A 144,179-nucleotide genomic window follows, 5' to 3' on the forward strand; every position below is an offset into this window, starting at 1 on the left:
GAAAATCATGATTAAAATTTTTTAAATGTTTTACGGGATATATCCAAGAATAAAAATACTACTGTAGAAAAAATGTTGCTCTTTATACTGGTGGTAGTGAAGAAAATACAAATTGTTATTAAATTGGAATTTTGCAATTAAATTTGCTCTTTCTGATGAAAATAAAAGGAAGAGAATTGGGGCTGATAAATTTGATACAGCAGTTCAAATTTGAGAAAAACTTTGCATAAAAATATTTGATGGAATGTTTGAGTAGTGTATCTTTCCAACAACTCAAGATGCCTTCTAAGTTGTAAGATCCAATTTTATCATATAACTGTTCAGCTGTTTACGAAAGGGCTGCTTCTAAACTTGCTGTTTAGAAACCTGAATGTGAACTTAAAAGTTGACCATAAATTCAATATGTAAAATTAAACTTATTGTTATAAGCAAACTAGAAAAGCCAGGCTGTTTAAATTTTTTTCCAGTTAGTAGAGGGCTGAAAGTTGTACAGGAGTATGAACTTTTAGAATTACATTTTTTCCCATTCAGGGCCAATTTAAATTGTTAAAAAATCAAAACAAATAACTTTAAAAATGTTTTGTTTAAAAGCACTTTACCTAAGAATGAAGAAATGATTATGTATGACATTAAACATACACTTTCACGTTCTGACATATACTTTCAAGCATACACTTTCAATTTTTTTTATATAACTGTTATAAAAATTATATATAATATAATCAGGAGTCACAGCACTGACTTCCCACCAAGTAAAAAAGTCACTGACTGACTATATATGCAGGAATCAGAGTTGCCGATTTTCGGGGATTGATTTATTTGCCCAAACACCTGAAATAATTCCAAATATCTTGTTCCTAAGAAAATTGTTTCCTTAGATAATGTGTGTAAAATTTCAAGCTTTTCTATAAAGCAGTTGCCAAAGTATAAGCAATTAAAAAGTGCAAAAATTGCCAAAAAAGCTGTATTTTCTCCTCCTCCTCCTCCTCCAGCATTGCAGATGCTCATAGAGAAAAAACCATTTGGTCTAGAAAGTAAAATTTTAAACTTAAGCCTCTCTCATTATCAGTGAGGTGATTGCAAAACTTCCAGGTCTATAGGTAAAAGTTCATGGCAGTTTCCCCATAGAGCTAATTTAATTTTATAGCTTAATTTTATGCTTATAAGGATAAAATTTCATGGAAACATAGGAATTTTATTTAAAATGTTACTCAGAATTGTGAAAGCTAAAATTTATGCAAATTAAAACTTTTTATGGCGATTTTTCTAAATAGAGTATCAAAAGTGTCAGTCAACGCTGATCGAAATGAATATTGATGTGTTCGGTTGGCAGCGCATTTAGTCGACAACATGTTCAGTCAGCAGTCACTAACTAATCTTATGTCTTGACATAATAATACACAAACAAAAAGATCTGAGATTTAAAAAAAATTATGCCTAATAAAAACTTTTCTTAGCAGTTTTTCTTTTGGTAATAAGCTTGGTGCTTAAAGGCAAAATGTAAAGTAATTACAGGTAAAAATCTTGTGGGTACCACTTCCAAGTGCCAAGCTTATCTTTACCAAAGAAAAACTACTAAGGAAAATTTTGACTGTCTAAATTGTCATAAATTTTTACTTGGTGTAAGTTTTTTTTATATCTCAGATGATTTTGTTTGGATATATAGACTACTATAATAATATGCTGGAATCCTAAAAATCTTCAACAAAATTGCTTGTGTCCCAGTCACTGAAACTGGTACCTTTCCACTAGGGTTTCTCATTTCCCAGTCTTGCTTGTCTCAGGATTCCAGGATAAAAGTGAACTGTTTCTCTGGATCCCAAGATAGAATTAATTACTTTTAAGATATATCATTTGATTTCAAGCAATATCTACACATAATTAACGTGTTTGTGATATATTTTGCTAAGGAAGAAATTATAATATATATATATAAATTATGTAATAATTTGATTTTATAATTGTCAATAATAAAGCAAGAAAAACAGTATCCTTATATAAGATTTTCAAATTAATTAAGAAAGGTACATATTTTCTGTTATTGACTTTATCTAATTATGGTTAATCTAATGATAATAGACTATAACTTTTATAAAACTAAATATCTTTATTTAATAATAGAAACAGATGAATTAAATTACATAATTATAAATGACAGTTTGATAATTTAATTTTATCAAATCTTGAAATCCTAAATATGTGTTTGTGTTTTAATTATGAATAACAAAAGTTAATAATAATGTAAAATGGCAATCAAGATAGCAGATTTTGCACTAGTCATCATGTGTTAGACAATGGCCATGTGAGTTAAACTCTGATATTAATCAAATTGAATGATTTTATAATCGGACTTATGTTTAAATACAGAAAACAAAAATAATGAAAACTTATATCTTAGTTTTATCTGTTATAACACTGGAATGATTCTATGGTCTATAAAAATTATTGTTAATATGAATGATATTAACTTTATCTTCTACTTATAGCCTATTAACAGGAAATACAGTATGTACCTGTCTTATATACTTTATGTATATAATACTTATAAAATTATCTTATTCAACTAGATGAAAATATTTGTCTGTAATCCTCACTGAATAAGCTCTCCAAAGAAATGAATAGTTCTGCCTGTTACTGGTGAGGGTGCTATGGACACTTTTTAAGAGTCAGCTATCTGGTCCATAATCTGTGTTTCTTACTAGCTCAACAGATAGCAGTACGAGTAGTTAGTGGACACTGCTCAACATAGGACATGCTGAAAGAAATTGATGTCGAGCACTGCTGGATGTTGGACTGGAAATGGCATTTTATATTGCAGTCCTATGACAAGCACTGTTTGACAAAGGGTTAAGATCTTTGCTTCAGACCTAGAGACTTATGGAACACCCATTACTTATATCTGACAATGTCTAATTAAAGTAAGTCATTTCCATTGTCAAATGGACTGGTGGTCCTCACCTAATATGGTTTATACAGTTTTACTATAAACATCTATTTAATAACTTAAGTTTAGATAGATCTTACAAACATCAGACCTTTCATTTAAAAATGTCAAATGAGAGAAAAATTATCATCACAAGTTTAAGAATTTGTAAATTAACTTTCTTAGTACTTGTGTCAAAGAACTCATAGAAAGATGTTCATCAAGCTTATCATTTTGTGCAACTAAATACAGTCAACTCCCGGATAACTCGACACTCGTCGGTTACGTAGTCAGTTTTCTGTGGTCCGGGCCGACTTACATAGGCATTAACGTTATTAACCTTAAAAAACTCTGTTTACTCGACATCGTTTAACTCATCACCACTGGATAAATCAACATACTTTTTCTGTTTCACACTTTTTAGACGTCTGATAAGTCGATTCCCCTCCTGAAAAATGAGTTCACACCGTACAATAAGCTGTGTGGTGTGAACTCATTTTTCAGGAGGGGAGTCAACTTATCAGACGTCTAAAAAGTGTGAAACAGAAATAGTATGTTGATTTATCCAGTGGTGATGAGTTAAAAAACTCTGTTTACTCGACATCGTTTAAGGTTAATAACATTATTGCCTATGTAAGTTGGCCCGGACCATAGAAAACTGACTATGTAACCGACGCGTGTTGAGTTATCTGGGTGTCGACTGTATATGTAATATGAGAACATTTTGTTCTCTTATTACATATACATACACATGGATGCAACTTTAACTGAAAACAAAATTAGATTTAAAACATTTTGTACTTTATTTTGAAATGAAACATAATTGTATGCATGAAAAATTAATTAATTGTGACCATTTTTTATTATACACACATGCAATTTTACAGAATGTATTATATTTAAAATTATATATCGTCATCACTGCTTAGTCCTTCAATCTCTTCGTCGTCCTTCCCAAAAGCTTTCCAAAATGCTATTGCTACCTATATTTTTAATTGATAAAAGCATATTTGCCTATTAATAATCAAATAAATCATAAAGTCGTTAACATTGCAATTGTACACTTACCTTTTCAGCATATCTTTTCCTCTCATCTCCAGTCAAACTAGATGCTTTTTCTATTAAGAATATATTAAATCATCAAAAAAGTTAAATTAAAATTTAAACAAAAAAATTATTAATGCAACTTTTAAACATGTAATGTATTGTTAAGAAACAGATGATTTTATTTGTTGTTTAAGAATATGGATACTAAATATAAAATTGTTAATATTCAGATTTTTCAGTATTTACTTTAAATGTTATACATTTTTATATAAAAGGGAACTATTCTAAAATATTCTTAATTGATATGTTTATTTGGTTACAGCAGCATGACACAGCACCTCCCAGGAAAACTTTCTATAGGAAATTAGCTCCTATTTAGGTGTTAAAAACATAACAATGAACTGGCCATGGAGTTTTCTTTAAGCATAAACCCATAACCAACTACTAGCATTCAGTGGTTTTATCTGCTTGGCCACTAGTGGTGGTCCTTTTCACTTAATCACTTTTGACATATGATTTTTATTATTTTAGATTAACACTGCAAGAAATTTACAACAATTAATTACCAAACAAAAGTCATTTAAAAAAGAACCTTCTATTAAAGTACCAAACCAAAGTGCAAATGTAATATAATGGTGATGCAAAAAATGTTGAAAGTCACCTTATGACATTAACAACTTACCATATGTACACATAGTGATTCAAATTCAAACATGTATAATAGGTATTTTAAAAAATAATTAAGATTAGCCCCCCCCACAATTTTATGCCAATTTCAGCAGTGAACAGATGGTGGCACCAAATTGATGTTATGTGATGTGCAGGAATGGCACCAGGGTACTTTACACCCAAGGCAAGGTTTACAAGTGCATCCCTTATTTCACAAGTTAATATGTATATTTAAAATTTCATTTTAAAAAACATCTGTATATTACTTTGTATAATATATGAAAATCAAATTTTAATTTTTCTTGCCTTCAATTTTGCAAATTTTTCTACCAGTTCCCTTAAATCTAGTGTAGAGCTAGCTCGTGTTTGATTGATATTGTTGCCAAATCAGTTACTTGTGCTCAATGATGTCCCAAAACAGGTTATGTTTTAACTTTGATAAACTATGTTCTCCACTTGTTACTGAAACTGGAAGTGTCAGGAGAATTCTTAGTGCAACAAAAACATTGGATATGCAGTTGACAAGCATTTGCTGTACTATAAAGAACAGTACTTCTTGTGGTGGCATGGATTTTGGAGGTCTTTGAGCTATTGCTTGAAGTTCATTGCGGCGATCCTCGGCATCAATATCTTTATTAGCATTATGATTCAAAACATTTTCAAGATTTTTGGAATTGTTTTAGTACATCAGTAGTAGTTTTTTCAGTTATGTTCTATTTGAATTTCTTTATGATATATATAACATTATGCTGCTGTAGTTTTTCAAACCTCTCTTCAATTGACTGTATAGCCATATCCAAGTCACAACAGAAAAAATTCTACTTTGAATTTCTGCTGAGGATTTTGCAAAGCCTCATCTTGACATTTATATTTGTACTGTTGACTTTGTTTTCTCTTTCTTTGTATTTCAAAATTTGGTTGAATCACCAGTTCTTCTGCAATTTCAACAGCATCCATCAAAATTCCCTTAGTCAAAACCCTTATCAGTTCTACATTCTAGAAGGTATTCTTTGGTTACTTGTAGTTTCATAACTGAATTTAAATCATCCTCTTTTCTCTATTATTTTACTTGAATGTTATTATGTTGTTGTTCCAGGTGCCTATTAACCTAACTTTGAGCTGGCCGTGTTGCCATATGTCAGATGACTCCCCTCTTTTTTCCCACATTGTTTGGAAAATGCCCACTAAATTCCCACATAAACTGAAATGGTTCTAATTGACATTATATAGCAGTAAGTTCAAATCATTTAACCCGCCAAGTGGATAAAACCACCGAACACTGGTAGTTGGTTGTGGGTTCGCACCTTGCCAATGAACTGGTCACATGGGGTTTTTTCGCATTTGTAACACCTAAATATGGACCAATTTCCATTAGAAAGTCCTCCTGGAAGGCATCGCCCACATATTGCATAGCCTTAATGAAACAAAAAAGAACCAAAAGTTAAAATAGTAAAATATTGTGAGGGATAAGGAAAAAAAATCAATTCTTAAATCATATATCACAATTTTGTTATGCTTTATTCATACTTTACGAAAATATCTTGGATTTTTGCACCCCTTCATTACTTGCCTAGTTCACCTATATGGTAGTGATGGCCCTGATGATATATACACACTACACTGATAAAGGATGTTTACATCTACATTTTAAATGTGCAAGATTCAATGTGTTCAGGTACAAGAAAAAAAATTATGTATATAGTCTGATAAGAAATAAGGAAATTTTGAACCTATAATGTTTAAATAAAATACAAAAGTAAATTTGATAAAATATTAAATATTTTATTCTAAATGTGGCACCCTAGAGTTGATTTTTGGCCTTTGGTGCAATTGAGAAACATTGGCCTAGAGACCCTAGATTAAAATTAATTCCATTAAGGTTGGTCATACATATCACATTCTGTACCTCACATCACTTTCCCACTCCTTTCCTTCTGCATCCCCTCCATTAAAAGTCAATCACACATCTATATGCTTATTTTAAAAGCTTGTAGCTTTTACATTGGTAATGATTATACAATGATGTACACTCCTTAAAAATGAAATTGCAACCACATGCACATTTCAAGACCAATAGAAGTGACAGAGATATGAAAATGATTAAAAGAACAAACAATGAAATGCAACAGATACCTGTTAATTCAGTAATGAATATGACCTCCGTGGGCAGTTACAGAAAGTCATACTATCAATGAGGAGATTAATGGTTGTTGAGGCAACCCTTGTCAAACTGCATCCATTGTGATGCACAAGTCGTCTGTGGTATGTGGTGGTGGTCCCTGTACACCTTGTGTTGGATGAGGTCTGTGTCTCAGGTGTTCGATGGGATGTGAATTCCATTCAGATTAGTGAGTGTGCCATGCAACATGTGATTAGGCATTGTCTTGATGGAACACTGTGTTAGGTGTCAGATGTGGCCTGCACCAGTGGCCAAATCACAGATCCCCACAATTCCGTGTGATGTACTGGTCCTCTGACAGAGTACTGAATATGTGCACCAGGCTGTCTGCTAATCAAACATGCTCTGTCCCCAAACCATGATGCCTGGAGTGAAGCTGGTGTGACAGCAAAAATAGCTGGCACATAGTTTTCCTTGGGATACCACCACACCTGTCTACAGACAGAAGTGGAAAAAAAATTGTCTGTAAACAATACCCAATGCCATTCAGTGGTCCAGTTATGATGATGACACCATGCCAAGTGTGGCATTAACTGCAACCTGCAACAAGCAATGGGGGTACCAGTTAATGGCACCTCTGTTGCTGGTTACAGTGCATGCAGCCTGACTTCATGCAACCTGTTGCAAATGGTTTGGGTGGACATAGATGCAACAGGTGGCTTTGGATGTCATGAGCCAAGGCAAATGGGTCCCAACAGGCCATTCGGTGAATCTACCAGTCTGTGTGCTCTGTCACATGCTGGAATGATCCACTCTCTCTTTAGTGCGTTCACAGATGTTCCTGTATCCATCATGTCACACATCCTGGATGGTACTCACATTGTGCCCAATAAGTGTGACAACTGTATGCATCGACAAACTGAGGATGTGCAGCTCCAGGATACCGTCTCATTCCCAGCCATTAACTGGTGGTATTCAGCTCGCTTTTCTCTCCGGGGCATTTTCTATGCTTCTTCAAAAGTTCGGCTGCCACAAACCTTTGCTGATAGCATTTACAGCCCAAGTCAGCTGCAGGTCTTTGTAGCCCAAAACTGTGTACCACATGACCCGATGTGTATGCAAACTTAATCATTTGCATACCTCTATCACCTCTACCTGTCCTGAAATTTGCACATGGCTATGTGCATTCCTTCATGATGTTATGATTCATTTTAAACCTAAGCTCCAGAAAATTGCTTTTTTTTTTACAGGATCAATCATCAGTGACAAAATAGTATGGTGCATTGTTTTTTATCTGCGGTTTAATCTCACAGTAAAATTTATTTCAGTAAAATAGAGTAATTCATTGGATGCTGACTTCTCAATTAAGATGTTCTGTGTAGAGCTGGAGAAACATTTTGAATGAGCCACAGGTTAACCATGGAGTTTATATAATGTAGGAATTGATAAATGTATTTAAATGTGTTTGTGTGTAATATTTGGTTGTAAGGAACTGAGTCCGAGCGTTATTTTTATTTTATTATTATTTTTCTGTTTTATTATATTTTGTTTGGGGCTTATGTTTATTTAGGATGAAGGTTCCCCACCACTCTCTTGTTAGTAACAGAAAAAAGAAGATAAAACAACTCACGGAGAAATAAGCGCCGTAGGAAAAATCTTGCGCACTTGCGCTGCCCAGCAGAAGTAAACGGTCCGCAGAAAAAAAAATGGAGGGGGGGTCCCCACACTCACTAGTAAAGAAATACTTGATAAACCGTCTTAACATCCCAGAAAATTATGATAAATATTTTGTAAACGGTTTATAAGCTTTGTTGGAAACTTAAAGCTGCCAGAAAAGAAAATTAATGTTAGCAACTAAGTATGTAAATAAGGGGAGTAACTCAGCTGAAGTGTGACGTCACCTCACAGTATAAAACCCGTACGTTAACCGAAGAAGAGGGAGGTGATTTCCAGAGCGAGATGAATTCGAAAGCGAAGTATTTTCTGATAGAAGTCCAGATTGGTAATTGGACGATCCAAGGTGTTAAAGAGGAATTTGATTGACGATATCGAAAGGATTAAGGAAATAGGTTCTTCGTATAGTGAGGTGATGGATAGACGTTTTATTAGTAAGAGATTTTGTTCATAGTTTCTAAGTATTTGATTTGTCGAATTTTCAAAGGGAAATTACTATTAAGTTAAGCTAAGTAGCTGAGTTTATTGTCGGGTTGACTTGTTGATTTTCGTTAATAAATTTTGTTTGGATTATTGACATTTGTACGTAGTACATTCTAGTTACTAATTAAATATATTTGAACTTTTTGATTTGACTTGATATTTATCGTTATTATTACTAATTTTTCGGTGCACGCTTAAAAGCCCAGGCCTGGCAAACTAATCTCGAATCTGTGTAAAGTACCCGTTAGGTTAACGGAAGTTTTACCGACCGCAGTTAGTGTCGGTTTCCTAAGATACTAAAAATAGTACTTTACATGGTGATGATAAATGAATAGCTTTTTAGCCATCCATTTATCATCATCATCAAATATTATAGTAGAGTTTTCTCTCTAAATAAATGAAAAAAAGATATTTTTTTCAATGACAACTGTATTAAGAAATTAAATGGAAAAGAATTTCTGGCATTTATCATTTCTAGCTTAGATTTCCATTCAATAATACAGTAGAGAGTCGTTAATCGGAATCAATTGGGGACTGGGGTTGTTCAGATTAGTGATTTGTTCGGATTACCGATTATGTACGAAAAAATATATTAACCTGTCCGATGTTCAAATTTTTCTCCGTTGCGTGTTGCTTCATGTTGAATTTTCATCGATTTTAAGCCTAACGAAAATTTTTATAATAATAATCGAGGCTGTCGTATCGTTAAAAATTATTTATTTATTTTGTTTGTACAAAATGAAGATATCAAAGAATATAAAAACATGAAAATTATACTTTAGAAGTAAATCTAGTATCAAAAACATTCGATTCAGCACGACACGATTTTCGTCTGACTGAAAATCGTTCCGATTACCGAGGTTCAGATTAACGATCTCTACTGTAATACAATAAAGCATTAACTATATATTGTAGCCATATAGGCTACAATAAATGCTGATTTTGTTTTAACTTATCCTCTTCCTTTATTTCAGCTAAATTAAAGGCAGGAAAAATTTGATATTTATTTAAGCTCTTATTTGCTACTTTGAAAGAAGTTTTCAAATATAAAGAATAAATTAGTGAAGTTTGTGGACGAAATATTTACCATGTATTGTATTTTATATATAACTTAATAGAAAATAAAAGATGGTGAAATATTTGCTAAAGAGAGAATTGTAATTATCTTTATCATTTCATTTATTCTCAAATTTTGTTGTGACCATTTTAAAACATAATGATGCACTTTTATAAGTTTAATAAGATTAGTTCACAATAAATTCATTTAAAACATTTACATTTGAAATTTTAACATCAGAGTATGAACATCATGGTAAATCCAAAATCAAGGCCAGAAAATTCCTACAGTTGCATTCTGATCTTTTGATATTGAACTATGCAATTTTGTTTTTATCTATATATATATAATCGAGACGAGTTGATAATGATGATAATAATAATAATAATCAGCGCACAGTCCAAACGGTCAGGGGTTGAAAGTTGAAATTTGGTACACAGTTAGGGTACGTCACGAGAACGCACACTGAGAAGAGATTTTTTGAAATTCCTCCCCACAGGGGAGAGGGACAGGATTAAGTCTTAACACTTGTGTCAACAATGGAAGTGTTACGTAACAATGGAGAACAAGAGAAAGCGACGGGCAAGATTTACCGGCGCTGGAGAAAAAAAAAAGAAAAAGAGTAATATGTTAGAACATATTCAATTTTCAAATTTAAACACATTAGTTTGGTTTTTCTCAGCCTTTCTTTAGAACATTCGATGAAAATTGAACAATATAATCAGAACACGTCGTGAAAATCGAACAATATTAGAACATTCGATTTTCAAATTCGACCTTTCTTTAGAAATACTTAGTTTGTTGATGAAATTATTACTTTATAGTCACAAAAGAAAAAGAGTAATCTTAATTATCGCTATCGTTACTTTTGCCCGAGCAACACCGGGCCTACCTGCTAGTAGAGAAATAGAATGACAAAGACAATGAGAAAACATATAGATGCTCACTGGCTATTGTTGGATACTCAAGCAAAAAATTCCAGATGACACACACAGAAGTGAGAGTATATGAACTTTTGCAACAAAGCAGCAGTGACAATTTCAATTTAAGACATTAACATATTGTGCTGATATTCTTTTGTTTTTTTCACAGTGACATTTACTGATTTAATTTAATATATGAATAAATATTATAATAAACTATAATTTGTTTTAATTTCCAGACAATTCACTATATTAAAAATGATACATTTTCAGGTTTGGATTCAAGAGTACTAATACAGATTGTACCACCACTCCCAAGGGGGAGGTAGTGCCCATTTTGGGAATCACTGTGTTAGACCATCAAAAAATATTATAATAATAATTTTTTTTAAATTTTACATAATAAAAATGGCATTACATATTTTAGACAATAGAAAGATTCTTGTTCTGAATTACACTTTAGATTTTAAATTGGACAACAATTAAATCTCCTACCTTTCATTTCATTGAACTTTTGGAAGAGACTTTCAAACGACGAAGGATCTTCATTAGAAAGTGACTCCAGAAAGGATTCGTCGTCCTTCATTAATGTATCTATTGAATATATTACCATTAGAAGAGCAATCATTCACAATCTTTTGATAATCATAATAGTTAAATAAGAAATTTTTGCTAGGATATTAGTGAAATTAAAATTTAAAGCAACTGTAAACAAAATTGAAAACTTTAAATTCTAATTAGTGTAATTTATAATTAATATATTTTGCCAATCTAAAATTTGTTTACAATTTTATTCAATTATTTATGTTTATAAATCTAAACATATTCTGACTTAATTTTGATTTGATATTTCTATTTAAATAATCATCATCCTTGGAAAATAAAGATGTTTAAAATTCACAATGAAAACAAACCAAATAGAAAAATTTATAAAAATATTTTACTGTTTACTAATTTTCTACAGAGAAATATTAATTCTTTTCAAACGCTTAAAGTTTTAATTTCATTATTTAAATGCATAGATTGATGCCGAATGTTTGAATTATTAATGGAACAATTTGTGATGAACAGAAACGTATTAATACATATAAATTTCTAAAATATTCTGTAATGATGCAATTTTGTAAACATGTTGATTGGCAGATGGCAAGAATAAAATTGCTAATTTCTATTCATTCCAGCAGCAACTCGTGGCAAGCACTGCAGAATTGCAGTGCCTCCATAGGAAAATTATATAAATTTATAGATTATTTTCTGATTTTATTACTATGTAATAAAACTCGTTACACATGATCAATTTTTTTTATCAAAACCAACACAAAATAAAAACAATTTTATATTAGGTTAGTTGCTTGACACATGCATTCCTATAACAGCACTGTTAAACAGTGCAGTGCCATATCCCAAGGCCATCATCCCCACTAAGAACAGTTCTACTTATTTGGCTGCTGTATTTCATATGACGAAATACTTCTGAACAGTGCATGGCAGGAATTAGTTACTAGGTCAGAGTACTACATGGCCTGTAAATGTCAATATGAAAGAAATTTTGAATCTTGAATTAATTTAAAATAATATAAAAACTATCCTCACCCTTAAAATTAAGCTTTTTTACTATTTTAAAATATTAAAAGTTTTTAATATTTTTAATTAAAATATCATTACAGATGGTGCCAAACGTGCAGTTTTAAATGTTGCTGGGAAAGTTAAGCAACTTGTTACTGGATTTTTTCAGTTGTTTTAGACAAATTGCTTCATGTACATGCTTAACATTTTATGGTGAATAAACATGTTAGTTAAATGTTTGGTTTTTCAGGAATAAATTCGTAATGAACAATCCCCTTTGTGTCAAAAAAATGTCACCAACAATAGTGGATATTTTAGTCTGACATTTTTTTTTTAACTAGATTCATTTCTATCTAATCAATCAATTTTGTCTTTTGATTTTACACTATCAAAGCTGTACACCAAAGTTTCATCACCAGTAATGACATTCTTAATCACATGGCAATAAAATATTTTCAACATGCTCTACATATTTTTACTGGTCTGAGAGAAAAGAAGAACAAGCTCTGCACATAAATGTAGGAACATAGTGTGATGCCATGCCATCTCCAGCTGTTATATCTCTTGAACAGTTAATCTTCCATCTATATTAATGAGTGAATGTTTTCATTGTTTCTTGCAGTATGAGATTGTCTCCACACTGATCACTGATTATAGTGATTCATCCAGTTTTGAACTGCTTACGCTAGTTGTTTCCCAAAAGTTATCATAATTTTTATACATTTTCCATTAGATTTTCCTTCAATTTAATACATATTCTCTGTTTCTCTAAACATTCCATGACAAAATTTGAAAAAGTTGTTACTTTTATAAAAAAAAAATTTTTGCAATTACTATATATGCACTCATGTAAGAGTTCTATAATTGCTATCACATGAATGCATGAAACTGATCATGTGTTTTACATGTCCACTTATGGAACTTTTTGAACATATCTTGTATACTTGTAAATTTCTTTCATACAATTAGAATTGTCACTAGCAGAATCTTAGAATCTTATTGACAAATAATAACTAATTTCTTATTTAATAAACTTTAATATTAAAGATCAGTTAATTAGAAACATAATTTCTTTTTATTTAGAAAATAATAGAAAGCTAGCAAGGGGTCTTGCACAAATTTCTCGGCACTCAAACAGCAGGTTAAGGGACCAGGGAGGATGTATGTTAATTTAAATTTTGTATCATAATATAAGCTTAAAGGAGTAATTTTGTTTAATTTTGAAAAATAGAGAAATTTAAGTTTAAAAAATTATGTTGCATCAATTCAAAATTATTTTAATAAAATCTCATAATGTCAGTTATTATAAAAAGGCAAAAATCCTTATTTTTTGGGTAGTGGTGAGTTTTTAAGTCTGACTCTTCTCAAGATATGATACATTCCCTTTTATATCTCCCATCCCTTGCTACTAAATTTTCATGTTTAAAGGTCATCAATATCCCATATATAAAAATAACCCTGCAAGTTTCAAAATTTTTGGTTCATCCAGTTGCAAGATATAATGCAAAATAGATGCTGCACCCCACAATTTTGTAAATGGTTTTTTACATTTTTGAATATATGGAGTATCAAAAAATGCAAAAAAAACTGGGAAGGGATCAAAATTTGACTGATTACCATACTTTTCCTGTTATATTCTGTAACATCCAGGAAAATAAAACAACCCATTAGATGTAATTAATAAAAATATCAAAGTAAATGATTATTTACAGTATACATAAAATTATTTGTGGCTTTGTTAACAAATATTATACTATTATGTCATATACTAATTGTATGATAGTTAATTACAATTAATTATATTATTTAATGGCCAAAATATACCAATGAACAAAATTTTATTACAATAGTTTGTTTCTGCCAAAGTAATTTAATTTCTGTTTACACAATGCCTGTTTTAGTTCACAATTATTAAATTGTTGATAAATATTCTCTGGTAAATAGTGTCTAAGAGCTATGCTTGTGAATGTAAACTATACATCAAAGATTTGTGTTAATTTCAATAATAATTACAGTAGCCTTAATTATATTATGCCATGTTATATTTCTCATTTGGATACAATATGCTTGTTTTTATTCTTCCAAATATAAAAGTTAATAATTCTTAAAAAATCTTGCTGTTGAATTTCTACCATCATCCAATCATTGACCCCGAAACTACCATTGTGTGAAATGGTAGATTCAAAGTTACAAAAAAGCAATTTGGGTAGATAAATACATCAATTATATCACACCATCTGATATATCATTCATTTAATTAGTCTCCTATAATGAGGAAAATTTCCAAATATGGTTTAGGGGATATAATATCAAAATAACCCATATAATCACTCACAAAACTGATATATTATTATATAAACAATATTTCCATATTACTGTATATGCAATGCATTTAATTATTATTAAAAACGTTTAGACTGGAGAAGTTCTACTGTACTTAACTAACTGGGGCCTAAACCTGTTTGCATTAATTAGTGTTTCAGATTACCTGATATTTTTTCTCCCCAATATATTTTTTAACTTAATGTGTTGTTCTTCAAATATACTGTACTTGGATGAGCACTTTGTATTAATTACATCAGGATGAATGACACTAGTCACTGTTTTGAGAAGTGGCAAACTTGGCTTAAATACATGGTCGAGTTTTCAGCCTCTTTCCTTGAGTAAAGGTATGACCCATATACAGAGGAGACAGAATACTAGCCTTTGTTTTCTATCGATAACAAACTTTTAATTTATTTTGAGGGTTTGTACACACTGTATTCTGGGTATATAAGGTAAGTGCAACAGCCATGTAGTTTGTTCAGAGAGAGAAATCCAAATTTTCTTAGGGGGGTTCAAATTAGTGAGGTCCTACTATATTTCTAATCAATTTTAAAATATTGAAATCATCATTATGCTAAATATCAAATTCACCTTAACTATCAAACTAGAAAAAATATTACCAAAGTACTCAATGCTTGTTAATTTCTTATCATTCTTGTTATGCGAAGAAAATCTTTCGTTGCTTTCTTCTAAAAAAAATTCAATGAATAAATTTCAATGAACATTTTTAGACAAATAATAATTATATTAAATGTTTTAGACAAATAATTACACAGTATATTAAATGTTAATTTATAATAATTTTATGGTTTATTTTCTTGTTTTGTATGCATTGAATTAATAATAAGAAAATAATTAAGAATTTCACAATATGTTTTGGCTGGTGCAGTGTTCAATTCACAGCAAGCTCTCCAAGCTGCAGAGATGGCATACATGAGCTGTAACTTCAGAATAAGAGAAGAGAAGCACAATCACAAATGAGGCATATTCTCTACATAGTGTTAAACACAGCAAAAATATCTCCCTTGTGATTGTGTTTTTCTCTTCCCAATGTTAGGGTTCCTGTGTACATCCTTTCTATAACTTGAAAAGCTTGCTATGAGTTGAACACTAATCAGGAAGACATCTTTTAAATTAAGAATTTAAAAAAAAATTTGTTTTTTTTAAATTATACTCTCTCAAATCATATTAGATTTCTGTTATAAATCACATTTTTAAAGGTTATATGTACTCAAATATTTTAATTCTTGACGATAAATAATTTAGATCGAGGGTTGGCTGGCAACCTTTCAGTGTTGTTGTGTAGAACCTAAGTTATAGTGTTATTCCTGGTGCAGACATGATTTTACCAATTTTGTTATATATAATCAAAATTTGTCCGGTTAAAAGATGTATAATTTTAAAGTCAAGTTGTTAATTGAATTATGTTCTTACATGTGAGGCACAACATGTAGATGACAACATGGAGCTTAAATGCATGCACTGTAACATAAATATACAAGCAAGGGATTGGTTTTTAATGTACCAGTACTGTGGCCTACACTGAACTATGGTTTCCATTGTGTAATTAATAATTACAATATAATTTTTACTACATTTCTATTCAATTAGTGTCAATGAAAATCATCTCACGTGCCATAGGTTGCCAACCCCCAATTTAGATGATTAAAAGCAAAGATTAAAACTTGTAAAAATTTTTTATACACCATATTTGTTGGCTTATAAGACACTCTTTTTCCTTATAAATACTCTAAAATATGAATTTCAGAAGCCAAAAGTTGCAATGCAACAAGTGATATAACCTCCTTGCTCCACTATCTATATTTTATTATTAGATTTAAACTAATAATACAATATACCAATATGCAGAGTAACATAATAAAATTTCAGACCATTCTACTGAAATGGTGACTTGTCAATGGAGAAAACAAGTTTCATACAAGCTGATAAAACAAAGCACAACCTTTGTAAAAACCCAAATGGCCAAATTAGAGTGCATCTTCCATGCCGCAGCATCCTATAAACCATCAAATACAGTATATTTTTGGTTTAATTTTCTTCGTATTGTCAAATGTGTATAATTTGTATGAATTAGTATATATATAATATAATTTTAAAATTTGAAGAAATGTATTTTTAAAAAATGTTAATTGATATAGATAATGATGTGAAAGTATATTGAAATATCATACAGTAAAATATTGTTTTTTAAACAGAATTTTTGTTTAATAATTGTTAAGATATTTTAAGGTGGCTTTTCTCTTTCAAATTTAAAAACTGCAATTTTAATTGAGCAGCTAGCCATTTTATGAATACATACAGTAAACAAAAGATACTAAAGTACAAAGCATAAGTAGCGTGATCACAATTTATCCTCCAAGTCTCATTCCTAAATCGCACATAAAAGATTAAGATTAATCAGCCATAGAATATAAAATTCCAGATGATACGATTCTGTGAATTTATAATTAATTATCAACATAATAATTTATTTGAAATTGGAACTGATTAACTATAATTTAAATAAAGATAGTTCTTTATTTAAATTATAGTAATCATGGATATAATATATGCAAAACATAATTTTTTTTTCACATAAGTTAATATTAGTAGTAGTTATTAATTTCAGCTCATCTTATGTTAACTAAAAAATAAGTTACTGAAAGTTATCTGTAACAAATCGAATTGCAGTTTTTTTTACTGCATCTGTGTAAGTAATAAATCTAAAGAATGTCCATAAGTTAGTCAATAGTTAAGTCTGAATGTTCACTGTGTGAACATATTTTAATTTTTATGAATAAAATAATGATTCAATCTTTAAAATGCAAATCATGATGATAGATAAATTTTACAATAAATGAGAAAGATCATTGGCTTTAAATACGATTATACTATAATTTATAAGTAAAAAAAATTATTATTTTAATGCAACCAAAGTTGTAATCATGAACTTGTTAGCCATATCCAAATTCTGAACGTCAATCTCCTTAAACAGAAAGTCCTATTACTTTTATATTTGTTTTTGCATATAACCATTTAAGGAAAGGAAGTGTTGAGTCAGCAACTAACATAATCTGAATGGAACAAATTATTATTATGGCTTCCAGAGAAATATTCACCTACGATTTTTTTTGATCTAATGATGATCCTGTGTACCCAGACCACCAAGTGACGAAAATAACACAAATTTGAACGAAAACTTCTTATAAAAATAAAACGCAATGATTAAAGCAATTTATAGATTCTATACAAATTATTTATTATTATTTTAAAAATGAGAAGAAATGCAAAATAAATGAGATCTTAATGTAAAAATGTTTATCATTATCGTTTCAAAATTGCAAAAGAAAATTGCTAATTACAAGGGATTTTAAGATTGCATTTAAACAGAATATGATTGTCATTTCTAAGTAAATGATAAACAAAGATAGTACTAAAATGCAACATACCACTGAGATATAGAGCATTCCAGCAGCATATCATTATTTTAATAAAATACATAATCTAGAATTATATATTTGTTGGCTGCACTTCCAGCTGCCTTAGAAGTACAACAAAAGAGCGTAACTCAAGAAAGGATATTCTATTGCTCTCTCACATTCTGTGCGCAATGGAAAACAATTTTTTATGACAGAACTACAATTATTAAATCTGTCAGTGATCCTAGCATAATGAACTATACTGAGATTTAATTTTATACCATATTTATAGATTTCATTGAGCTGCCTCAATCAAGGCACAGACATTATGCAATGCTTGGAAATAATTACATAAATAGTTCACAATATTCTTAAACAATAGAACAGCAAAATGAAAATTACAGTACTCATCTGCAGACTGGTTTTGATTACATCTTTCGTAATCAAAATACAAATATGATACAACGTGATGAATACAAATATTTAAGGTAAAACATTTTTAATCATCATTATATACATTTTTATATTTTAGTAATAATTCTTTCTGTTAGTTGTATTATTATTCAGTTTAAATTATGTGCACAAATGTAGCTGGATCAGTCAAGTATTTGCCAAACATCCCAAAATGTGACTGTTCAATTCTATAAATCTTAAGACAAAAACTTAATGACAGCTAACCAAAAGTAAAAATAATGTTAGTTTATTATCCAGCAGTAAAAATTACATCAAAGTTATTTGCATTCTAGTCTAGCCATTTCTACATTATCCATTTAGTTCTACAAGAAAATTCATAAATATTTTTATATGAAGAAATGTTAGCTAGACAAAGATTATTTATAACATCGTCTCATTACATATTTACGTTAATAATATATTTTTTAATTTTTGACATCATGGTCTTATTTGTAATTATTTAAAGGTTATTTATGATTAAATGTATGTTGTTTTTAAACATGGCAACAAGCTGCCAGAGAGTGGCCTACCCAAATAAAAATGAAAAACAACAAAAATAAAATAATTTAAAATTTTTTATCTGAATTTTTTATCTATAAAATAAATATATATATTTAGTGTTAAATGATAGTTAAAAAGTAGTGTGTAATATATATATATATATATATATATATACTATTTTTTATTTTTTAACTATCATGAGTTATGGAATATATTTAGTTTCCCATGTATGCACTATTGACTAAGATAATTCTTGCTTTATCAATTGACAAAAATATAATGAAGCATTTTAAAGATTATGTTAACCAGAATATTATAAATGAACAAAATAATGTGAATCAAGACTTCATTCGGAATTTGCCAATAAACTGAACACATTAAAATTAACATTAATTCACAAATTAAATTTCATTTTGTGTTTAATGAAAATTTTATAAAGAAATGACAATGTTTATGTGGCTTATATTGATTGGGAAAAAATCTCAATTTCAAATTCATTCAGACACATTTATTAAGTACAATATACATAAATTAGATTTAAAACAAATTTTGAGACATCAATGATTAAACACCGAATTATTCAAAATGGAAACTAATATCACAATATTGGTCAGTCTGAAGAATTCATATAAGAATCTCAAAATCGTCTTTCTTGGTGTCAAATTCTAAAATATCAAAAAATAAAATTGCAGATATAAAATCCATGAATGATCAATAATATATTACTTTATGTACTCACAAATAATTAATAGTTTACATAAAATAATAATAAAGTATAAAATACATAACATGTACAATGAAATAAAATATATATTCCAAAGTACATTGAATCTTTACTTCTCATATAGATTAATTTTTCCCTTTTATGATGCTCTTCTTTACTGAAAGTTATAATTTATTCTAATTTCTAAATTAATTTCTTGCAACTTAATGTACTAATTTGAAAATCAACGTCTTAGTTTATGTTTTACTGTTTTGTGTATCTAATAACAATAAAAAAGGCCTACAAGAATGAACAAGTCAACAAGAAAAAAGCCACATGGTATAAAAAACTGTATGGACAATACATCAGAAAAATTGAAGGAAAGGTGGATAACACTAGGACTTGGCAGTAGCTAAGAAAGTACAAGGGACAATAATGATAACACAAGAATAGGCAGTCCATACAGGTGTAGTGAAAGTAAAAACCAATGAAACATTCAAAAATAGAAAATGCCAATTATGCCAAGAATTGTGAGATAACAGACCATGTAATCAGCAGCTGCAATAGCATAGGACAGACCAACTACAAACAGAGAAATAACAAAATCACAGCAATGATTCATTGGAATACAGCAAAAAATACAAACTACCTTCACCAAAAACTAGTGGGACCATAATGATGACAACATTGTTGAAAATGAATATGTCATGATTTTATAGGATTTTGGAATGCATAAGGAGAGATTGTTAAAATATAACATACCAGATGTACTATGGTTGAAGTAAAGCAGGTTTGGCTGATTGATCTGTTCTAGCAAAAGCAGAATTTTAAAAAAAGCATGAAAACACCTTAAGATAAAAGGATTTGAAACATAACTGAACAATACTGATAAAACTATCAGCATTCAATCCTATAGTAGCTTGCTACAAGGAAGACTGCTGATGCTTTTGGAACAATACAGGACTCTGTATTGTTCCAAAAGACTTAAACAATCATCTGAATATCTTGGACTAAATTACCGTCTATCAACTACTGGGCACTGCACATATCTTATAAAAATACCTTTGAATATCTCAGATTCAAGAAATGAAAGCAAATGGATTGATTTAATGTTCTTCAAATATTATCTGGTGGACAATGAAAACCTACTATATTATTATTTCAAAAATGTGATTTTGAATTATTTTTTTTAACTAAAATATACATTCAATTTTAATATATATTTTCTCAATTTTTCTATAAAAAAACTTTTACATTAAAATATTTACCTTTCATTTCTAAATTTGGCCACACATGGGCTTGAAGAGCTTCTAATATTCTTCTGTATCCGGTTTTGTTTAAAAATTCATCTGTATCTGTAACAAAAATGATTTAAATTAATAAAAGATTTTTTTTTTAAATTGATATTTCTTTTTTACGTACAATTTTTCTTTGGAAAAAAATGTTTAGCCATTATATATAATCAACAAAATAAACTACCAACCTCTCTTACATTTATAGTTTAATTGTTTGTCAATTTTTACAATGTTGTTAGAGCTGATTATGTAAAATTAAAATAATTGATCACAAAATATTTAGATTTTTTTAATGCCACTCTAACTTTTTGGTTTTAATACTGTTAAAATGTTTTTACTTATTTATTACAAAAATTTAAAAACGGCATTGCCCATTAGCATCCCTATAAACAATAGAATTAGCCCAAAACAAAACAACAAGAATAAAATTTTGAATACTGAAACATTATTAATGAAAAGGTAAACATTTTAAATATATAGCAAATTTTTTGCATAAATTTTGAAATTAAAAAACAAATACTTCTATCAGAAATATTAAATAATTTTTAATAAAAACACACATTAGTAAACGTTTATTTTTAAGATGACTTTGAATGAATGCACCCACTTTTATAAAAATTTAATGTATGATTAATTTAAAACAAATTCTCACAATTCTAGAAAATAAGGGTAAAGATTATGTTAAGTTATTAAAGGACGAGGACCATATAGAATACTAAATTTTTATCCTTTACAATTTGCTGTATTGTTGATAAATACCCATGCCAATACTTAAATCTAAAATAAGTGTTGCAAACTTAATTAATTTAATTTATTTATATAACAAGATTATCATACATTTAATTATCTGAAAATATTCGAGAATTTATTTTTATTAGTGCAAAAATTTCAAAGCACTTCATTACAAAAATTCTTACCGTCGTCGTCGTGTTTTTCCGGATGTAATTCAACCAATTCGAATTTATTCTTCACGCACCACGGTATATATTTATTATACAATTTATCTGCATATTAAAATTAATACATAATTATATGGTAAAACAAGATATATTTTAATGAAGACGATAAAAAAAATTAATATTTAAAATTTACCATAATTACACGAATCGCAAACTAATATCTGTACATCTGCTTCAAAATTTTCTACTATCGGAAACCATGATAACACATCGTCGAAACTAGATTCCTAAATTAAAATAAAGTTTTATTTCTTATTATTTAGTATTTATCTGAAGTATTTTATTTTTTATTTATTAATATTATAGTATTTGGTACCTGTGATGTATCAAAATGAATAATAACGGCTTCTACCGAATCGGAAAAATCTGGAGAAATATCTTTTGAAGATGCGGCAAAACAAAATAAATCTGTTTTGTAATACTTTGTTTCTAGATGCCAAGGATATGATTTAATGTGTTGAAAATGAGATTCTGGTTCGGGCAAATTCTTTGTCTCCAATAAATCTGGAAAAAAGTGTGTATGTATTTAATACACTGTTAAAAATTAATAATGAACATTTGACATTTCTCTGAAACTTCTGAATTGTGTTAATTCATGTGTAAAATCATCATCAAATAAATGTCGAAATAAGCCGAATAATGTAGGAAATAACCTAAAATCATTAAATATCTCTATTTTAAAATGTTGAACAATAAATGTATGGAAAACTCAAAATCATTAATGCCAAATGATTGCTGGATTATATCAGATTATATTAATGCTACTATTAATAATAATAATAATAATTAAATGTTAAGTAATTTGGCTTAGAGGTAGGCATTAGGTACCATCTCTTGTTAAATTTAATAATTAATTTAGAAGGTTCTGGAAGAAAAGAATCAGCCCAAAGCAGGACTCGAACCTGTAACTCCCACTTGCTGCTTAGACACATTGCCAGTTACACTACCCGGACCTCCATCCAATCTTCATTTCCAGAACTATTAATTTAGATTTAATCATACTGGTTACTCACAGCACCAACTGGGGAATGCCTTCAGTGCCCACGGCCTTAAATATTAACTTAATTATTAAATTTATCAAGAGATTGCACCTAACTCCTAACCCAACGGTTCCCAACCTTTTTTTGACCAGGGCCCACTTTGATTTCATTGTTGTTAGCAGGGACCACAAGGTTTAAGAAAAATAAACTGTGTCAATCTAAAAATAAACTTTAATCAAAACTTTTAACATAAGTAATCGTTAAATTCAAGAGTAACATGCTTTAACAGTATTATTATAATAGAAAACAATATTTTTAGTAAAAATTAAATTCAGTTTGTATCAATGTGGGAATAATAATTTAAAATGAATAAAAGTTTTAAATCTTTCGTGGACCATATTTTAGCTCTTGCAGACCACTGGTTGGGAACCGCTGTCCTAATCTCTAAGCCAAATTATTTAACATTTAATTATTAATAGTAGCATTATTATAGTGTGACATAATCTGGCAATCCTTTGGCACTAATCTTAAAGATCAGGTTAATCAATGTTCATTGATAATCATTTTACACATGAATTAACACCTGTAACTGTGAATCATGTTGACTAATATCAATTGCTTCTACTAAAAAATGAGATCTGCTACATTACATTTTATTCTACAATGTTTGAAAATGTGTACACTTAAATCTTAAAATGTAAATTACCTGCAGTTTTTTTTTAAATTAAAGATTAAAGCAAAACAAACATAACTTAATAAATAAATTTTAAATAAGTCTGATATTAAATAAACAAACATGTCCAAAATGTAAATACCATTGTACAAAACATATATGTCCATCCAAATAAGCAAATCTGTATCTAGTTAAATAAAATGTATTCAATTATCAGGGCATAATAAATTCAGAACCCAATTATTAATTGACATTCAACATACCGCTTAATAAAAAATCAATCAATTAGAACATTACAAAAATTTGAACCAAAAAAAAAAACGTTAAAAATAGTTTATTCAAGAAATTTAATTACTCATCATTTTTAAAAAGATGAGTATTTTCAATACTCTATTAATAGTTTTCTCATGAATTAAATCATGAGAAAACTATTAAGGAATAGTAATAAATAATAAAGTATTATTTAATTATTCTTGGTACTAAAATATAGGTCAACCTAATGTCCTTTTAACTATATGCATTTTTCAACAAAGTTTTTGCAATAAAAATTTTGGAGAAACTATAAAAAGATTACAATTGTAATAAAAATGTACAGTTGTACATTTTTGTGAAGTATCCACAAAAATGTAGACTGATGATTAAAGACTGCATTTAGATTCAAAACTAAGAAAATGAATACAAAATGTGCTAATTTTTCTTTGTATTTGACTGCAATTTGTGTATTAACATATAAATTTTTGTCTTACTGCTCAATTTAATTTTATTGAATAAAATTATTACGGAAATTGATGACGATAAACAGACTTCACCTTGCAAGATTTTCTAATTTAGGAAACAATACTACTACTAATTAAACTAAATTTCACTTAACACTAATATACTTTAGACAAAGTGATTTTCTTAACAATTTTTTAATCATAAAAATGTTTAAAAGAAAAAAAGTTGTAGAGAATTTCATTTATCTAAAATATTTTAATGTTCTTTAAAGATTACTTTATTTTCAGTATATCAATATGAACCAAAGAAGAATTAAAGGAGTAAGTAAACTTTAAATACTTACAGAATTAACATTAAAAATTTTAAATATTTGATTCGTGTATCACAGGTAAGAAACCAAATTATTATTTTAGTTAATAGTCAATGATGTATCCAAGAAGAGGGAATGAAAAATTGTGTATCTAAGAGGAGTCAAAAAACACTGTTTTTAAAAATATTTACGATGGCAAATATGATTTAGTGGACATCTTCAAAACAATTGGCATGAACGTGTTAATAAAAGATACTGTACTTATTATTTAAATATTCTTAAGGTTAATGTTACCTATAGTTCCAAGATGGCGGCTTGTCTGATTCCAGCAAGGAAACAGTGGGGACGCACATTCTAACCTAGCCTAACCTATTCTAATAATTTTGTTGGTAATAATTACGGTAATTTATTAGAATAGGTTAGCTTAGGTTAGAACGTTCATCCCCACTGTTTCCCTTCTATTTGCTGGAATCAGAGACAAGCCGCCATCTTGGAACCATAGGTACCATTAACCATTTTTAAATTTTGAGTTAACCCCCTTTGAGTACTTCTAGATCCACTACTGTTAAGACTAGATTAATTAAACCAAATATGGTAATAGCTAAATTCTTGTCTTTTATTACCATCAATAAAGTATATGGAAACTAATTGACCACACAATGTGTTACAACAAGTCAATTACTAAAGCAGACATGCCATACTCAAAGTTCTGTAAAAGAACTAGAAATTTGAACAGACATTGAAAATGTTTCAAAGACTAAATAAATCTTCCTTTAATATAATACTTTTCAAAAACAATTATTTGGATTACCCATATGACATGACAATTATATGATGGAAGATGAGAATGACAAGAAGGATTATCTAATTGTTCTTGGATACTTACAAATACATAGAAAACTTTGTCTTTTATCCAAAGATCCAACTATTTTCTTAGTAGTTATAACTTGGTAAAAATATATAAAACTTGACAATTTTAAAAATGAAAAAAATCTGCTATATAATTCATTGAAAAAGATTATAAACAAAATAAACCTATTTAATATAAGAGAATGATTAGATCATTAAACAAATTGCTTAAATTAAGACGACGACTGAAAAAACTTAACATTTAACACGAAAGACCGTATTTAGATTAGATTATAAATTTTATTATAATGCTTGATTAAATCATAAAATAATCTCATTTGTTTTTAATGCTTATAATGCTAACACACACACACACAAAAAAAAAACAAGATAGTTTCCAAATTGGTCACTGTAAATTTGTTCTCGTCGGTGGAAATTTCATACAGCAAAAAATAGCTTTGAAGTTACAACTCAAATTACATAGAAGATCAGAAATGTTAGGAGCAAGTTTAAAAAAATGAGGAGGATCTGGAGCACTTTATGCATGTTTTTTTACCTTTTCTCATTGGTTATTTGATACAGAAAACTGTCATTTAAAAAATTCAAACGGCAATTCACTCTATTACTTCCATTTATACGTTGTAAACTTCCTTCGGAATCGCCTATTGATCTTTTAATTAAAAAATATTTTCAAAATTCCAAAAATGGCATAACCACTTGCTACGAAATCAACTCGAAAACTTTGGTTTTACTACATCTTTTCTCTTTTAAATTAAATCATATTTAATTAATGTTGCCTGAAAACTTAATATTTTGGTAATTGATTTATACTTACTTTTAATAATTTCTTCGGGTTGAGTGGAAGAACAACTCACAACAAGCACGCCCGAAGCCATGACAATTTAAATGTATCGTCAGCAAAAACTTTATAATTGTCAACACTTACGTATAGATCGTTTCGGTAAAGTTTAGAACATTGTTTTGCCGATAAAATAAATTTTAAGGTCGTTCCCTTTACTCAGAATTTCATTCCTTTAATAAAACTAACCTATTACCTACTCCCGCAATCGACTAATGTTTTCGCCAACATAACCAGACTCCCTCTAGCGGACAAAATATTTTCAGATTATTTTTCGTTTAAGATTTGTAAGAAATGTATTCCTCCTTATTTCAATTATTATTACTCAAAATAATAATAAAACGTTTTATCTCGAACAAACATTTTCGTATTGCCGAAATTCATAATTCACGAACAAAAATTGATTATTGACCAATTAGCGTTTACTTTTAAGTACGAGAACTTTTATTGGTTAACTTCTGCCTCCATTCTTGATCCTGGATTGTAAATTTGGTCATTAAACGGTTTAGAAAAGCAGAAAATACTGGATAAAATTTTGCTTGAAATTTATTATTGAAATCGTCGAGAAATAAATCAAAGATCTAATCGTCGTCTTCGACACACAAATAATAAATATACTTTTATTAAATTCCAAAACATTCATTCCATTTTTCAATATTTTGGTTTACAATTTTTTTCTTTATCTTCGCCTTGTCCCATGTTTATATGGGGTCGGCGTTTCCTTCTCTAATATGTTTCTTCCATTTCTTCTTAACAAGGGCGTCTTCTCTCTTAAGTCCCCTCTGATTCAAGTCTTCCTCCACCTTATCTTTCCAATGCAGACTTGGTCTTCTCTCTTCCTCCTTCCTTCACTACCAGTTTTCCGACCCACTTTCCAACATAATCTTCACTACTTCACTCTACGTGACCAAACCACCTCAACCTGCATTCTTGCATCTTCCTGCTCAAAGGGACCCACCTTTAACAGAACTTCTAATAAAGTCGTTTCTTATTCAATCCTTCCTTGACACTCCATACATCCATCTCAACATTCTCATCTCTGCCACCTCCATCCATCTTTCTTGGGTTCTTGTGATTGCCCACATCTCAGCCAATGTTCCCTCTAAGCTGCGCGGCCGCGCACTGCTCAAATTGTTGCCGCGCATGAGAATTTATGCACTGCGCAGGCAAGCATGCACACTGATTTGAATTGTTGTTTACTTATTTCTCTCTGTCTGCAACATGATTATTGCTATGTATATTTCGATTAAATACATTAAATCATTGACAAAAGATAATATTTTGTACAGAAATATGTTGTAAAATGAATTTTAATCTCTACTTTATAATTAATTATTTTAATTTTTATAGGAAAAAATAAGATTTTGTATATATATGCTCAGCAAAAATTTTTTTTGCTCAGAGAAGTACATGTTCCAATCATCTACAAAAAAAATTAGAGGGAACATTGGTCTCAGCCCCATAAAACATTGCAGGTCTAACAACCAATTTGTACAATTTACCTTTCAGTTTGCAGCTAACTTTCTTGTCGTATAACACACCGCTCAACTTCCTCCAGTTCAACCATCCATATTGAATTCAATGTTGCACCAGAGTTCAATACTATCTCCATCTTGACAAAGGCCCCTAGATACTTAAAACTCGGAACCACGGGAAGCGGCACATTTTGGATTTTAATATTGCACTCATCCCTGCCATTCAGAGTCATATAAGCTGTTTTAGTTCTGCTAATCCTCATGCCCCTTTCTTCCAAAACTTTCCTCTACTCTTCCAATTTCTTCTCAACTATGGTTTGGGAAAGTTCGCACAGCACAATATCATCCGCAAACAGCATACTCCACAGCACAAACCAACGTGTCCATTATCGGGTCAAACAGATAAGGGCTAAGGGCCAATCCCTGATGTAAACCAACATTAACAGAGAACCCTTCTGTAGTGCCCACGCTACTCTTAACTTAGTCTCCGTTCCCTCGTAATTTCCTTGACAAGCCTAACGGATTTTTCTGGAACATTCTTATCCCTCAAACATCTCTATATCTCTTGCCTTGGTATCCTATCGTATGCCTTTTCCAAATCTACGAACACCATGTGCAAATCTTGCATTTCCCTGTGCCTTTCCATCAGTTGCCTCAAAGCAAAGATAGCATCAGTCCCTTCCCGGCATAAAGCCAAACTGTTCCTCACCAATCTCAGATTCCTGTCTAATCCTTCTTTCGACAATTTTCTCTCAAATTTTCATAGTATGGGACAATAACTTTATACCTCTGTAGTTTCCACAATCCTGTACATCCACTTCATCTTTAAAGACCAGCATAAGAATACTCTTCCTCCATTCATCTGGGATCTTCTCCTGCTGCCAGGTTTCTTCATAAGGTCCCAGAGGATATCAATCCCCTCCAAGCCTCAACCGGAATCCGATCAGTGCCTACTGATTTCCCCATCTACATTTCCCTAAGCATCTTTTCCACTTCTCTGCTAATATCTTGCACCCCTCCTTCATTTGCCTCTCCATCCTTGTATAAAGTTTTGGAGTTTTCCTCATTCAATAAATTCCTAAAATATACTTTCCATCTTTCCTTGATCATCTTTAATCAGGTAAAATCTTTTGATGCCTTATCTCTTGCTTTGGCAATTCTCATCAACTGCAATTTTTCTTTTTTATTTTGATAATTCTTAAAGAAAAATATACAACCAAATCCTAGAAAGTTGGTATTAATTACACACATTCATAAAAAAAATATATGCTTTGCTTTTATGTAAAAAACATTTCATTTCTTTATGTCCTATAATAATTAACAATAATTTGAAGTTAAAAATAATTTGTGAATTTTTTTTATTTTCTTATGCAGAAATAAAATTACAATATTTGCATTATTGAATGCATTAAAAAGGCATTAATTTAAAAAACAAACAAACTTTCAACCATGTTTCCTTTTGATATATTTATATATAAATATACAAACAATATTATCTGTTCAGGTAATTTTTATACATTCCGGCTAGAGATCTGGCGGCTAAGAGAAGCATCTCTCGTCTCGATATTCCGACCAGTCTCTGGTGCCATTCCGTATGGGACACTCCCAGAACCATGCTCGTCACCTGTCCTATTGTTACGGCCAGTCCCGACCATCTCAGAGGATAATCCGGAGGAGTCTGGTCTTGAGCTTGCAAAATGTATTCGCTGGGGATGGGGGTTGCTTGAGTGTAAGTATGAAGTGTTATGTTAGCTCTTGGATCGTGTAAAACTAGACACCCTATATCGTACCATCTGAAAATAATAATATATATCTGTAAGTTAATAATAATTTGTAAAAAAAGATTAATAATAATAATAATTAAACAATTAAACAGTCGTAATTTAAAAAATGTGCTTATTCATTCTATTAGTTTTACTTTCCTGGCTGTTATATATACTGCACAGGAAAGTAAAGATGAAAAAGAACTTACACAAGGATATATAACTTGTAAATTGATAGATGAATATGAAAGGCATTTACAAAGTAAACAAAGTTCATCAGGACAAGCCTTAGCATTTAAAAGCAAAAATGCACAAAAGTGGAACAACAAAGAGAAGAAATTTTCACTTACTGCCACAAAGTAATCATTATAAAAATGAATGTTGGCATTTAAACAACAAAAATAAGGCAAGTGAAGATGCTTTTAAGAGACAAAGAACAAATAAGAATGTTCACAAGAATTATGATAAGCAACACAAGTCCACCATTTGTGTAGAAAAGGATAAACAAGTTGAAAGAAAAGTACTAAAGGTACAATCATATGAAACAAACTATGTTGACAATGATTGGGTCATTGATTCAGGTGCAACATGTCATATGACAGGAAACTTAAAATGTTTCCAATTTGACAATTTTACAGTTTTATATTTTTGTTGAATAACTCAACAAAAATATAAAACTGTAAAATTGTCATAGGTGTCATATGATATGCAAATTTGCATTATATTATGTAAAGGATGAATGAGTATCAACAGAGGTAATGATTTTACAAAACTAATTTATGGGTGATATACAAGATGGAAAATATGGTTAATTAAGTAATGTCTTTAACAATAGTTGTGCCCCAGGTCATGGAGGTGAATAGTATTTCACATTGGACATTGTTGGGTATGCTTAATTCAGTCAATTCATTGTTCGGTCGTAGTGCATTTATGTTGTCTCTGATGTATAAAGTCATGGAGTTGTATTGAAGAAACTTGAGAGGATTGTAATGTTGTTTATGATGTAACTTTAATTTGTAAAACTTGTGTATGTATAGATATGTGTTAAATCAAAATATTTCTTATATAAATTTTAAAAAATTATGTACTTTTTGTGTGTGTTGTATACTCCTTTAATATTTTAATTGGCTGAAGAGGGGCTTGGAAGCCCGAAACGTGTATAATTTCACACGTATCAACTGAATAAAAGATGAGAAAACTGCCAAGTGTCTTAATTTATAGCACTTTATTGTGTTCAAAGCAACAATAATGAAAGGTTTCAATTTCATCCCATTTCCTTTTGCTGCTAAAGCAACAGTAAAATGATCTTTCCCATGACCTGTTCTCTTGACAGGAACACACTTGCTACCAGTTGCTGTGATCATGGTGCTTCCATGCATATCAACACACACCAATGTTTCATCCATAGCTATAATTTCTGAGTACTTTTACTACATCAGTAACTATAAGCACTGGTGATCTCTTCTTCTCACACCTTAGAAATGATCATTATATGTGTCACTAAGGTATTGAGTACACCCAAGGATCTTTTTTTCACAAGCAATGTCTTATCTTATGGACAAGTGGTTGTTTCCTGAATTTTTCTAGCCACCTTCTGCTAGCTGTGAACACTGCATTTTGCTTTCATCTAACTGAAGATTTCTCTTCCCTTGTCCATCGCCATCCATCTGGAGACAACTGTTATTTTTCTCTTGTTGCTCACAGATCCACTGCAGAATCTTTTCTTATAATCCTTCACTGATATTCTTCACCCTTCTTCCAGCCTCTTTACTTCACTCTTATTCTTGATAGCATTAAGAGCATCATGTTTGCTCCTCCACTTACAAATTCACTTTGGATTTACTTTGGATTTCTGTGCTGCTACTGCTTCTCTGGAGTGTTCTTTTGCATATGCAACTGCATTCAGTTTAAAGGCAATGCTGTAAAACCACTTGGGTATCATTCTGAATGATGTCTAGTTCAGTGAACTGCATAAAATGTAGAGTTTGAAACAGAAAATATAGGAAGATGCACCTACTCGCTTATTATATAAGTATATCTCAGTTGTGCCTCTATGACATGGGAAAAACATTTTTCAAGGATTCCCATGGGAAAATTATCATGATACATACAGGACACTCTTAAGCTTCACGAGCTGCATGCAGGAATTTAACGACAATACCAGACATCTATTTAGCAGTTTAAATTAAATAGCCAGTGTTTATGGGAGACCTGGCATCTATTGGAGGATTTACAGTATGTAATTAAATCATAAATATTTATCATAACGAGCTTGCTATGTTTGAGAAATGCATTTTTCTTCTTTAAAATTAATGCAGCATCCATGTTGGTCAGTTTTAACAATCTTGAGGGCTTCCAATTCTCTTAGCTGTTCAGTATGGAAGCACCTTTTTCATATAGGCCTGCTCTAATTTTGCTGTAACATCGTTGTCTGATTTATATATGGATAAGGCTATGGATCTATTCTTAAAAACTATATATAGTCAAGTCTGCATAAGTCATCATAGGTAAAACTAAACACCATTGGTTAAGCAGTCAGTTTTCTGTGGTCCCAGCCAACTTACATAGGCATTAATGTTAAAAAATTGGTTTACTAGACACTGTTTAACTCATCACCACTGGATAAATTGACAGACCTTTTCCTTCCCACACTCATTTAGATGTCTGATAAGTCAACTCCCTGCCTGAAAAAAATGAATTCATACCATACAGCTTAACATCACAGCAGAATCCGATTTTGCATTTTCTCACCTTTCATTCATGCATTATTTGCAGCGTTTCACATTTCTGTTAGAAATGAGTATCCGAAACTTAACAATGCTTACACTGGAGGAAAAATACAAACTTGTATCTGAATTCAAATGTAATAAAACTTTGCAAGCCAAATTTGCAAAACAAGAAAACCTTCCAAGAACAACATTGGTGGGAATTCTGAAGAGAAAAAGAGGAAATTAAGAAAATTTTTCTTGGGTCTTCGTCAAGGCTGTCTCAAATGACAGAGAAAGTCGCCGTACAAAGATGTCAAAGATGCTCTGGTACATTGGCTAAAGCAAATTCGTTCATCAAATCTTCCTGTTTCAGGGCCGATACTGAATCAAAAAGCGATGGAAATCGCTGAGGTACTTGGAGCAGAAATCAACTTTAGTGCCAGTGATGGATGGTCAGAGAGATACATTGCATGTACTGTATAAAGCACAACTGTATTTTTTAATTGCAGTTTTGTGGTTTTTTTCAACTTTGTTTTAGTCATCATATTGGATAACTTGACACATTTCCACTTCCCCTCGGGGTGTCAACTTATGAGGACTCGACTGTAATATCTATTTTCTGTCACATAGGACCATTTCATAGACCCTATATAAACTGGGTCTGTCTGGAACCTTTCATCATGTAATGGGACTATATATATACCAGGCACCCTCTTGATGTTCATTGGGTCAGTCCCATTACACTTTATAAATACTTTAATTGAATCTGTATTTCACATGTATGCCCTTAAATCTTGCTATTTCCTTATATACAATATGCATATCATGCTCAAAATTAATTATTGCACAGGTGAAATTAAAATTGGTCCTGTTCCTATCATCATTGATGTTCCCCTCAAAGTCATTTGATTGAACCCAATAGTATCAAATTAACCTATAAATTAATTTTTTAGAAAAACCATATTTGTATGTTATCCTAACAATGTGCTCCAGTTCTATTCTTATATCTGCCATGTTAATAATGAGCATAAGCTCTACTGGTTAGTGCTCTGAACACAGTAATTTTATGACTGTACAATCATTGAAGCATGCAAATATATATAAGGGGTAGAAATCAAGTTTATAAAATACTAATTTTAATGTAGCTGCTAGCAAATCATATGTTTAAATCCATAAAGTGAGCCTCTGAATCACTCACATCTTGCAGTTCAAGCTTTAGGCCATAGATGTTATCATTCGTGCATAACAAAACTTCATCTATATCAGGTTTAACTTCAAAAGTACACAGATGTCATCAATATTTCTTTAGCCTCCAGAAGGTATACAACTAATTCACATCAGTCCCCAGATAGTGCTTCCCATTTTTGTAAGTAGATGATGATGTCAAACTGAAAGCAAGATGAGTAACACATTAAGTGTGTTCTAAAATTTGTCAGTGGAGTGTCAGATTTGTGAAATTCAAAAGTAACAATTGTGGTGGGGTATTTATCTCCTCATCCAGTTTTGAGGCAATTGTTTATAAATTCATTCAGCAAAATGTCTTTTCTAGCTACCTAGCAATGATCTTAGAATTGGCACCCTTGCTATTGGCTCATAAAATAACCCACTAATGTCTGTATTCACAACAAGACTAGGGATTGCAATCCAGCAGTGTTTTGAATCCAGCTGGATTTTTGCTGGATTGAAATCATTCCAGCTGGATCCAGCGCGGATCCAGCGTGGATGTATTTTTGGTGCAATGAAGTGTTATCTATCTATCTATCCTGCAATTTATGGTTTTTTTTAAAGAAATAAAACATTTTTTAAAAATACTTAAGAAACTTTATTATTTAGACTGGTCACTATAAATCAGTAAAACTTCTTACACATTTAGGTAGTAAAATTAACTTTGGTTCGGTTTAACATTTGAGATAGAGATAATTAACTTTAAATGTTTAGTTAGATTATAATTATAATGTAATCTTTAAGTTAAATAATAGCAAAGGTAATTCTACTGATTAATTTATATTAATATATTATAATAATGTAAGGACGGATAATCAGTGGCTAAGTGGCTATCAGTCTTACCAGTTTTCATATATATAGGCTCTACATATTAGTCTGTAGTTATTTATAGGTATGTAAAACTATGTACTGGAAGTAGAATAAGTTAAATAAACTACACCTTTATCAATCCAGCAAAATTTAATAAAATAATAACGTTTTCAATCGTTTTTAACGATCTTCCTCGGTTACAAAAAAATAGAACATTAAATATAGAACATAAAATGTGTTCGGAATAAATATGAAAATTAACGGAAAACGCCCAAACGGACAAAATATAGATAAATAAACAAAATAAATAGCGGAAAAAATATATACAGTGTGTTTTTTTTTTTAACTGACGGTACTCAGAAACATCTGTAGAGCAATCTAGCAGCCGGACTGTCGCCAAATTTGGGAGAGTGACTAAGGACGACATGGAAAAGAGATTCCGCGAAGATAAAAGTAGTACCTAAATTCGCCGGTAGAGGAGGATTTGGCGCTGTTGTAGCGAAAAAGCTACCAGCACTTCACTGAAGAAAGGGTCATCAGTCGCTTTTTTCCACTTGCATGGCCGCCTCGCTCCCGGATCTAACCCCATGTTACTTTTTCCTGTGGGGTTACTTAAAGTCCAAGGTCTATCTTGGTAGTGTCCCAAACTTGATGACTTTGAAGGACAACATTTCTCGAACTGTGATGAACATTCCTGCGGAGCCATGTTACGTTCGGCCATAGAGAACACGGTGTTCAGGATGCAATGAGTTGTCCAGCAGGACGGTGATCACATTGAAGAAGGGAGAAGGTTATTTGCTGATTAATTAAACTTTCGTTATTACACTGAAACCTCTGTCTGATTATTCATTCGTGTGTTTGTTAATTGCAGCTGGATTTTATGCAGATTCTTAGCTGTTTTGCTACAACAGCGCCAAATCCACCCCTACCGGAAAATTTGGGTACTACTTTTTTCTTCGCGGAATCTCTTTCCCATGTCGTCCTTAGTCACTCTCCCAAATTTGGCGACAGTTCGGCTGTTAGATTGCTCTACAGATGTCTCTGAGTACCGTCAGTTTAAAAAAAAAACACCTTGTATATAAGATCCAATGAAACCAGCATTGTCCGTTAATAACATTAATTAATGTAAAAGGATCTCCACATGGTAGACAATGAGTCTGCATCTCTATGGTTTATACAACCAGTTGTCATGTGCGCCTTGCAGATTTCCAATCTCTCAAGATGTTTGACCGTTTGCCTATTTGTCGTCGTTTTTATAATTGCCGCTTGATCCCATTGGACGTTACCATCCTTCTGTCTTGCGTATGATGCCAGCGCAGTGTTGTCAAGATTCTTACTGATTGTATATTTGTGCTCTTGAGCCTTTGTTTTAAACTGCGCATCGTTGCACCCACATAAACAAGCTTGGAATTGAAACGTTGGTTGTGTAAAGGCACCGAATATATACCCGTTGTTGAATTCTGATCCTCTTTCTTTTTATCGTTTCTTAAAAGTTTGAAAACAGTGGGATTACGTCGGTATACAATACGAAAATTATTAGACCTGGCAGTACATCTATGTATCTTGTTTAAAAATGGGATGTAATTAAGCACTATTCTTTTTATATTTATTCCAAACACATTTTATGTTCTATAGTTAAAGTTGTATTTTTTGTAACTGAGGAAGATCGTTAAAAGCGATTGAATACGTTATTATTTTATTAAATTTTGCTGGATTGATTAAGGTATAGTTTATTTATGAGTAATTTAATTATTAGTGTTAGTAAAGTAGTGAGTAAGTAATTAGTAGCAGTCTAGTAGTTAGCAAAGCGGCAACGCGACGACGTAGACTTTTTCGCAATTATTTAGAAAGTTAATTGAGTATTTGCAGATCCGCAGCGCTGGATCCAGCACCAAGTGCTGGATCCAGCAGGCCGAAGAATGCGCTGGATCCAGCTGGATTGCTGGATGAGGGATCCAGCAATTTCAATCCCTAAACAAGACCTTTTTTGTGAATATAGACATTAGTGGGTTACAGTTAAAGTTAACCAATAAGCATTCACATACTAAAAGTAAAGTGAATGGTAATTGGTTAATTTAATTCTGACTCTTGATCCTTGTTTTTGAATACAACCATTTACACTGCTTTATAGCTATTAGCGTGCTATTAATTGATGCAAGATGAACTACTACCTGTTTTTGTTTTGATACAATTTACAAAATTTTACAATATTTACACTTTGTGACTGCTCCTGAAGTAAACCAAAGCAGTAAGTGTAAAGGTCAAAAAACATAACTCAGAGAACCAAAATATGCAAAAAAATCACCATAGATTTCATTTGACCTGACAGTTTGGTTATACTCTTGTCATAAACAAATGGTGTTCATCAAAAAGTTTAAAAAAAGTGAAAAAGTCAACAAAAGATATATACATGTAAGTTATCTTACAACAAAAGATATCAATTCAGAATAATTTCAAAATCACAAGCAGTTAGCAGAGAACAGAACATGTTTTATTATATTTATATGATAGATAAAATATAAAACTGATTTTTCTGGTAAACATTTATATCAATATCTTAAGAAAAGACAAGAAAGAGCATACACGCACACAACAATAAAAGTTTTCAAAATTGAGAACTTTTTAAAGCTGCCTAAAATTCTTGTTAATCTAATTTTAAAAAATGTTTAATAGGTTTTTAAAAACAGTACTTTTTATCTATCTAAATTTTTAAATTTCAAAATTAAAAAAATGTGACAATCTTTGAGTTTACTTCTGACGTTTTCTCATAAAGGCATCAACATATACAGTAGGTGATTGGTTAACGAACATAATCCGTTCTGAGACTTTGTTTGCTATCCGAATTGTTCGTTAACCAATTACCAATTTACCATAGGTTTGTATGGGAATTTGATTAATTCGTTCTGGAGACCCGCAAAAACACAAAATATATACTTTCTTACTACATTTATTTATATGTAATAATAAAAATACATATATACACAGTCTTGCATTTTTATTATTTATGTTTTTTTGTTTGTGGGGTTAAAGAATCTGTCTAACGTTCATTGCTTTTCTCTCTTCTTCAGGATTTTCAGAAATAATTAATAGCATTGTGATTGTAGAGATCCCCAAGCCTATTAACCTCAACCTGGTTTGTATGCCATTCTAACACCGTTGATCTGACATCCCCCACTTCTTCAAAAGATCTTTAATTAATAGCAGAAATCGGCATTAATCCTCTTTTTTCATAATAAAACATATCTTGCCGAGTTTCTTGGTGTTCTTCATTCAAGAGTTCTTGGCATTCTTCTGTCATCATATCAGTTTCAGGTTTCATTATGAACTCTTCAATGTTCTTTATTTCTCAGATGTGAATTTTGTTACTCCTTTAGCTACTTGAGTCTTCTTGATTATACTGTATCTTTCTTAGATAAGATTGAACTGTGCCCTACTGTAGATTTGTTTAAGCGACACTACCCAGCAATATCAGACATCTTTTGCCCACTCTCTACCTTTACTATTATACTCTCACCTTTTGAAAATAAAAACCAATGCAAAACTTAACGAGTGCCCGCCTGACAGTCTCGTGAATACTATAAAAGAATTGTTTCTGTCAGAAAAATAAAAGGCTAGAATTACAATGGAGTATTTCAAAGTTCGAGGAATACTATCTGATCAGTATATATCGGGTTGAGCGTCGATGTTGACATCTCCTGCACTCCTAAAAGTTTTGAATTGTTACCTGAAGACAAGGGAAAATCAATAGGTATTTGCTATTTCTGTTGCTTCTTTTTATGTTTGTTCAGTGAAGTGTTCATTATCCTAACATGTGTTTGTTGTCCGATCATAAAAATCTTTTGCGAAAGTGTTTGTTATCCAATTTGTTCATAACCGATCACCCACTGTATATTAATTAAAAATTAACATTATTTCTTTTTAACATTTAAATGACATTCTCCTTGTTTATCTGTTTATATTCTATTCAACTATGGATTTTTTAAAATAAAAACATCCAATTACCTATCTGGAGTTAATTCAGCCAAAAAATTTTCTATAGCTACTGCTGGCTGATGTTCATGTATGGATCCTTGTTGTCTGAGAGTAGAAATTCTTTCTTCAGCAGCTTTCAATGCAACTGCAAATCCTACAGGTTGAGCAGCAATATTATAAGATTGAGCTGCTATTCCTTCAACAGTGGCTCGCCCAAAAACATGTTGAAAAGCTTCTCTAATTGGAGATACTTTAACTTCTTTATCAGAAGCAACAACAATACTGATGTCTCCACCTGAATCTACAAGTTTTCAAGAAAACAAACTACAAGTTAAATTTTTGTCAATATATTTTAAATTGATAATATCAAGTATAAATTTTATTCCAAAATTTTTTTATTATATACAGTAGAAGTTCATTAATATTGCATCTAAGGGACCAGAATGGCACCGAATTATCAAAAATGCCAGAGTATTGAACATTTTTGTATTTTTGCAAAATTTGTTAAGTTATATATAATACTGAATATTGCAGATATTGCTGTACATTCTGTATCTGTACCAGTGTATGCTGTTAAAAAATGTACAGCAATGCCTGACCTGATAAAATACAAGATGCTGTAACCAGTGGTGATATTCAAAATAGTTAACAAAGGGTTTGCTAGCAGAAAATTTTTCCCTGACAATCACCGACAAACGAAATAAAAGTTTTGGCTAGAAATAAATACAATACCTTTTCTTGCAATATATCTAATAATCAGTGGCGTATTTGGAACATAACGAGCCCTGGGCGAAGACCAGGTAACAATAGTATATTAGTGCTGTCAACCTTTCTTTTTATTTTTTAGGCAGAGGAATTTTTCACCTCGAATGGCACTCCTGATAATAGACTGATGTCATCATCTCTCGAAATACAATATCCTTTTTATTTCGAGGTCCATAGCCCGACACGTGTTCCACAGCCATCTTGTATTATCTTGCGCGAGTGAGATTGTGGGATCTCTCTTATGACTGGATCTAGTTTCAAGAACTCTCTTGAATTGATCGCGATTAAACCTCGTTTCAGTTGAGATTGAAACGGTCGAGAGAGATTGCACCAAGACATAGTCCCCGACCTTGCTCACAATCTAGATTGAAATGGTCGATGCAAACGGGGTATAAGGCTCTAGTTTAGTAGTATTACAGAGTATAATACGTATATTTTAATATATTTATAAAAAAAAAAACAAAACCACTGAGAAATGTTCCGTGTGTTTAACAAGGTTCGGAAAACTGAAAATTTTAACAACGGGTTCGGCAAACCTGTGCGAACCCGCTGAATATCACCACTGGCTGTAACAAAAGTGAGTCATTTTTCTCAACAAGTCACTCTTGATCCTAAGGCTGACCTCCCGACATGATAGAAATGTACACTCCCAAACCCTCACCTTCAACTCAATTCTGTTTTGAATCTCTAGAACACATAGTCCAAAAAAATTTCCAATTTACAGAATACTAGCAAGCCAGATTATCATCAAACAGTTCCAGATTATCGAGTGCCTGATTAACAAACTTCTACTGTATTTAAATTTCCTTACATATAATTTCTTTCATTCCAGGATCTAGTGTTGTTATCATTGTATCAACAGAATTCTGCAAAAAAAAAAAATCAGTTTAACAAAATAATGTAATTTATTATTTTTGCTTATATCATTACAATTCTTTAGAATTCCCTGTGTCAGAATGACCATGTTTTAAATTACTTTACATTGTATTCTTTTAGTAGTAATTAAATTGTTTTAGTTATTGCTAATTCTTAAATATCTTAGCATTCTAAATTATTATTAATTGTACTATTTTGAATTGTATTTTGAGTAGTATATAAACAAATGATACCACCAAATTTCAATCAGGCAACAATATGGCTAATTAACTAGGACATCACATGACTTTGTTGTATCGAGATAGAATTGAAGTGGAACTGGAAAGAAAGAAGAGATCCCTGCACCTGTTAGACATAGAAGAAATGATTTTTATACCTGAGGGACATGGACAGGTGAACTATGAACTTGCTTCCACAAAAAAGACTATCCTTATAACTGCTGGCTATAGGAGACATGATCTATGCACCAGCCAGGTACAAAGATGATCCTTGCATTTGCTGACAAGATGTGATCCAAGAACAAAGCAATTACCATCAATTGCTTTTTTCATTATTTGGCTCGGTCACATCAGAGAGCAAGGACATCATCACTTTAATACCTCTGTATATTGAAAACAAAGTCACAGACTCCTATTTTTAAATTTAAATGGGCCCTCATTACATTTTTAAATTCCTCATTGCAATTAATGAAAACTGGCAAAATTTTATAAGCCTATAGAAGTCATGCTAGTGACCATAAAACATCACACAACAAAGTCGCATGATTGGTGTGATATTGCTTTGATGCGTGCGCTCATGCTACGACCTTATATCTTGAAAACAGTCATGGGCCTCCATTTTTTATTACATTTTTGAATTCCTCATTGTAATTAATGGAAAATGGAAAAGTTTAAACAAAATTGATCAAATAGATTTCGAGAACAAACACAATTCTGTAAGCCAGTTAGAAGAGATTTCACTAACACTCTGCCTCAATTATAAAGATACTATGTAATTTAGACAAATGATAGATAGTTAAGCTCCTACCTTGTATTAAATTTAATAATTAAGTAAATTAGGAATTAAATAATCAAAAATAAATAAATTTATTTTTAATTTATTTAATTATTAAATTTAATGCAAGATGAGAGCTTAACTACCTATCTTTTGTCCAAATTACATAGTACCTTTATAACTGTAGGACTTTGCCCCTTGTTCAAAAATTTTGTGACAGTTTGATTCCATGCCACAATATTTTTTTGATAAAAAAACACTTGTGATGATTTTAAAGCTAAGTATTTTATATATATTAAATAGATTAGCCATATTAAAGCTCAATTAAAATTTGGCAATATCATTTGTTTATTACTATATATCATACTAAGTTTAATGTGCAATTAACAGTATAAGTGCAAATATAAATATATAAAATAAATTACTTTTAGGGAGATTTTGTTAATATTTTATTATTATTCAATAATATATTAGATCAGTCCAATCTATTGTTTATTACTGACAGAATAGTTATCTGAATATTGTTTTATGTTAAGTAAATTCTTTAAGTCATTAGTCTATAAAATTTCTAAAATTTCAATATTTTATGTTTGTGCTTTTTGAAAGAATGCAATTGCTACAATATTAAAAATCTTCTCTTAAACTTAATTTTATATCATTTTAAAATACAACTATAAGTTCATATTTTATGTAAATATTTTGATGTTATAAATACATTTATATAGAATATTTCATAGAAATTATAAGTATAATTATTATGATAATTATACTCATAATTTCTGTGTGTTAAAAGTTAGAGAAATTTATTAATACACAAATTAATATTTCATTGTATTTCAAAGTATTAATTAAAATTTTAAATGTAGTCTCGATGTTAAAATTTCTTACTTGAAAGTTTCTTCTAATCAAATTTTATTTTCTGCATTTCAAAAAATTTTAAAGTCATTTGTTTAGGTTATAAACATTAAAATATTTCATGTGCTACTTAAACTGAACTTTTACCTCAATAAAAAAATGTTTCTGATATATCTTCATATAGTACATTAACTAATGACAAAACAGCTGTGAAAGATAAAAATGTGACAAAACTGTTAATGATGTTATATTGACAACTGAATTTTAATGAATATAGATCCTAATATATTTTTGCTGCTTTATCCAATTATCACAAAAATTAGTGACTCTTGGCATTATAAAAGTTCCAGAATCTCTCTATTTTAAGTTTGAAAACTTAGATTCATATTTTTCTTACTAGTGAAAAATATTGAAGTATTTAGAAAGTGTTAAAATAATAATTTCTTTAATCATTCAAACTATTTCATACTAAAATTAGAATAGAATTATGTCAAATTATGTAAGGAAAAAATGTTTAATTCATATTTAAAAAGAAAATATGTTAAATTATAATCTTCATGTACATAGTTTAAATAACTTTTAAAATTGAGCACTGAACACAAGACTGTGTTATTTATCAAACACCTGGCTTTTTCCACCTTTATTGCCAGGTGTTTAATAAATAACACGGTCTTGTGTTCAGTGCTCAATATACAGTAAAAACATGGTTTCAAGAACATTTAAACTATAACTTTTAAAATATTAAAATTTGTCTAAAAAAGCAAAAGTAATTCATTTCAAACTAAAAACACATCCAAAAATGTTTCTAAATGAAAATTTTTTAAGTTCTTGAATTAAAATAAATAATAAAATAATAATTAATGAAAAACATTAATTTGTTATTTTATTAAATTATATAAAAATAACTCATAATTTGAAAAAATACTTTGTAGTAAAGTGCTACATAAAATTGTAGTTTAATTATTATATATTAAAAACTATGTATGAATTTTATTTTTAATATTTGTATTGTTTCAAATATTAATTAATGATAATTACTTGACATAAAATCAATACTTTTTACCTTTGCTTTCTCTGCCACTTTATTAAGCAAATCACTGCTCTTGAGCCATCCCCACATTCCATTTCCCTCTTGTGATGACAATTTTGTGGCTGGATATTCATCAATTGGTAGATCAACAGTTGCAGTTGGTATAGAAATGGCACTAACAGGTTGAGTGACTGTAGTAACAGCAGGATTAAGAATTGGAGAGCTAAACAAACATTCATTATTAAAACTTTAAATCAATTTCTTATTTATAGTTTTATCTATTAAATATATATAAGCAACCTAGATGTAGTTGAATACACAGATTCTGGCAAGACAGATGGAATAGGCCTGGAAGGAATATACAATGATGATGTAATAGTATTTTCAATTCCTTGAGGAACAGTTGGAAAAAATGGAGTTGGCTGTGGTGGAGGTAAATTACCAAGTGCAGTTACAAATGTGGCTTTAGTTTCTTCTCTATTTAAATCAATATTTGATGAGAGAGTTAGTTGCTCCAATGTAGGAATAGGAGAGCTTTCTGAAGGACCTATGGACACAAATCTTTTCTTTATAAAAATTTTCATTTAAAGTATATTATTTTATAGTTTAATAAATTTTAATCATTTTTAAGTATTACAAATAAAATGAGACGTGTTTTAAAAATTACAAAATTGCATCTGATCATCATCTTAGCTATTAATATTTATAATCACTTCTTATAATTTAAAAGCAGATGTCAGTAGCAATTAACATAAAAATCAGATTAAAAAATCAATTTTATTAGTCATAAAAATAATTTTAATTATCTCACACATTTCACTGAAGCAAAATCAATTTTAATTAAAAATTTAAATTGTTGAACAAACAAGATCTTAAATTTAAGCAATTAATGTTTACATTATTAAAAGAAATTATATTTCTTTTAATAATGTAATTTGTGTCGATTTGTAGAAATTTCAAAATCTGTAAAATTCTTTTAAACAAAGATTTATGATGATAATTTTGACAATTTTTTCTTAATACAAAGCATTCTATGAATATTTTAATGAAAAACTTCAAAATTCATGTAAGAGTATATTTTTTTGATGTTTTAAATTACTTCTTAATTATAAAAAAGTGTAACAGATTAAGAAAACATTTATAATATTTTAAAAAGTATTTTATTTTTCATAAATATTTTAAAAGCCAATTCATTCTCACACAATATTTGGGGATAAACTGAATTTATATATATATATAAAATTTATGAAGAATTAAACAACACTTCTTAAATAGTATAAAAATTGTAAAAATATAAAACCATAGAAAACAAAGAGCCATAGTATGTCAATTAGTGCAGTTAAATTGAGAAGAAAATTCAGCTTTTCTTCAATCATTAATTTCTCTCTCCACTGATGTTATAACAATCCATTAGAAATCAATAAAGTTTCCAAAATTAGTAATTGCTATGACAAGAAAAGAGTAAAAAGATTATTAATTTCTTCAAAAACTCATAACTTTTCAATCATTGTAAAGACATAGGTAAATACTGATTTTTCAATAAATGAATGATTGGTTGATTTTATCAAAATTTTTGTTTCTATTTTTATTAAAACCTTTCATGTTTATTATTAATTTTGACTTTAATTAAAATAATATTATATTGTCATCCTGTATTAGGATTGATGATCAAAATTAATTTTGAATTTGATCAAATAATTTTAAAAATTTGGAAGGTCAATCTGGAACAGGACTAAATCCAGAACTTCCATTAAGAAGGAAATGTTATTCTATCCAGACCACTGTTCAATCTTCACTTTTAGAAATACATTAATGAGAATTATGTAACCATAACAGTTCCATAATTTAATTGATTAAAAATAAATAAAAGTAATGAAAACATTCATTTATCAATCATAAATACAACACAATGTAATATATATAGTATGTATGTAGACATAACTTTTATATATATGTTGCAGGGATATGATAAAAGTGGAGATTTGGTCAAATCCCTAAGGGAGATGATCAATTTACTGAAGATGTTAAAATGACAATTCTACAGAGTCATTTCCCTAAAAAAATAAGTGATTTGATCAAATACCTGTACTATTTTAGTGAAAAGATAAAATAAACATGCAATATGTAGAAATAGCATAAAAGAAGAAGGATATGGATCAAAAATTTTATGCTACTTATGCCAAAAAGAAAAGAAAATTATAGATCAAAGGGAACATGCCACAAAATACCTAAAAATATCAGCTGAAAAAGTGAATTCCACAGTTTTGATTGATGTAGCTAAGGTTGATAGAGGTCCATTAGATGGAAATAATATTACAGGAATAATATTAGATTAAAAAAAAATGGTTTATACCAAATTGGTACTTCAGCTGGCATTATAAAAGATTGGCTTCCTAGAAATGCTCCTCAAATAGCTACAACCACATTTACTGAAACCATCCCACCAATAAAGCTAAGTTTGTGAGAAATTGCTGGAAAATTATCTTTATTCAGAGGTCAAGGGTTTAAGAAATGTTCCTGTGAAAAATCCAAGGTACAATGCAAAACAAATAGATGTGCCTTTAAAAAAAATAACGTCCTCTGTAACTCCAGGTGCCACAAATCTACAACGTGTTTCAATAAAAATAAATTTGGCATTATCTCTATCTTTTCATATAAGTACACTTCTTACTTTGTTGATTCATTTTTTGTCATTTCATGAAACCAGTTTAGGGATTTGATCAAATCACTTCATTTAATTAGGAAAATGTCAATATTGAACCTTTATTTTAACATCTTCAGTAAATTGATCATCTCCCTTAGGGATTTGACCAAATCTCCACTTTTATCATATCCCTGCAACATATATAAATGTAGTCCATAATTTTGCAGTTTACAATTTTGATGTAATTATGTCTCTACTGTAAAATATATTATAACAATAACAACAAATGTTTTTGAAAAAATAAAAACTTTGTAATTTATGGCTGATTTTGAATATTATCCAGATTAAAATGAAATCAAGTGCAAATTTGTAACTATACTTAACTTGCAAGTTTGAAAATGGAATACGAATTTAAAGTAGATGTAATGAAACAAAGTAATCTAATTCAAGCTATATACTTAATATAGATTACATAGCAAAATATCTAAGATAGAAATAAATTGTCGACAGATTCAAACAGCTGAACTTGATCTGATGCTTTGCCAGCTCCAAATTCTTTACAACTTTTGGATCAGAATTAAGTCAACAAACAATATCAGGTCAGTTTCCAATAATTAGTATTTTGAATCCATCAGACAACAATTGCCTTTTCCATTTTTGACAAATTACATAACACAATTTATTTTAAGTTAATAGTTTTTCCTTTGTTAGGAATATACAAATTAAATGATATTGGGAAAATTTATTAAAAATACTAATTTTGAATGTTTCTTGTTAATATAATCTTTTTCTTAATAAAGATTTTAAGAATTATAATTTCAACGTTTTGAATAAATTTAACTCAGATTGCAATAATATAAAATATCAATTACCTGAATAAAGTAAATTTTCATCAGTTTTATCACCAACAAATTCAAACGTAGATTCCCCGTTAGTATCATCACCAACTTCCTCCATCATAATAGATAATTAATTTTTCTAAAAATTAATCATTTAAAATATATTAACAACAAAGGATAAAAAAAAATCATTAAATTATTTCTATATATACAATTATCTTAATTACATTACTGAAAATTAAATTATAATGTGAAAAACTAATCAAAATAACATTTTATTTAGATTAGTTTTGACTAGCTTAGAGTGGGATTTGGATTCGAAACTTCTGCACTGCGCGGTAAGTGGAGGTTACCGCACAGAACGAGTTCAAGTCCCACTCCAGGCTAGTTCTTTTCTTCCAGACAATTCTAAATTATATAATAAATTATTAATTCAAATAAGAGATGGCACCTAACATCTACCTCTAATACCAAATTACTTAATATCTATCATTAATAATAGCATATTTACAGCCTGATTAATTACAGCAATTGTTTGATTATTTTATTTTTCTTTAATTCTTCTATATTTGCTTTTTGTGTTATATTTACATTTAAAATCTAATGTCATTATTTGATTAATAATACCAAAATAAAAATATTAAACATTTTAATAATTAACATAGAATATATTTTTATTAAATAAATACTAGGCTAATGTTACCTTAGGTAGCCAAGATGGCAGCTCGTCTCTGATTTCAGCAAGGAAACAGTGGGACACACGTTCTAACCTAACCTAACCTATTCTAATAAATTACCATAAGTATTAGCAACCAAATTATTAGAATAGGTTAGGTTAGGTTAGAACGTGCGTCCCACTGTTTCCTTGCTGAAATCAGAGACAAGCTGCCATCTTGGCTACCTAAGGTAACATTAACCCATTTGTACTATTTCAATTTATATATACTGTAATATAAAAAATTAACTATGACTTAGGAGAGTACTAATATTATTGTTTTGTTGTTGATAGATTGTATCCTACTTGCTTATACAAGCATCTAATGGTATACCAGACTAAAGTCAAGCATGGCCATAAGATGTGTTTGGCAGCCTTCTATAGTGTAATGTATGTGAAGCCCTAATGTTTCTAAAATTTTGTCTAAGAAAGGAGCATAGGTGCAATAAATAACCTATTCATTTTCCACGGGTATTTTATTTCATACACAAATTCTGAGTATTTCTAATTCTTTCAGTTTATGTATTTTGTATGTTGTGGGTGTTTTATACAGTCATTTCTATGATGCATGTAATTTTCTTGTTTGTTAATGATTGTTTTGTCTGTAATTATGGTACAGTCATAGTATATTTTGTGTATGCTGAAACAATATAGAAATTAACTGCTTTAAATGTGTGTTTTGCATTCAACTGGTTTTTGTTAGTATGGAGTTTAATCAGCTATTGAATTCTTTTGAATGTCTTTGTTTGATTTGTGCATTTCTGTAAATTGGCCTGCTGGAACCCTAAATATTTGTAGATTCTATCCTTACCCATGAATGTAATGATGTCTCCATTTTTGAGTGTAAAATTTTCCTTCATCAGAATTTATTTTTCAATGTGAAGTGTTTTCCATTTCTGTGACTATGTGACTCTGATAAACTTCAAAAAATAATAATAATAATAAAGAGTAAAATTATATTCAGGGTACGTTCAACAAATCAAGTACATATATAATACAGGGTGTTTCAAAAAGAATCATCTGATTTAAAAAAATCATAACTATTCAGTTTTAATCCATTTTTGATCGAACAATGTACTGTTAGAAGAAATTCTCAACTTTTACATGGTTGCAGATGGGCAGCAAGCGCTTCACCTGTCACTTCTGTATTTTCAAGATGGCGACTGGACAACAGAAAACTGGCTTTTCCCACAGTTAAAGACCGATTCGGATGACTTCATTTCAGCAGAACAGGGCACCAACACAGTGAAGCCTGGACGTTCGAGAATTTTTGAATATACAGAATCCCCAACAATAGATTGGCCATATGGGACCTAATGATTCAACTTTACATAACTGGCCTCCTAGGTCACTGGACCTCACTGTTTGCAATTTTTTCTTGTGGAGGTTTATAAAAAACTCCGTTTATGTGTATCCTCTTCCAGCTACAGTAATTGAACTGCGAAACTGCATAAAAGTAGTGGTGGCAGCAGTGGATCTAGACACGCTCACAAACATTTGGGACAAATTTCACTACCATTTGGACATATGCCATGCATCCAAAGGGGGGCATACTGAGCACCTATGATTTAGTAAGTAAATACACTTGAAGAATAGCCCTGTAATATAATATTAATCTCAAGTGTGTATCTTTATTACTTTTCATAATATAATCATTTTAAATCAGATGATTCTTTTTGAAACACCCTGTCTATTACATGTACTGTATACATAACATTTTACGAAGAATTTCAAGGGTTTAAATGGACATTTCATTGGTACTTTTAAGTTTGATAAACTAAGCTAAAATATTTCTCCCTTATTTTAGTTAAATAAATAATTTAATCATTATTATTATTTTGAAACTTATAAATTTAAATTTTCTTATTTAATTTAGATTCACATATAAAAAAAGGAGGGTTTAGATGGTTTAAATAAAACTATTTATATTGCATTGCTAAACAGTATGTGTTGAAATATTTATTATAATTAGTGTTGAATGTTAAGTATCTGTTTTTGTATTGGGTTACCTGAGCATGCATATGCAGTTATTACCTGAATAATCGATTACACACGTACAAATGATTTTAACAAATGATTAACTTATAGAAAATGTGCGCTAATGTATTTAGCTGTTTTTCATTGTTATTTCTAATGAATTATCATTTTCAATTTTTAAAAGATCAATTTTGCAAACTAAAGCTTTTAATTAGTTAAAATTATTAATTAGAAAAAAATTCTTTTTAGAATACCTGAATTATTAAGATTTAAAATAAGACATTTTATTATATGTAAAAATCATTTATCCAGATATTAACCCACAACCTTAAAACAATATGATTTTGAAAAAGAGAAAAAGCAGTTTTTTAATTTTTTATTTATAGATACATAGCCAAATGATCACCTTAAATACTCATGCTATAAATCTGCTAATTTTAATAATTAATACTAAGTAATTTGCTACTGGAGGTAGACGTTAGGCACCATCTCTTATCTAAATTAACTTTTTAGTTACCATAACCAAAATGATGATCATCATCATCATCAAAATGAAAATTGATAACGATAACATTTAAATAGCATATATTTCTTTGCATTTTATTTTCATTTTCACACTAGTTCATAAAAATCCTGCCCTCAAATTGATGATGTAGAGCATAATTGTGAGGGGTTTTAAAAAAGTTAAAAAAAAATTTTTATTGATATTAGATTATTAAAATTATTATAGATTGTTCTCCCAAATTCATAATTTTGCCTAACATTAAATTGCAAAATGTATTAAAATTTAAACTTGCCAATATTAAAGATTCAGCATGATCCCTAGGAAGCTTAAACCCTTACATTTGGCAATGCTTTCCCTCCATGTTAATTTTATACTTCTTCATATAAACAATTAATATTAATTTCAAAGTTTTACTTAAAATTTTTTGAAATAAAAATGTAAAAGTTAGCATGTAATTTTAAGTTTAAAAATGATCTGTAACTGTCAGTAAAAATTTCATTTCAGCATTCAAATAATTTGTGTAGAAGTCATGATTTATCCTGTCTGCTGTAAGTAATTTTATAATAATATGATCTTATAATGTAAAAAAAATCAAGAAACAAGTTGTATAACTTTCCTGGCTAAAACATTTAAAATTGTGCAGTGTGTAAAACATCTGTTATATTTCATGAAAAACATTTTATTAACTATTATAAAATGGCAAAAAGCTTAATTTTGAGAATTGAGAAGAGTTTTATAAAAAATTATAAATGCTAATAAAAAGTAAAATCTTCATTAGGTCTGACCCCACTCAAGACATGACACATGATCCTCTCTATCTCCCCATCCATTGACCTTTCTCCACAAAAATTTAATATCATCACTCCCCTAATACTCAAACCTCCCTGTAAAATTTCAGAAATATTTTCAACAAAAGGCATAGGAATTATTAAGCTTCAAAATGGGTTAACAAAATCATGCCCCTCTGCACACACACGAACACCCATACATAGAAAATTCCTCCAAAATTTTTTGCATTTCTCACATTTCAAGGTTCCAAGTCCAAAAATGTAAAAATCTTGGAACATCATTTTTTGACCAATTGCCATACTTTTCCTCTGTTATATATAACAGCCGGGAAAGTAATAACAATTACAAGCAATTATTTTAAAGTGACAACGCTACAATGCCAAGCTGCAATTTTTAATATATGCTTTCCACCCAAAATTAGTACTGTAGTGTTTTGCCCCTGTACATCATACTTTTCCATTAGCAATGGAGTTATGCCAGTCATCTAACTCCTTTCAATGGGAAATTTTTGAATTGAAATAATGTGACTTTAGTTTGCACTAGAAGTTCATATATAGTTAATCTGGGCCTCCTGCCCCTAAGCTTTCTATATCTGGTCTTGATTTTCATGTATCTAACTCTGTTCTTGAGATTAAGGATGGACAACAGTGGGAATTTATAGGTCTACAATTTTTTCGAATTGCATCCCAAAAACTTAACATGCTGTAAATGTTCATGCCAAGTTTAAAAAAAAAAAAAAAAAACACATATGAAGTTAATCTATAATTCTGGTAATAAAAATATCAACAAGTGATAAAAGTATATTATTTACATTTTTACTATGCAAGTAACTTCCAGTTGATTTTTAAAAAAAAATTTTTTATTCAGTACATATGAGTTCTCATTAGAAATTCTATTTAACTTCAACCTTATTTGTCCATAAATTGGTTCTTCATACTTGACATAAATCAATAAGTTATGTGGTAATTAATTATGCATTTACAAAATAAATTTCCTAAGATTTCAATGTATTTCTATGTTGCACAAATTCTTGTTTAGGTTCATTCTCTCAAAAAGAATTCTCGGTAAATCATGCCCACATATTAAGTCAATATTTCGCTAATTTTTATATACGGTAATATAACAGTTAGTTGTATCATTCAACAGTATACATTTGTTTAAATTATAACAGAAAAACTTAAATTAATATATATTTTTGATAAGTCCAAAAAACTACATGCTTTTCAGCATTTTGCATCAAAATTATCTTGGTTACCTGGGTACAAAAATTTCTAGTGATCAGCACTAATTATAAAACAGTACATATTTTTGTATTTTAATGGATATTTTAAATCTAATGTAAATACAAAACTGGATAAAACTGCCTAAAATTCAAAATTACCTTAGTTTGTAAAATTTAATTTTTTGTGAAATTATAGTTATACATTTTGACTTCATACCTCATAAATTGAGAATTTCTAATGGCTTAGAAATAAAATGTCAGTCATATATAAATGTAAGATGCTCTATATTAAACTCAAAAGATCAATACAAGCCTAGTCCAATTTATTTTATAGGACATTATTACTTTTTTAAATAATAAAGTAGGATGAATTGCTTTTTGGGTAGATATCCCTAAATGGTAAAGGATAAAATAGTTGATTTTACAGTGAGCAGTCTATAAATGAATTCTAATACAACATACTATAGTTACAGATCAATTGGAACTAGTTGGGAATTGTTTCATGTTAACAAGCGCATATAAAAAAAAATTAAAATTTGTCTTATATTTCGCAATTTAATGAATACTTAAAAAATAAATCATGCAGTTTTTTGGAGTTGCCTGAAACCTAAGAGCTAATCCTTTAGATTTCAGGCAATTGGCTATGGATTTATGGAGCTAACAAGTAATATCCAACAGTTTACCTGTGAGTCACTGCAGGTTAGAAATCTGACCATTGATTTTGACAAGTATCATAAATGACCATTGTGAAATATTGTTGGTCATATCAAAAGTTATAATTAAAACTCAAAGAAATCTAAACTATAGTTTATTGTATAATTCATTTCTGTAATTAGCCTATTCTCTTTCATTTCATTTCAATCTTAAATTGTATAATTTATTAATAAACTCAATTTGCATTTATTGTTTACATACTGTAATTCAAATTAAGGCCAAAATAGGATTTGAGTTATCTGACTATTAAATTTTACTGGTAAATTTAAAATGAAAAATATTTATCCTATACCGAGAAAAAAATTAAAGAAAAACAAAAAATAAGACTATTGTATACTCTCTCTCTCTCTCTTTTTAACTTGTACACAATTAATAGTAAACCCTTTTAAACATATGCTTAAGTTTTGCAACTTTATCAAAAATTTTCATTAATATACTATTTACATAACATTCAATATACAGTAGACTCTCCCTTATCCAGACTGATCAAAGGGAACCAAATATTGTATACTATTCCAAATCTTACCTTTTTATACTGCAGTGTGTACATTTTTTAATTTTTTTTCTTAAGATTGCATTGAAGTTTGTAGGGCACAATGCATTCACAGCTGATGTGATAATGACAAAACATTGGCATGTGTAACATCAGCAAAGAGAACAAAACACAACTATTAACATAATACCTCAAAATTAATTGTAATTGTAATCATCATGAATAAATTGGTGTGGCTTTATACTAATGAATTCGGTTTTAAGAAATGTTTATACATCAAAAATAAGCATTAAATTCAAAATAAAAATTTTTTATACATACATTAGGTACATACATTAAGTCATATTTTAAAATGATCATACTCCCTTATCCAGATTACTCCCACCCATATTACTTTGGATATGGAAGAGTCTACTGTAGTTAATGTGAAGATATATTGATATATCTTCAAAGCAATAATCAATTTTACAAATATCAATCATGTTATAATTATTTTTAATAATATTGTAAGTAATAATATGCATAGATTTATTAATGATACAAAGTTATTTGTTGCATAATAAATAATTTGTAAATTGTTACTAAGGGATAATCAAAATAGATTCATTCCATTTAGAATAAATTGTCATTGGCAATAAGGAAATTATCCCATTGATGAACCAGGTGAACAATGCAATTTATATCAGATATGCTGCTGCATTAAAAGTCTGATAAGGCTTTCTTCACATCATCGTCCAACTGAAACCATCATCCTTTCAGAGGACCAATGCCATGAAAATCTCATGGCAGAGATCTGGACTTCACAGAAAGTGTTCCAGAGGCTCCCAATTAAGGATTTCTTACTTCTACTTGACAACATTGTCAACAGAATCTTCACAGTGTGTATTGTTACAATCTTCATGGAACTTTGCACATCTTTCCACAATGGTGTGCAAAGGCCTGCATCTCCATACATCTTCACCATTTGTAATGAACATCCATCAGTTCATATCCTTCTGCAGCCAAAACACAGGACAATGCACATTGATCTGATATGGACATATTTGGTAGTAACGATACCATCAATATGTGTACTACATACAATTCTGAATACAACAAATACCTTGTTAATCGTACAGCTAGAATACCGGCTTTGCTTCGACACAGACTTGACACAGTACACGTCATTTACACAATTGAAGTGCAATCGAGCCGAAACATTTTAATCATCCCTTATAGATTACAAATTGCTGTTTATTGTAATAAAATCAAATAAAATATAATTACTTAGAAATCTTTTACAAATAAAATATTTTTGAGCATTAATATAGTGAGTTATAGTGAGAAAGGTAGATCACATATATGTGTATATGACAGACCATTCAGTCATATACACGTAGCTGCACCACAGTTACATAAGATTATACAGAGCAAATTATAGTAAATGAAGCCATCTGCAATGCAATAAAAACAACATTCTCATCTGCAGACGCATTACACTACAGTATTTTCATTGTATTGTTAGTAAACTACCATGACACTTCAGGTCAAACATGTGGCAATAACTAAGTGTTTAAAATGCATAAAATGCTACTAAGAGATATTTAAAAAATACAGCAAAATTCAGTAGAAAATTAAAGGTAATTATAAAGAAAACAAGGCACACATAATATGGTGTAAGAATGCCAATTTTTCTATATCTCGGCCTGAAAAACATGTCAGGAAGCCAATTAGTATTGTGTCATTTCGGTTAATGTTACTTATGGTTCCAAGATGGCTGCTCGTCTGATTCCAGCAAGGAAACAGTGGGACGCACGTTCTAACCTAACCCATTCTAATAATTTTGTTGGTAATTATGGTAATTTATTAGAATAGGTTATGTTAGGTTAGAACGTGCATCCCACTGTTTCCCTTCTATTTGCTGGAATCAGAGACGAGCCGCCATCTTGGAACCATAGATAACATTAACTGTTATTTCTATTTTACCATGTATTTTGATCAATTTGGCATGAACTTTTTCAATTATCCAAGTAATGAAGTCTTCCTGATACATATGTATTTAACGTTGAAAATTTATTTATTAATTTCAAATTAATGCAAAAATTATATTCGACAATTTAAATGTTTGACATAATCTTTACTGAAAATAAAGCGGGCATGAGTTTACATGAGTCGAGTGTTTAAAAAATAAATAAACATTAATTTATTATCTTTGTTTTTAATTACTGTAATTACTCGAACACATATTCTAACACGTTATTAAAAGATTTATAATAAAAACTTACGTACAGTACAATATTAATGAAATATATCAAATTATCCACGTAGAACTTAAGATAACATCAAACATATTCCCGTTTCCGCCATATTGCGTACGTCACAACTTTTAGGAAATATTTTAAAGGAAATTTAATATTTAATATATTTTATTTGAATTATATTTTTTAATAAATGCATTAATATTTAAAATAATTATGATTCATTTCAAAATTTTCAAGAATAATTTTTTAAATATAGTTTTTTATTATTAAATTGTTGTTGTTGCGTGCATACGAGCACGCGACTCGCAAGCCATTTGTCGAGGGGAATGTCTCTCGGGAGAACTTTTTATGAAAAACTGGTCCCTATTTAGATGTTATAAACCCGAAGGAAACCCGAAAAACTCCACGTCGCCAGCCCGCTGACGAGTCGCGAACCTACGTCCAACTAACTACCCCTGTTCAATGGTTTTATCAGTCATATTACTCCGCTCTGTAAGCTCTAAGAAGGTCTTTATTCGAGTTCATTGCCGGTCCGACATGGTCCACATTAGGGACTTCCGAATTATGAGAAACGGAGCCCGACGCATCTGGTTCAGATTACCCATGAAAAATTCCGACAGTGGCTAGCCCGGATTCGATCCCGGTTTTTCCAAGTTGTATGCTGCTTCGTTAACCGTAAGACCCTTTTAACGGCCAAATGGCCGAAGAGGTCAAGGTGGCAGCCTACCGCTCTGAAGGACCCGGAATCGAATCCGGACGGGTCGAAAAATCCCCGGAAATTTTTCAGTGGGTGGTCTGTCCGGATATGTCGGGTCCCGCCCTCACCACCTGGCGAACCCATAATGATCTTGCTATAAGAGGTCCTCTCAGTGCCCACAGAGCGGAAAGAGTTTTAAAAAAAAAAACCTCAAGACCCGAAAGAGTTGAATTTTATTCCAATTTGTTTGCATTCTACCGATCTTTTAAAGACCGATTTTTTGTTTTAACGAATTAAAAGAATATCCAGTCGCCTGCTTTCCTATAATTTAATCGTTTTCCAAAACATATCCCGACCACCTCCAAAAAATTCCTGGGGTTTCTCGACCGAATTTCGTAAAGTCAAAAATATGTTAATGTAATTAGAATTTATAAAAATTTAATTATGTCAATTTATTGTGTGTTATGATAACGTAATAAATTTCGTAGTCAGGATTTTTCCGTGAGGGGGCACCTGGCAACATGCGGGTGACTCAAGGTCTATATAAGAAGGTCAGGACACGCGTACAGGAGCCGCCATTTTGCGACATTAATTAAACTAATTTGTGCAATTTTAGTTAAATTAATGTCGTATAAAACTGACTGCTCTACAAGTTTGTTTTAAACATGCGACTCAAAAAGTCCCAAAATGGCGGCTCCAGTACGCGTCCTGACCTTCTTATATAGACCTTAGGGTGACTAGATCAGATGTACTGTACAGTACTGTACATTCTAGTCGGCATCTTGTAAAGTGAAAGAAGACTATTTATTTAAATTAAACTTAAAAATCTCAATAAAATTTGGTTACATTCTTTATAGACTGATATAAGCCCTAAAAAAATATTTGAGGTGGCACAATAATTTCGAAATGGCAAGGGTCGGACAGTAGCACTTACAGCTTCATGGGGCCCAGGCAAATTTGAATCGGGGCTCCATGTACTGTACAGTGTTGACTTACGATATTTTTCTTCGAAGGCATTTTTTGGGGAAATATTTTCTTATAAAAGATTGGTTTGGGGGCCCCAGGCAATTGCCCTTTTTGCCCATAGGAAAATGTGCCACATGGCTCCAAAATGCTCCCCGCAGCTACAGATTTACCATGATAAACACAAATTATGAATTAAAAAAAACCTGAATGGATTATTAATAAACACTTGTAATTAGAATGTTAAAAAACAATAATTCTAAAAAATTATAAAAATTCTTTAAAATAAACGAGTTTTTTTTTAATGGAATTAAGAAAGATATTTAGTAGAATATTACAGAAACATATAGAAATGGAAACTGCAAGCCTTTTTAAAAAATATTTATTTAATGATTACCCACAACTAATACATAGGTGGTATAATTGTTATACCATTAATAGATATAATGTAAAAAAAGAAAAAGTTATTAATTTATATATTAAAATTCCATATATTAGGAAATTTTATGAAAAATATAAAAATAATTTTAAAACTTATTTTGTCAACTTAGTAGGTGAACAAAGAAATAGATTGAGTAAAAGTATTTATTTGGTGAATAAAGGAAATGTTAAACATTTGACAAATCCTTTGGAGGTGGCAGGTGTTGTCTACAGACTGATGTGCACATGTGCAGCAAGTAAATATTACATAGGTGAAACAGGAAGACAACTTGAGAAGCGGCTGAAAGAACATGAGGCAGCAATATGGCTAAATAGAACTGAATCTCCGTGGCATCCACATTGTAGTGTAGAACATTGTATTATAAATAGAAACAACATTAAAATACTGTACAAAATAGAGAATCTTGTAATGAGACGCATTGTCGAGCATTATTGTATCAAGAGTTATATAAATGTTATTAATTTAAATACTAGCATGTGTGTCGATGAATGCTGGGATAGCTTGATAGAGTATAAATGTACTGGTCATGTGTAGCATGATATCCACTGAGGAGGCACAACATGTGAAATGCATTTGGATAATATGGTTAATAAAGTAAGAAGTATTTTGGTAATTTTCTAAATAGGTGTCCATCTTTGGTTTTATTCATTCGAAATCGGATAAAGAAAAGTGATTTTAACTCATTTATTTTAAAGAATTTTTATAATTTTTTAAAATTATTGTTTTTTAACATAATAATAATAACCGATTCCATTGTTTTTAATATTTATTTATTACTTGTAATTAGGTGACTTGTTAAGACATGTTTCTGAACGTCTGTCACAATACCAGAAAGCTGCAGCTACAGTACATAGAAAACTCTTGTTTTCAATTTACTTTTATTCTCTATATACTGATTTTTGAATAAATACAAATGAATTTCTTAATACAAAAGTATGACTGTTATCATTCATGCTGTCATGAAATAAAATTAATGCCCCATATTCAGAAGGGAAAATAAAATATCTAAATAGGAGCAACACAGATGGCACGAGGGTGGACACAAACCCACCCTAAAATCTTGTGCACCTGTTGTCCACCTTGAAATAATTGATTCAAGTCTACCTATATTGACCATTATTGGGAGGGTTTCTCGAAATATGATTTGATTATTCGCCAATTACATGTTTTCACTAAATGCTTTTTAGCACGCTCCACTATAGTGGTGAAGTGCTTATGTTAAAACTTTTGTCCATTGGTCAGATGTCCGTCAGATTTCCATGCACATGCGCAATGATTTCACTTTCGTTAGTAAGTGTTATTTCCGTTCAATCTATTTATTCTGCATGTCCACGTGCATGCACAATTACTTGATTCCAAGAATTTATAAAATTTATTTTAAACAAAATTAATATTTGATTTGCTTTTTGTCTGATGATAAAATATGCAGATAACACCTGCCCCACTGAGTTTCAGTGGGGCAGGTGCACATATGCAAAGAGCATTATGAAGTGTTGTGTAGTGCCAGGATTAGAATGCCATAGACTATCAGAGATTATGTCATCATATGTATACATACACACACTGTATATGAATTATAATTTAGCTATAGAGTTTATTATAATTTATACATATTACCAGAACAGAAATATATATATAAAATATATTTACTTTGTTTGATATTTAGAAAAAGTAGGACTAAAAATTCTTAAGTTATTCATTAAATGAGCAGACAAGTTAAAATTTTTTATATTTTAATTAAAAAAAGTCACAATAAATAATAATCTATTATAAAGAATTAATCACCATGTAAATGGTGCTCTTTCTCTTAACAATCTAACACCATATCGTAACCATTCTTGTTGATGAATCCACAATTCTTGGGCAGTATCTAAACAGCTCATCACTGCTGCACCTTTCCAAGTTGTAACACGTGGATCCATATCCTATAAAAATAAAAATTAAAGTTAAGATTTAATTTTGTTTCAAAGTATTAATATTAACAAGAGAATTTGACATAGTGTTTAGTAGTTTAATACATTAAAGAGTTTTATCGAATTTCTGTAGAATTAAATGAAAAAAATTAATACTTTGGGTCTAGTTATAATGTCTATTTCTTCTCCACGATAGATGATTGGAATCTGCACCGAAAGTCGATTCTGTAACCAAGTATGAATACCAGAAAACATCATTCCACCACCAACTACTAGTATACAACTGTACATCTTCCTCTTCATTTCTTCCGAGTCTTTATTATTTTCAGTGCCATTTTAGTATAAAAAGTTTTTAAATATTAATTATTTAAATGTTTAAAGCAACAATTTTAGCATAAATTATATTTACCACATCTTTCGATGCTTTGAATAATAGCCTGATCAATACCAAGAAGTTGATCACACTGAATTTCCTGCTCAACATCTTTAGTAGGTGGTGGCTCTGTCTGTTCTACATCTTCATCAAGAACTGCCTGACTAAGTGGACAGTCTTCTATTTGTGAACTTAGATCTAATGCTTGTGCTCCATCAGTTGCCTCTCTATTGCCTCTTCTCTAAAAATAGCATGGTCTCTTAATTTTTTCAAATATTTGTTGTCATTTTCATCTTATTGTACTTACCTGAGTCTGTACCAAATAATTCCCATCGTGTGGGTCTTCTGCATCTCCTTCATATCGTTGTTGGGTTCTCGTGCATTTTGGTCCAGTTAAACCAAATAATTCTGGATGAAAAAGAACTAATGGTGCTACTAAACATTCATCTCCTATCTTCAGAGAAAGGAAGCAATAATAAAAGTTTACAAGTAAGATATATTTTTATATTTCTTTATAATTAATGTGAATATAATATGAACAACATTATTAAAACTCAAAAATACATATTATATGTTATGAATTACTGATGATTATAAAATACTGAAATAAAATTAATGATTAAACTTAATAAATTTTGAAAGTATTTAAATCTATCTAAGATTTAAATTAATTTAAATTAAATTTTAAAATATTTCAACCAGCAATGCTTGTATAATAAAAAAATCCTTACTTTTACTGTATATTGACGTATAGGAGAATTAGGCCTTTTCACTTGAAAGGATCGTTCTTGAGCACCACAAATATCCTAAAAATATTAAGTTTTTATTAGTCCTAACTAGAAGAATTAAATAGTGAGATAAAAATAACTAATAATAAAATATAAAATTTTTATAGGAATTTTGTATATTTACATAGTGTACTTTAGTGTTTTAAATTGCAAAATATTACTTTAAGACTGAAAACTTTTTACTTAATTATTTTTAATAAATTAGAATGAACTAAATTATTCATATTATTTTTTAAGAATAACTTTATGGAATTATTTCAATTCATTTACAGTACACATTTTAGTTCACAAAAAAATATACAGTACTACAACTAAAAGTTATTTATTGTGACATTGTCACAATGCCAGGCTGCAATTTTTAATCATATTTGTAATTTAATTAATTTAAAATATATGCTCTCCACCTCAAATTAGTAGTGGCTTTCCCCTGTACATCATACTTTCCTGCAAACAATAGTCGTGCCAGTCATCTAGCTCAGTGTTCCGCAAACTTTTTGTGTTCAAGGTACACCTACCAAATCAAGAAATTTTAGAGGTACACCAAAGGAAAAACCAATGTTTATTTAATATTTATTTATTATAAAAATCAGTACAATGTTTAATGAGAAATGTGAGCCTACTTAACTGAGCACAGGCGATCAAAATTTAGAACAATCGTTGATAAAGGCTGCTCTCATCTCTTGGTCGATCGTCCTCAGGCGTTCTCTTTTTCTTGATTTAATCGTAGTGAGAGTTGAAAATCCCAATTCGCATAAGTAGGTCGTGGCAAATGGTAAGAGAATTGCAATAGCACGCTTTGAAAGCAGTGGATACTCATTTTTGTATGCAGCCAAAAATGTGCTAGCTCTGTTTTGGAAAATTTTAGTTTTAATGTCCGATCAGTTTTTAGCTCCATGAATTCTTCCTGCTCGTTTATCAGTAGGTGTCATATGGAAATGCTATCTGAAAATGGATTTCGTACCTAGTCCATAAGTTGCAGGTCACACTTAGGAAAATAAGAGTTCATTTTTTCTCCTAATAGCTCCAAGTGTTTCACTATCAAAGTCTGTACTTTTTTCTGAATCGGCAGCCATGACATTTGGGAACATTTCATTACTACCATCGGTAGCGTGGCTGATCCATAACACCAACTTAGCGCGAAAGCTTTCAATCTTGTCTGATAACATTAAAATATTAGAATTCCTGCCTTGCAGTTTTTTGTTGAGCTCATTTAAATTGGCAAATATATCCACCAGATATGCAAGTTTTGCTACCCATTCTTCTCTTTTAAACAGAAAAGTAAAATCTGAACCCTAGGCCTCTAAAAATGTCTGGGTCTCATTTTTTAGCTCGTAAATTTGAGAAAGCACTTTTCCGTGAGAAAGCCATCGTACTTCTGTATGAAACAGAAGTGACTGATGATCTGCTCCCATTTCCTGACACACTGCATTAAACAGACGAGAGTTCAGCGGTCGCGACTTGATGTAATTGACAATTTTGACGACTTTTTGTAGGACAGACAACAATTCATCAGGCAGAGACTTCGCCATCAGTGCTTCCCTGTGTAAAAAGCAATGTACATTTTTAATATTAGGGTTTTTTTCAGAAGCCCTGGTTATAAATCCCCTAATTTTTCCCGTCATAGCTGCTGCTACGTCTGTGCAAATGCTTATGCAGTTGTGCCATTCCAAATTATACTCACTGAAGTACTGGTCTGTTACTTTGAATATTTCTTCTGCAGTGGTATAACCAGGTAGTGAGCAGACAAAATGAAAAGTCCTCTTTTATTTCATATTCGTCAGTGTACCTCACATTTGATATGAGATGCGCGTGACCACTGATATCGGTAGCCTCATCGATTGTAGCGCAAAAACTCCACTAAGTCTTAATTTTTCAATTAATGTTGATTGAATGTCGCTAGAAATATCATTAATTCGACGTGAGATTGTATCTGCTGACGCAGGTATTTTTTCAATTTCCTTAGCGGCTTCTTGGCTAATCATAATCTTGACAACTTCTTTGCAGACAGGTAAAATTAAAGTTTCAGCGAGAGAATGAGGCTTCTTGGATTTAACAAGCATATTAGTGATCACGTAGCTTGCTTTCTGCGCTTTGTCTGATGTTTTGAAAGACGAACTCATAAGAGTTACCTGTTTCTTAGACTGGTCTTTCAAACATTGAAAAAAAGCTTTGTCTTTTTGAGCCACCGATGGGTGTTTAGTAGTTAAATGTCGTAAAAGTTTACTGGGCACCATCGAATTATTATCCAAAGTTACTCCATTTTGGGATTGGGCATGATTCGTCTCCGCAATATATAAAGCCATAATGTACATAGCTCTCATCATATTTTCGATTAACAAGCTTAAGTTTTTTTTCTTCGTTGACTCTGCTTCTTGGGAGTCATTAGTTTCACTTGACGAACTTGCGGTAAGTTTAAGGAATTTATATACACATACATATATACACCATTATATACACATACATGTATTAGGGTCTATTTATTTGTAATAAAAAAGTCAATTACGTTTGCGACGACACATTCACAAACTAGCGGCTAGTTACTGGCGAAAAGCAATTTGTTTCAGTTTACAAAAGCGTGTGACAACAATGACTAAGCGGGGCGCAGCGTTACAATATCACATTGACACGCGCATGCATGCGGCGCGCGGGTGGACTGTCCCGCTCCTTGTGCAACGAAGTGCTTCGCTCGCATAACTCTCAGCTATGTGTAGGTGCATTATCTTCACAAAACTTGACATTTTTTCGTGGCACACCAACTATTGACCGTGGCACACACTTTGCGGAACACTGATCTAGCTAACTCCTTTCGGGATAAAATTTTTGAATTAAAATTACATGACTTCAATTGAAACCAGAAGTTTGTATATAATTAATTAGGGCCTCCTGCACCTAAGGTTTCCATATCTGGTCTCAACTTTCATCTATCTAACTCCGTTCTCGAGATTAAGGAAGGACAGACAGACAACAGTGGGAATTTACAGATCTACAATTTTTTTCAAATTGTAGCCCAAAGTAGGTGCATAAAATAAAATAAACATTTTCTTCTTCAACCAAATTGTAAATTTTTTATCTCCAATCCTCAATTTACATGACACTCAAATTGCACAATTTTAGTTTAATGTAATGGATTTTCAGTTTAACACAGAATTTTAAAATAAAATACTTTAAAATGCTCATTTTAAAATATTTTTAACAAAATTAATGTTTAGGCTTATGTTAATCATTATGTATTCTCTCACAACACCAGTTTGTTTAAAAACAATACTCACCCAAAACCAATCACCAGTGTGAAAACTTCCAAAAAAGCAAATGTTTTCGATTCCCCTCCTGGGATCTTTGTCAGCTTAATTAGTTCTTTCCATTGGAACTGGATTCGAAGGTTTTTTAAAAATTTAGAATGTGCCTTGCTTCCAAAAAATTTTTAAAATGAAAGGAATTCACAAGCCCCTTTGAATAATATTCGACCAATGGGGACGTTTCGAGTGCACGTCATAATAACATTATCCCCTAGTTATGATTATACTATTAATTAAGTCACGATTCGTCTTCCAATAAGCACTGCCATGCAGTAGAGAGATTCATTTCTTCTTTAAAATTAATGCATCCGGATTGGCGATCAGCCTTAAAAATTTCAATCGCTTCCAATGTTCTTAAATGCTCCTGATGTTGAGTTGTTCAGATAACTTGTGCTTCTTCAAAAATTGGTAAATACCGATTTTTGAAGAAGCACAAGTTATCCAAACAATGGTAGAGCTTAAATGCATAGAAAAAATAGCTGTAGAGCATGGTTACAGTAAAGGCTTGGTTCGCGGCTTGGCCCGCGCCTACGCCAACCATCCTCCCCCACGCAGCGTTGCGGGCGCCCGGTCTATGGCGGGTGGCACCCAACAGCCAGTTACGGACAGCAAGCGCACTGTTGTCCATTACAGTCAGCATCTGGACCTCCTATACAGAAAGACTGCTAGACATTGTCGCACCAGTATCGCATATAGGAGAACCAGCACGATTCACGAGCTGCTACGCAACGCTAAGGTCGGGATAAATCTTGGCAGGGCCCCTGGGGTTTATTCTGTCCCCATCAGGGATGATAGGTTCGACAGAGATTTAGTTTACATTGGTGCAACCATACGTTCAATTCAGAAGCGGTTACGGGAGCATCAGGCTGACCTTAAAAACAACAGGCGCACCACTGCCCTGGTGACGTACATTTCTGACCCGGAAATTCGGGTGGACTTCCAGAGCACTAAGTTAATATGGCAGGCCTTTCAATACGATCAAATACGGCACCTGGAGGCCTGGGAGATATATAAAGCCAACGTGGAAGGCACCTGCATCAACTTTAAAGATGGGGACGCGATCGTGCATGCGTGGAGGTACCTGTTCAAGGAATTCAAACAGAGCCAGGCAGAGGGGTAAAATGTGACACGTACTATGTTTATTTCTCGGAAACATCGTTCTGGCGGTCTGGAGGGGGATGACATTTAGTTCTCAACCTGAAGAAGGCCTTGGTGGAGGCCAAAAACGTTAGTTGGTTCTCTGTCGTATACAATACTGTAAAAGGTTTTTTGTCTATGACTTCGTGTTACTGTTATATATTTTAATTATCTTATACAATTAAACTAATAAAAGAACTAATTGATTAATATATAATTCTATATATTTTTTAACATTTGCAAAACAAGAATGATTTAGAATAAATATTTCTATTGATAAAAACCAGAATTATTTCTAATAATTGAAAATCATAATGATCATATAACTTACCAGATTTACATGACACATACTCTCTTTTAATTCCTGCAATAATAAAGCATCTGTAGTTCTGAAGGGAGAACATTCTTTATAAGGAAATCCACATTTTTTAAAAAGCCAATAAAATAATTGTGTTATATCACTCCCTCCATATTCCATGCACAATCTAAAATATTTAAATATAAATAAGTTGAATATTTTAAACTAAATTAAAACCATAATTTATTATACACAATGATCAATCTCATTTAGAATAAATTATTTAATGAAAAATCTATTTCTCTATTTTGAATTTTAATAATCCTGAAGTGATTTTCTGTTAATATCTAAAATGATTATTGTCTAAATTATTTTTGAATATTATAATGTTCATTCAGAAACTACACATAAATTACTTTAAAATGAAATTAAATACAACAAAAATGAAAAATTCCATTATTATTTCAGAACATGACATTCACATTTATTGAATGTAAAACTTGTATTCAAGCTATTTTGATAATGTAGACAAGAAAATTTGTCCTTTCAAAGTTCTTGAATTCAAGAATTTCAAAGTAGAATGTTGTTCTACCAGATTCAAGATCTTGAGAGCTCCAACCAATTAGGATAAGACATTTTTGTCCCATGACAAAATGGCAGTTTTGACAAAGGAGAATGTGGAAGCACTTATAACTAATAAGTTTAGGCTTGATCTGTAAAACACAACTTCTAATTGTTATTAGAAGAAAAATAAACATACAGAGTCACTCACAGAATTGGCACAAGCATTCTCAAGCAACATCGATTACATAACTATACACTATACTCTGAGAACTTAGTATAGTGAAACATCAACATCAACAGTGTATCAATCAAAGTGGTGGTATTTCTCATTACTTAATCCTTTCTAGAAACCAAATTTAAGTTACAAAATGTAAAGTTGATGAAGTTTCCATCTGCTAGTATTCTACTGTACAGTATAGACAAGTTCATCAAATAATGTTCATTTATTGAATCTTGAAAGTACCATATAGTTGTATAGACCAGAATATTGTTTTAAAATTGTCTTGAATTCAATTTTTCAATGAATATATAAATAAATAAAAATGAATTCATTTAACAATCCGAATCTTCAATTTTTCAATTTCTGACCATATAATATTTTAAACTTTATGATAATTACAATAACAGTATTTAAGTTTACAAATTTGGAATTATGTTTCAGGAATGAGATTATTACAGGCATAAAAAAAACTCCAAATAGAAATTAGATTCAACATTTCTTATATGATTTACTTCTAAGTTATCATAAACTAATTCATAAATAAAAAATTTTAAGAATAAAGCAAATTTACCTTGTATTTCTATGTGAAATACCATCCTCTACACAAGCTACTGAAGTTTTTTGATCACCAACATCAACAACACAAGCATAACTAAGACCAGCACCAAATGTAGCACAGACTGATTCCTAAATGATATTTAATAATACAATAAATAAATAAATAAATACAAATACTAATACAGTAAAATTTTAACTGATTGTCAAATCAATAATGGATTAAATGAGTCATTATCACTTTGACAAATTTGAAGTTTTTAAATAAAATACTTACTAAATGAATGAAGCATCCACCAAACTTAAGTTTTGTGAGCAATAAGTTGACTATTTCTTTCACATGCTGTCTGATATAAATATCAGATACAACTAATACTGCTCTGTAATGCTAATAATTCTTAACATGAGTTATTATTTTAAAATATAACAGAAATACAGAAAATAATGTCAAAACTACAAACTTTCAAATCTTTAAGTGGTATTTCTAAATATTGTTGAATGGCAGTTCCCCAAATTGTCTCTATGTCAGCTAATACCGATGTCAAAGATCCACCAATTTGGGAATGAATATTTAATTTTCCTCTTTTCATTGGCCAATGAATGTGGAAATTTTCTGCAGGATTTAAATATAAAACCTGAAAAATTCAATTCTGTTAATACAGGGTGACAATAATTAACCCGTACAAGTTTTTTGTATCGTAAATTTATTAAAGAAATGAAAATTAGCAAAACAACAGCATATAACAGTGACAATACTTTACGTATTAATCAGATATTCAGCCAGTTTCAAAGTGGACTCCTTTTGCTTTGATGCAGAGCCCCAAACGCGTTTTGAAATTCTCAGCGATGGGCCGCACTCTTCTGGAGACAGTTTGTCTCACTCCCAGCGCAAGGATTGCTTCAGCGACTCCAAACTTTCATGGTGCTTAGAACAGGCCCTGGCCTCCAAAATGGACCACACACTGTAGTCCATTGGGTTCAGATTCGGCGAGTACGGTGGCCATTCCGCAGACGAGATGAAATCGGGAAAATGAGCCTTGCACACTCCTGAGTCTTCTTCGCCCTGTGTGTAGGTGCCGAGTCCTGCTGAAACGTCCATTTCGCACTGACAAAATGCTGCTGAGCCCACAGAAATACCACAGCCTCGAGAATGTCATGGTGGTACACATCTTGATTGATTTTGGCCCCTTGATCGACGAAAACAAGGGGTGTCTTGCCGCTCGCACAAATTCCGCCCCAAACCATGACTGACATTGGATTTTGTGATGTTCGATGACGGCTGAGCTTCCAGGAGCCCCCGCGGACCAGTTCCTGTCATTTTGATGGTTGTATGGAGAAAAGCTTGTCGTCTGTGAAGAGAATGCACTCCCATTGTCAACCTGCATCCCGACACTTGAGTTAACGGGATCTTTGGAGTCTCACGCACTTGTTTTCATCGGTGAGGAGCTGAACCTTTTGGAACTTGTAGGGCTTGAGTACGAGTTCCTTTTTCGCCATTAACCGCACCGATTCGCGATTGATTCTGATCTCACGAGCAATTTTTCTCATGGAGACCTTCGCATGTCAGTCAACTCGCTTTGTGATGATCTTGCGGTTCCTAGACGTGTTGACAGTGCGCTTTCTTCCACGTCCGGGACGGTCACCATTGTGGCCAAGCTCCTTGAATCGCCGAACTGCATCTGAGACTGTCATTTTTGGAACACCGAGCAGACGAACAATTTCACATTGATGCTTTCCTTGCCGGAATAGCTCCAAAATTGCACAACATTTGTTCGACACCATTAAAAAAATAAAGAACTAACCCTTATTACATCGAAAGTACATCTACACGGGCAGGAAATCATGGAGAATTAAACAATAGTATGTAAATTGGTGACAGTAAAAAAGTTCAGGTGCAGCATTGCTACAAACTTTGTACGGGTTAATTATTGTCACCCTGTATAATACACGACTTAAAAATAAAATATTATTCTTCTTAAATTATATTAATTAATTAAGCAATAAGTATATTGTATTAGAAGTACTGTATAATGTATTCAATATCTATTTCTCTGAAGCAGTATAAAAAAAACAATGATTTAGATTATTTATAAATCAAATTTTAATATGGATAAAATAATGCTTTAAGTATTTATAAATTACTTCTGGCTGCTAATCAAAGAAAGAAAGGGGGAAAAAAATCTGACTACTTTAAGCCATAATTCCTTAAAATAAAGTTTATGTAAAATGTCAAAAACTTTTCAATATCAAATATACTTAATGAATAAAAATTCATAACTTCATATAAATAAAGTAATGAAAAAATGTCACCAATTCATTCACAATAATGCTCTTAATCAAATTAAATCTTTAATTTAAAAAAAAAATCTTTTCAAAACAGTAATTAACAGTCAGTTAAAAATATTTGTACACAAAAATTAATTATTAAACATTAAACAGTTGCAGGAAATCCTTTATTAATTCAAACTCAGATAGTTTGAAATCCCATTAGTTCATAACTATATTTTTGTCTCAACTGGGGATATAGAGATTTACATGTTAAGAAATTTGGTTAGTTCAAAATACAGCTATTTCAAAATGTCAATTGAAAATTCTGTTCAAACTGTGCTTGTTTGTTTAGATCAAAGTGTCTCCATGCTGTAAGAAAACAATAGAACAAGAACAACTCTAATCTGGTCAATATGGCTTTGCCTTTACAGTAACACATTTTCAGGTGTCACCTACCCATGGATTACCTTTTTTTCTCTTATCTCATAAAATATGGCTGGATTTTGGGATTGCAAAGATTGAGCTACGAGTAGCAGATTGAAATATTTGTAGGGCTCTAGGCTACTACTGTTTGGGCCACTTTAAAAATAATTTGGGCCACATTTTGAGGAATTCTGCTTTACTTTATATAAAACCTATCTGGCAACCTATGAGGTTCTCACCAGACATTGTTGTTTTCTTGAAGTTTATTTATATTATTATTATTAATTATTAATTAATGAAAATAGCATTCTGCATATGTAGCCTTATTCCATTTGCTTAATAAATTACATCAGTTACATGGCATTTACATATTGTACAGAAATATGTAAATCTCAGATAATTTGAAACTCGATAATTTGCAGTCACAATTATTTTGTCCCTTGAATTTCAAATTAACAAGGATTTCCTGTAATTATATTTCTGTTACTGGTTTTTTGTAGACTTTAAAGAATTAAAAGCTAGTGACATCTGGAAACCCCTCCTCCCTAACAGGTAGTATCCACATGTGATTCCATCCCACCCCTCCTCCCCCAGATGGCCCCCATCTGGTGAACCTACCCTGCCCTCCCATATAGATACAACTTCATTCTACAAATGCAACCACATACTTAATGATGATCCGTACTTTAGAGCAACCCTACTAAACTGATTATCAAGTCAATTACCCAACATACTCTCTTATGTCAATTGTAACCAACAATCAATCATTTAAGTTAATTTTTTTTTTAATTTTATTAAAATATTATATGTATTATTTTGTATAATGTAGCTCATATTACCTCCTTTTTTTGTAAAGTCTAAGGACTGAAGAGGGATCACTAAGACCCAAAATGCATTTCCTTTAATAAAATATACATAAATCAGCTGTTCCTTGTGTGGTGTTACTGAAGAAAGAAAGGCACTAGCTTTTAATTCTTTAAAGGATTTCCTGTATTAGCAGTTTAGTTGCAACTGTGAAATTTTCTGGAGAGATGCAAAAAGATTTCTGGAAAAGTTTAAAGTTCTTATCATTCATTTTATGATTAGTCAGAAAAATAACTTGATATTTTTTAACTTTTCCTTTTGCCATTAATATTTTCAACTTTTCCAATTTTAGTTAAAAGAAATTTTGATTATGTTGTAAATTATTTAATTTTCAGAGCATAAAAATTGTAATACTTTTCAATGGAAGGAATATAGTAAATTCTTTCCATTGCAGGATTTAATGAAAGTATATTGGATCATATAATAAACATATGACAAAATTCACAATTCAATTGATGCTAGTAAACTTGTGAATTTATTCATGTACTTTATGACTTATTTATACCTCATGAAACATTCATATATAAAAAGTAACATAATATATGGGAACATAAAGTAACTAAATGATTTTTGAAAAAATGTATTATTTTGTATATATATTTTTTCTTAATAAAACAATTCTTATCATATATTTCCTTTTACTAGTAAAATAAAAACTAAAATATTAATACAAACAAATACCACCTAAAATCCTGTATCTATTCTTCCTAAATAATTAAAAATGTATTGCAATAAATATAAATGTTGAGCACGAATTTATCTAAGGCAACATACATAACTTATATATCTTTAAACCAGTTATGACATTTTATGATAATTATACTCACATCTTCTCCAATAACGTACTCCTGTGAAGGATCAACTTTTGTCCAATGAAGATCACAACTCCCATGCAAGATTTCTGGTTTGACCTCATTGTTTGCTTCTCTTATCTAATTACATACAATACAAATAAAATATTTACATTTATAAAGCATAAAATAAGAAGTATTATACATTATTTCTAAGTAACATTAAATAACCTTTGCAGATGATATTGCATAACGGACTCTTCCTTCTGATGTCAGACAAGACGCTAGTAAATTTGTAATTACATTTTGTGTTTCAACCATGGATGCCGTTGTTTCAGGATCCTAAAAGGAAATATAAACGTTTGTTATCCTCAACAATTTAATAATAAATTTTAAAATTATATTTTAAAACTTTGGTAAAATATAAACTTTATTCCATAACATATTAAATATAATCAAATATTTCATTTCATTTTTAGTACATTTATATATTTATTAACAAATGGTTTATAACATTATAACAAGTGGTGGGATTCGGTCAGTTTGCATATGTTTGTCAAAACAACTTAAAATATTTTTAGTTTGGTGAACTGGTTGTTAAAATTGTAGTTATAATACAGGTATTTATTTAGACAATTTATTGCAAAAATTTGCATTTGCATAAGAATGCCAACATTTAACAGCTCTATGCAGACTGGAGCAGAACAAAAAAGAAAGACTACGTAATAGAGCAATAAATGCAAGTGCAAACTTGTCACTGTTAGATTGCTACTGATCTGCGACCATCTATCGTAATATCAAGCATCAGATATTTTCTTCTCAACTCGTGGATATGAGTGACAAAGTTCTAGGTACTGTACATTCCAATGTTTCTGGATCAGAGAAATGCAGGACAATAAATATGTTTCTGGGACAATTTTGGATATCTTTTAATCAAACTTTGACAATTACAACAGAGAAGATATTCAAAAAGCTCTTTAGAATAGCAACTCCTCTGATTACTTTACAGCTTAATCCGTTTGTTATTTTAAATTTTCTGTTTTCAGAGTCAATTTAATTTTTATCTGTGTTGCAAAGATTACCTCAAAAATATTAAGATATCAATATATTTATTTGATTTATACTTTTAATTGCTTGATGCTACATGACTAAATTACTATTAAATGCAAATTAAATACAAGTAATACAGCAGTGATAAGTTATAGCTTCTCGGGGCCCAGGCAAATTCAATTTAGGGAGCTTCACATACAGTGTGAACTTTAGACATTTTCTTTGAAGAACTTCTCGAGGGAAATTTCCCAGTTTCTCATTCGTTTTTTAACGCAACCTCTGGCTTTCTGTACCATGCCACACTGACAATACAGGGACCTTGAATATGTTGTCAAATTTAAATTTCAATATTTTTACTACAGTGATGAATTTATAAAAGATTGGTTTGGGGCACTTGGTGAGGGACCAAGGCAACTGCCCTTTTTGCCCATAGGATAATGCGCCAATGTAATACAGATACCTTCTTATATTACATCGCAATTAAAGATTATTACAAGTGGAAATATGTATGGAGAGTGTCAAATTATTAAGATTAACAAAATATTTTTTTAAAAACTTACCATTTTTATCACAGGTACCAAGAAAGAATCTTCATAGTTGCCACGTCTCCCTCGTCTAGCAATGACATGAGGTAAGATATGAGGATAAGTATCCGAAGCTCGACCCAAACGTAGAAATAATGATCCTGGATGAATTACAATCACAGCTGAAGCTTGAATCGGCTGTGAATATATGAATTACATAGATTTTTAAACCAAGTTTAACATTAAATAAAATTTTACTTGAAATTTCTTCGAAAATAATTTATACGCTTACCTCAGTACTTTCTGGATAAGGTTTTTTAATCATTCCCGGAGCCATGATTAAATAAACGTGTTATTTTTTGAATATAACAGAATTGCCAGTCAAAATTCCATACCACGACACTGACAGATAAACCACCATATGAAACACCGACGAAGCGCCCTCTAACCAGAACATATTTCCGTAAATATCCGAATAAAAAAATAATTTCGGTAGATTATCACACAGCCATCGGGTTAGGTACTTCTTTTATTATATTTCCATATATATGTCGGGCTTATTTAATTTCTAAGCCCTTCTTCAGTGCAATTCTCTTTTTATAAAAATTTTCCGTTACATTCATATGATACTTATGGTTCTATTTTCACAAACCATGGCCATATATCGGATAATATTAAAAAAATTTTCTTAAATACGACAATAAAATTCACAAAAGTACACCTCCTTTGTTATTTTTCATAATTATAACATATAATAGAAATTTCCGTAATTACAATATTTAAAACTCCAAGGTGCTTTTGTTATTAACAAACTTTTATTTTAGGATAGTTTTACAATATACTTCCTTCTATTCATTTGCAATACATTACAGTTTATTACTCTAAAGTTACTTTTTTTATTTAAAAAAAAAGTAGAAAAACGCATTTTAATTTAAACTTTACACGTAGAAATTACGAAGATTTGCTCAATATTCCGGATTTTTCATACATATACATAGGTAAATTCGAACTATCTGTACCAATTTTCTCTCTTGCGCCAAAGCAAGTCATTTGTACGCGGATTAAGAGACTCATTCATAATTTTTTCGTTTTGGTTTGTATTCTTTGAGCTATGTATAGCCTTATTGATATTTGTTATCGCGAAATAATTTTGGTAGCTTTTTTGCAACATGAAGGTTTGATTTTAGATAGACAAAAATGTGTGCAATGCTAGAACGAATGCAAGTTAGTGAAAAATAATATCCTATTGGACGGTTGGATGGCCGAGCGGTCAAGGAGTGTATTTTTATTATTATTATTATTATTATTCCTCCGCGCGAGAGGCACCCGTTTAAAAATTCCTGCCGAACGCGTTCGTAAATTCCTGTCGGAGTGCGCGCTGTCGGGCGGAAAAAACGGCCGCTTGTAGCAGTAGTTTACGGTGGAAAGCAACATGGCGTCTCCATGGCTCAAACAGTTTCGTTTCGGGGTCCATTATGTGGTTTTATAAATGAAAATTTAGAAGTTATAAAATCGCAAGTTAGTACACGCGGTAATGTATCTTCTCGAATTTTTTCGATGGTAGCCGGCATTCTAATTTTTTTTTCGTGGCTACTTTGAATGCTCTGTCGGCAAGATAATCCATTTCATGGTTAAATTTTACAATCGAGACTCCTCTTTGGTCTTTAAAAACGCATATTTTAAAATCGTAAATCCTTCTATTACGATACTATCGATAGTACGGGCGCCGACATCTTTCTTTCTTTCACGTCGTTCCTAAATGCCTACAAACAGCAGCGCACTCCTGTAGTAGTGGAGACGCGAGCGACCGCTATTAATTAATTAACGAACGAACTCAAAATGGCAGCCTACCGCTCTGGAGGACCCGGGATCGAGTCGAAAAACCCTCCATGAATTTTTCGGGAAGTGGTCCGTCTGGATATGTGAGACCCCATCCTCACCAACCCGGTCGCCCCATTGAGGGCCTGGCTAAACCCATATGGGCTTAGGCCATTATGGGCCCACAAATGACTCTCTTTGGCAAGAGAGAAAATTGATACAGATACACGGAATGTTCATCTATATAACAACATTAAAACGAAAAATATATAGTTTGGTTATTTTAGTCTACCATTGTCACGTTAATCGCGATACTCGGAAGGTACGAAATTGCGCGATCTGATTGGTCAAGTAGACAATTGGAAATTTCTCTTAAAAAATTTAATATATATTTTTTTCCTAATGTTAACTCTAAGAATTTGCATAGTTGCAAAATAATTCATTTTTATGTTTGTGCTATAAATAGCTCAAATCGGCTACTTTTGGAGCACAACTTTGGTATTTTTTGACTTTCAGATCTGGCAACATTGTTCGTTACTTTATTTGAACATACCGTTTACTATGGAACCAGTTTCAGAGAGCTCCGATGTTAATCTATCGGACATTTTAGATGCAGCCCAGAAGTTTTGCCACCTGGTTGGAATTGTTCCACATCCGGACTTAACCGGTTTTATTCCGCCTTGTTCTCATCGCGGAGGCAAGTTTTCCTTGATTTCTTCCTGTGCCAATACCGGAGTTATATTTTGTTTCAACTTTTATTATTAATTTGATTTTGTAATGTTCATCTTTTTAACAATTGGGTTAGACATTTACCCTTTAGTAAGCATGTTCATGGAGAACAATGAGTTTGGAGCTTCAGAAATCTATGGGATCCAGATCCCATAGATTTCTTCAAGATCATGTAGTCGTTTGGTTGCTGTAATTAAGTAGTTTATGGCAACTTCGGGTGTGCTTTCTTTTCAGAATAGTTTCTCCTTAGAATAATCATGGAAAAAAAACATTAGCTGATTTTTCAATGGTTGTTTTATTTAAAATTACAGTTTTGGCTATTTAATTTCTTTTTGGGAATTTTAATTAATACAGTAAGACCCCGCATAATGCGGGGGATGCGTTCCTAGACGACAAAGCGCAAAACGAAACAGTGTTAAATGAGGTCTTTTAACTGAGTAAATAGGGATAGGAGAACACGCGACCAAAAATAAACAAATTTTACTTTAATTTTAAGTTATTTTTATATTAATTTGTATAATATATGTTAAATAACACACAAACGTATGCATGCAGAAATGTAAAGTTCATTTCTTGTAATGAAGGTCCCGACTTTTTTTCTTTTTCAATACAGTCCTGAGGTTTCATTTGTCGCTTTTTCTTTCCTTAAGCAAATGTCAGTAGAAGATGATTGCATCCAAAATGCCTCGTTTTGCTTTTGCACTCCTTTTAAAATCTGGATCATTTGCTACAATTTGATCAACGATTTACCAAACCTTTACTAAGGAAATCTGTAGAGAAATTTTTTGGGTTCTTTGTTTTCAGAATCTCTATTTTCCAGTTCTACATGAATTCCTTCTTCTGCCAGTTCTTGAAGGTCGTCATTGGTAAGGCTCTCACCAGAAACCTGCTGTAACTCCTCAATATCCTGTTTGTCTACATCTAGTCCTGCTGTATCGATTAGGTTGACGATTTGGTCAGCCTAATCGATACAGCAGTAGATTCTTCTCGTTGAGAATTCTTGGATACCTTCAGCCATAACTTCTTCCTCACTTCGTTGCATTTATCAGTTAATTCTTGCCAAGTGAAGCTGATATTGCCTATGGCATCCATGATGTTATATTTATTCCAAAATTGCTCCATACAAACATAAATTTAAAGAAAGTACATTTTTTTGCCACCTTTTTCTGATTGGTTTTATGTTCAGGAATAATCGTATTATATATGAATCAATGAAATGCCGCGATAATTTAAACCAGCGTAATTTTTGAGCGTTTTTTTTTTTAGGCTTTGAGCAGACCGCGTTATATCGAATCAGTGTTAATGGGGTCTTACTGTACTTGTTTAAATTGTATTAATAATAATAATAATAATATCTCTCCCGTGGTCACTACCTGGTCGTGGTGGGAGAGCCCAGTAATTTTACTGATCCATAGGGCAATGCAGGCTGGAGCACAAGCTCCTGGTAGGGACACCCATGCCAGTAAGGTCTATGGGGAGAAATGAAGCTAAGAGTGACCACACCCACATTCTGTGGTGATATTTATTATGGTAATAACTAGATCAAAGTGTGATACCGGCTCGGACGTCGCCCGGGTTAACAAGGTCCGCGTTCGTGGGTTAGGCAGAGGCTCACGTTCGAAAAATAGGCCACAGTCTCCCCTGGTTACCGGTGGCGAAAGCAGCACCGGCCCAAGCATGGCTACTGCAATGCCCTCAACAGATGTGAGGAACCAACCCAGCCTTGGTGTTTCTGTGGCAATGCATCCACAGACCACAAAGGCTGGAAAACCACGCCAACGGATGAAATGGACAACGGAAATGAACAAGTTTATCATCCGTACTTATTACACCATCACAAAACTCGAAACAAACACGACAGCATACAGACAACAACTACACCATAAATTCACACAACAATATCCTCACCTCACTGTCACTGAACAAAGGGTTGTTGATCAAAAAAGAACAATTATACACAACAACCTTATTCCACAAACAACACTTGAACTTATCAAACAACAGGTTGCTGATCAAATACATCAACAGACAGAAACATCTAACATTAATGAAGATCATGTAACCTGTCAGGATAATCCAGCAACAAGCATTGATAATAACACACATACAACAATTACCACTAATGATACTACAGACACTTCCTCATCCATCACTGATAACATAGACATGGATTTAGTTAATACGCTCTCACTTATATTTCAGGAAACACTCACTAAATATACAGGCACAGATCCCACACAACGACCACGAATTCCAAAAATCAACACGTCAAAGGAAGTAGGAAAAACACTAAATTACGTAAACACTCACTTACTACCACACTACATTCATTCAATTTCTACACTCGCAGACATTCATACATTAGTTTACGCTGGGGCAGTCACAGTAGTGACACACCATGGACTGAAAGTACAATCACAGACAAACACACAGAAAACAAAATTCTATCACAAGCCTGCCTGGCAGAGAAGAATAGAAATACAAATAAATGACATTAGACAGCAATTAGGCAGGCTGACACAATACGCTAAAAGCAACATAACACTTAAATTAAGGAAACAGCTCAAAAACATTTTCAAGAAAATAAAAACACACACAAAACATGAACATCACAACACACACATTACAGAATACATTGATACACTAAAACAAAAACTTGCTGTCAAAGCACGTAGACTCAAACGATACAAAACATGTACACTACGAAAACAACAAAATAAATTATTTACAAACAATGAAAAACTCTTTTACAGACAAATTAATAACAAAGCAAACACTGATACACAGCACAGTGACACACCAACAGAAGAAGAACTCACAACATATTGGTCTTCTCTTTGGTCCAGTGCTGTCACGCACAATGCTGATGCAGGCTGGATCGAGGAGGAGAACAGAAACTTACACAACATACCAACTATGCCCTGTGCTGAAATAAACATACATGATTTCCAATACACTGTTAACAGAGCACACAACTGGAAGACACCTGGTGTAGACAACATTCACAATTTCTGGTACAAAAAGTTTACATCACTGCACCAGGAACTAGCTAAACACCTAACACACACAATCATCAATCCACAGGACATGCCAAATTTTCTTACTCAGGGCATCACTTACATGAAACCTAAAAACAACAATACCACAGACCCCACACAATACAGACCAATTACATGTCTTCCAACACTCTACAAATTATTGACATCCTGTATTGCAAACAAAATGTACAAACATGTTGAAGAACACGACATTCTAACAGAACAACAAAAAGATTGTCGTAGAAACCACAGGGGAGGCAAAGAACAGTTACTCATAGATTCAGTCATTCTACGGCAAGCACACAGACAACACAGAAACATACACATGGCATATATAGACTACAGAAAAGCATTCGACAGTGTTCCACACAGTTGGCTGCTACATATCCTACACATGTACAGAATACATCCATCATTCATTGCATTCTTTCAAAACACTATGCAGCACTGGAGAACAACACTACATCTCAGGGTTAGTAACACTTCCATACAAACAAACCAAATTTTTATTAGGCGAGGAATTTTTCAAGGAGATTCCTTGAGTCCTCTCTGGTTCTGCTTAGCCCTGAACCCATTATCCAACATGTTAAACAACACACAATATGGTTACAATATCAGACATGAAAAAACAACACAGTTTACACTGTCACATCTCATGTATATGGATGACACAAAACTTTATGCATCCACACAAAAACAACTTCATCAACTCCTACAAATCACACATTCATACACCAAGGACATACAAATGGAATTTGGCCTAGATAAATGCAAAACACTTCACATAGAAAAAGGAATCCTGAAGAAAGAAGATTTTGCGCTTGGAAATGGAGACGTTATTGAATCCATGGAAGAGGGTGAGTTCTACAAGTATTTAGGATTCCAACAGGCCAAACTAACAGAACATACACAAATAAAGCAAAGATTAATTAAAGAATACCAAAGTAGATTAAATGCTATTCTCAGAACACAGTTAAATGCAAAACACACAGTCAAAGCAATAAACACATATGTCATCCCAGTACTTACATATTCTTTTGGAGTTATACATTGGACTCACACAGATCTCGAGCAACTCCAAAGGAAAACAAGAACTACACTTACTAAGCATAAACAACATCATCCTAAATCCGCCACAGAAAGACTAACCCTTCCACGTAAAGATGGCGGACGTGGCCTGATTGACATAGTTAACCTTCACTACAAACAAATACAGTCACTGCGAGAGTTTTTCTACAAGAAACAAGAAACATCACAATTACATAAAGCAGTAACTCTAGCAGATTCAAATAACACACCATTAAACTTACACTCACATCATATGGACACAACACAACATATAAAAGGCATAGACACCATTAAGCAATCGTGGGCTCGAAAGGCACTCCATGGCAGGCATCCTTACGACCTGGCCCAGGATTTTGTTGACAAAACTGCGTCAAACAGCTGGTTAGCTTGGGGATGCCTCTTTGGGGAGACGGAAGGATTCATGATCGCCATACAGGATCAGGTCATAAATACTAAAAACTACAGAAAACACATACTCAAAGATGCAACACTCACAAATGACACATGCAGAAAATGTCACATCATGCCAGAAACTATACAACACATCACCTCTGGTTGCAAGCTCTTGGCACAGACAGATTATTTACACAGACATAATCAAGTAGCAAATATAATACACCAAGAGCTTGCAAAGAAACACAAATTAGTAGACATCCACGAACCATACTACAAATACATTCCACAGACAGTATTGGAAAACAACACGCACAAAATGTACTACGACAGAGCCATAATCACAGATAAAACAATTTACCACAACAGACCAGACATCACACTCATTGACAAACACAATAAAATCACATACATTATAGACATATCCATTCCAAACACTCACAATATACAAAACGCATGCACTGAAAAAATTAGCAAGTACACAGAACTCGCCCAGGAAATAAGGCATCTGTGGAGGATGGATAGGGTGCTTATTGTACCTGTTGTTCTCTCCTCTACAGGTGTCATACCACACACACTACACAAAAGCCTGGGCATGTTACAATTGAATAGAAACACATACATCATACTACAGAAGGCCACTATATTGAATACATGTCATATTGTGAGAAAATTCCTGAATACAGACACACACACTGATACACTTCTTTAATTTCTGTTTTGGTTACTATGCCTTGACTTTGGTCCGGCATAGTACACAGCCACCAGTGTTAACTGAGTATATCTCACTTAACCCAACATAATAATAATAATAATATTATTATTATAATTAATTTAATAATATTATTATTATTATTATTATTATTGAGGCAAGATATTGAGATTTTTTGGACATTAAGTCTGAAAGTACTTTTAATTCTTATTGCTTTTTCTATGTTTAGTAATCTATGAGAAATTGTTGTAATGGCAATTTTTTTAAAATGCTTTCCACCCCATGGGCACTAAGAGGGTCTGTTTTTAGCACATTCATCGTGGGTTTGGCCAGACCCACAACGAGGTGGCCGTGTAGCAAGGGACGGGGCCAGATGTATCACCATCTGAAAAATTTATGGGGCTTTTTCAACTCATCTGGATTCAATTCTAGGTTCCCCACAGCAGTGGGTTGACACCTTAACTGCTTGGTCATCCTTCATCATCATAGGATGATGAATTTTATAATATACTAAATTCATTTTTTTCCCCCCCCCAAATGTTAACAGGTATTTATGGGCTGTCATACAGAATTTGTTTGCACAAAACTCTTAAATGCCATTGTTCCATTTATGTAACAGAGTACTTGTACATACATTAGAGTAAATTGCTCTAGAACAAAACATTCTACCACTGTATTACAACTTTCACTGAAAATCAAGATTGCTTTTTTGGACATGTCAGTCGCATGGCTACACGTTGCCATTTATTGCACTGTGTACAGTGTTTCATTACTTTTCCGTCATACCTCAAGTTTCAAGTATGAATTACACAGAAAAGAGTTTCCTTTGTTCTGGATTGTTTGGTTTTATTTGATTATGGCAACATGAAACATGGGCAATCTGCTGAGGGGAATGCCTCCCAGGAGGTCTTTTATTGGAAACTGACCCCTATTTAGGTGTTACAAATGTGAAGAAAACTTGACATGGCCAGCCTGTTGTCAAGGCACAACCAACTGCTGGTGTTTGGCGGTTTTATCCACTTGACCACTGGTGGGCCCTGTTCCGGGTCGGTCTGTCTTTTGTTATTGCTGCTGTGAATGGAGTTCAAACATTCTAGCAATTTCCAGTAGGTTCTACCGTAGTCAGCCGGACGGCCAAGCAGTCAAGGTGACCGCTTACATCTGTGAGGAAACCCGGGATCGAATCCAGATGGGTCAAAAAAGACCCAAGAATTTTTCAGATGGTGGTTCATCCCTCACCACCTGGCCACCCCACTGCAGCTGAACTCATAATGGCCATCTTAGTGTCCACAGGGCAGAAAAAGTAATAAGTTCTACCAAACACTACCTAAATTCCAATATGTCATGAGTATAATCTTTAATTCCATTTATATATATTCATTGTTTCTTTACAGAATGAAGGATGACCTGACAGTTTTGGTACCAGTGGAGAGCTAAGAAATGTGCAGGGCATTTTTCTTCCATGGTCAATGAAGAGAGAGCTCCCCCCCCCTTCAAGTGGGAAGGACGACTCTCTTCCACCGATTGCGGAAGGGGTTCTCCCTGTATGGGAAATGCCAAAGAAAGATTGTCGTCCTTTGGCATTTCCCTATTTGGACCTATTCCGAAAAATGAAACATCTGTTTTTATTGATGACATCATCTTTGCTGCACTGAGAGTGGAGTTAAATGTACCAATAACGCCTTCCTTTTTGAACAAATGGGAACTTCTTGTTCAGTGTGGGAAAAGATGCAAGGGAGAAAGAGTTGCTTCCATTAAATATTACTCTTGTACATTAATGGAAGATTTTATTTAGTTAATGTAAATAAACATTCTTCTTATCAAACTGCCATTATAAACAATTTTTTTAAATGTTAACAACTCAAACTTTAAATAAAGAAGTGCAAAAACAGTGTATCTGGCCTCTTTTAAATCAATTTTTAAAATGATTGCATTTATCTCTAACTTAATGAGTTGATAATAATAATAATGATACCGTTTGGGCTCTGCACTGATTAAGGAGTTGAAAGTTGAAATTTGGTACACAGTTAGGGTACGTTGCGAGGACACACACTAAAAAGGGATTTTTCGAAATTCCTCCCCACGGGGAGAGAGAGGGACAGGATTAAGTCTTAACACTTCCATTGTTGATGGAAGTGTTAAGAGAAAGCGACGTGCAAGACGCAGATGCAGTTTTTTTCGTTTTTGCAGGAAATAGTGAATTGTTAGATGGGTCTAAAAATATTTCAAATTAGTCTAGAAACAGTGGGACCCAATTCTTGCATTCTGTGAAAACGGGTAAGGTTAACTATAACGTAATAATCTTAATCTTTGCTACCGTTACTTTTGCCTGAGCAACACAGGGCCTACCTGCTAGTTACAGTATAAGATTTGTTTATTAGTTTTGTTTTATCAATGTAATAATATCCATTAAAAAAATTACTACTATACTAAAATTTATTACAAAAATATAAATGTATTAAAGATCAAAACAAAGAATTATTATTTCAGTTTTTTAACTTTTTGACCAATGGTGCATATTTTTAGAAACTTATTCTAATATATTTATTTATTGAAGTGAAAATAAATTTGAAAGCCTCATATTAAATTTGTAATGAAAACTACATTTCAGGTGTTGCATTTTCAGTTTTTTCAGGCCTTTGTATAATACTATCTTGAATTTTTTTTTTGAACTATGAAATGGTGTCACTTGCATCAGGTATTTTGTAACAGTGTGGCATGAGAAAATGGAGGGCAGCATCATGTTATTTCAAGAGCATGTGGCAACTGAATCCTCACTACAGAAAATTGATATTCAACCAAATACTAAAATATGACAATTGTGTATAGAGATTTTGTGTGTTTAACTCATCACCTAACACTACAATCTTCACACATCAAACCCATAGTGGTTACATATGTAGTGCTACTAATGAAATCAGCAGATAGAATCAACATGTAACAATTAGAGAAATTGCAGTGCAAGAGATGAGGATATCAAAATTTGCTTCCGTCGAGTTCCTTGATTATTGTTGGATGATCAGAAATTGAAATCATTCCCCGTACAGTCCATATCCCTTCAGATTGATTTTTTTATGAAACCAAAGAGAAAATAATGTGAAGCAAGATGTACAAAAACTATGAAAGTCATTCAAGTTCATTATGTGAAAGGTCACGATGGATTTCTAATGCAAGACAATTTTAAAACACTTGTAACAATTGCTATTATTCATATCTGCATTAATCAGAATGAAGATTTCGTATAAAAGTAAGTAAAAAGATCTATAAATTATTCAGAAATGTGGCATTTTCTTTTCAGTATCATTATTCAGAAGTAAAATTAATGTGCCATAACTTTTCATACCTTATACACACAATTTGTCCAGAAAATTCTTGGAACATCCTTTTAGGAATTACTAATGCTATCTGTTGGACAACACATGAATTAGTTGATAAGTGGTCTTGGTAAGTGACCATTACTTTCTTATTCAGTCTCAAGTAGTTTGTGATGAGTAGTGCATTTAACTTCATGCAGACTTTTGACCTTGTCGTTGCATGAAAAACAGACCAAATTGCAATTAAATTCTGTTTCAAATGTGGAAAAACTGCATCAGAAACCTTTGAATTAATGAAAAAACTCATGGAAATGAATGTTTATCTCTGTGTAGGGCAATATGTTTTTTGTGACAGTCAACAGTTGTTGGATGATGACCAAAGGAGTGGCCAATCTAAGAAACGCTGATGAAAATTTATTTCCAAGGACAGACTACCAATAATCTGTTGTACAAGGAAATTTTGGCTCACCTGCTCAAAACAATCCAATGAATTTGACTGGATTTTTACCAAAATAGATTATATGTGTTTTGAACTATTCAATGTTAAAAATATTTTAAACTAAACTAGATGTAATTATAGTTGAATGAAATTGTTTGCTCCAATGGTCACTGGACCCAGCATATCTGGGTCAGTCCACCCATGGAAAGTTGAGCTAACTGCTTTGAAGCGGATCTACAGCAGCAAGTCAAAGCCTTTACTGCCTCAATCCCTGGCAATAGAGAGAACTGAGAAGAGAAATTCAATTGGTTGTTTATATTATTCACAAAAATAACTTGTCCTAACTATTCTGAATAATTGATGTAATTCTGGATGTTCTAATTTATGAGTAACATTCAGTGGTGTGCGATCACATTTGATGATAGGGAAGCTGTGCCGACCCTGGATAGAATCATTGGAAGCATGATATTTTGGTGTGTAGCATCCATGAGCTAAACTGCATGAGATTGATGCTTTGTAAAGCACATGCACGAATGCCTGTCATCTGGTTGCTATACACGATTCAAATACTTTCACCATGTGAATACGGGACAACCTGTCCCGTATTCAGAATACAGCGCTTCCATTGGGAATATGCATATAGAGGGGGTGCACGTGACGTCATATGACTCCACTCACATATACAGGCGCCATATTGGTTGCTGATTTCACGTTACCCTGCTTGATCACTTTATTACGTCAACGTGGAAGAAAGGAATTTTACTGGCTTTGCAGCCAATTTAAAAGTTAATGATTTGATAAAATATAAAGGGAAAACTTCTTTTATTGAATTGGATCCATAAGAAATGAAACAAACGGATATTTCATCCAACGATTTAACCACGTGGCCAACTATAGAACATGGAGACAAGTAAATTATTTGGAAACTCCTTTACATAAAAACTCCTGATTAGCCAATTCCAAAATATATTAGTCTGGAATTGCTATTTATGTTATGATGGTCTTGATAGATATTTGTGTTTATACTGTATGGGTGTATGTGGGCTGAGTTTTTATGCCCGAAATGCATTCTACTAAAAATTTGATTGTGGTTAATTGAAGGCTAATTTTTATAAAAATTTAGTCTATTTTGTTCCAGTCAGTCCCTGATGTGATAAGCCCTCCAATTTATTAGGTTAATTCATTTAATCTTAATAACAGGTTGTTAGAGACTTGCGCAACACAAAACCTTAGTGACAAAAATAAATTTAATGGTAATTATAAATACAATTTAACTTAAAATGTGACTAAATATAAAATTACATTCATCTTTATATTAATGCAGTTATGTTATGAGTAATGGAAAGTCTCACATGAAGATACGTACGTACCTTTCCCACAAGCAAATTTAGATCATTACGAATAAAATATCACGATGAACAAATCCGCTTCAACTAATTATGACCATGTTCTATAGTTGGCCATGTGGTTAAATCGTTGGATGAAATATCCGTTTGTTTCATTTCTTATGGATCCAATTCAATAAAAGAAGTTTTCTCTTTATATTTTATCAAATCATTATCTTTTAAATCGGCTGCAAAGCCAGTAAAATTCCTTTCTTCCACGTTGATGTAATAAAGTGATCAAGCAGGGTAACGTGAAATCAGCAACCAATATGGCGGACGATTGTTTTGTTGGGCGGAGCGATGACGTTATATCACATGACTGCACCCTCTCTATACGAATTTATATTCGAATACACGATAGCAATCTTATCGCTTTTTTCACATTATGTATAGAAATAAGATACATAATGCAGTTATAATGAAATATTAATTTTAATTACCGTATATTTCCATGGATAAGACAATGGTTGAACCATAAAAAAAAAAGGCTCCCAAAATCTAGTGTCGTCTTATAGGACAGACAAAAAAATTTAATTTATATAAATTTCAATCTAAACCATTATAAAAAACGAACAAACCGTAATTATTTACTAGTAGAAAGTAGGGCATGTCCACAAAATAGAATAACCTATACGACGTTTTTGTGAATAGTCAAGATTATTACCCAAATGACTGAATAAGTGCAAACATTTGCAACAATAGCAAGGCAGAAAATAAAATTTGTTCATTCGAAAAATTACGAATAGAACATAATTCTGTATACGCTATACAGTATTGTGTATTATCCAGACGATTGCTGATCTAAACTAAATTCTTAGGCCATTGATAGTTTGGGGATTGTCTTATAGGACAGATATATGCTAAAACTATACAACTTTGACGAAAATTTATACCTCGTCTTATCTGCGGAAATATACAGTAATTCAAAGTACGTTAAAATATGAAAATAATCTCACAATATGTATTTAAATTTTAGGAAATATGGTGCTTCCACAGCCTCCATGGACGGCACGCCATTGGTAACATTATTTGTATACTTAATATAACACTAAAAGTAAACAAAACAGATATTATAAATGAACCATAGTGAAATTTCAATAATTGTCAATTTAGTTGAAAAATAAAAGACAAATTTTTATTATATATATTAATTAAACATTTAATACCTTATCTGAATCTATATGATACATAGCAGCTTAATAGTTTGTACAGTAGGAGGTATTATAAGACACTTCCTTATCAAAGGATAATTACAAGTGTCAAATTTTTCAAATACAAATATTGTATAAAAGATATTGTACTTAATAGTATCATTCACGTGGTATATAAAAAAATAATTGTTTATAGTCATGTATAAAAATGATTGACTAAATCTATAAATTTTAATTTTTTTAAAATTGAGATAAAAATTAAGTAACTATCTCAAACTTTACATTAGTAAATGACTAAGAATATATTTTTGTTGTTTTTAATTTTTACTATCATAATAAAATAAAAATTAAGCATAAAAAATAAACAATCATATATATATATATAATTAATTTATAAAAATGATCAAATATAAACCTGCATTTAAAATATAGATTAATTAACTCGTTATTTAATAGAGCAGCCATCTGTTTTGATTGCATTCTCTCTCATACAAATACAGAAGACTGAAGATTAGAGGTCATCCTTTTCCTGATCATTTTTAAAATAATTTGAATTTTATAACTTTGATTTTGCTGAAAAAATATTCAATAATTTTTCTGCTGCAGCTTTATCTCCAGATATTCCAACTAAGTTATCCTGGATAATCTAGGAAAAAAAAATTACATATATTACAATACATAATCTAAATTACTTATAAAAAGAAAAACGAAGCTTACTCTTTGTCCTGGTAACTTTTCTGTTACCCATTCTGCAAATGTATCGTCTTCCAAAGTAATTGTACTGTTTGATTTTTCACTTTTTGGTTTTCCACGATATAAATTGAGCTGACTACTTTTTAAATCAAGAGCTGAAAAAAATTTGTACATAGATGTTCACACTGTACATAAAAGACATTTAATGTAAAATATAAAAAAAACTCACTCCACTGTTTAACTGGCTGCTTATTTTTAGTAATATTTAATTCAAAAATTGATCCAATTCTGGTTTGTAAATTAGTCATTTTTGATATCTTTTTGGCAAATGATACAATGTAGCCCTCACTTTTTAAATTTGTATCAAGAGGCTGAAATAGTAATTTGATACCCATTAATATCGTCTTGGATATGCAGAAAGTAAAATCAAAGAAAAATAGTCACCTTGTCTGCAAAGATGGATGCAAGGACTGGCAATTCTGCAGCCTTATTGCTCTTCAGAATTTCTTGCCATAATTGATGCAATTTTTGTGTTAGCATAATATTTCCTTTAATTCTCAATCTTCCAGTCATAAAAGCCTTAAATTTAAAAATTTATAATTAGTCAAGTTTTGTTTTTAATCAGAATTTCTCCAACCTACATTATTAGATTAGAGTAAGTAATTTTATAATAAAATAATGTATAAAACAATATGCCTATACACATAATTCCTATGTTTCAATATTTTTTTGTTAAGGATCAAACTACTGATTTCATATTTATTGTATTTATGTAATTCTATTATTTACAATAATTTATGAATTAATAGTAATTTTGTAATCATATGGCAATTTTTATTAGAATGAAAACAATGAAATATTCAAATTATAAATATATGTATTACAAACACAGTATTCTCTTGCTAATCTGATCTCTCAATTATTCAGCATAATATCCATTGTGATTGCTTATATGATTCCATTTCCATGAGAAGGTTAGTGGTATCATAGTCCTGTTTTCCTATTTACTTGAGTTTTGTTTTTGGGTACAGTATTGCACGTCAGTGCATCATATTATTTGTCTGCTTTCCTCCAAAAAGAATCAGTAACAAAGGGCAACAAGTCATATCATTCATTGTCTTTAGGTAATCTTTTGATAATCTGGCACCTGTCCATCTGTCCATGTAATGAATAGCCAGATTAGCAAGAGTCTACTGTATTTGGAATAGAATTTGAAAATTCGTGTTTTGATGCTAAGAAAACGGAAAAAGTTTTAAATCTATCGCAACAAATCAAATCTTTTAGAAATCAAAATATAAATTTGCTTGTATTTAAAGTAAACCTTTTTGTTTATTTATTAAGCACATGATACATATATTTATCAATAAGAAAATTACTATTCAATATTATTTTCAAGTTTAAAATGTATTTAATCAAAAATTTCAGCTAAATGTAACATAAGATGAAAAATTTTACAAAAGGAATATAAGAGAGAGAGAGAGATCCTGGATATATTTTGGATTATATTAATGGAAATTAACTTGATAAATTCAAGTATTTGATGTTATATTTATGAAATTAATTAAATATTAGAAAAATTCTTATTACAATTATATTGTTTTTAATTCAAATAAATTGTAATAAATTAATCTTACTGATATTTAAACAAAAAGTAATTCCTCGATTATCTACTTTTTATGAAATTAAAATTATCTAATTTAAATGCAGTTGTTTGATTCAATTTCATTTGATGTTCCATTGGATGTTATAAGAGCTTACAAATAGTTTGTGGCTGAAGTTGACTCAAGTGTAGTTAAAAACATTTTTAAAATAAAACATTGTTGGTTTCTTGAATGAGCCATTATAATTTCTAAAACATTATGAATAAATGTACAGAAAATTTTGTCCGATGAAATTTAAATTATATAAAAGTAAAGGGAGATTTCTAAAATTGCATACTATATGCATAAATATATATATATAAAAATCAGCTAAACAATAAAATAATATAATTTAAAGCACATTATTTGAATTTATAGCTAAGAGAGAAAGAAAAATATCCTGCTTATAATTATAAAAAACAATTACTAACTCTCTGAGGATTTAATTTTCCTAATAAAAGCGCAATTAAATCTTCATCATCTGCAATTAAAGTTACATCTGGTTTGGTTTTTGGTGGTCCTTTATAAATCGCACCCCTTTTCAGTCTTAAAATCAATAGCTAAAACATAAAAGTTTTAATAAATATTTTTGTTTTATCTGAAAATATAAATGTGAAATTTAAATAAAATCTCTTACTCCATTCTGTAGCTTTCTTTTTATCTTTTAAAATGGTCCAATGATAAATCATTTTCATTTTTTTTGCTAAATCTGGTTCTTCATGCAAGCGTTCAGCAAAGATACCAAACAAAATATCTGCTTTCAGATAGGAAGGAGGCTAAATAACAAAATTAAATATAATAAGATAATTACATTTTACGTTTTAGATTTAGAAAAACTTTTTTTAAATTTACAATATTATATTTTGCATGAAATAAGTTAAACAACCTCTTCAATAGCTGAATTTTCTGACTTATTTATTTGTACTTTTTCTGTTGGAACAGGTTTCTTTTGAACTGGAGGAGATGATTTCCAAACATCTTGTAATCTTTGTGTTGCTAAAATGTCACCCTGAATTTTAAATTTTCCTGACATAAATGCCTAAAATAAATAAATAATTATATAAAAATTATTAAAAATCTAATAAGATTTGCATTCATTTACACATTTATAAAGAGTACAATTGTTAAAAGTTTCAATTTACCTTTTGAGGATCAACTTTTCCATTTGAAATATCTGCAAATAAGTCATCCTCCAGGATAAGAGTACAATTAGCTTTTCCACTTTTAGGTACACCTCTATATAAGTCACCAATGTCATTTTTTAAATCTAATGCTGTATAATAATAGTCAAAATTTAAGTCTTGTTCATATTGCATTTTTTAAAAATTTAAAACAACAACAAAATTAAAATTAGTTTATACTTACTCCACTGTGATGCTAATTTACCATCTTTGTTTATGTTCCACTGATATATTTTTTGAATTCTTTTACTTAGATCAGGATTAGACTTAATCAAATCTCTCATTCCTATAAATATCTGGTCACTTTTCAGTTGAGGATTTTTCTATATTTTAATAATAAATCAATAATTAATATAAAAAGTATAAAAATTTATATTATAAAATTTAAATTAACTAAACCTTTGAATTATCATCATTTGAAGTATTATTATTTTTGTTATTTTGATTATTATTGGTTCGGCCGTTTAGAAGTGGACGTAATTTTTCAGCCAGAAATATATTTCCAGAAATTTTCAATTTTCCTGTCATAAAAGCCTTAAAATAATATAATAATGAATTAGGTATAATATTAATTTTAAAAACAAAACTATCTTTTCTTGGAATGTTATTAAAAAATATTTACTTTCTGTGCATCCATTTTTCCAGAAGCTAAGGAAATAATATCATCGTCATCTAAAGTCAATACACAACCTGGTTTTTCATTTTTTGCTTCTCCCCTGTACACTGAACCCTGTCCATTTTTTAGATCTACAACTAAATATATAAAACATTTTTATGATATTTTCTTCACTAAGATTAATAGCCTATGTTGAAAAATATACATACTCCATTGAGAAGCTTTTTGTCCATTCTTTAAAATATTCCATTGATATATTGCCTTTATTTTTGAAGCTAATTCAGGCATACCTTGCAATCTTCTTCCAATTTCCAGAAAAACAGCATCACTTTTTAGAGTAACATTCTTGAAACAATACAGTTTAAGTTAAGTGTTTTTTTAAAGGTATATATTTTTCAAAGATTATTTTTTCATTGAAAATATTGTATAAAAAGTTACTAATCAAGGAGTTGAGAGACCCTGAAATGAGAGAGTTTTCTTGATACCTAGGTTTAAGTAACTTCAGTAGATGTTTTTTCTTGAAAAATTCAACATTTTTTTAAACTAATTTTTTATACTTATATAAAAATCAAAAATCTAAACATTTATGAATGCACATGTTATATTTTATTATCCAATTGAAAATCTGATAAAGATGTTAGTTTATATTGTGTTTTTTTATTTTCTCATAGTGTAGAGTTATAGTTTTCATGTCTTACCAAGTTTTTATATGTATTAAGTTTAAAAATCATCTTATTACTTTGCTAATTTGTCAATGTAAAAATATTTTTAAAAATTTCAAGTCTTGCTAAATTTAAATCTTAAAATTTTAATTTTCACAAAATGTAAAGGTGTTTTTTAGTTGGTATAATTAGCTTAAACATTCTAACTTTAGGATTTATAGATTGCATCTGAGAATGAAGCCAGAAGTTAGAATTTTTATTATAAACATTTTAAAGTGGCTTCTTGACTCTTCTATGATTTATATTTATTTTTTAAGTAATATTTATAAACATCAATTTCATATAATTTTTTTTAAAATCATTAAAAATAAAAACAAACTAGTAAAAAAAATGCACTGAAATTACTATTGTTATTGCTATTGCTATTGTTGTTGAAATTGCTATTGTCATAATTTTAATCATGCAACTTTTTAAAATCTGACATTCATTTACTTTCAGCTTTCATATAATGAACTTTTTCTAAACTTTTATTTATTAAAAAATGCAGAAAATTTTCAGTTCTTTTAAAATAATTAATCCCCAAAAATATACAAAATGTACAAAAAACTTAGTTCATATTATTAATTAAATAGAAAATATAAATTATATATATATCTTTAAATTTGTTCACTAACTACAATTATTTAATTTCCTAATAAATTTCATAAATATGGAACTACGACTTGTCTTGTTAGTATAGTAGAAACATTTCAAATTGTATAATTAAAACTGAATACAGTAGATAGTGTAAATGGAAGTACAGTGAAAACTGCTTAGGCCACCACCTGCATTCAACGGGCACCTGTCAAAACAGGCAAAAATTTCTGGCATGGAATACTTTATACATCGAGTCTTCATGTAAGTTACCCATATTAAATGACCACCTGTGTAATGTGACCATGGGCATCGATTTTTGGTCTGAACAACATACAACAACTGTAATAAACGACCATTTCCATGAATATATCTGGTCTAAACTCTTGTTCAAACCCACCTCAGGCACTTCTCCCACTCTTGAAATTAGGTGCAGGTATTAATGAATTAGTCTAGCAACAAAGGAAATTCATTTCAGATTGTTCAAAGTTGTCCAAAAAATGAAACAAATGGAAAGTGCTGTTGTTAGAAGATTGTGTTAAAGTTATCAGAGAAAGTGAAAATGGTTTATCACAATGGTAATTAACGGAAAAGTTTAACTGTGAGAAAACGAAATTTATTTTACTGTAGATCTACAGTATTTTCCTTAGGGGTATAAAATATTGTACACAATACAATTAATCCACTGATCTCATCGTTTGATAAAATTTATTTTATTTATTCATTTTTTTAAAGCTCATATACAATATATGTGCAATAAATGGTTTCTGTATCAACCTACCTTATTTCCACAATATTTTTTAAAAAATAATATCCAAGTAATTTTCGCATGCAAAATATTCAAAAAACAATAAATGCATTAATGCAAAAATCAGTTTTACAGGCAACCTTCCTTTTTTGATTCCGGGGACAATCACGGAATGTAATGAAATCGTATTATAAGAGAAAATAATAAAATCGTTTTATTATTAATTAATAATTTTTCTTATTGTACTTAAGAAAATATTAAATATTAAAAAAAACACAGTATTTTTAAAGTTAAAATAAGATTAAACTAACAAAAACCAACCAAAGTAATGGAGAGATACAATGCACTTGTATATCGATGACATAATACACATAACTGAGGAGCAAACAAATAGAACCAAGTTGAATTTATTAAATCAGAAAAAAGAAAGTGTGCATTATAATTGAGAAAATGCAAGTATTGTATTAATCTTTAAAATATTGGTATTAAATCTGTCTTATAAAATCATGACGACTCCTGTAAATCGAGTTATCTGATAAGAATAAAATACAATACCAATATAGCTCTATTGTTGAAAAAATTCGCTTATTTTTGCTCACCTCGAGTTTTGCTTAGTAGAAATGGCTAAAAAGTGCACAAAATATGTATGGAAATTCGGTATTACAGCACCACCTGTCTAAAAGACCACTTTTTGAAGGAACCATGAGTGGTCGCCATAGACAGGTTTTACTGTATATTTATTGCTTATGTATGAAATTTATAGAAATACAAATTCAGATCATTATCAAAGTAGAAGAAAAACTAATAAATTCTTCTGTCACAAAATTATTTCTTACATACCAGGTACTCTTTTCTCCTGTATTTTATAAGATGTAATAGCAACAAACTGCTTATTCTATACATTATAATTCTTTCAATTATTCTATTGTTTCTATAAGATCTTTATAACCATGTGCAAAGACCATTATATTGCAGCAATTACTCATGCAAATTAGTTTGGATAATCTCATAGATGCAGATAACATTACTGTGAGTCTGTAAAGAAAAAACAGTTTTAGTAACAGAAGCCTTAAAACTTGAACAAAAAAATCTGGTTTGTGAAGCATTTTTATGCACAGGAGGGTTGTCATCATGACATATTGAACTGTAATAATTGAATTTGATCCAGGGATGAGTAAGAAGTTGAATTCACAATGTGTCCAGCAACTTTACAACTGGTTTCACAAGTACATACATTGTCAACTCTGAACATTAACCTCCAGTGAACAAGAGGAAAGGGTCAGTAACCTAGTTGAACCAACACCTGGAAAGTCAGAGAGACTGTTTTGGTGTCCCAGAGAGATTCTATCAATAGAATTTATCCAGAAAACTGGAGTATCACAGAACAACATCCATCAAATTTTGCAATGGAACACTGTATATTGTATCCATACAAACTCCAAGCAATTCTCAGGGAATGGAACAATGTAGAACCGATAGAGTGAGTGCAATTTTCAATCTAATCGATGATAAAGTTATGAATGCTCAATCTGTGTGCTTTTCAGACAAAGTGCACTTCCATCTGGGAGGATATGTCAATTGGTAAAATTATCAATTCCAGGTCACTGAAACCCGCAGAAATTCATAAAGATGCCACTACATCCTCAGAAAACAACTATCTGGACAGCAACAAGTCACCAAGGCATAATTAGACCAATATTAGTTATCAAACCTTCAATACCATTGTTTGTTTCAACATCCATAAAAATGAAGTTTTACCTTTTTTTTTTTTTTTTATCAAGTTAGAAAATTTGGAAAAAAATATGACTTATGAAAGACAGCACTCAACAACACACTATTAATGTCAATACAGAACTCCTTTTCAGCATTTTTTGTGACCTTTTAATATCCAACCATGCAGTATGGTTGTTCCAGAAGAGTGTGCAATAGGTTCTCTATTTGCAAGATTTAAATCCTCGTGACAATTTCCCATGCTGTTTTGTGAAGGACAGCAGTATATACAGGAAGATCCTGAGAATCAACAACCTGATGAAAGTCATTGTGAGTATTTTTGACAAGATTGAAAGTTATACTGGTGAAAAAGTGATAAAAATTTTCAAAACAATTGGCATGATTGGCACCAGGATACTTCCAGGATGTTATTTAGTCTGAAAAATAGAGACATTTACATAAGAATGTATGTTTATTAATCAATATGAGTTCATAACAATAACCAAGAAATAGTTGGGGCACATTGCTTGAAAGACCCTATACTTATTATTATGCTTGTTATAATATGAATGGTAAAACAAATGACAGTATTAGGAACTGTCATTTAAATTTAACTTTAGTTCTAAAGACTTGTTAATGGCAACTAAAATATATAACAACACTAAAGTGGAGATAGTAATGTTTCAAAACTCCCTCAATTTCATATGAGTGTTTTACAAGAGAATAACATTTATCACATGATCAAATGTTATACTGAAATATCAGTATAAGATTTGCTGGTAATTAATTACAGATAGCAATTATCAAAGCTTATAAGCAAAAAGTTTGGCATGAAATTATTTATATCTTAATTTGTTTACAACAAAAAAACAACATACAAAATAAATTTCATAAAATGTAAAAGGAAAAATATTTTCTGCATTTTCTTTATAATAATGTAACTTTTTGTATATGTATTACTTTATCATTTATAAAATTTTTCTAATTGTTTATCACCATTTACAAATATATTATATATGTGTAATAAAAACTTGTAAAAATATTTATGAATTTGTGAATGTAAAAAATACAACACAATATACATTAAAAGAAAAAAAAAACTGAATGTGTTTAAAACAGACAAGTTTATCACTTTCTTAGATACTAAGAATATTTTAACTTACAGATTTTGGAACTTCAGTCGGTGATGCAGTTACAAAATCTACATATCCTCCAGATAAAAGAGGTTTATTGGTCTCTGCAACCTAAATAATAAAATTCAGTGTTCAATATTCTTAAAATAGAACTATGTTTTAATTTAAATTCTGTTCTTAATTATAGATAAAAATTATCAATTTAAGAAAAATTACCGATGATTGAAAGTATACTCTCCCTCCTTCATTCCACATTTCAGTCCTTATTGTTTGCCCTGGTTCAATTGGACGTGCAAATCTTGCCTATTACAAAAATGAAATTTATTTTTAAAAATTTAATTATATAATTATAATTAATAATATGTATAATTATATATATATAAAGTACAAATGTATAATTATACAGTAATAATCAATTACCTTTATTGCTTTAAATTTTTTCACATCATTATTGGCATACTGTTTAAGAACATGACGTGCAGCAAATCCAAGTGAGCACAAACCATGCATAATTGGTTTAGAATAACCTGTTGATTAATCTTTTTTTAAAAAGTATATTTTTGCAATGCTAGTTAATTTGCAATGCTATGTATAATAATATTCATTTCAAAGTATCGCTTTTTCAATAGAAAAAAAAAACTAAGTTTATATTTACATAATTTTCTAATTATTTAATTTGTGTATTTCTTTATTCTATATTTATTTTTATTTCTCTTGACTTAACTTTCTTAGATTATTTTAATGTAAGTCAACTAGCATTGTAATGTGTAGTTTCAAAGAAATAAATAAAAACTTGATATAAACAAAAAATTAAAAAACTAGACTTCCTTACCACCTAAACTTGCAAAAACAGGATCAATATGTATTGGATTTTTATCCCCAGAGAGTCGATATAAAGCTGCCTAAAAAATAACAAATTCATTCTTTAAGTAATACACAAAACTTCTTTTGAATTCAACTTTGAATTGTTTTCATTGTGTGACTAATTTTAAAAGGATAATTAAATAATATTTTTCAAAATTTGTATTTATACAACTAATAAGTCAATAAATACCATCTACTAACTACTTTTATTTATGTTATTATGTAAATCTATTTATACAGCCATCCCCACTTAATTCGAAACCCCCATTTAGTTCGAAGCACTTGTGATTCCCCAGATGCCTTAACGGAAATTCCTAATGTTTTAGTTCGTTTAGTTTGAACTTGCTTTTCTGTTAATTCAAAGTGGAATTTCGATCCCAAAGCAACTCTTTTCTCCATTAATTTGAAGTGACATGACACTGAAGTATCATGTATCAACACCTAACCACAGTTTACAGGAAATGGTTCAGTGTGGCATGAGAAACAAAATGTAAACCAAGTCAGAATCAGAAACATCTACATTTCTCAGGGTCATGTGACATCACTTCCAACTAAATCACATTAAAATTAAATTAAAAATGTACAAAAAAAATGTTTTTGTTAAGAAAGGGAACTGATAAAGCCAATTGTCATGTTTTTTCTGGGTTTTATGCAATCAATTAAAATCATCAATTAAAAAACATACAGTAAATGAGCAGGAATTTTTTATTTTTTAAATTACATTTTCTTAAAATATAAATGATATAAATAATATAAATGATAATACTGTAAAACTTAATGCGGTATAATATAAACTTTCTTAAAATAGCTGTCTAGTTTTGATTGCATCCAAGTTAATAACAGTCCTGAACAAAGTTGCTTAAGCTTGTTAAATGCTTCAAAAACACTTGATGAACATCCTTGCATGAAATTAAAGCATCCAAAACTCTTATTGTGGGAAGTGCTTCCAATTGGAATGAACATGGAATTGGAATTCTCAATTCCATGCTTCATTCCAATTGGAGCACTTCCGTTGTTCACCATCATCCTTTTTGCTGTTACTTTCTTTTGCTTGTTGACAAGGATTTTCCTGAATTTCACTAAGAGAGGCAGAATGTTTCTAGTTCATTATCCAATTTGACAAAGCCTTTGAAATTTCCTTGCATGTCTTTGCAAGATAATTCCTCCCATTCAGGGCATTCAAGAGCCATATCATCTGCAACCACCTCCCGTTGCTGGTGAGTCAGACCACTTTTTCAGAAGCAGTTTTTAATTACATTAGGTGTCATGGCTTCCCAGGAAGAAGCAATGTTTCTAAGTGAATCCAAAACCATCCATTTTCTTGCAGCATCAATTTGAACATTCCTATGCTTAATTTCTCTTAAGCAATAGCATACTAAATGCTGCCAATAAATGATTTGAAGAAAAGAATTATTCCTTGATCCAATGGCTGCAGCACAGTAGTTGAATTTGGCAGCAAAAGAAGTACCCATATGGACTCCAGGATGACTTCTCTTTGATTGTGGGCAGTACATATATCCATAGAGAGAACAATTTTCCTCTTTTGTGCCATCATTCTTCGGTCCAGTTGAAGCAACCATTCGTGAAATAACTTGCCAGTCATCCAAGCATTTTTACTGGAAGCATATTCATGTGGAATATGAGGAATTACCATGAAACACTGAAGTTTTGTATACCAACCAATAACAAATGGGGTGAGCTTCTCATTAGCATCGGCATTGCAAGCAAGCAAAACTGTCATCCACACTTTGGACTTTTTCCAGATCGACACTTTTGACCTTTATACAAGAGGATCTGATTCGGTAGGCAATTCAAAAACAGCCCTGTTTCATCAGAATTAAAGATGTCCCTCTGCAGATAATTTTTCATCACAAGCTTAACATGCTCCTCCCAGTTTTCAACTTTTAAATCCATAGATGCTGCCTCTCCACTTGACATCAAAGAAACAATTCAATGATGTTTTTGAAAACAAACCATCCATTCGAAGGTTTGAAGTCTAGGCCCACCTCTCCAGCCTCTTGGTCATCACATTTCTTGCACATATTCCTGCCAATGCAAGGGCAAGAAATTGGACAATTTCTTGCCCTTACATTGCAAAATCATTCACAAATGACTTCATCCATATTAGCTTCCATGAATGTTGTGTCCTTCTGCAGCTGCAGAAGATTCAAGAGTACTTCTGCTCTTCAGATATGTATAGATGGTATATAAAGGAATGTTATATTCCTTTGCTATTTCTGCCTTAGTTTTTTCCTTCTTGTCTACTGCCACCAAAATTTCTAAACTTCTTCACTATGTTAATTCTGAGTGCTTTCTCTATAACATTTTTGATATGAAGACTATACAGCAAATACTCTAATGAAATTACTATAAAACACTTCTTATCTCCTGGTAGGGCTAGGTGAAAACTTTATTTTTGTTTCAGGAAGCTCAACTTCTTTTCTGGCAGTTGTTAGCAAATACCCTTCTGCCTGGCAAATGAGAGTTTCTGTTTTGGATTCTTATAACTTATAAACACGTTAAATACTATATCATCTACATGCAGCTCTTATAATGGCTTTTTATTTCCTCCTCGTGCTAAAGTGAGACATGTTAAATTTAAAATTTTAATGCCTCTTGTTCGTTTAGATGTTTACTACCAACTGTGTAATTTTCATGTCCATATCTGCATTGGATTGTTTGTAATTAGCATTTAGGAGTCTCAACTCCCCTATCTCACATTACTCTCCAAAGACTTTACATGGGAAATGCATTAAACTGTATTCCTCTTTGAACTACATGTATTGAAGCTTTCTGCCAAAGCACAGCTGTGAGTCAAATGATGTCATCAGTCTCCCACATGCAGTGTTCTGCAATTTACTCCATTAAAATTTGATTTTGCCCTGATTTCTTGAAATAGTCTGAGCTCTACAGAGTTTTAATTACAATAGGAACTTAAAATTTGATTATTTTGAAAGAGAAACAACAGATTTAACTAGTTAATGCAATAAATATTTAATAGAAGCCAAAAAATCAAAAATTTTAAAATGCTTTCTAACAAAATTTTTGGCACCATATGTAGCATGAACAGTCTGTATAACAGTATAAAAATTTGTACAGATATTTGTTTTTAAAAAAATTACCCCTTTAAGTTTGAAATTGGATAATTCAAAGTCCCATTTTCAAGGTCTTAAGCATTTCAAATTAAGTGGGGATGACTGTATAACATTTTCCAATATTGACTTTTTAAGATAAATTTAGTTGAACTTATTTAAAACCTCATATATTTAATTTTATCATAGCTTTTATGAAGAAGAATAATGATAAAATTTTAAATTAATATTTTTATATCATTGGTTGATTATGTTATTTCACTGTTAATTATTGCAAATTAAAATTTATAAAATTCTGAAATAAAATATATTTAACGTATTATCATCAATTATTTAATTTGGCTGTAACTGAATATACACAAATTATATATTAGATTTAAGTTTTCTGCTTTATATCAAATATTTCAAATGTAAATTCTCTTATATAGTTTTTTAATAGCTTAATTCTGACTTAAATTTGTATTTACAATTAATGTTTCTAATTCTCAATATCTATGTCAAGTATTACTAAATTATTGAGAGAAGATTTAGCTTTTATATAAATTATTTGTATAATATAATGACTTGCATATTAAATAAATTATCATGTACTTATTTCAAATATATTTTAAAAGTTATATTAATTAGTTCATAACAATAACCAAAACACACCTGATCAATATGTGTAGTTTCTTCAATAACTGAATCAGCAGGTCTATTTGGTGTTGGCAAAACTGCTTTGATCTTTTCTGAATTACGCTTCCCTCCAAAATTTCCAGCACCAACAAGAAAAACAACCCACTGGTTGAAAGCAACTTTTTCCCCATTTTCATTAAATGTATCAACTAAAAATCATTAAAAAAGAAAATGAAATGTGATTTATTAAACTATAAATAAAGTACTGTGAGTTATACTTACCATCTGCAACAATCACAGCACCACTTCCCTTATCTATAGTATCCACTAATCGACATGTTGAATATAATGTACCAGCAGGATTCAAAGGCTGATAAAGTTCTAAGTATTGTTCTCCATGAAGCATCTAATATTAACATAATTTACATTATTAACTTAAAATTAAAAAAAATAAGTTAAAAAATATAATTTTATATTCACTTTTGTGGGATCTGCATTAAGTCTCTGCATTTCTTCTTGAAACGGTGCAAAATCAAAAACTGCACACATTCCTGGTAAAATACCAAATGTAGGAAGCACAGAAAAATTTTCACTTCCTTCATATAAAAAATTAAGATAATCATCTTGTTTTGAAGAAACACCAACTGTATAAAATTAAAAATTATTATTTTTCATTTAATTAATACTCCTGAACTCGAAAAAATAGTTTAAGTGTATACCCACTGCCCAATGCATAAAGTATGGCACTATCAGGAGTATAAGTATATTTTGCTCCATTTGCACTTGAAGAATGCTTTACTTGAAGTTGACCAGTTATAGCTTCTATTAATTCCTGCATTTCCTCTAAATATTATAAAAAAGTTTTAATCAACAAGAATCATTTAATAAATATTTAGTCACTTACATAAAAATAACAACAACAACAAATCAATTAAAAAATGTTAACTATTTTAATTCTAATATTAAGTAGTTTACAATTTAAACCTAACTACTATAACCTAGAGAGTATAAACAATTCTTATTTACTGTAATCAGCATAAAATATAATTAACAAACTAAAAAAATACATAGTAAATGATCTAGTCCTGTGCATATTGCTTCCTTTTTGTTTTGTTTATAATAGATGAAGTAAAGGATTATTATTAATCCAAGGTAAAAACAATTCTACTTGTTCTCAATAACTTACTTCAAATAACCAAAAAAGTTAATATAAACTATTGGGTTGTTTGGAAAGTAATTTCGTTTTTTCCACAGAAAAGTAAACGCAATATTCTTATAATAAATAAATATTTTATTGAATTATATATTGACCATTTTGGTCAAATACCTGTTGTCATTGTTTCTGGAAGTAGCATGATTTCACATTCATAAAAATTTTGATTGTTGTTTACAAAAAACTGATCCAAGTGATTTTTGACATTGTCATTTCAAGTATTGTTCTTACAGTTAAAAAAAATTTGTATAGACCGGAACAAGTAATAATCTGAGTGTGCCCGATATGGCAAATATGGTTGGTGTAATAACACATCCCATCTAAGCTATAACAATTTCTGACAAGTTACCAAACTTGTGTGAAATTTGGCATTATCATGGTAAAACACTACACTTTGTTTGTTGATCAATTCTTTTCTGTTTGATGATATTACTCATGGCAGTACACTTTTGAATCAATTGTTAAATTGTCTGGTAAAAGATCAAAAAAAAAAAAATTTCTTTAAAATCCCACCATAGAGAGCATCTCCCTTTAATAACATGTGAAACCCATATATCGAGCTTTGAAATGAAACCAATTTGTTTTAAGTAATAATAAATGGTTCAATTTAACAGATTTAATCTCTTAGTGATTTCACATGTTGTTATACAGCAGATTGCTTCAATCAGTACCTTTATTTTGTTTTCATTGGCTTCAAATGGCCATCCAGAATGTGGTGTATCTTCGATATTAAAATTGCCAGCATTTTGTAAACCAGTTTTGGCACTGTCTTTCTCTCAACACATCTTCTCCAAACATGTACCACAATTTTTTTCTTGTTTGAACAGCATTTTGATTTTTTAGTTATAAAAAAGCAAAATATGCCAAAAATGATGTTTTCGATTTTCCATATTTGATGGGTCACCGAAAAAAAAAAAAAAAAAAAAAAAAAAAACAATTGTACAGAATCAAACGAAATTTTTTACAAATAAGCCTTAAAATGTCAGTTGTCAAAGTATATAATGAAAATGTGGTTTAAAATAAAATTGACTGGTAAAAATACATCCAATTCCTCTAGTAATGAAAAAAGGAAATTACTTTCCAAACAACCCAATATAATTAAACATAATGAAAATTAAAATAAATTTTCAGTTTATATTTGAAAAATATTTTAAGCTTGTCAAATTATTAAAATTATGAAATTTTTTTTATTGCATTTAATGTATTATCAAAACTCATGTATTGCTTAATATTTTTTATATTTAATTATAAAGTATAATTAATGTGTTAAACTTGGTATCAGTGAAATTTAAAAGATATTTTTTAAAACACTTAACAACAAAAATAAATTATATTGTGAGAATGATCAAAAATGTCTTCTTGCTAATAAGAAAATTTCAGTTTTTCTTTTAAAAACAAATATTTAAATTATAAATGCTGCAATAAATGACAAATCATTATAATATTATATAATATGTAGGCTGTTTTTTTTTTTCAAGCTCCGATGGTCCATAAAAAAAAGACAAGTGTAAATAACAAAATGAATTTATTACCAAAAGTTAGGTACAAACATGGTTACTGACTTGAGATGGGCCACTAACGATCGTCATTAGTCTCAAACCACTGACCTCCTAGCCTTTATTCCTGTTCGGGAGAGGTGAAAGTTGCTCAGTGCTAAATCGGGGCTATACGCTGGGTGTTTAAAGGTGGTGGAGACTTCCACCCAGCTTAAAACTTTTTAATGTATGAAGGCTTCCACCTCTTTCCTAAACTGAAAATGTGGCTAGCAGGGCAGAGGTTTGAGACTAATGATGATCTTCAAAACAAAGTTGTTAAGGCCATCTCAATTCACTGGCAGCAACATTCTATGACAAGGTGATGGAAAAGCTCATCCACAGATATGACAAATTCCTCAATCTTCACGGTGATTATGTCAAAAAGTAACCATGTTTGTACCTAACTTTTGGTAATAAATTCATTTTGTTATTTACACTTGTCTTTGTTTTAGGGACCATCAGAGTTTGAAAAACTGCCCTCGTATATTAAATAAAAGAAAAGTTTTAAAATTCCTTTTTTAAATAAATTTGATACAATAATATAAATGGAACTTAGCATAAAATTGCTATTAAGAACAAATCATACAGGAACACTCCTTTTGATGGACTAAGTAGATTTATTTTCTATAATTTACAATAGATATGCATTTCAAGCTCTATGCCCTTTTTCAGTCCTTATTTTATTATGTATATCGAGGCATAGAATCCAAAATGCATATCTGTTGTAAATTATAGAAAATAAATCTACTTTTTCCATCAAAAGGAGTGTTCCAGTATTATTTGTTCTCAATAGCAACTTTAAGCTAAGTCCAAAGAACAAACAAGTAATTGAGAAAATAGCAAGCAATCAAGTACTTTAAATCATTAAACATCTTTTATCCTTAAAATAAAATATTAATGAAAATGTTCCCTGAGAACATGAAAATTAAACAATAAGCATAAAGTCAATTAATATTTAGAGACTTATACATTTATTTATTGAGAAACTGATTTTCTAATATTTGAAATAAATACAATAATACCTCGGTTTCTGTCGATAATCCATCTGAAAACAATCGGTGAAATCCGAAACCAATGAAAACCGAGGAAATTATTTTCATATGAATTAATGTAAATCCAATTAATTCATTCAATACATACCAATAACACATTTTATAGAGAAAAAATATAGTGTTTAATACTAAAAACAATAAGAAATTAATATAAAATAAATATAAAAGACTAATATGATGGTCTCTGAAATATAATTGCAATCTAACTGTTTTTGATTGATCAAAATTAATAACTGTTCAGCATCTTCAAGTGTTTGCAATCTCTATTTCATTAGCACATTTACACCTTTTGCTACATTAGCTTACTTTATTGTTTCCTTTTTCGCCTCAACGGAACTTATCATGGATGGTGATTTCCCATACAGTACATGCAGCTGATTTCAGCAATCTTAATGCTGCTCTTGTATTTTTTAATTATTTCCTTCAATGTCATGTTCCTGGCCTTCTTCGAAGGGCTGTTGGCTCTGGAAACTTTCTTTGGTCCCATGATAGAGCTAAAAGGAAGGAAGGCAATGGAACTGTTTGGCTAGACATGCGGAGTAATGCTCATACAACGAGAAACAACGCCATGCTGAGCAAAAAACACGTGGGTCGCCCTATGTTTTCCAATATTAGCAATGAGGTCACATGGCACGTCGACAAAATCCAAGACAAATTTTTTGCGAAAAAAATCGACAGTAACTGAAGTCAATGAAAACCAAGGTATTACTGTACACAAAAGCAGATATATTTAAAGTGAAATAAAAGTATAAATTTTTAAATTTATCTTTCAGAAAGATGAAATATCTAAACATTCAATTATTCCTTTTCACATGTAATATTTTTGATATTCTGGTCTGAAAGTTTTTAATGTTATAATTTATAATTGTAATGTCAATGTTTTAATGCTTGTATTCATTCAATTAAATTTTTTTCTGTTATCATAATGATAATAGTTATCTTTAGTTAATTCAATGTACAAATTTTTACATTTTTTTAATATTTAAAAATTAAGAACAAAAAAATAATATAACATAAAATTATCTGAATAGTTTTTATTATACAAATTTTGTGGGTATCAAAACAAATATACATACCTTGAACAGTAAGAGGAGAGGTTGCTCCATTCAAATCAGTTACTTCCTTCCAATTATCACGAACTACAAAACAATTAAATTTTTAATTTAAGAGATACCAGCTTAACATTTTTAAAAAAATCTATTAATATTTACCATTTTCTGGAGTAAGAGAACCAGACTGAAATGCTTTACCAATGGATCGCTGCCACTGAACTAAATTATTTTAAAATTATTATCTTTTTAAAATAAATTTTTACTTATGCAGTGGAACCTCACTTAACAAGCATAATTTGTTCCAGAACCTTACTCATAATGCGAAACAATTTTTCCTATAGAATTTAATGTAAAATATGATAATGCATTTCATGCCGAAAAAAATATTCAAATACCGTATTTACTTGTGCATAAGTCAAGGTTTCTATGCATTTTTCACTGCTTCAAAAGCCTAGGTCATCCTACACATGTGAGCGAAAGATCCTTTGTGTTTTTGCAATAATTTTTGTGGACCATGTATAGTTCATGCTGCCATTATAGCAGAGTGCTATCGAGGTCAAGGTAAATGTTGCTTTTAAAGAGATGATCTGAAAATAGCTGGTCACTTAGCAATGATTAATAAATGTAGTTATTTCATATTTCTTAAATTGGTATTTTTAATGAATATTTGTACATTCTGCATCATTAAAAATAAACTTTTTTCTGTCACGTGCATTATAATCTTTTCGTTTTGCTACATGGGTATCAGGTGCATGGAAAAGCATTCTTCAAAATCTGATAGCAGTCATTCAGGAAATACTACATTTTAAATTCACTCGACGGATCAGAGGACGATGCTTTGTGGAGTAAGAGTGGAAAAGAGGAGGATTGTAACTAAGCTTCGAAGAGCGAGTCTGAATAGACAAAAGATGATAGCATCAAGAAAACATGGTTGTTTGCCTTAATATGTGCATTTGATGGTAATTTATTTGTGATTAAATGAAATAAAATTAGAATTGTATTAATACATTTAATTTTCTTTATTTTGATCTTTAAAGTCACACCTCATCCTATATGCGAGATCATCTTATATGTAAAATACTGTATTTACTCGCGTATAATGTTTATTCAAAGAAAATTATACAATATACATTGTTAAGGAGTGTGAATCATCATCATCTTTTCTTCTAGCATGGAATGAACCAACCTGAAATGCAAATTCGATTTGCAGAAAACAAAAAAAATCACAGATAATAGCATGATGGAGCATGCGCACAATCTAAGACATCCACTCTCCTCGTCACTCGTTATGTGAAACTTCGCTCATTAAGCAAGCCATTTTTTAAAAAATTTGATTTGCTCATTATGAGAAACACTCATTATGTGAGGTTCCACTGTATCTTATTTATTTAATATATTTACAGAAAATTTGGAATAAGCATGTTAAGTTCAAAACGATCAGTTTTTTAAAACAGTAACTTACATTTTCCTACCCAACCTCCTGCTGCTTCAAATACTCCACCATTTTCTTGACAAGACTCATGACAAAGCCAAGTTACAACTGGACTTACTAATTCGGGTTTTAACTGTGTAAATAATTCTGAAAAATAATTTTTGAGATATAAATAATTCATTGAAAAAAGTTTTCATATGTCAAATTCAATAGTAATAAAAATTATATAATAATAAAATTACTATAAAAACTATATCAAAGGATGTTATATATAAGTAAAGCAAAGTAAAGCATAGTATAATTTTCAAATTACATTCTACAAAATTCAAGAAAATCATTACAGTACACAGAATGAGTATATTTTATTAAGTGTCAAATATTTACAATGAATTTTATTAGTTTATATATCTACCTTAATTGAAAATTATGTATTTATAACTATAATTTATCTATTTTTAATCTTATGTTACTTTATTTTTAATCTTTCTTTTAGCTGATGTAAAGTTTGACTCATTATGATGCTATTATTTGCTGTACTTGAATGTAAGATTCACTTTTTCCAGGTTTTTAGTACCTCTCAAAATAGGATGAACCTTAGATTTGATGTAATATGTTATAATTAGCAACATCTACGTGTCTTATTTCTATCACTAATTCCATTAAGTCAAGTTCCAATAAGTATTCTAATAATTTTATTACACCATATTTTTCATGCAAATTTAGATCAATTTCATTAGTCCACTACAGAAACATCATAATTACTTAGATGAAAATTCCAGAAAAAGTTATGCAGCACTCAGGAAATATTCCATTTCTAATGCTTTAAATGACACTGAGAATAATTAAATAAGGGAAGATGTAAACTTTGACTCCAGTGTTGATTAATAAGAATCTAACACAGGAAGTGAATTAGGTTTTGAACGTTGATACCACATAAGATAGTAATACATAACTTACTTTACTGGGCAATAAATACCAAACAAATTTAGATTAAAAATTAACAGATCAGTTCTGTTCTGTGGATTAGCATGTAGAAATTAAAATGTGTCTTAGATTCAACGGCATCTTATATTCAAGCAAATATGATATGTAAATTGCCAATAAATCAACTATATGAGTTTTTAATCTCGAGACAATGAAATAATTTAATTGGATCTCATTATTTTGGGAAAAAGGTATAGACAAAAGTTGTAGGGTTTCAAAGGGTCAATCAATTGGTGACCTTGACCTTCAAGGTCATTTGAGGGTCAAGTCTGTTTTTTCAATGGGAACACATATTTTTGACCTCGGCAAAGGAAAGAGTAGGAAATTTCACAACCAGATATACCTTTGACTTTATGGTCTAGGTCAAAGGTCAAAATTATTTTAAGGTTTAAATTATAAACTTTTTCTAATGGGAAACCATACTTTTTATTACTGGAATAGGCAGGGAGGTAAAAGTTACATTTACATGGAAAGAGTGGAAAATTTCACAATCGGCCATGATCTTGAGTACCCCAAATTTGACCTCTAAAGGTCATCTCAAGTGTGATAATTTTAAGCACGGCTCAACAAATGCATCAAAGTGGAAGGGCATCATTTTGAACACTTGTTATAAAATTTTCCCTCGAAACCAACATCTCAAGCAATGGTGAGAAGTAAAGTGACTCACCAAAAACAAGCACCACGATAGTAAGAAGCAAAGAGACTCACTGAAAATAAGCACCTCAAAGGGAGCAGAAAACTACTAAGTCCACATCATTACTCCTGGGTTGTGCTAAAAGTAATGAATGCTTTTAAAGGTCAAAGTAATAATGTCATGAAAAAATGTAACTTTAACCTCCCTGCCTATTCCATTAATAAAAAGTATGGTTTCCCATTAGAAAAAGCTTATATTTAAACCTTAAAATAATCTTGACCTTTGACCTAGACCATAAAGTCAAAGGTATATCTGGTTGTGAAATTTCCTACTCTTTCCATTGCCGAGGTCAAAAATGTGTGTTCCCGTTGAAAAAACGACTTGACCCTCAAATGACCTTGAAGGTCAAGGTCACATTCACGGTCACTAATTGATTAGACCTTCAAAACCCTACAACTTTTGTCTATACCTTTTTCCCAAAATAATGAGATCCAATTAAGTTATTTTCATTGTCTCGAGATAAAAAACTCACCCTGTATAGAAGGAGAAATTTTCCTATTTTTTCCCTACTGAATTAAAATAAACTTACCAAATATATCCATAAATTTCACATAAAATTATAATGTATCATTTTTAGAATTTTTATTTAATAATGTATTACATATTCTGCAATAAACAATTAATTTGATTTGAAATTTTAGTAATAAAATTTTAAAAAAATATTTTAGGCAATCCTCATTAGTTCACATACATTTAATAAAATTATCTTTATTAGCTTATAGGTATTAATATCTCTATTAATTATCAGTTATACAATACACAGATATACAGGAAATTTTTTATTTAACATATATAAGGCAGTGATACAGAAGCAAACATTAACTTATTCTGTTTATCTTCACAAAAAGAATTATTTTATTAAATAAATTTATTATTTATTCTAATAGAAGTGTGTATATAACTCAAAAATATAATTTAACTGTTTGCAAAACTCTAAGTCTTTTTTTCCCCTTACTTAATTATATGACCACTATGTTTAACTAAGATTTTACTCTAAAAAGTCTTCTATTTTCTTTTCAAATAATTTTAATGTGATTCAGAATTTCTGATAATTAAACTAACTTGTTTTTTATAAAGCATCTTTGTTGATATTTTATCATCAAAATATTTTAAATGCACATCATACTTTTTCTTTTCTTATTTTTCATTGTTATTATAATTCAGAACTACAGATAATTTAAAATCATTGTTAAAATGAAAGTAATATGTCGTGTTTAATGTTGAAAAGGAATAATTAATATATACATTGTCATTTTTACTTAAAAAAATTTGTTTTAACTATCTGTAGCTGTTATATCAAGAATATTACTAAAAGACTGGATGACTAAAAAATGTACAGTTCAAGACAAAAATAGCAATACAAATTTTGTGAGGGTTCATCAAAAAGTATCAGAAGTTAAATGAGAGAAAATGATTTAGAAGAATTATACTGAAAAAAAAAAAATGTCAAAACTACAAGTTTATAGCTTTATAAATTCATGAGACTACATCATTAGTGCCAAAATTGCAGACAGTTTGAGTTATTTCATTAATGAAATAATTCATTAATACATGAACTATACTGGTAAGAGATAGTGATTTGCTTCCTTCTTTTTTGATAATTAATTCATAAAGAAGCTAACATGGGATGATTTTAATAACTTTAAGATCTTTTATTTCAATTGTACTTTAGTTTATTATTGTTAACTAATGTATTTTTCTATAATGTAATATATATAATTTTTTGTAGTGTTTCTTTAGATTTATATATTTAATTATTTTGCTAATTCTTGAGTAATGTTTTTTATAGATAGAAATTTTGATTTTAATTTAAACAGACTCAATTAGAATTGAAAACAGATATACATATTCCAAACTAATTAAAAATGTTTTATTTTATTAGACTTAAGCAAGTGATTTTACTTAAAGAAATGTTTAATTTTAACAAACCTTCAGGTAATACATCTTCAGTAAGACGTGATGCAGCTACAGGTATAATTGTATTACAATGTATTCCATATTTAGCACCTTCTATTGCTAATGTTTTGCTAAGACCAACAAGACCAAGTTTGGCTAGTTATTAAAATGCTTTAATTAATATCATTTAAATTAAAACATAATTTTTATGCAAAATATGTTTTTATTTTAATTTACCAGAGCTGTAATTTGCTTGACCAAAGTTTCCATAGATTCCTGCTGAAGAAGCAGTCATTATTACTCTGAAAATAAAATTTAAATTATTATTTTAATTCCATTTATATAAATATAAAATTTTTTATTACAGTTTATTTTCAATAAATATTTTATTTATTAAACAATTTATTTCACATTATGCAACATATAAATTAACAAACACGTCACTAAAGTTAATCTGATATGATAAAACTAAGCAAAAAGAAATTATCAGTGAGATGACTGAACTTAAAAAATCAAAGTACAATATAAGTATCTAATATATCTTTAAAGCAAATGTAAGGATAAAAAAATCAATATATGTTTATAAACTTTACCTGGGACATTATACAGATATTCATTAATTTTCATTTACATTTCATTTTGATACAAAAATAATTATTGCATAAAATGAAACATTTTTCTTACAAAATTTAAATGATAAGATATAGAATAATAAAAGAAACTACACAAAAAAAATAAAGTTGTACAATAATAATAATAAATACATTCTTACATATATAAATTTATATATTTTTAAGTAAAGTAAGATTGAGAATAGGAAATGACAATAACAAATCAAAAATTTGAAATATTCATTCACAATTTTTATTAAAAATTAATGTTCTACTGAAATTGTAGAACTTAATTTCATTCCAGAAGGTTGTTCAAGTACCAAATTTTTCCAATAAGGAATAATTTTAATTAGATCAATCTACTTCAGATTCCCAAAAATACACTTATAAAACCATTTTAACTAGAATTTAGAATTTTAACATAAATTTAACAAGTTTACAAGCCTAACACGCCTAAATCATAAAAAAAAAATACCCATATGCAATACAGAGTGGCAAAATATGCCTATTAATGTTATTGGGTTGAACAGAAAGTTTTATGTCTTTTCAATTAACAGATCTCATTACATAACTATAACAGTTATGAAATTTAACATGTTATTGCCAATATGAAATTTATTCTTTGTTTAGAAGCTTATTTTGAACTTTTTACTTTCACATTTTGTTTAAGTAAAATCAAGTCAAAACAACTGCAGATAAAAGGCAGTATCAGGCATATTATGCTTTTTGAGTTTCAGAAAAAATATATTGCCATATAAACTATACAAAATATTTGTAATATGTAAGGGGAAGATGAACTTTGAATGTGTCAAATGTGATTTAAAAAGTTTCATTGGGGAAATTTTGAACTAAAAGATAAACAGAAGGGTGCTCAAAAAATATCAACAAAAAAATTGCAGGAAGAAATTGCTAAAAATTGACTTGTGAACTTGCAACAAATCTTAATGTGTCACAGACATGTATTGTTGAAACACTTCAATAACTTGGAATGGTTGTAAAACATGATGATTGGATTAGACATGCATTAAGTGAAAACAACAGACTGGATTGAGTATAAATTTTGTCTGACAAAGATAAGACAATTCTAGGGTTTTGTTTTAAATTAATTACTCACTTTTATCACAGAAAATTTTTTATGCTTGACAAAATTAAAGTTAAAATAAAATATTATTATTATTAACCAGATATTTGTTCTAACAAGTCATGTTTGTTTGGTCAAGTGATGAGTGATTCCCCTCTGAACATGTGTTCGAATATCAAATTGTTTAAGTACAAAGCAGTTTGAGTACCAAGGTACCACTTTATTTGTTGTAATGTGAACAAATGCCAATTTAAATGAAAATAATAATAAAACTAGAAATATGAAATGATTTTATTCAGTTGTTGAAAAATTTTGAAGTTTAAAGTTTTATTTATAAAAGTGAATTGTAATACCATGTTCTTTTTTCTATGCATAAATAATTTATAAGCAAGTTGCTTACATTCTTACAACATTTAAGTAAAGAAAAGAAAAACTATCTTCAATTATTACTAATTTCTTGATTAAAAACATTTTATAAAGATGACAAATTTATTAAATGGAAAAAGCATGTTCATTAATTTCTTCAGAGCAAAATACATTTAGAATGTAACAATTTCAAAAATTTTTAAATGTGGAAATATAGAATATCAATATATTCAAGATTATCAAAGCAAAAATAATTTTTCAAAAATAAATCCAGAAGTTATTAGTAGTATAAAATGTTTACAAAACAATGTCAGACAAATTTGTTGGATGAAAGTATAAGACAATTATGGTAATATTTTATTATGATTTAGTAAAATAATAATTAAATCTTTATCATAATCAAGATGAACATTTTTTAATTTATTTTACTTTCATTTGAGAGAAAACAAAATGCTTAGCTATTTGCCAAATTCTTCAAAAAATAAAACCAGTTTTATCCTATACTAATCAGTAGTAAGAAAATGAGATTCAGACAACTGTATATAAGCTTAATATAAATATTAAGAAAAAAAAAAAAATGAAATAAACTTACCTTTTCAAATTTCAACTGCAACAACTTAGTGAATAAAATAATATTTAAGTACCTAACAAGATTCTTGAACTAGAATATAAAATAGAACTAGCAATGACAGTGCCAATTACATAATCTAGATGAGAATGTTTAGATAAATGAATTAGGTAAATGTTTAATGTAAATGAATGCTTTTAAGCTAATTTCAATGAGATAACCTCGTCTTTCAAATAAAAATTAATAATTCATATTTTAAAATCTTTAGTAGTATAGACAAAATAAGTTTTGTATATATATTATGAAAGAATGCTTAAATTATTATATTTTATCATATTATTAAGTGAGCACTAGGTTAAAAATTTAACTTGGGATAATATTAAACTTACTTTCCATAGTTCTGTTTTCGAAAATATGGCCAAGCTGCTTTTGTAATAAGAAATGCTCCTCTTAAGTGTACACGATGAACCATGTCTATAATTTACATAAAATTTTACACACAGAAATATTTTATTATTATTAATTTGTTGAGAAAATAAAATTTCATTTTTATATTTCATTAAAATTTTTAAAAAATATGAATTCATTAATTAACATTAATTTTAGCTTTTTTAATTGAAAAATTTCCAAAAAGTAAGTAAGTATATCCAAAAATAGAATTTTCAAAAATTAATTTACTGTAAACTATAAATTTTATCATATGAACGTAAGCATTTCATAATTATTTCAAGAAATAAAATTTTATTTTAGTTATCTTCAGGAAAAATATAGAATTTGCCAATGATAAAGTACTATAGTAAATATCATTGAAATATTTGAAAGTAACTGTGAGAGACAATGCTTAAAATCCTTCAAATATTGTTCAAATATTTAAGAATAAACAATATTGCAAATATTAAAATTCTATTAAATAATAAAAAATTTGATTAAATTTTTCAAGTACCTTTTGAATGTTCTATGATAATATCTGACTGTTTAATTCTTTATATCTGAAATTCTAGATTTTTTGGACATTTTTGAAAAACAACTTGTAAAGTAATTTTACTCACCCCATTCTTCAATTGTCATATTTAAAAAAGTTTTGTCTCTTAAGATTCCAGCATTATTTATAAGAATATCTAAAAGCAAATTTAATAAATTCTTTATTATATATATATATATATATATATAGTAAAAAATGTATTTTTTTAAATCATCGATAAGATGATTAAAAACTTCAAATAGACATTTTGTGAGACATTCAAATAGAATTAACATTAATAACTAAGTAGTTTTATTTTCTTACCTATTCTTCCAAAATTTTTTATTGCAGTAGCAACAATTTTCTCACCCTCTTCTACAGAATCTAAAATGTAAAATTCAATTAAATATAATTCAGAAGTTAAGTATAATAATTAATATAAATATAAATATATACTGTAGTCTGGAATAGCTTTTCCTCCCTTCTTGCGAATTTCTTGGACTACTTTATCAGCAGCCAAACTACCTTTGCCTTGTCCTGCCCGATCTCCACCCAAATCATTAACTAAAAATAATATAATTAATTAATTAATTTTATATCCTAAAATTTGTTATAGTTTATAATTAAAAAACTCAATATTTTAATGATGTTAGCGTAAAAAACAATGTATGTAATAACAATAATATTTTAAAAATGTATAATTATTCCTTTATTGAGTGTTTGATAAAATCTTTTTAAACGGATGAACTAATTCCTCAAAAAAAGAAAAAATTTATTTCAATAGGCTTTCATCATAAGGAATAACTATCAGAACTCAGATTAAAAGTTTTCATTACAAAATCAAACCTTTTAACATCAAAAAAATAATATATTAAATTATAAAAATTTATACTCTTTTGTATTTCCAACATTTTCAAATAAAAAAAAAACATATTATTCAGAATATCATTGATATTTACTGTTGCATATGAAAGAAAATATTTTTAATTTTATATGCATTTATTATATATTGAAAGTGACATTTTAATTATGTAATTTACCTACAACAGATGCACCTCTCTCAGCCAATTCCAAAGCATAATGCCTTCCAAGACCTGAAATACAATTAGATAAGAATTGAATACTAAATTATATGAATTTTTTTTATCTTAAATAAACTTATTTCTTAAATAAAAGAATTCAAATAATTAATTCATCAAATTTTATTTATATAATAATCATATGGATAAATTTATTTCAAATATTTTTCTTTTGATGTAGTAAAATTTAGTCATGTATTCGGTTTTCATTAATTTATTAATTGGTTCAATTTTTAACAGATATTCAACATGCCCTTAGACAAAATTTATATATTACAGTCAGCGCTGGATTAAGCCTCTAGCGGGCCCTAGACAAAATTTAAATTGGGGCCCCATTTAAATAAGTTGCATCTAAACAAATCTTATATAATGTGACATTAGCATAGCTAGCATGGGTGACACCCGGTGCGGATATCGTGGTGTCACCCATAACTTTTTAACTCTTTTATAAAACACTATTGAATTGTAATATCTTCGCACTCGAGCAACTTCAACGCTATATCGAATATGCGATGTCACGACGTATAAGTGTAGATTTAGAAAATAAATCATAACCATCCATACATCAGTACTACCACGAGACGCGGCCCTAGGAATATTTGTAGGTGACGCGAGAGATCTCGTGGTACATTACTTCTGACGCGCGGGTGGCTGTTGACCTTTTTTTTAATTTTTTTTTAATTTTTTTTATTTTGGGTAATGGCTAGTCAGGCGGAGCTTAGTAGGAATTGTTAAATACAGCATTTTTTGTCCTATCGAATTTCGATTCAAGTTTCTAAATCGAAACAGAAAAATCTTCTGCACTGAAGCCGGGCCCCTCCGGATTACGGGCCCTAGACATTTGCCTACTTTGCCTATTCGATAATCCGGCCCTGATTACAGTAGAGAGTCGAAAATCGGAATCAATTGGGGACTGGGGTTGTTCCGATTAGTCATTTGTTCCGATTACCCATTATGTAGGAAAAAATACATTAACCTGTCCGATGTTCAAATTTTTCTCCATTGCGTGTCACTTCGTGTTGAACTTTTCTCCGTTGCGTGTCACTTTGCGTTGAATTTTCGTCGATTTTAAGCCTAACGAAAATTTTTATAATAATAATCGAAGCTATTGTATCGTTAAAAATTATTTCTTTATTTTGTACAAACAAAATAAATATATTGAAGACTATAAAAACATGAAAATTATACTTTAGAAGTAAATCTAGTATCAAAAACGTTCGATTCAGCATAACACAGTCCGACTGAAAATTGTTCCGATTACCGACGATTCCGATTACCAGCGTTCCGATTAACGACTCTCTACTGTATATAGCAGTGATTTTCAATTGGAATGCTGTGACACACGATAATACTTCAACAACTCTTTGGGAGTGCCACGAAATAGTCTGAACAGTGCCATAACACTTCTACACGTATTACTAAAAGTATGAAAGTGCAATAGCATTGATAAAGATGTAGGGATATTGTAAGAAAAAATTATTATGTTGAGGATGCCACTATTAGATTTGAAAAACACCGATAAATAGGATAAAATTTATTCAGATTACTTCAAAAATATGTTATATATCTAACGAATGTAAAATTTCTGATTTAAAAAGAAATATTTTGAATAAAGTTCATAAATTCTTTTTTTAAAAAAAATAAAGATGTTATATAGATTCTACAGCATAAACTTTGAAGATTAAAATAAAAAATAATTTCTAAAGTTTAATATTAGCAAATAAAGTGTTAAATATTGGTTTAATAAAATTTATTTTACGAAAACATCTTAATAAACTGTTAATTTTAAATGAATAAAATTTGAAACAAAATTCAATTTAAAAAGTGTACAATAAAATATAATTTAATCATAATCTATGTTCTAACAATTAATTGATAATTAAATCAGAGATCATAGAAAATTTTATTTTATCTTATGTATTGAATATTGCTACTGTATTATGCATAAAGCAATGCAATTATCTTCAATTGATAATTACATTTAAATATTAATTCAAATATTTTATTATACTATGAAAGATAGAAATTGAGATAAGAATAATGCTGTCAATATAATATTTCATAGCATTAATTCTGGATTCATTGTATTACTCAATCTTAGAATTTAGTTTCATAAAATAATGTTTTGAAAAATTAAGTGGAGATGATAATTTATATTTTTATGTCAAAACTGCATTATGTAATAAATTTTACAACTAAAATTACAGTTCTTTTGTAATTTTAGCTGTAAAATTTGGTGTGTAATGACACTTTTATATATTTACAAAAGCTTCACAGTTCTGCAGTTTTAGCTATATTTTTATATTAAATTGATTCAAAAGTAAAACTCTATTAATAAATTCTATTACACAAATAAATAACATGCTCAACACAAATCAAAGGGTTATTTTATGTTAAAAGCATTTAAATTATAATTTTTGACTGAATGTAAAATACTACATGCCTAATTATATATTAATTGAAATTTAACACTAACTTGTTTGTTAAATTATTGTATACAGTCAAACTTCCATGTAATGAATTACCTCTGGAAGATATGGAGAATTCATTAAATGGAAAAATGCATTGTTAGTGAAAAGAAAACTTGACATTTTGTTTTATTCTCCAATGAAATATCCTATAATAGAATAAAGTGTTAAATATGAAAATTCAAATAGCAGGTACACAAGTTTTTAATCAAACAACCAAATTAATCGAGCAGGAACTATGCTACAAACATTAATTCGGTTGTTTGTTGGTTGATTATTAACATATCAGATTATTGAGATGTTTATATAGAAGTTTTTATTGAAACTGAGATAAAATATGTGTATCACGTTTGAAATAATTAGTAGTCATACATGTTTATGTTGAAAAATACTCGGTAATGTTCTCTACTTTTTAACAAAATTATTTTACCAAATATTCTGTACAGTACAATTCTGTGTTGCAGAACTACATTGGCACAAAGTGGTTTGGCTAAATGAGGGTCTGAAGCCAACAAGAGTCCGAATGTATCAAGCAAAAAGCCTATGATCCTTGACTAAAACAATGTTTTGATTATGGGTCAGATGATTTTCTTCAGTAAAGGGCTAAAGGCATATTTTGGAGAATGTAAGTCTCTTCCTTTGCAGCAGGGTATGGAACTGAGAGGGAAAGATAAAAATAACATAAAAAACCCATCACTTATTACTGAGGAGGAGTTGCAAGAACTCAAAATTAATATTGCTAACATCCATATAAGAAATATTTTGAAGTTAATAAAAGAATGTTCTAAGTATATTAAACAAATCTGATGCCCTATATATATAGTATAGAGATACATAGTCAAACAATAGCCCAAGTATTTAAAAAATATACAGTCAAACCTGTTTTTATGCGGGGGATAGGGACCGCATTAAAAAAAACGCATAAAAGAAAATCTCACGAAACTTCACGAATGGCTGTAAATAATAGTTTTCGCGACACAATTAAAAAATATTTTTTTTATGCGGTCAACAGGGACCGCATAAAAAAGTCTCACATAAAAAATAACTCAAAACCGTACGAAATAGAATTTATTGACAACAGATGTCAGCACTTGACTGCATCGTCTGGTCTATCGTCTGTTTTACATATTTTTGTCCAGGTGGTGTTTTGTTGACTTAAAAAGTAAATTATTTCATTTTTCGCATATTCATGCAATAATATTACTATAATAAGTGCATTTATGCTATAATAAGTTTATTTAGCTATAATAAGTCAACGTAAGACATGACGAATCGCACGAGACTAGTCGCCAACTATACCGCACAAATTAAAATTTCGCATTAAAAAAATCGCACAAATAAAAATCGCACATAAAAAGAGCGCATAAAAACAGGTTTGACTGTATATTATTTTATTTTATTTATTATATATATATATATATATATATATATTTTTTTTTTTTAATATTTTAAAACTAATATTAAATTGAGAATAGAAACAAAATAATTTTTACTGAAATAAATGATTCTTCAGAATATGATATTTTTTTAAAAAAATAAAATTTTTCAGCTTTGTAATTTCACTTACATCAAATGACAAAGTTCAAAAGAGTGCAAAGCAAATTTATTTAAATATTAATAATATCAACTATTTAAACTCCAAAAGTTTCAACTAGAAAAACTGTTCTCATCAGCAACTTTATGCTAATTTTGAAGAACATACAGCAATCAAGTACTAGAAAAACTTGTTATAATACACATACTGAAATAAGCTAAATTACCATCATTTACATGAGTAAATTGCTTTTTCTGATGACTTCATTCTTCACAAATATTTCCATATAGATCCAAATAATATCCTTAAATCTATAAATATAAATGAGGATATTCGTTTGTTGTGTACTACACATGCCTAGGCAATTAACCAATTGCTATGATACTTGGCAGTTACATTCAAATACTTCTAACTTAGACAATGTCATACATCTGACCCCAAATTATCAATTGAATTTCTATATATCGATTAATTTTTGTCTACATTTAATTGCTGGCTTTACATGTAGCATCATCTATTGAAAAAAATTTAATAAAATAATTAACTAAATATAATTTAAAAAATATATATATTATATTCACTGAATTACTGCAACAATGATACAGTATAGTGCAAAACAGATACACCATTATGCCTTTACTACGACAGGTAGCACATAGCACATACCTACACAGAGAGTAGCAGTGTGTTGCCCATGTACACTACTACTACTACTACTACTACTACTACTACTACTACTACTACTACTACATCCCTGTACGTTTCCTATTAGCAATAAAGTTGTGCCAGTTATATATGTAAGTCTGTTCAGGGGAAATTTTTTGAATTGAAATAACGTGACTTGCGATACAAATCAGAAGTTTGTATATAGTTAATCTGGTGCTCTTTCTCTTACAATATCCACATCTGGTCTCAAATTTCATCTAACTAACTCCATTTTCAAGATTAAGGAAAGACAGCAATGAATGGATGACAGTGAAAATTTTCAGGTCTACAATTTTTTGAAACTGTAGCCCAATAAGTACCCTCCAGTAACCAAGTGGATAAAACCACTGAACACTTGTAGTCAGTTGTGGTCAACTGATCCAACTGACTGGCCATGTGCAGTTTTTTGGTTTCCTTTGCATTAGTAACACTTAAATTGGGACAAGCTTTACATGAAAGTCTTTCTGGGACGCATCCTCCTTGGCAGATCGCTCACATGCTTTTCTGTAACCAAATAAACCAAACTAATTCTAACAAGTGATTATTTATTGTGGCATTGTCACAATGCCATGCCTGCAACTTTTTGTCACAATGTTTTCAATTCTTTTAGTAGTGGTCTTTTCCCTGTACATAATACTTTTCCTATAGAGTCATGTCAGTCATCTATCTAACTCCATGGGGGAAAAGTTTGAATTGAAGTAACATTACTTCTGTTCCAAATTGGAAGTTTATATATAGTTAATCTGGGCTGCCTACCCATATGCTTTCCATATCTGGTCTCAACTTTTATCTATCTAACTCCTTTCTCAAGTTTAAGGACAGACAGGGGATGACAGTCAGAATTTATAAGTCTACAATTTTTTCAAATTATAAGCTCAATAATTTTTTTATAGATGCAATATTTATGAGAACATACTTCCCATGTAGTTTATGCAATCTATTGCCAAAATTTAAACACTTTATTATCACATAAAAAGAACTATTCTAGCATTTTTGAGATTTTTTTTTATTTAAACAAGTCCTTCAGACGTTAAGGTTAGCAACTTCGATCACATGTGGAGCCATCATAACCTATCCAAAATGTATCACTTTTCAGATATTAATAGTAGACCCATATTAATTAGTAGTCATTGACCATCCTCTCTTCCGGGAGGAGGTCGACAACTACTTTTGGTTGAATTACTTCAACTCCCTTCCCAAATGGCTACCTTCTTTCTATCAGACCAGCAGTATGGTGGCATTCATGTAGGAAAATTACATAATACAAGGTTACCGGTAAGCACAAAATATGTTTAAAGCGGTTTTTGAGGGTGCGAGTTTAAATATTTGGTCTGTTTTTTGGGAAATTTTATTCATTGGCATATTACCATTTGATATTTGGCTGTGAATGGTACAGTTTTTTAGAGTTAACATTAGAAAATATTATATCTAAAAAATTTAAGAGATATTTTTGATTCCTGTTTACTTGACCATTGAATTTGTGCCATTTTGTACTGTCTGAGTATTATAATAAACATGACAATGGTAAGTGAAATAATCAAACTCTTGTTATGGTTTTCGTTTTAATGTTCGTTATATTGTAGTATTTAATTTATATAACTACAAAGGTTATCTTAGGTAAGGGTTTATCACACCGAGTGACCAATCTAACACATTTAAAAAATTCTTTATTCCTCTACTGTACACAATTTAAAGAATTTTTAAAATGTGTTAGATCAGGCACTTGATGTGATAAACTCTTACATAAGATAACCTTTGTAAATATAAATCAAATACTATAATATAATATAATAGAAGAGTTAGAAGTAAGAAATAATCTTAATCTTTGCTGTTGTTATTTTTTGCCCGAGCAATGCCAGGCTCATCTGCTAGTTTTAAATATGTTCTTATTTACAGGATAATATCACTTGTATTTAATCACAAAAATTTGTTTTCTTACAATAAGTATCAATTGACTGAATGTATCCAAAAATAAATCATCAAATATCATTTTTATTAATTGCTATTGTGATACAGTAAATGCAGTAATAAATGAACATTTATTATTTTTTTTCTTTTCTATTAAAGTAAATATACAAATTATCACTGGATTTTAAATGAAATTTAAAAATTTCCTCAATATATAATTTATAATTCTTTTACATGGTCTATTTCAACATGAATATGTTAAATTATTTAATTACTTTCCACAGCTGCATGTAGGAAGTTTAATGCATTTTTTGCATGTGCCTGGTGTCTCTGCAATGAGTATTGCAGAGACACCAGGTTATACTCATTGCAGAGACTTTTCAAACATCCTATACAGTGCGTGATTGGTTAACGAACAATTTGATTGCAAACAAATCAAACAACAAACACTTTCGCAAAAGATTTTTATGTTCGGATAACAAACATCTAACAGAACAAACACAAGAAGCAATGCTGCATTTAACATTTGTAAAACTATATTTTAATGGCATCTATATGTGGTTTATGGAAGGAGATCTTTCACAGTTGTATACATAACCTTTTTTGCACTAGTTAATTTCTGTTTTTTGAATTTTTGTAAGTGCTTTTCTGAACTTATGGTGCCTAAAAAGAGTGGAGTGTCAAAAATTGTGTTTACAATAGAAACTAAGCAAGAGATAGTAGCTAAGGTAGAGAGTGGAAAGATGTCTGATGTTGCCAGGTAGTATAAATTCAACAGGCCTACAGTAAGCACAGTCTTAGCTAAGAAAGATATAATCAAAAAGACTCAAGCACACAGAAAGTAATGAAAATCACATCTAAGAAACAAAGATGTGCCATCCATGAAAAAATGGAGGGATTGCTTTTAGTTTGTTATTACATGTAAATAAACATAGTAAGAAAGTATATATTTTTTTATTTATTTTTGGGGTGTCTAGAACAAATTAATCAAATTACCATAAAAATGTATGGTAAACTGATAATCGGTTAATGCACAATTCAGGTAGCAAACATGGTCTTGGAACAGATTATGTTCGTTAACCAATCACCAACTGTATATCTAACTATATTATATGTCAAAATCAAAACAAAGGCTATATATAATTAAATATATTTAATTAGGACTTTGATTTGATTGATCTGATATGGTTAAATTGATTAAAAGTTTTATTATATAAGGTATATAAAAGTAAAATTGTATACTCTTGATCAAGTATTTCTTCAAAAAATATTGTATGAGAATGTTAGCAATTAATGATTGATTTTGATAAAATTATTTTTGCAGATGGTGTGGTCACAAGTATTAAATAAATATACTTATGTATTTAAATCACATAAAAAGTATGTGTAATTTAAATCAGTCATATTTATTTAACAAAATTTTGAAAAATAAAGCACAAGTTATTTATATTTATACATTTATAAATTTTTCATACACTTGAAGTCATAATCATCATAAATTTTTCTTTCTTGATTCAAAAAGTGGTAAACTATTTATAAAATGGAAATTATTTATTTATTTAAAAGTATTATTTACATACAAAATTTGCTATTCTTTTTAAAATAAAATCAGACTGCATTATTTTTATTATCTACTTGTAAAAAATTAAAATATCAGCACATAATCTATTGCATAGTCTATGCATGCTTCAAAAAGTAAATGTGTTTGTAGATTTTCAGAAAAATTTACAAAAAATTATTATTTCCACTATCTAAATTAACCTTGATGCAATTTAAATAAAAATTAATAGCTTTTTCATTTTCCAGAATCAATGAAAAAATTATCATTTTGACTTCTCTCTTATTTTTAAAGAACACTATCAGCTGTAATTTAATCTCTATAAACAGTTTACATAACATGAAAACAGCTTCAGAGATAGCAAATTATTATTTTTTTAAAAAAAGCAAAACCAAATAGTTAGATCACAACTACTGGATTTATTTATTAACAATTAATTATTTTATAGAAACAGGAATGTTTGTAGAACTCTAATTATTATTTGGCTGTTTAGTATTCTTATTCTTTACACATTCAACATTTATTCGTCAGGCTAACCAAACCCCATTTAACACTGTCGAAAATGTTTGTTTACTCATTTGTTCGCTTCATTTAAATATTAAACGTTCAATATAAATAAACATTGAATATTTAATATTTACAGAGATTTTGTATCAAACATATAATGAATACCAAACAGCCAAGTAATAACGAGAGTTCTACAAACGTTTCTACAATCGGTTTTTCCCCCTTTCTACAAAATAAACAATTTCCGATAAATAAATCCAGCAATCACACTTTAACTATTTTGCTTTTTTCCTCCCTTTTCTTCTTTTAACCTTCTGAGGAAATTTAATATGAAATTACATACTTAATCATTTATCTTTTCCTCCTTTTCTTTAAATATTAACTTAAAGGACATGTGAAAAAGATCTTCAGATATGATGTCTTTTAATTCTATGTATTACAACTGAAGGCATTTTATAAAACAATAAAATGCATAAACAAATTTGTATTTTTATGTATGTTATTAATCGAAAGAGTGTATTTACTTTATATAAGAATTTCAAATGGATTTATCATGGAGATAATTAGATTTATAAACAACTTTCTGATTTCACTTACCACCTCCAGCTCCAGTTACAACTGCAACTCTTCCAGTAAAATTTAGCAGAGCCATGTCGATATTTTAAGAAAATAAAACGGATAATTCTTTTCGTAAATATATCTGAACGAATAACGATGAAAAATCACCACTGACACGCAGACAAAATGTTTCACTTCCTCATTCCCCTCAAGCTTTCTGCAATCTTCTCGTCGCTAGGCAACATTTAAGATCCCTCTAGCGGACAAAATGTGTGTAAATGATTTACTGTTTCATAATATTGTACTGTATTTTTTTTTTTTTTTTTTTCCAAAATATTACCGATAATTTAAATTATTTTAAATTAATTTCTTACTTATCACTTATTTATTATTAATTTCTGACTTATCGTTATATTCACTTCTCAAACTGATTTTATTTTTAATCTGTAAATTGGATCGTCGATGTGCGTGCGTCGTTACATCTAAACGTCACTTTTATTTATCTTTAAATTAAGTGTATAAAAATAAAATTTTACAGGAAAATGAAGAATTTTTCCTATTTTTTATGTCCGAAATAGTTATTACGTATTTACAGTATATAATTTATAGCTAAATTAATATTAATCGTAATAAATAAATTTATTATATACATAATTGTTTTTTTTTTTACACTTAAACTTAATTTTAAAATATTTTGAAATTGTTATGAAATTTAATAATTTATCATTATCGGGAGTAAATAAGAGCTCATTTTTACGTGTAAAAATCACAAAACTCAAAAAAATAAAGACTTTTGAGTTTGTTTCGCTGTTTACTGAATTAAATTGGATATATTTTAAGTTTATTAAAGTAAATTTGTGTGGTTAAAAAGATTAAAATTAGGAAAAATGAATAAAATTAAATATATATATACCGTATTTTACGGACTATAAGACGCATTTTTTTCTTCGAAAAATTGCCTCCAAAATTCAGGTGCGTCTTATAGTCCGTAAAATACGGTATATACAACGACGCAGATTTATTCCATGTAATTTATGAATGCGTATCGAAGCGTTGCAATTTGTGTATTGAACAAGAAATATTTCATTTTGATCAATTTTTTTGGTGAAATTTTTTAAAATAATAAAGTGTAAGCTTTGCAATGACTTTCAGGCCAGTATACACTATATATTATTATTATTATTATTATGATAAATATAATCAGATCCATATAAGGGAAGTCAATGGAATCTTACATAGAGCAATCTAAATTTACTCTTCTATATAAGAAAATTGATACGAAAGTAGTTTAAAATTTTTTAGATAATTGGTGAAAATCTTTTTCGTTTGTTTAATTAATTTTGTTCATATATTTTTATGGTTTTCCCCTATAAAAATATGAAGGCCAATCATTATGTGGGATCTTCTTTCATAGAGGTGAGACTGGCTTGGACTTCATCTCCCTCCTCTCAAGTACTATAAAAGGCTTGAGAGTTAAGTGTGTGTAATGAACTGTTAATGTATTATTCATATTTAATTTGTAATAATTGTTTTTTCATACCTTCTGATCTTGCAGTCGAAAAGAGACGTTTTTATATCCATGCGAAAATAAAAAATAATTAAAGAAACAAAATGTTTTTACTGTATTTTTATATGAACATTTAAAATAGAAGTAATGCTTAATTGATGATAAATTGATGATAACTTGTGAATGATTGCAATTGATTACTTCAAGTCCAACCCGGGCCGAATTTACAAGTAAACTATGTAAAGCTGTAATTTAGGGCTTCGAGTTTCAAGGGACCTCAAAAATTTCTACTAAAGAAGTCAAATTTTGTAATAAAAACTTTTTTACAAACCAACGAGATATAATTTACTTTTTATTTTGTGTAGTATTTAATTATATTTTAATAACCAATATTGTTGGGCTATAATTTAAAAAAATTGTAAACTTATAAATTCTGTCTGTCCGCCTGTCTGATAACGGAGTTAGATAGATGAAATCTGAGATAAGATATGGAACTCTTAAGGTCAGGAGGCCCGATTAACTATATACGAACTTTCGGTTTGCACCAAAAGTTACGTTATTTCAATTCAGAGTTTTTCCTGAAAGCAGTTAATAGATGACCGGCACGATTCTATTTTTTAAGGAAAAAGTATACAAGTATGATGTATACAGGGGCAAGCCACTACTGATTTGAGGTGGAGAGCATATATTTTTAATTAAATACATTAAAAATTGCTCGTTTATATTTACATTTCTAGTGATTTCTTCCTTTTAATATAAAATTTATCTGATTTTTATAGGTAGCTTTTCTTAGCTTACTAGTAGTACTAGTAGTAGTAGCTTACTTTTTCTTAGCTTTTAGTAGCTTATTTTTGCCATCAAAAAATCACGTAAACGAAACTTTTAGTGTTTTCCCTTTTTAAATTGTACCTTATTTTATAATATGTTGCAAATACTTTTTAACAATAAAACATTTATTATTAAAATTAATACGAACGTTTATGTTAATTCTCTTCTTTTATGATTGAGTTCTAAAAATATATAATTGAATTTTTTTAATCGATGTACCACCGTATCTATGCCAACGCTAGATAATATGGTACCCTGGGACAAGAGTGGATTTGGCACCCATATTCAAAGGTACTGCTGAGTCAGCGGTATGTTTGAAAAGGGCTGCGTGTATGTACAGTACTTGATGTTAGTGCATATTTTCTCAAAAATTATTTCGTAATTGTCGCATTTCCGGCTTGCCAAAGGCTTTTCCTGAACGAATTTTAGGCTACATATTGAGGCAGAGAAGAACCTCAAAAGCAGATGTTTCTTTTCTTGGAAGTGTATGAAAAGGACACCATTTTTCTTGGAATGTTTCCTTTAGTCTTATGAATTTTAATTAAATAATATGTGCTAAAATTTTAAATTATTCTTCTTATTTTATGTTTTCCTTAATAAATATTATTAAACTACTTACATTTTTTACACGTTTTTACTGTGCTAAATAGTTTCCTTGTAGTGCATTTACTATAGTCGTCGGTTTTCAATCTTTGAGGAAAAATCACTATTTGCAGATAACATATTTAAATTTCAAAATACAATATACTTACAAAAACTATTTTTATCCATTAAAACTTATGTTTGCTAGAAACTAAAACTTTCTGTCACGAAACAAAAATACGAAACCGTAGAGTATGATCTACATTTTCATATTTTTTCCGCCAATAAAATATCTATTAATAAAATAAAATTAAATGTTTAATGTTGCAAATTCAGTACAGGTTATAAATCAATTCAAAAATTAATAACTCTGTAAGAAACTAAGCAAACATTTATATCTAATAATTAAGAACTTGAAGACTGTCTGCACATAAACAAACGGAATATACATTCATAAAACGTTATTTTTAATTTAGTAACAATATTAAAAAGTTTTAGTTTAATTCAAAAATAGCTTGATCTTATGATCCAACAATACAAGCAAGAAAAAATTCTAGTTTTTTTCCAGTTAATAATATCTTTTATAGTTACTTTAACTTAATACATCATTTCTAAACAATTTAAGATGCCATATTATACCACTATTAAGTAGTTTATCCACATTTAAGTAAGTATAATAACTCCTAATAAACGAGACATTTAAATTTTCTTTAACATTAAATTTTGAAGATAACTGTGAAAATCCGCATATTCATCTATCTATATGACAATTTTTATTTAATTTATCTGAATACAAGATTAAAAATAAGAAAAATTCTCAATTTCCTTGAGAATGAGATTTTTCCTACTTATATTTTAAATTCATGAATAATTAATTTTCCTCTAAACATTCCAGTTTCTGAAATTAGATAAAGCAATAAATTTTCAGATTAGATCTGTTTATAATAGCTTAGCAATATTCCATTTCAATCTCCAAAAAACTAAAAATAATTAATTAATTTTAATTTTTACTTTTACAGATTAATAATCATTCATTACTCTAATTTTAAAAGTTACTAAAACTATACGAGTGAAGATTTGTATATCGGTTGATCAAATCTTTGTACAGTCGAGTTTAAAGATATGCGTTAATAGACCTAAAAATAAAGTTTGTATTTTTTTAAACAATTTCCTTGTTTTGAGCGAATAAATAATAAACAGATAACATTATTTGATTTTGTCATATTAAAGTTTAAATTAGTCATTACAAAATTTATTTATTTATTCATTATTAGCCAAGGAGTAAATATTATAGAATTATCACTACATTCATTGTACATTTACAAGTACGGCGATAGGTCAAAAAGATGACCCTCCCCAAAATTTTTACATTTTTGGACTGAGGAATATTGAAACAACGAGAAATGCAAAAAAGTTTGGGTTTTTTTTCTGTGTGTGTATGGATTTAGTGTGTGGGGGCACGATTTTGTTCACCCTATTTGAAGCTTAATAACTCCTGTGCCTTTTGTCGAAAATTTCTGAAATTTTGCATGGAGGTTTGTGAAATAGAGAATTGGTGCTGTTAAATTTCGGTGATTAAAGGTCGAGGGGGTGGGGAGATAAAGGAGTCGTGTGTTGTATCTCGAGTGGGGTCAGACTTAATGGCGATTTTACCCGTCATTAGTATTTACAATTTTTTTTTTTTTTAAATAATAAAACTCGTTTCTACTCTCAACATTAAGCTTTTTTCCATTCTTTAATAATTAATAAAATTGAAAAATTTTTTAAATAATATATCGTAACAGATTGTGTCACACGCAATTTTAATATTTTTTGCCGGGAAAGTTACGCACCTCATTTTTTAATATGTTAAATAGTCTCTAATAAGCGATATAATTCTCATTTTTATATGAAAATTTTATTATTTAATTTACAAAGTATAAACGAATGTTAATTTCATTTCATTTAAAAATACCAATTCAAGGTCATTGTTTCCCCCTTCTAATGCAATTTAATGTTTTTTACCTTTATATTCTGTATAAATGACGTTAATTTATCAAATTTATTTACTAATTATATGTTATTGAATATCTTCCACTGTTTTCCTTAAGGAAAAAATAAAAAAAATTAAAAAATTAAATTAAAAGATAAAAATAAAATTATATACTAGTTGATTATTTTCACCTCATCTAAACAAAAATTGTGAGAAATTAAAAATAAATTTTCATTTAAAAATAATAAATTGACTTTTATTTCTTATTATTTTTAAAAATATATTTTTCTACTTTTTTATTATCACAGGAAACTGTTTCATTCATTACAAATGCAACCAGATATTTCAATGACAAATGTTATAAACTGGGAGCAATAATACAAAATGTATTATAAGAAATTCAAAAATAGTTATTATATTTTGTGTAATTTATAATTTAAAAAGAGTACAAATTAATTGTAAATTCATCATTAGTTATTCCTTTTTTATTATATACCTCTCTATGTATTTGTATATAGGCCTATATTACCATATACTATACTGTAAATGCTTATTTCTAGCTTACAAAACATTATACAATTTATTTTCCGCATTGATATATAAAATATAAAACTCAACATAATATATAACTCATTGGCATATAAAACTCAATATAACACAGTTTCAGTATGTAATGAGGATCAAGTTTTTTGACTCCATAGCTGGCGGTATATCGAGTCGACAGTATATTTGTAGATTTATAGTGAATCGTGTATTTAAAGCGAGTCATATATATTTTTTGATTCGAAATATTGATTTATTTCTAACGAAAAACAGTGTAAATTTGTTAACATCGAGGGCACGCAACAGGGCATATGCTGTGTTAAGCGTTAAAATAAATAAATAAAAAGCAATTAATAAATAAACACACCTGTTTTATATTCGCTGAGCTTATTGTTTTAAAACAATATGATTTAAACAGTGCTGAGTGCTGAGTGCTTTAAAACAATGATTTAAACCAGGGGTGTCCAACCTTTCAGATTCTCTGGGCCACATTGGACGAAATCATGGATTTATGGGCCGGAGTTAGCTAAAGAGCAAAAAAAAGTAGCAAAATTTTCTAAAAAGTAGCCCAAAAATAGCCATCTCAACAGTATATATATAAAGTTTTACGGCTTTGTGAAACTTCTTTTTTGTGGTTGATGCCGTTGAAATAAATAAATAAATAAAATAAACTTGTCAGTTTTGTTTACACGTTCATTGGGCCGCATTGCAACTTGCGTTGAGCCGCATGCGGCCCGCGGGCCGCGGTTTGGACACCCCTGATTTAAACAGTGCTGAGAAAGAGACAGTTAGATAGATAAATAAAAAGCATTACATTTTATACTTTTGTAGAAAAATCAAGGAAAATACGTGTTTAAAAATAAATATATATATCTCCTTTTCTTATCTTTTCCTTGTTTTCCTCAAATATTATTCGGCTGCAATTTGAAAAAAATGTAGACATAAATTCCCACTGTCGTCCGTCCGTCCGTCTTTCCTTAATTTCGACAACGGAGTTAGAGAGACGAAAGACGAAACCAGATGTAAAAACCTTAGGGTGGGAGGCCCCAATTAATTATATAAGAACTTCCAATGCAAACCGAAAGTCTTGTTATTTCAATTCAAAAATTCCCCCCTCCAAATAGAGTATTCTATTTGGAGGGGGGAATTTTAGAATGTTAGATATTTTAGAATGTTAGAATGTTAGATATTGAAGATGTTGGATATGTTAGATATGGAGGGGGGAATTTTAGAATGTTAGATAGAGTATTCTATTGTTAAAGGAAAAGTACGATGTACGGGGTCAAGCCACTGCTAATTTGAGGCGGAGAGATGTATTTTAAATTAAAAATATGATTAAAAATTGCAGCCCGGCATTGTGACGATGTCACAATAAATAATTGTTCATTTTATTATATATTTTCCTCGTGCAATTAATTCTATTTATAAAAATCATCGATAGTTTGACAATAACTAGCTGCATATGCTCGGAGTTGCTAGGGCTTTCGAGAGGATGGGGATTGGTGAGGCAAATTTGGGAGAAAATGATAAAAACAATGGTCTTAGTAACTAAAATATGCATTTATTGATAACAGTACTAACAAAAAAAAAAAAAAAAAAAAAAATTGCTCGGGCTGATGTTAACAGGGAGTGGGACCTCGACGTGTTTGTCCTACAGACTTAACATTGTACAGTACCTTTGCCATATCCCTCTTAGTGCCCACAGGGCGGAAAGAGTTAAAAAAAAAAAAAGTACCTTTGCCACTTCGCCATGCCCGAACCGTTGTACGTTTCTCAAATCTCTCTTTAGATGCATCATCTACAGCAGGGCTTCCCAAACTGTGCGTTGCGGCGCTATCCTAGAGGAGTCGCGAGACGATACCCACAGGTTGCCTGCACGCAACTTAATGAGTGAGTACGCGGTGCATACGTCTCATCACCCCGCTCTTCCATTTTCTTGTTCTTTCGTTCAGTCTTTTGTTTTCGTCGATTATAAGCGTTGATAAATCAGTGTTTTGATTTCAAGTGTGTTGTATTTAATTTATGCATCGTAAAATGGATAACTTTATTCAAATAAATAGAAAACGTGTCGAAGACTCAGGAAAGAGTACAAAGAAGAGTAGCCATTTCAAAACTTCAGCCCCAATTTGAGAAGTTATGCTCAGAAAAGCAAGCTCATCCTTCTCATTAATTGTACTGTTATGTTTTCTAATAAATAATAATTATTAAGATTCTATATTCTTTGGAGTTTTCTTTGAATAATAAAGTAATTTTAATGTCTGCTAGAGCTACACGTAAGTATCTTCTTTTAGAAGGGCGTCGCAAAAAAATTACAGCCTGTAAAGGGAGTCGCAGTATAAAAAAGATTGGGAACCCCTGATCTACAGGATAAGAGTCTTAATTTGATACCCGAACCGTATTTTTAGCCCCAGCCGTATTCAAACTAATTCGGACAAACTCAAACCTCTCTTTTAATTAATATATAGATTATTACTAATGAAATATATCACTTTGTAATTGTTAAAAACGTACTAAATTAAATAACAGCAACTACAATGACGATAATGCTAACAGTTTATAATAATTAGGCTACATTATATGATAGCTATCAGAGCCGGCCTTAAGACGATTGAATTAATTGGGCCCAATTGGGCTTTTAAAGTACAAGCCCATATTTAACCTTAGCACGGAGTCCTAAGCCCGATTGGGGCCGTGTTGTGAGTTATTTCCAAGAAAAGAGAAGTCTAAAGCGGACATCATCCCTCCTCTCGTCGGCTCTGATGACCTCAATTAGATACTGAGTTTTCTAAGACCCAGTGGGGTTTTTTAAGCTCTTTCCACCCTGTGGGTACTAAGATGACCTTCTTTAACAAGCCTATTATGGGTTCGGCAGGCCCACAATGAAGCAGCAGAGCGGTGAGGGACGGAACCCGACATATCAGGACGGACCACCACCTGAAAAATTCCTGCGGTTTTTTCGACCCCGGATCTCCCACAGCGGATGACACTAAAATGAATATAAAATTTTTGTGCAGTATTTCATCAAAAATTTATTATTTGTTACTATTTTTTTAATATCTCCATAGTCAGTTATAGCAACAAAAACATATTTTGTAAGCTCAGTTTACATGTGTCAATATACCTACAATGTTAAAATTCTATGCTAATTTACTCCTAATGCGTTCCGGTTTGAGCTGTCATTATTACCAAATTACAATAAAAAGCACAAAATATTTCATATTTTACAAATATAATAAATAAATGTAAATACATGTAGGCTGTGCGTAGGATTTTGATCCCTTATTATCAATATTAACATTAAAAGCGAACGAAGTCGTTTAGTTCACGCACTTCTCATTGATCAAATTCGGCAAATGAGGTTTCAAGTTAAATCTTACGACCTCTGGATGGACCGAAAACTATAAAAATTTGAATGTATTTCGAGATGATAGAATTATTAAATATTTTAGCGATTTTCGGTCGGTCACATGGTCTTTTATACGATAATTCGTATCGTAAAGGAGCAATTGTTTATTGTGACATCGTCACAATTTCGAGCTGTAATTTTTAGTCATTTTTTAATTTAAAAAATCACGTGACTTCCGGATCAGACTAGAAGTTAGTATATATAGTTAATCGGGATCCTTAAGCTTTTCATATCTGGTCTCGATTTTCATCTAACAGACAGACGGACTACAACGGGTTATATTTACATGTTAAATGTTTTACTGTATACATTAAAAATTACTTTTATGTTCATTAACGTTTGAATAACTAGTGAATAAAACATTAGAAGTCGCACCAACTACTAGTTCAGGTGGTTTACGTCGTATCAACACGCGATCGCGTGTTAATTAACAGAGCTCTACACAATTCAGTGCTTTGTTAAATATCTATCGTAAATTCAAGGTTAACAAGTTATTTCTTTCTTTGCTTTAACGAGCGATTATCTGGTAAACGTCTTTCTTTAGCATAACTTTAAAGCTGCGTTAAGTTTTAATGGAAATAAAAATTATATATAATGATAATAAAAATTTCATCTGCCAGAAATATTGTTTTTAAAGAATTTTTGTGATGAACACTATATTTTTCTTCGACAAAATATACTTTTGTAGTTATTTCATTTACTTGGGCTTTAGTAAGCAACATATAATCCGTCGTTCTTGACAAGCAACCTTACTACTACATTATTGATGGGCCTGCATTTTACAGTAAATTTTCTAACCTTTAGCCTAAATTTAAATGTTTTGAATATTAAAATCATGTCTTAAATTGTATAAACAAATAAAAATAACTTAAACGATTTCAATTTATTATTTATAAATTTTAAAATACAACAAACCTCACTTTTACAGCCTGGTTCCATTGTTAAGTGAACCGTAGTAAAGCGTGCTCATCAACATATATATTTTAAATGCTCATAATTAATAGGGGGGAAACAAAATGTTAGTCTCAACTTTGTTATAATTAAGTATTTAAAATATAAAAATATATAATTTTAAATTATCTTCAGCTTAATTAAATCAAAGGAAATTTATTAAAATTTTTAAAAAAATATATTCGAATCAACTCTGCATATTTTGATTATAAATACAATTCATTTAGATTGGAATTGATCCAATTCAATTGGAATTTTTCTTAAAAGAAAGATAAAAATAGATTATATCATAATATATTTGATCTTTTAATTAATTAATTATAAGTAAATAAATTATATATTAGAAAATATTAATTTTTTTTATTATAAGGATGAGTAGCAGAGCATACATGTCTTTTTTGAACTTAAAAATCATTCTTGCATATTAAATAATGAATTTTCTTTAAAAATATTTAAGCAATAAATGGAATGAAAAGTATTTTTTTGCAGAATAACATCGAACTTTCTTCAAGGGGACCAGAAAATTATTTATATCTAGCAATTTAAGTTCCTTGAAGAATGTTTCATGCCTTGAAACTATGGAATCGTTTAGTTAAGTTTGGAATGTTTATTCTGATTAATCACGATGATTTTTAAATAATTAGCTAATATATTCAAACTTATCGTGACAAAATGAGTTCGAAATTGTAATTATATATCTTAGTTTCGAAATAAATTATAAAATAAAAATTATTTTCACTCAATTTTAATTTTACGTAGCATTAAACTGTGTCTTAGTAATGCGGAAGTCTTTTCCACCGTCTGACTTCTAATGGTGATAATTGATGTGCCAAAATTCTTTTAGAGATGATAAAAGTTTAAAATCAAATTTGAGTTATTAATAAATGATACACAAATTATTTTAATTCTCGAGATATCCAAATATAACTACTCTAAACTCTAACTAAATGATGAGGTTAAATTACTTTTTACCATTTAGTGGGGAAAAGTAATTAAATTTTAATTTTTGTTATTCAACAATTTAAGAAATTATTTTAAAATAGTGGAGAGAATTTACATGTATATGTATATATAAACTGGTGTTCAAAATAAAGCAAGCAAATACAAAACCTGTGTAAAACCAACACCGCGAAACTCGAGTAACTGAAACTTACGTCATACATAAATCAGAAAAGTGCCTATTACGTAAGTATTATACAAATAAAGCACGATAGCAGCACACCCGTGCGACAAAATGTAATGCACTACATATATATATATATTGTACGCTTTGCTTAAATTATGGACACGAGTCTATGTACATATACAGAGTTTTTCCATCCCTAGGAGATTGTAGGAAAAGCATCAGGGACAAGTGTATAGTGTACTGATAATATGATGCATTATTTCATGTCAAACGAAAATTAAACGCACGAAATTCACATACGTGGTCGAATCACTTTCAACTAACGTAGGTCCAGTTGCATTAACCGGTGTGTTGAGGATTGAACTTGTTCTATTTAATACTAGAAACATTACCAGTTTTTTTAATTGTTATGTTTACTTTTATTTAAATAAAAATAAAATAACATTAAAAACCGATAATATGTCGTGTTCTCGCTTTCAACTGCATAGCAAGTATTAAAAAAACAAGTTTTAATGTTCACGACAGACCGGTTAGTTACAGAACTATGCAGCTAGACTTACATTAGCTGAAAGTGATTCGACCACGCATATGATTTTTGTGCATTTAATTTCCGTTTGACGGTATTGCAGTCCTGAAAGGATGCATTATATAACCGATACACTATACACTTGCTCCCGATGCTTCATGCAATCTCCTAGGGCGTGACTTATGAAAAAACCTATATATATATATATATAAACATATAAACACTGTTGTATTGTATATATAACTTATATAAACAGTGATCCTAAGCCATAACATATAATATTTACATTCAGTAACAGATCCAAGGGGCCTACAGCTCCCCATTGACAGAAAAAAAAAATTAAAATTTATTTGTTCGAACATCAAATACATTCGTCATGCACAGGTTAATAAAAGGTACTTATTAATTATTCAAATAATTTTGATGTTTGTGTTATCCCCTTTCAGGTACTTCTGTGTCTGCTACTGTTTATATTGATCATCATATTTGTTATATGCATAATGAACTTTAACCTTTTAAACTAGCAAAATATTGATATGAATCTTATTTTATCACGTGCAATTGATTTATTATCAACTTCGTAAAATGTTATCTTATCGTCTCGAAGTTCAATTAACGATGTTGTTCTTATATTTCTTTTTTTTTTTTAGAAAAAACTTGAATTCAGTTAAAATACAGAGAATTAATTAATCTTTTTAGAGAAAAAATGAAATAAACCATAAATTTATAGGCAAATACACTTACTAATTATAAAATTCATTAGAATTCTGTAATATATAAAAGTACAGTATGTGAATCTTAATCTCATAATTTATTCCATGTTATATATAAACTTTGTAGACAATTTCCACACTCTGATAAGCATGATTTCCTTTAGATGAAAGTCAAGAATAAATAATAACTCTGCTATTTTTAGATCGGATAGATGGAATAAAGCAACGCAACACTTGGGCGGTTGGAAAAATATGTGGCCAGTCATTGGTCATGAACGAACTCGTGACTCAACTACCAGTGTTCAGTGGTTTTTATTCGCTCAGACACTGTTCACTTACTTTTTTGTAATGTGTTCTTTGAAGTATAATGTAGAATTGATATATCTATGTATTTTTAAAACTCTTTCCTTCCTGTATGCACTAAAAAGGCCTTTTTCCATACTCATTGCGGGTTCAGCCATGCCCACAATGGAGATGAGGGACGGGTTCCGACATATCCGGGACAGATTACCCATGAATTCGTGGGGTTTTTCGATAGCGAATCCTCCAGAACCATCATCGGGTCGTCTAGAATTCATATTGTTAACATTATCTTCGGATGGAAATATTAAAAGTTATTATCAGTTAAGATATTTTATTAAAAGTTAATAATATATTTATGTGTATGTTAACTTTTTATCCGATTAAGCTAATCATATATCAAACAATTCAATAATTGATATTTATTAGGCTTCTACGTTAGAGAGGGTCATTTTTTAAGCTTAAAATATTCTAAATTTAATAAATACGACCAAACTAACAGTCCACATCTGTCTTTAAAACACTTAAAGCAAGAAAAAAAAACATTATAGTCTATATTTGAAAATCGTGTACACTAACAATTCATTAGGAATGAGTTTAATACTATTATCTAGATTAAAAGTTCTTCAACCTGAATGATAACGAGTGTCTCGCAAGTAAGGCTGTGCCTCGATATTCGATATATTGAAATATCGAATCTCGAGGCACTTTTATACTAGATTATTTTTCTTCTTCAATATCTATTGCTATTAACATTCTAATAATTCTAAAGGCTTTCAAACAAATAGGACTATAGAAAATAATGATCGATATATCGATAAAAAATCACTACAATAATCGATATTGAAACTTCTATTAGATTTCGATACTTGATATTCCATATTGATTAATTTCTTCCTCAGACAGAAACCTATTTGTGACTCGTAGATAAAGAGATAAAGATTTTCTTATTTGATTTACATGAAAAATCTCCTGTAAAGTTAATTTCTACTCGATGTATAAAAATATTGTTTTTAATATTATAGAAAAATACTTATACATATTTATCACGTGTAATTAAATGTATTTTTGAAAAAAAATCATAGTCTCTCTTACTTTTTTTAACTAGGAAATCGTGAATTTCTTGCCATATTCCGCTTTTTTTCAAGCGCAAGTTTACCTCAAGTTATTAGAGCCATAACAAAGACAAAAGGAAAAAAAAAACACATTAGCTAACTCAAACGAAATAAATTCAACACCCGTTTGAACACCATAAGAATTGCATATAACACGAAAGTATTATTTAATTAAGAAGCCATAAGAACATTATGATGACATTCGATTTGCTTGAAGTGTTGGTTATAACGAAATCAATAGTCTTATCAAAATAATTTAACTGTAATTATTAAATAGCTATAAAAATAACTAAATTTTGAATTGCAGCTAATTGATGTACCCAGTGGCGTGTTATCCTGTGGAAAAAAAGGAAAATTGCTTGGGGTTCCCACCCACAGGAAGCCACCAAACTAATCCTTTATAAGAAAATATTTCCCCGAAGAAAAATGTATGAAGTTGAAACTGTACATGAGGCCCTTAACTCAAATTTGCCTGGGCTTCATGAAGCTACAACGCGCCACTGATGTACTGTACAGTACATATAGATTAACTCTACCGAAGGTGGACTTCAATCCACATTTTAGGGATAAAAATCGCGGAGTACGGATATAAATACCCATTCTTAATGTTCAAATGTCTATTACTTAAGCAGACGTTGGAGCAGACATTCCAACCGACAGATGAAAACAGATGAACTATACAATCTAAGAACTTATTTTCATAAAATATGTTAAAAATCTTGTAAATTATGTAGACAAATTGAGTATTTAATTATAAACATTCCGTTGAGAATACGAATACAGTTTTTTGCAGCTATTATAACTACAGTACAGTACATTCCGACTTTATTTATTAAATTAAAATAATCCAGAAACGAGTTGCTTAACTTTCCCGGTAACTTTTAAAATTTTGGTGATGCCATCTGTTATCATATTTTATTTTAAAAACTTTTCATTTTATTAATTATTTAAAATAGCAAAAAATTACTTTTAAGGGTAGGGATGAGTTTTATATTAAAAAAAAATTTAAATGCTAATAACTAGTAAAATCGTCATTACGTCCGACTCTACTGGAGATACACACGACCTCCATTATCTTCCTACCCCCTTGACCTTTAACCACTAAAATTTAATAGAATCAATTCCTCTAATAAACAAACGTCCTTGCAAAATTTCAGAAATTTTTGACAAAAAGCACAGGAGTTATTAAGCTTCAAACAGGGTGAACAAAATCGTGTCACTTACTCACACAGAAACATCCATAGATATAGAAAAAAAACCCGAATTTTTTGCATTTCTCGACGTTTCAAGCTCCCGAGTCCAAAAATGTAAAATTCTTGGGGATCATTTTTTGACCGATCGCCATAATTTCCCTCTATATTATAAACAGTGAAAGTAAAATATTTTGTTCATTTAATCGTTCGCTTGTATTTTTATATTCTGCTTTCAAGGTTAACATTAGAAATCTTACATACAAAACATCGCCGAACGATTCTTCTGCATCACAGATCACGATAATTTATATAAAATTCACTACATAATAATCGATTATTCAACTTTCTTTTTACGGAAGATTACATTAACTTGAAGTATATAGACTGCACTATATAAAATACAGTACTTAATTATTTTAACTTGCAGAAAAATGCAAAAAAGTAAACGAGTTTTCTTTCTTTTTTTTGAATTTTTCTTTCTGAGATCACTAATGGGGCGTGCACGATTTAGATCTCGTCATTAGGTAGAGCGGAACAGAGCGGAAGTTTTGATCTGCTTATAAAAACCTAGATTTAAATAATGTAATAGTTACTAAATTAAGAAAGAAATGAAAAGAATTAGGGGTCAAGATATGAGCGTCGTCAGCAGGGGGTCTAATGAGTCTGTAAACCCCTCTTATCTGCCGTATAGGGTTATAATACGTCACAAAGCTGGGCTCCCGCTGCAACCCGAGCATCTCGAAGGCGAGATATTTCTATGGAAGAACTGGATAGAAGAAGAGTTGTAAACATATTGACGAAGTAGTAAATATATTCGCGACATTTCATCCGAGAAAAATGCAATTAGATACGTTGTAGGCAATCGAAGATTTTTCTTGAAGACGTAAAACGTTATTTTGTAATATACATAACGTGTTGTTTCTTATTCCACTAAACTCCCCCTGATAAATGACTATCTTAACGACGTGCCTGACAAGACAATAAGAACTTTTAGAACAAAGGCAAAACTGTTAGAAAGGTACACAAACTTATTACAAAAGTATTACACTAACGTTTTTAGTTTTTGATCTTGCTTGTCGTCCTATATCTGAATGTAGGCAACGCGTAATATAATTAATAAACAATACAAAATTATTTTTTCTTTCTTTCGGCTAGAGGAGTGTGTAGCTCATATGTGGCTTTATACTCCAGAAGAAACAGGAGAAGTGATCGCACAGCGACCGAAGAGATGGCCAATCAGGGAAGACAGAAGAGAGGTCACGGACGCGACCAAAGCCGGCCTTATAGGAGACGGCCACCACGAGAAGGGGAGATAGAAATGCCTTCCGGGAGGACTTGGGGAAAGCTGGCCCCTATTCAGGCGTCATTGGCAAGGAGAAAAACCCGGAAAAACTCCCGCTGCCAGCTCGTCCGAGTGAGGCGCGAACCCCCGATCGAACTCCGGTGTTTAGAAATTATTTTTAAAAAAACATTAAGAAATACAATAAAAATTCAGTATAAAAATGCTTGATATTAAGATTGAGATATTAATAACCTACATAGTTAATGACCAGGAAACGAAAAATACAAATTACTGTCAGTAGTCAGTATGTTTAACTAGAATTTTCACAATAACTTTTGAAGTTTTAGACATAGATTTGACTACACACAGCGCTTTTCACAGGCTATGTATTTACTAACAAGTGTACCGTACATCATATAGTTTTTATCGAATAAAAGTCATTCTACTTCATAAAACACAAATTAGAAAGCGTTCTATAAACTTGCCCATACTAGTACCTTCATAATTGATCGAAATGCCTGATACAGATAAGAAAATTAACTAATACACTCGTTAGAGTTTTTATCTTTACTTCCCATTCTTTTTTTTATTGGGTCATTCGGAAATTTGTGAATTTAAAACCTGGACATATTTTATTATTGGCATTACACTGAGGCTCACAACAACTAAATCGGCATTTCGATATCATCCAAATAAGTAAAAAAGCAATTTTATACAAAGTAAACACAGTATGAGAGACGAAACAAAAAGCCACGTATCTACAGTAGTGGCCAAAAGTAGAGCTACCCTTGACATACCGTATTTTACGGACTATAAGACGCACCTTAATTTTTAAGCAATTTTTTAAAAAAAAAAAGACCCATAAGACGCTACGGAGTATAAGATGCACCTGAATTTTGGAGGCAATTTTTCGAAGAAAAAAGTGCGTCTTATAATCCGTAAAATACGGTATACCCTTAAAAATGCGACCTCTATTTTGATTACCATCTACCTACATAATTAATATTGTGATAGTTGAAAAGAGCACAAAAAATGAGTCAAAATACTCAATTGAATCAAACAGATTTTATTTTAAATCTGATTTACAAAAGAAAAAGCGAAGTTTTTATATTTTACACTGTGACAAAAGTAGACTACCAAAGGAAGTATGCTGATTTGTCCAGTATTTTTAGGGCAAAATATTTGTGTTTTGTGGCGTAACCAGAGCTTCTGATCACTGCATCACATCTACGTTCCATTGATCAACTAACATGTAAGTTGCCAAGCAGTGATTTGGGAGTCTCATACCATGCTTTTTGAATGGTAGACCACAATTCATCCGGATTCGGATCCGGCGCTCAAGTTTATCCCAAAGATTCTCTATGGGGGTTTAGGTCTGACAATTGGGTTGGCCACGACATAAGATTCACCCTTTTCTGTTAAAACCATTGCTTTACCAAATTTGCTGTGTTTTGGGTCGTTGTCCTGTTGGAAGATCAATTTCCTTGGCATTGAACGACGTGCATGAGGAAGCATTTGATTCTGCAATATGCCCTGATTAACGGTTTGATCCATTAATCCATTAATTCTATGAACTGGACCAATTTCCTTTGCAGAGAAACATCCCCATACCATTATGCAGCCACCACATTGCTTTATTATAAGAACTATGTATTTTGCGTCATATCTCATGTTCATTGGTCGTATGACATATCGTATACCATCACTAGAGTAGACATTGAATTTAGATTCATCACTCCACAACACCTTGGACCATTTTTGTTCAGTCCAAGTGATGTGTTCATGTGCACTCTCTAATCTCAACTTTTTGTTTTTTGCAGAGATGTGTGGTTTCTTTGCTGGTCATCTCCCATGTAATCCTCGTACAGTCCTTAAGCTTATATCTGGGTTACCCACTTCATGTTTAATAAGTGAAGCAAACGAAGGTTGGCTGCACTAGTATGTCTTATCAAACAATCCTCCAACTGTGGTCTTGTTTTTCGTGGTCTACCTGACTTTTTGGCAGAAACAATGATCCCATATATTTGAAAACACCACCACTTTTGCGACAACAGTTTTATCCACATTGATGATTTTACTAATTTCAGTAAGGGTCTTTTTTTTCCTTCAAATGCATATCTACCATTCTTTGTTTGATATCATTTGATAATTGTATTCCTCCAGGCAACTTAGTTGATTCGATGGAACGTAGATGTGATGCAGTGATCAGAAGCTCTGGTTACGCCACAAAACACAAATATTTTGCCCTAAAAATACTGGACAAATCTGCATACTTCCTTTGGTAATCTACTTTTGTCACAGTGTAAAATATAAAAACTTCACTTTTTCTTTTGTAAATCAGATTTAAAATAAAATCTGTTTGATTCAATTGAGTATTTTGACTCATTTTTTGTGCTCTTTTCAACTATCACAATATTAATTATGTAATAGATGGTAATCAAAATAGAGGTCGCATTTTTAAGAGTTTATGTCAAGGGTAGCTCTACTTTTGGCCACTACTGTATAAACCTGATACTACTGCCACATATTGGTTTTGAAAAGTGCATGCCCTATACTCATTTGCTATACCTGTCAGGTTTTTGACCGGGCCCAAAATGCAAGTAAGATAACAAAGTCCGACATATTCGGGTCAAACCACCCACGAAAATTTGAGGGCCCACCAGTGGCCAAACGGTTCTGTTCCCTGAACACTGGGAGTTCGGCACCTCGCCAGGACGGACTGGCTGTGTGGAGTTTCCGGGTTTTCTCCATGTCTGTGATGCCTAAATAGTGGCCAGTTACTCTCAAAAAGACTTCCCGAAAGGTATTCCCCTAGGCAGATCGCCCAAGTATTGCATTGCTGTAACTTAACAAAACAAACAAAAATTTGAGAGGATAAAACCTGGATTTGAATTTGGGTTATCCAGAAAGATGCAGACTGGTATCTTTACCAAACCAGTCATCCATGTTATCTATCTACATAGATTTTTTTAAACTCTTTCTGCCGTAGGACACTAAGAAGACTTTTTTCTGGTGCATTATAACTTCATGGGGCCAAGTAAAATTTGAATTAGGGGACCCACGTAGTGTTGACCGCAGGCATTTTTCCTTGGAGAATTATTCTCATAAAAGATTGGGGCCCCCTGTTGGTGAAAGCCTCAGGTAATTGCTGTTTTTGCCCATGGGATAATGTGCCACTGCAACAAGCCCATTATGGACTCAGCCAGGCCCCCCAAGGTGTGGCTGGGTGAGAAAGGACGAAGCCCAACATACCTGGATCGATCCCCATAGAGGTAGGCTGCCATCTTAGCCTTCTGGCAATCTCTACATAGATTTGATAAACGGTACTAATATGAATATTTTAAAATTAGCTGCAGAAACAGTTTATTTGATCATATATTTTCATATCTTGTGAAATGGAACCTTAAAACTACATAATTATACCATTTATATAATAGTTCTTAAATTTCTTGAAAGGAATAAAGAAGCCTACATATTTGATAGATGCCAAAAATAGAGATATGGAGCTTTTTGTGGACTGATAATGTTTAAAACTACAAGTTTAATTTTATTGACATGAATTTTGAGTTACAAAGGTATGTTTTCTGTTTTTTCAGTAAAAGTATCTATATAAATATAGATATATTTTTATATATGTATGCTGAATGTATACACTTAAGTACAGGGCCATTGAGAGGAGAACTGAGGATTTTCTCCAGGTCCAGAGAAAACTTAGGGGGTATAGTGATTCCTACTCCCATAAACTTTTTGTTTCCCTACCAGAAAATAAAATCTTTATTAATAAAAAGCAGTTTTAAAGAAAAATTCTATGTATTTCATTTGTTCAAAAAACAAAAGGCACACTCTTCCCCAGACCCCATACCAGCTCTTGATGGCCCCTGCTTATGCAACTTGCAAAACAACATAAAGCCTTGAGATCAATCTGAAAAAGGGAATGAGGAAACATATTGAAAAAAAGGTTCCTAATGTCTGATTCAAAAATTATAAAAACCAAGAATGATTAAACCATTCTTTTTGTGCAAAACATATTGGATTAAATTTACCAAAAACATTTTCACACAAACTGCATTATACCATAGAAAAAATGGTCTTTTACTACCATTCCTTGTAAGCAATGATCGATAAACAGAGTGATTTACTAACAGGAATATGCTCTCAATGGTAATAATGATGAATAAACAAACATTTTAAATAATTTATAGACTCCCTAATTCTAAAGTTTGAGATTTATTAAACTAAGATTTTCCAATATGATTTGATTTGGAACAGATTTACTAAGGAGTAAAATTATAAAAACATCGAGCAATCAATAGACAGATTATCATTACTGAAACTTGAACAGTTAGAGCAGTGGCAGTCATTGCACAGGTACAAGAAGTGTGTGCTTGGGTCTCTGAAAGTTAGCAGATTCAAAAAAAGAGACAGAGTTTTGGCTTGTTGCCCAATATTTGCTAATTAAA

General features: G+C 30.2%; 4 protein-coding genes across 5 annotated transcripts; all 4 read right to left on the reverse strand.

The window, feature by feature from the left end:
• Positions 1-3,766: 3,766 nt before the first annotated feature.
• Positions 3,767-26,726, reverse strand: LOC136976387 (alpha- and gamma-adaptin-binding protein p34-like). Its single transcript, XM_067271639.1, has 9 exons — positions 26,481-26,726; positions 22,433-22,620; positions 22,250-22,343; positions 22,075-22,161; positions 21,131-21,217; positions 15,407-15,475; positions 11,391-11,489; positions 3,992-4,041; positions 3,767-3,906 (listed from the first exon to the last, which is right to left on the reverse strand). Exons 1-9 carry the CDS (start codon positions 26,539-26,541, stop codon positions 3,829-3,831), a joined length of 813 nt encoding a protein of 270 aa, XP_067127740.1. The 5' UTR covers positions 26,542-26,726; the 3' UTR covers positions 3,767-3,828.
• A 2,594-nt stretch (positions 26,727-29,320) lies between these two features.
• Positions 29,321-55,514, reverse strand: LOC136976404 (protein PRRC1-like). Of its 2 annotated transcripts, XM_067271667.1 has the most exons (8): positions 55,496-55,514; positions 55,147-55,235; positions 46,492-46,597; positions 43,276-43,522; positions 43,009-43,198; positions 40,033-40,087; positions 38,487-38,757; positions 29,321-29,772 (listed from the first exon to the last, which is right to left on the reverse strand). In XM_067271667.1, the coding sequence occupies exons 3-8, from the start codon at positions 46,577-46,579 to the stop codon at positions 29,472-29,474; spliced, it is 1,152 nt and encodes a 383-aa protein (XP_067127768.1). In that variant the 5' UTR covers positions 46,580-46,597; positions 55,147-55,235; positions 55,496-55,514; the 3' UTR covers positions 29,321-29,471. The 2 variants fall into 2 exon arrangements, with proteins under 2 accessions (XP_067127768.1, XP_067127770.1); XM_067271669.1 differs by lacking the exon at positions 55,496-55,514 and having other exon boundaries at positions 55,142-55,228.
• Positions 55,515-58,931: 3,417 nt separating this feature from the next.
• Positions 58,932-72,727, reverse strand: Arp8 (Actin-related protein 8). The gene is made up of 13 exons (XM_067271640.1): positions 72,572-72,727; positions 72,316-72,477; positions 70,937-71,047; positions 70,742-70,846; positions 66,821-66,994; positions 66,637-66,747; positions 66,376-66,491; positions 65,054-65,207; positions 60,233-60,307; positions 59,809-59,955; positions 59,538-59,742; positions 59,285-59,442; positions 58,932-59,140 (listed from the first exon to the last, which is right to left on the reverse strand). Exons 1-13 carry the CDS (start codon positions 72,614-72,616, stop codon positions 58,997-58,999), a joined length of 1,707 nt encoding a protein of 568 aa, XP_067127741.1. The 5' UTR covers positions 72,617-72,727; the 3' UTR covers positions 58,932-58,996.
• Positions 72,728-86,307: 13,580 nt separating this feature from the next.
• Mfe2 (peroxisomal Multifunctional enzyme type 2) lies at positions 86,308-123,922 on the reverse strand. The gene is given in 32 exon segments (XM_067271655.1): positions 86,308-86,972; positions 87,044-87,174; positions 87,249-87,390; positions 87,464-87,598; positions 89,091-89,195; positions 89,197-89,219; positions 89,297-89,435; positions 89,546-89,698; positions 89,802-89,932; positions 90,025-90,163; positions 90,240-90,374; positions 90,463-90,593; positions 90,666-90,801; positions 95,373-95,453; positions 95,559-95,645; positions 95,763-95,869; positions 96,175-96,244; positions 99,950-100,122; positions 100,196-100,319; positions 100,394-100,557; positions 100,637-100,756; positions 104,790-104,852; positions 104,925-104,984; positions 106,228-106,344; positions 109,805-109,927; positions 110,009-110,073; positions 112,787-112,871; positions 113,447-113,515; positions 113,683-113,742; positions 113,815-113,922; positions 114,399-114,452; positions 123,715-123,922. Coding segments are annotated over 32 exon segments (3,375 nt in total). The 5' UTR covers positions 123,770-123,922; the 3' UTR covers positions 86,308-86,882.
• Between the last annotated feature and the right edge of the window lie 20,257 nt (positions 123,923-144,179).

This window comes from Centruroides vittatus, unplaced genomic scaffold, assembly GCF_030686945.1.
Source record: "Centruroides vittatus isolate TY-2023 unplaced genomic scaffold, ASM3068694v2 contig_400, whole genome shotgun sequence".
Lineage (NCBI taxonomy): Eukaryota > Metazoa > Arthropoda > Arachnida > Scorpiones > Buthidae > Centruroides > Centruroides vittatus.

What these genes read in the sequence shown, in the direction of transcription:
- Arp8 (XM_067271640.1), bottom strand. Translation starts at nt 72,616, where the DNA reads ATGGCTCCGGGAATGATTAAAAAACCTTATCCAGAAAGTACTGAG. An exon ending in ATGCAATATCATCTGCAAAG is followed by an intron (nt 70,847 to 70,936) that starts GTTATTTAATGT and finishes GTATGTAATTAG; the next exon opens with ATAAGAGAAGCAAACAATGA. An exon ending in GTGGATGCTTCATTCATTTA is followed by an intron (nt 66,492 to 66,636) that starts GTAAGTATTTTA and finishes AATATCATTTAG; the next exon opens with GAATCAGTCTGTGCTACATT.
- LOC136976404 (XM_067271667.1), bottom strand. Translation starts at nt 46,579, where the DNA reads ATGATGGAGGAAGTTGGTGATGATACTAACGGGGAATCTACGTTTGAA. An exon ending in GTGTATTCAACTACATCTAG is followed by an intron (nt 43,199 to 43,275) that starts GTTGCTTATATA and finishes ATGTTTGTTTAG; the next exon opens with CTCTCCAATTCTTAATCCTG. An exon ending in GCTGAATTAACTCCAGATAG is followed by an intron (nt 29,773 to 38,486) that starts GTAATTGGATGT and finishes TATTATTTTCAG; the next exon opens with ATGGTACGATATAGGGTGTC.
- LOC136976387 (XM_067271639.1), bottom strand. Translation starts at nt 26,541, where the DNA reads ATGGCTTCGGGCGTGCTTGTTGTGAGTTGTTCTTCCACTCAACCCGAA. An exon ending in ACCCGAAGAAATTATTAAAA is followed by an intron (nt 22,621 to 26,480) that starts GTAAGTATAAAT and finishes ACTTTTTTCCAG; the next exon opens with ATTTATTGGAGACAAAGAAT. An exon ending in AACAAGCATTGAGTACTTTG is followed by an intron (nt 11,490 to 15,406) that starts GTAATATTTTTT and finishes TATATTCAATAG; the next exon opens with ATACATTAATGAAGGACGAC.